Source organism: Vitis riparia, chromosome 11, assembly GCF_004353265.1.
Source record: "Vitis riparia cultivar Riparia Gloire de Montpellier isolate 1030 chromosome 11, EGFV_Vit.rip_1.0, whole genome shotgun sequence".
In the NCBI taxonomy this organism is placed as follows: Eukaryota; Viridiplantae; Streptophyta; class Magnoliopsida; order Vitales; family Vitaceae; genus Vitis; species Vitis riparia.
Window position 1 is genome coordinate 703,615 of NC_048441.1, and position 105,202 is coordinate 808,816.

The following is a 105,202-nucleotide window of genomic DNA, read 5'->3' on the forward strand; positions in this document are numbered from 1 at the left end:
AACATAAAAATTGACTAGAAATCTGGAAGGTACAACTTTAGCTCAAGCAATAAATTAAAGCACATATATGTGTACTTAAAAGTATTTGCGATTTGATCTTGTTACGACTTGATGATTACATCTTTTATGCCAATCCTCTCCCTACACTCTTAAGGCAAGTTCCATTATCACCAAGATCGCCTTGTGCTGCAATTGCATCCCTTCTAGAATTCCCAGAAATTGAGGTTATGGTGCCCTCTTGGATCTCAAGATAGCATGTGGAAAAGAAAAATGAAAAGCAAAATAAAAATGTCAAATTTATTTATTTCAATTTTATAAAAACTATAGAGGAAAATGAAATTATATGTACTTATATATATATATATATATATATATATATATATATATATCTAGTTTCTTTAATCTAAACCCAGGCCATGGTCTAAATGAATTTGCCACTACAATATTTGACTTCCATTTTAAAAGAGATATTGTTCAATCAATTTTTTCAAGACAGAATTGACATAGAAGATGGCCAATTTGATAACCCTAAACTACCATAGAGTTGATACTGCATTCATAACAGAATTGATATAAATAGTTATGCACATTGGCTATGCATACAAAGCAAAAACATGAAAATTGACTAAGACAAATTTAAATGATACATGTCCACTTCAAAGTAGTTGCGATTTGATTTTGTTAAGCTTAACCACAACTTATTTTGTGCCCATCCTCTCCTCTGGTAATTCTCTGCTACACTCCAAGTCCAAGCCCAATTCCATGATGGCCAAAAGTTTTTCTTGTGTTGCAATCGCACCTCCCCCATCTTGGTTCCTTGGTAGATTTTCGTCCACCACCTCCATTATTTTGTTGGGAATTGTTGCTTTAACCCATTGTCTCAAACTCATTTCTTCAGAAAACATCTCATCCATGGACTTCTTTCTTGTAACCATCTGCAAATATCACCTCTTGAGGATACCCTTCCTTCCAAGCCATACTCTATCAAAAATTCAAAAGCAATTATTGGAGCAGATACAATAAAGTCCATGGTTTGCAGCATTTTCAATGCTCTCATGTTTGCATGGAGGCTTCCACCCAGTGAATTAAATGATAAATCCAAAGACCGGAGATTTTCAAGGCTCCACAAGTTGGATGGAATTGATGAGGACAACGAACTGGAATCCAACAGCATGATCTGTAAATAACTAACATTTTCTATGCAACTTGGAATTGATCCAGACAGGTTATTATTTACAAGGCTCATTTCCCCAAAGTTTCTAAGGAGGCAAATCTCGTTCGGAATGCTTTCCTCAAGTTGGTTACCATCAAGGCCTTCAGTCCATACAGTTTTCCATGAACCAACCAAATGGTCAACTGTTATCCTGGCCTGCCCCTCCTTGGGTGGAACTGGAAGTTGATGAGTCTATATTAAGTAATAATTTTCAATACAGCATTGAATCCAAAACTTGTTTTAGTTTGATCAACACTACCCGATCAAACTAAAACCAGTCAAGGTCAAAAGGCCAATAAAATTTAGCATTAATTGCTCACATTAACTTGATTAGTAGTTTTTTTTTTCTTCCTCCTAGGAGATTACTGCATGAAAAAATTGCATTAAAACAAAAGCATTGAACAAATGTCAAATGAAAAAAGAAGGATGAGATTGGCTTTTCTCAATTTACACTACCCAAAAAGCATAGAATTAGCTTTATTTCATCGTTTCTGCTAATTATTTACTTACTGGAAATCACAAATATGTATGTTACAGTTGCCACCAAACATGTATGGACCATCAAAGCAGTCTTTTTCATCTGAGAAGCATCACATCATCATGAGGTTCGAAATCATAGTCTTACGCCAAAGCTTGGGCCATGATTGAACGATGAGATAGCTGCTGCTCATAAAGCTCACGGAAAATCTGGTATTTGGCATCATGGTACTTCTTCACCTTCGGGTCTTCAGCTGGATGGATGACCTGCTCAAATGCAAGTGTTTAATTCAACGAGAAGAATGAATGGACTTGAGGTCTTCCTAAGTGGAACTTTAAAGATGATTATATGCTGTTTTGTTTGGATTTTGGACTTAAAAAGAGAAGGCCCATATGCTCCATTCCCTGCACGAATTGTTCATCTGGTAATTAAATTTTTATCAAGGAGATTGTCAAGTCCTTTAGCACTGGCTACATGGGAGAATCCAAATAACAATATTTCAAATCAGTAGCAGCCCCTTAAAGGGACTCCTACAGGCCAGGATTCTGTTCCATGTTAAAGAAACCTACTTGACACCCCAAATATTAGAAAAGAGTGGTCTCACTATATATTACAAATCTCTCCAAATTGGAGCTGCTAAATTCTACTTTGAAACAATATTGAAATCGGAAATCTATGCCATCAGTAGGCAAATAAAGCAGGACCAGGCAATCTTGGGCTGGATCTAGGCCCAGCCAATTTTTGGATTAGCACCTGCCTCTGCAATCTTTAGATTTACATGTTATTAACAAGTATATCTCATAACAGAAGCCTGACCACTGACCTGCCTCCTAGTACTTGAAATATCTGATGCTCACCCATCAATCAATCCAGGTTAACATTGATAAGTGGTGAAATTTAAACATTGGTGTTCTTTTTGATCTCTACATATTTCACCGCTCAACTGAAAATTCCCTCTACCCCTACCATACTCCAACTTGGTAGTTTCCACCACCTGTCCAGGGTTGAGCCCTAGGATTTGATGACAGACTTAAAAAGGAATTCAAAGTTCCCTTCCCAATTATAAACGAGATGTTCCCAGGTCTAGGCTTTCGAATAACCCAAACTAAATTCAACCTCATTACTGATAGTTACTTCTATACCTGCCCAGGACTACTGCAACTCCTAAAAACAAACAGAAGCACAAACCAAGACATATGTGCATGTTATTACAATAAATTGTAATAACACAATGCTCTTGCTCTCTCACTGCCAGTATTTCCCAAAATTGTTGAGTTTATCAAACACAATGTTTTTACAACCTAGATTGTGTCTGAGTGAGACTTACGACATTTATTTTTTCTTTCCCCATGTCATTTTAAGTTTGAATATGTCTGAATTTGTTTGAAATTAGAATTGAAATCGATGTAAAAATGTGATTCAAACTTTAAATTTCAGATAAAAGTTAATCTTTTGACCTTTTTGTGTTCAGACAAAATATCTGAAAACAAAATTTAACTTGAAAAACAAACAGCAAGACTCGACAAAAAACATGCAGGTTACTCTGTTGATCTTAATATTTTCAGCTGTAGCAAAATATGTACATAAGTTTTAAGTTAAAATATAAAGGTGTTATATCTCAGCCAATATAATATCCTGCAACTTTGACAAATCAGAATAACATTAAATTTCTATACCTCTACCAGCAGGGTGGTTAATAAACCATGTTGGAGATTTTACCCAACCTTGGAATAAAATAACCTCCATAGATTACTACCTTTGTTAAAATTAACAAAATGGATAAAATAAAATAAAACAAGATCAGGCTTTGTGGTGCATACCTGACCAGCTGCATTCAATGCCTTCATGGAATCACTGAGACTAGAATATTTCTTTGAGGCAACTGCACCAAGAATGGCTGCACCCAAGAGCACAGACTCACTTTCTCGAGGAAGAACTATGGGGCAACCTGCAAAAGCATTACTCCATTAAAATACTCAGGCGCACTGAAATGTGTTGTGATACTTGAATGAAGGCCCATTAGTAAAATTGAGTAGCCTTTGACATGACTTTTTCAAAGATCTCTGTTTGAAGGGGTTTTTTTTTTAATATGCTTTAAAAAAAATTAAAAAAAAAAAAAAAAAAGCTACAAAGAGCCTAACCAGTCTCCACAAAACCTAACAACGACAAAGAACCATCCTCAATACACAAGCTAACCCAATTCCAAAAAAGATACAAAAAAGAATTTATAATTGCTTGGACCAAGCTTTCACAAATATCAAAGGTCCTCCTATTTCTCTCCCTCCAAATGGTCCAAAACAAGAATAACAAAGCAACTTTCCAAGTATTTTTTCTCTTTTTTCCAACAAAGGAGCCGAGCAAACTCAAAAGCAACTCTCTCACTAAAGAGTGCATCACCCACTTTACACCATATAGAGCAAAAATCAATTGCCACAAAATGCATACTTTCGTACAATGAAAGAGAATATGATCACCCGCTTCTTCTTCTACTTTGCACATATAGCATCTATTAGGAATCCTCTAACTCCTTCTATGTTGATCCTAAGTCAATATCTTGACTCAAGTTGCTTCCCAGGTATAGAAACTAACTCATACAGGAACCCAGGAATTCCAAACCATACCATAAGGGAACAACTTCGCTCTCCTACTTGCCAAGGAGGAGTAAAAAGACTTGACTAAAATGTTACCGTTCTTTGTATCCAGCCACACCATAATATCATCAATGCCCAATTCCAAACAAATGGAGTGATCATGCAACCTCCCAAAAAAGACATTACCTCCTCCAACTCCCAATCATGCAGTTGCCTAATAAACCTAGGGCCCCAACTACCACTATCCTAGACATTAACCACCCAAGGATCTTTTGAAGAGGCTATGGAATAAAAATCCAAAAATGAATCCTTCCAAAACGTGTCCCCACACCACTTGTCCTTCCAAAACTTCACCCTATTCCCAAAACCAACCTTAAAGCTTATTTTATCTTTGAAAGCCTCCCAACTACTTTTGATTGCCTTCCACGCCCCCACTTCATACCTCTCTCTCACTTCTTTAGTACACAACCCCCCTTCTTCTTGCCTGTACTTACCTACAATTACTCATTTCCAAAGAGGATTCCTTTCACTCACAAATCTCCAAGACCATTTTCCCAAAAGAGTCTTGTTAAAGATGGAAACGTTTTTGAAGCCCAAGCCCCTTTCTGTTATTCCAAGTAAACAAGAGACCAATTCACCATATGTGGCTTATTGACCAAAGCCCCCCCTTCTCAAAGGAAGTCCCTTTGAATCTTTTCCAGTCTAAAAGTTCTATTGAACATGAAAGATCAAAGAACTTGTTACATATGCCAAAATAGAGCTTCTACAAGAAGAATCATTTTCTTGACTTACATATTATACTCATGTGTGTGTGTGTCTCCTCAAAGGAAGTCCCTTTGAATCTTTTTTGGTCTAAAAGTTCTGTTGAACATGAAAGATCAAAGAACTTCTTACATATGCCAAAATAGAGCTTCTACAAGAAGAATCATTTTCTTGACTTTCATATTATACTCATGTGTGTTCTATTGAACATGAAAGATCGAAGAACTTCTTGCATATGCCAAAATAGAGCTTCTACAAGCAGAATCATTTTCTTGACTTTCATATCATACTCGTGTGTGTGTGTGTGTGTGTGTGTGTATGCTTCGCCCCACATTGAATGTCGGGCCAGTTGTTGAAGATAAAAGTACATCAAACCCATATGAAGTTTTACCATGGGCCACTTGTTGAAAATAAAGGTACATCAAATCCATATGAAGTTTTACTGTGACTAGATTGTATCCATTGTGTGTGTGGGGTGGGGGGAGGGGGGCCAATTGTTGAAGATAAAGGTACATCAAACCCATATGAAGTTTTACCATGAGCAAATTGTATCCATTGTGTGTGTGTGTGCGCGCGCGCGTGTGAGAAAGAGAGAGAGAGAGAGAGAGACCAACTATATCTGCATGCTCTTGAAGGAACAAGGGGTTCTTTGCAAGTCCACCACATGCAAGTAGTGTGTCAATCTGCAAAGCAAGAAACACATATTTTCAACAATAAAAAAATGAGAACATTGGAGAAATAATGAGATAGAAAGCAGTTTACCTAAACTCAAACACACTTTTAATTTGAAAGCTAATTGCTAATAGGTTAGTTATCTGGTCCTCAATAGTCAAGCATTTCATAGAGATCTGTTGTCACATTATACCTTACCAGATGGTTATGCAACATGTGGGGTAAATATCTATATCCACACAGCATGTTTGTGAGTTAGGGCTCTAGCCCAATCTGTTTGATATACATTTTGTTAGTTATCTTGTCGTCAATGGTCGAGCATTTCAGAGCACGGTCTGTTGTAGTCACATCAAACATTACAGGATGGTCATGCAGCATGTGGTGTATATATCTATATGCACAGCACGCATGTATGTGTTAGGGCTTTAGCCTAGTCTACCTGATACACATTATTGACCCATACCTAACAGTTTAAGATTTTTGGTCACATTGGTAGTTTAACAATGTATATATATTTGTTTGCTAAATTATAAAACAAAAAGAACCAACAGCATTTCTACCCAGTAGTATTTACTTATATGAGATGTTTATATTTGTTAGACAACCAAATTACTGAAAAGCTTAAGTTTATAAAATTTAAGCCCACAATGTATATCATGCACTCCAACAATACTGTCTCCCTTCCCCGCTCGGCCCCCTCCACAACACTAAAGAGATCCTGGAAATATGGCTAAATTAAGGCAGACAACAATAAAAAGCACACATCAACCTCTCTCTTAGCACCACTCAAAAGGTGCTCGGAATAATAATTGGGATCGCAATAATAATTGGGATTCAAATATTAATTGGGATAAGGAAGAAAACAACGAAAAGAACATGTCAACTTCTCAATATTCTCAAACAAAACAGCACAAAAACAATATTTTCTAGGTAAATGAAAAAAATTAAAAATATTTAAATAAAAACACTGTATCTTGCCAAGAAAGAAGATCTCAACAATCTTATCTCAGTGAGATTTAGGCCTTATTAAATGCAATAGTACTATTCAATCTAATAATTTATAAATCTCATGTGAAGAAAATTAGATCATCAATCTCTCCCACATCAACCTCCATATGGTTAAAATGAAAATTAACCAACAGCTTTTTTCAGTTTTATACAACTACTTTTTTTTTTTTTTTTTTTTTTTTTTTTTTTTTTAGTTCCAATTTTAATTAGTATTATGATGATCCAAATCTCTTCTAATGCAATAAGTTTAACCTATACCTTAGCATTTCATTGGATAGCTTTCAATACTTTGTCTGTTTTTAGGTTCTCTTGTTTATGCAAACCTTTGTATACGTCTCATCTAAAAATCAAAAATTGATTCAAAAGCTAACATAGCATCCACACTGGTGTTAATGCTTCACAGTTAGACAATGGGTTGTTTCAGTTTGAGTTGTTCCTCTCCCTTTTGTTACTGATACTTCTTCATCGGGATAGACAAACCATTACAAGAATATCAAAGGAAAAGACTTTCTAGAGCCAGAGAAAATGGATAAAGCTCAATCACGCCTTCTCCAGATTCTTCAATGGATGATCCAACAGCACCGCATATTTCAGTTGCCTTAGTACCTGATGAGTCAGGCCTTCCTATTGCACTCAGGAAAGGTGAGCATAGTGTGTTTGCTCTCCTCTCACTCATTAAGTGTCTTCTAATAATCTTTCTCCTACTCTTTAAGCTTTTTTCACATCTTGTATTCCATTTCTATTCTTATGTCTTATCATGAAGCTTTATATCACACTAACTTGAAATGGAAGATGTGGGCTGCTACGCTAAAGGCCCAGCTTCACCTTTAATCCGTCCGTCAAATGAAGCCCAAGTGGGTCAAAGGGCTGCTCCCAACAGCCCGATCCTGGTGGTAATCTAAGGGAGGGCCCAAAATCGTCAGTAGCCCAAGAGGAGATGGGCTCCCTGTTGCAGTGCCTCGTCCCCAGTCATCTTCCTGCACCAGAGCCGTTCGTTGCAAGGGAGTCTGACGACACAAGGAAGATTCAAGGTGGGGTCAGGCTGACAGAGACGGATAGGGCGCTCGAAGAGGAAGCAATGAGGTATGGAATGGGGTCTAGTTCTTGGGGGAAAAGGGTTTTAGGGGATCCTCATCTCAACTCTTTTCTTTTTTATCGGACTCCGGAGGGGGAGTTTTTCGATCATTCTGGGGATTTGGGTGAGGCAGTTCGGGTTGATAATTCAATGTGGCTTACAGTGTATGAGGCTAGTAATGAAAGGATGAATGGCTGCAAGGAATTGGGACTATCCAAAAGCAGTAGTGATAAAGGCAGGGGAATGGATGGGGTTGGGGACATATATGATGCTCAAGTGGAAAGAAGGGAACTGGAGGGCAAATGGGAAGAGAGTAGCTTGGCGAGGTTCAGCCAGTTCCTGGGATTCCCCACGGAGGGGTTGGAGAAGGAAATACTGAATTTTTTGACCAAAATCAGAAAAAGACGGGAGAAAATTCATAGCAAAGAGCTACTGGAAAAGTCTAAATTTGAAAGGGAGCTAAGAAGATTGGAATGCTCCATAAATTATGAGGGGGGGATGAAACAGAAAGGCTCGGTACAGGGCAAAGGGCGCCAAATTGTGATTGTCCAATGAAGGTGAAAATTCTGAGCTGGAATGTAAGGGGAGCAAATGATAGCTCCAAAAGAAAAGTGATTAAGACGTTTATAAGAAATCAGAGGGTGGACCTAATTTGTATTCAGGAGACAAAAATGCAAGTTATGACGGATAGCATAGCGAGAAGTTTAGGCTCTGGGAGATTCCTAGATTGGAAAGCTGTGAATGCGGAGGGGGCTTCGGGAGGAATTTTTATATGTTGGGATAAGAGGACTTTAGACATTATAGATTGGGAGGAGGGACAGTTTACGTTATCTTGCAGATTCCGGAACGTAGAAAATGGGATTGTCTGGGTGTTTACGGGAGTATATGGCCCGTTCTCTAAAGTGGATAGGGATGCGTTATGGGAAGAGTTTAGGGCAATTAGAGGGCTGTGGGAAGACCCCTGGTGTGTAGGGGGGGACTTTAACATTACTTTGTTTCCGAGGGAAAGGAGTAGACAAAGGAGAATTAGCTCAGCAATGAGGAAATTTGCTGAAACAGTGAATGATCTTGGGCTGGTGGATCTTCCTCTTCAGGGGGGAGAATGTACTTGGAATGGGGGCCAGAATAATCAAACCTGGGCACGTTTGGACAGATTCCTGGTGACTCCTTGCTGGATAGACCAGTTCAGTGGGATTAATCAATGTAGACTGGCCCGTCCGGTATCTGATCATTTCCCAATAATGTTAGTGGGGGGTGGGATAAGACGTGGGCCGACTCCATTCAGATTTGAAAACATGTGGCTTAAGGCTGAGGGCTTCAAAGAGCTGGTGCGCAGCTGGTGGCAAGGAATTGATGTAAGGGGCAGTGCTAGTTACAAGTTGGCTACTAAGATGAAGGAAATAAAAAAGAAGCTGAAAGTCTGGAATAGGGAAGTCTTCGGTAAGCTGGAGAGCAACAAATCTGAAGCCTTGCAGCAGGTGGAATTCTGGGATAGGGAGAAAGATGAGAGAGTTCTGACTATGGAGGAAACAGAGCTGAAGAAAGAGGCAAAAGAAAATTACAGAAAATGGGTGATGATGGAGGAAACTCACTGGAGACAGCTCTCAAGGGAAATATGGCTAAAGGAGGAGGATAGAAACACGGGGTTCTTTCATCGTATGGCAAGTGCTCACCGTAGAAATAATTCTCTGGAGAGAATTAAGATCAATGGGGAATGGATTCTAGAGGAGCAGGAAATTAGGGAAGGAATTGCTAATGCGTTTAAAAATTCTCTCAGAAGATACGGGGTGGAAGGCGGATATTGGGAGAATTCAGCTTGAACAGATCAGCCATCAAGAGACTGAGAATCTGGAGAGGCCCTTTTCAGAGGATGAAATCCATGCGGCCCTGATGGAGATGAATGGGGATAAAGCCCCTGGCCTGGATGGCTTTACTCTGGCCTTTTGGCAAAGCTGTTGGGAGTTTATCAAGGAGGAGATTCTAGAAATGTTCAAGGAATTCTACGAACATAGCTCTTTCCTCAAGAGCCTTAACAATACTTTCTTGGTGTTGATTCCCAAGAAAAGTGGGGCTGAGGACCTAGGAGACTTTAGACCCATTAGTCTACTGGGGGGGTTGTACAAGTTATTGGCTAAAGTGCTAGCTAACAGACTGAAGACAGTGGTTGGAAAGGTGGTCTCTACTTCTCAGAATGCCTTTGTGAGGGGAAGACAAATTCTTGACGTCTCCTTAATTGCAAATGAAGTGATAGACTCGTGGCAGAAACGAAAAGAAAAGGGTCTTATATGTAAGCTGGATATAGAAAAAGCTTATGATAGTATCAACTAGAAGTTTCTGTTGAAGGTGTTGCAAAAAATGGGCTTTGGGCCAAAGTGGGTGGGGTGGATGTGGAGCTGCTTATCCTCAGCCAAATTTTCAGTGTTGGTTAACGGTGTGCCTGCAGGTTTCTTTCCTAGCACTAAAGGTCTTAGACAAGGAGATCCCCTGTCTCCTTATCTCTTTGTTATGGGGATGGAAGTGTTAGATGTTCTTATTAGGAGAGCTGTGGAGGGGGGCTTCTTATCAGGGTGCAATATAAGGGGTGGCAGTGAACCCTCTCTGATTATCTCTCACTTGTTTTTTGCTGACGATACAATTATATTCTGTGAGGCCAGGAAGGAGCATCTAACCCATTTAAGTTGGATTTTATTTTGGTTTGAAGTGGCGTCAGGCCTAAGGATTAATTTAGCCAAGAGTGAAATCATTCCAGTTGGAGAAGTGGTGGAGATGGAGGAGTTGGCTGTTGAGCTAGGTTGCAGGGTGGGGTCCTTACCTTCTCAGTACTTGGGTCTTCCTTTAGGGGCTCCTAATAAAGCGCCTTATATGTGGGATGGGGTGGAAGAGAGAGTTAGGAGGAGACTAGCTCTTTGGAAACGGCAATATATTTCTAAAGGGGGAAGAGTCACTTTAATAAAGAGTACTTTGGCTAGCATGCCAATCTACCAAATGTCTATCTTCAGAATGCCCAAGATTGTTGCTAGAAGACTTGAGAAAGTGCAAAGGGACTTCTTGTGGGGAGGGGAAAATATGGAGGGGAAAATTCATTTGGTAAATTGGGAGGTGGTATGCACAGACAAGGATAAAGGTGGGCTAGGCCTTAGGAAGCTAGCTATGTTGAACAAAGCTCTGCTTGGTAAGTGGATATGGAGATTTGCTTGTGACAAAGATAATCTTTGGAAACAAGTGATCAAGGTGAAGTATGGGCAGGAGGATTTTGGGTGGAGGCCAAAGAAGGCTAATGGGGCAGTGGGAGTAGGGGTTTGGAAAGAGATTTGGAAAGAATCAGATTGGTGTTTGAATAACATGACTTTCAGAGCAGGGAAGGGCAACACGATCAGATTTTGGACAGATGTGTGGTGTACAGAGTCAGCACTGTCCCATTGTTTTCCTCATCTCTTTGGTATGACGGTTCAAAGGAATGCAACGGTTGAGGAAATGTGGGAGCAAAATTCGGGGTAAGGAAATTGGAATCTAAATTTTTTGAGGGATTTCAATGATTGGGAGATGGAGTTGGTTGGGGATTTTCTACATATATTGAGGGGTCACAAGCCCTCTCTGGAGGAAGATTCAGTCCTGTGGAGGAAAGGAAAAAGAGGTCAGTTCAGGGTCAAGGAAGCGTATAGTTTGTTGGCGAGGTCTGCTGATACAGGTTTTCCTTCTAAGAGCATTTGGGTGGCAAGGGTGCCAACTAAAGTTGCTTTTTTTGCGTGGGAGGCGACATGGGGGAAGGTGCTCACTTTGGATAGAATTCAAAGAAGAGGGCTTCAACTTCCAAATCGCTGCTTCCTGTGTGGTTGTGAGGAAGAAAGTGTAAATCATATCCTTATACATTGTACAGTGGTTAGAGCTCTATGGGATATTGTTTTTTGTTTAGTTGATGTGAAATGGGTTTTTCCAGAAAGTGTAAAGGAGGTCTTAGCTAGCTGGAGGGGCTCGTTTGTGGGAAAGAAAAGGAAAAAGATTTGGGATGTCATTCCGTTGTGTATTTTTTGGACGGTGTGGAAGGAGAGGAATAGATTAGCTTTTAGGGGAGGTGTGTTGAATGTGCAGAAGTTAAAGAATTTTTTTGTTTGTAATCTATGGAGTTGGGCCAAATTGTATGTAGGTGAGGAGGCGTTCTCCCTTATAGGTTTCCTAGAGTGGATAGCTTCCATTTAAAGGGAGGTGATTCTTTTGTTGTTGTTTTTTGAGGCCTTAGTTGCCTTGTATACTCCCTGTATACCTTGTGGCGTTGTGCCTTTTGAATGAATATCCTTTACTTATCAAAAAAAAAAAAAAAAAATATCACACTAACTTGAAAAAAGTCACCGAAGACATGGGAGTCTACTAACTTACCTCCAGGGAAAAGATGTTGTTGGCTGTCGATTTGTTTTTGTTGTCAAGTATCATCCAAATGGGAGCATAGATTGGTCAGTTGCCAAGGGGTATACTCAAACTTATGATATGGGTTATTTTGAAACCTTTCATTTATGCCTACTTTAATTCAACACATATTCTGACTCCTTAGGCTATTAATTTTGGGAGGTGTCTGCATCAGTTAGATGTAACCTGGATTTGTTGCTTAGGAGTCTAGTGTTAAAGAGTTTGCAAATTAAGCAACATGGTTTAAGGATTAAAACAATTTCCTCTTGATAAATTTAATACTGTTCTTCCATCATGCAGTTTTAGAAGGAATTCTGACTGCTACACATTTGTTCTCAAGAGGGAAACAAACAAAATAGTACTCGTGATATTACTGTATATTGCAACCATTGAAGAAGTGAAAGTTACTTGAAAAAGACTTTCTAGATAAAGGATCTTGGGTTATTACATTACACCATGGGCATTGAAGTTGTAGTACATTGTAGAGGAGAGATTCTTTTCTCCCAAATGAAATATTTATTAAATTTGATTACTAAAACCAGCATACTAGATGTAAAGCCAACTGAAACCCCTATGGAGCAAAATGTTAAATTTAACTGCAAAGATAGCACTGTGTTTCCAGATAAAAGAAGGTATCGTAGTTTTGATAGTCAACAAAAATGTTTTCACTAAAGCTTTAAGAAAGAATCTTTTTTTTCCTATCATATGTTCTAAGCTAGGTCTTAGGAATATATACATGTCCCAAGTTGAGAGGGAGTATTAAAGGCTCATTAGTGGCAATTTTGTTTAACAAGGGCTAGTTTTGCTTTTTATGTTATTTGAGACTATATATGTGTATATGCCTTCTATTATTTTCTAAGTGAATAAGACAACTTTTTCTCTCATATTGTTGCGGGGCGATCAGCACCCCAAGGTTTGGGTCCCCATGGAGAGTCCTAAGGGTTTGGCCATGGAAGGTTCCTCGGTTATCAAAAAAAAAACTTTTTCTCTTATATAACAAATATAACATTTGCAATTCACTCTTTTATGGGTAAAAACCTAAAACAAAATGTCAGACAATTTTAAAATTGAAAAGACTTGCACATCATACCATACATCACATAAACACAATTTACCTAAAAATCAAAATAAAATGAATAAACTTCAAGCATGTCAGAAGTGGGGAAAAAAAAAACTTCATCTTATTACATAGAGAAAATTATACTAAAAGTTGTAAGATTAGTAAAAAATACACTCACACCCCTTCACGTAATGATATTATTCTATTGCATATTCCAGAGGTTTTGGTCAAATAATAGGACCCTTGCCTACTATTAGTTGACTATTCGTTCGCTAATGTAAACAATATTTTTTCCCTTGCTTAAATCAAATTAGAATTAATTATTAAATCATCATATAATTAGCTTAAGGAAAATGTTGTTCATACCATCACTTTTGTCACCATTTTTACCACCTTTCTAGGTCACAAATGGTGATTGAATACCAACAAACGTTGGAATTTAATAAAAAAAAAGGACCACTTTTTATTATATCCCATCCCCACTTGCCATATAAGCGGATGATAAAAATGGTGGTAAAAGTAATGGTGAAAGTAGCAACATCCTTAGTTTGATTAAGTCCAATTAATTAAGATTAAATACATATTGAATAATAATTTAATTTTTGAGTAATGACAAATAAATTCTGAAATAAAACCTAACTGAACTTAAATTAAATAAACATCCTCTATAGAAGACCTAGTATTTGGTGGATAAGAAATTGTTTCAATCATGGCTAGGTTTTCTTTTAATCTTTTTTTATAGGTAATCAAAATCAACTTATAAAAAGTAATGTTGGAAAAAGTGTTCCAAAGTACACAAGACGTATACAAAAAAACACCTCAAAGCAACACAAAAACAAAGAGGAACATCAACAACCCCCTTAGCCCGAACTCAAACACTCCACAAAGTCTACAAAGGATAGAGGACTAGTAACTAGGTGCATCTTGCACCAAGCCCAAAGGTTACAAGCAAAGGAAGGTTTTCTTTTAATTATGCTTAACTTTTTATCTAGGGACAATTGTGCTTCAAGGCGTCCAACACCTAATAATGGGCCTAAGGTACATATGAGTTGTTGCATAATTTGCATAATCTTCCACCCTTTCAACCCACTTATGACTCACAAGGACATTGAGCTCATTTTCATATTTTGAACATCCTAAAAACACAATTGTCCTTTTTTTTACAAAAAGAAAGGATTAAGTTGTGCATAAAATAGATAAGCTTAGGATTTAGAGTTTGGTAAGGACTACAAGAAGAAACTGAGGATAGAGAAGATTAGAAAATCTAGGAAAAAATAAATAAAAAATCAAAACAACCACGTTTTAAGTGGAGGAGGAAGAAGTCAATTCGAACGGTGTAATTTGGTGTTTATAATAAGTAATGGCATTTGCATCATTTCATTTCTTACCTAATAGTGTTAGGGACAAAATTTGATGAGAGGTGCCAATTTAATATCAGAAACTACAAGGATGTCTGTGTAATTAACAATAACCTTAGCATAACCAAAGACCTCTTTGTCCCGTCCCTATTCAGATTTGAGACTATCTGGTTTAAGGAATGGTTCGAAGATGTTGGTGGTCGGGGCTCAACTTCAGTGGTAACTTTTTTGTTTTTTTTTTTTATCAAAAACCAAAGATGTATTAATTAAAGATAATAAAACATAAGAAGGATAAGAAATCCTTCCCATAAAATACAAACCTAATCCAAATAACCATGAAAACCTCCGATTTACAAGGAGATTTGTACAAAAAGAATAAATAGACAACTTCAATGGTTATTTTAGCTTCATTTTGGCAGAAAAATTGAAAGCCTTAAAGTCTAATTTGAAGAGATGGAACAAAGAGGTGTTTGACAATGCTACAATTGGAAAGAAGATGGCTTTGAACTAGGAGGTTTTCTAGGATTCCAAGGAGAGGACTAGCATTTTGACTCTAAAGGAGTTGAATGCTAGGAAAGGGGCTAGAGAGGAGTTATAAGAAGTGGGTTCTTATGGGGAAGAAATTTCCTAAAGGCACGAGTGAAAGGAGTTATGATTGAAGGAGGGTGACAAAAGTACCAATTTCTTCTACAAGATGACTAATGCTCATAGAAGAAGGAACTTCTTAGCAAAGATTAAAATCAACAACACCAAGATATCAGAGGTGAGTGAAATTAAGGATGGGGTGGTTCGGGCTCTTCAAAATCTTTTGTTTGAATCAAGGGATTGGAGACCTGGCATCAACGTGTTGTCGCATGATCTCTTAGATGATTAAGATGAAGCAATGCTGAAGAACCCACTCTCTGAGAAAGAGGTGTTTAGTGCCATTTCGGACCTTTGTGGGGATAAAGCTTCAAGCCCTAATGGATTTTTTATGGTGTTTTGCCAATTCAATTGGGAGTTTGTGAAGAAATGGGTATTGGGTTTTTTTAAGGGCTTTCATGAGCAATGTAGATTTGTAAAGAGCCTAAATGTAACTTTTTTTGTTTTAATTCCTAAATGGAAGACCATAAGAATTTTATGGCCTATCAACTTGGTGGGTGACCTTTACAAGGTGTTGGTTGAAGTATTACCCAATAGACTAAGAAGGTGATGGGTAAGGTGGTTTCCAAATCCCAAAATGCCTTTGTAGGGGGAAGACAAAATTTTGGATGCAATGCTTATTACTAATGAGGCCATTCACTCATTGATGAAAAGCAATGAATGTGGATAAATCAATAAGCTTGATATTGAGAAAGCTTATGCTCATGTTAATTGGAACTTTTTGCTCTCGATTTTCAAAAAGATGGATTTTAGGGAAAAGTGTATCAATTGAATTAAATGGTGTATATCTACAATAAGGTATTTCATTCTTGTTAATGGCACTCCATTGAGATTTTTAAAGCTATTAGGGTTTGAGGAAGGGGGGCCCTCTCTCACCTTATTTATTTGTAATTGTCATGGAGGCTCTTAGTTGCCTTCTCAAGAGGGCCAAGGTGGAGAAAGGGTGGAAGTTTCTCATTTGTTGTTGGTCAATGATACCTTAGTCTTCTATGAGCTTGCTTAGAACCAATTGACTTATTTGAGCTAGATGCTCATGTGGTTTGAGGCTAGTTTGAGGCTAAGAATTAATTTAGAAAAGAGCAAGCTAATTCCAATGAGAAGGGTAGAGAACTTAGAAGACTAGGCTCTAGAGTCCGGTTGCAAGGTGGGTGCACTTCCATCTTCTTACTTGGGTCATCCTTTAGGTGTTCCTTTTAGGTATGGCGGTATGGGATGGAGCATAGGAGAGGTTTTGCAAAAGAATAACTATGTGGAAAATACAGCACATCTCCAAATGTGGAAGGCTTCCCCTGATTCAAAACACTTTATCTAGTATGCCTATCTATTTTATGTCTTTATTTTGCATTCCAAAGGCTATCAAGTTAAGGTTTGAGAAAATTCAAAGGGATTTCTTATAGGAAAAAGGGATCCCTGAGTGAAAACCTTATTTAGTAAGGTCGGTTATTGTTTGTTCAAACAAAAGTAAGGTAGCCTGGAGGTTAGGAATCTCTCGATGCTTAACAAAGCCCTTCTTTGTAAATGGGGTTGGTGTAAGTAGAGTTGCTTTCTCAATGGGCAATGGGCGAAGGATGAGATTTTGGAAGGACAAGTATATGGTGATGAACCATTGTGTATTGTTTTTCCTTCTTTATTTTCTATTTTTGTTTCAAATAAGGCATGGGTGGCGGATGTTAGGAACCTGTCAGATGAAGGGGGTTGTTGGGCCCCTCACGTCTAGGCTTCCCAATGATTGGAAGGTGGAAATTATAGTGTTTCTTTACGAGACTACAAGGGAGGAGGTGTGTAGGGAAGAGGAAGATAAGGTGATCTAGTTGAAGTCAAATAATGGTAAGTTTTTTGTTAAAGCCCTTCACATAGCTTTCGAGCCAGGAAATTCATATCTTTTCTGATAGGTGTTGTTTGAAACTCTTGGATGCCGCCTAAGGAGGGGTTTTTTTTTGCTTGGGAGGCTACATGGGAAAGGTTCTAACCTTGGATCATTTACAGAGGAGAGGGTGGTCTTTGACAAACAAATGTTTCCTTTGTCATTTAGAGGAAGAATCAATTGATCACATCCTTATCCACTATGTCAAGACAAGAGTTTTATAGCATTTACTGTTTTTTATTTTTGGCATGTCTTGAGTGCTTCCCTATTCAGTCAGAGATACGCTGTTATGATGGCATAACTCCTTCGTGGGTAAAAAAGGGAAAAAGGCATGGTGGGCTACTCCCTCATGCTTATTCTAGACAATTTGGAATGAATGGAAGAGTAGATCGTTTGAAAATGAGGAGCATTCTTTTCGAGGGCTGAAACACTCTTTTCTCTATAATCTTTGGGTTTGGTCTAAGTTGCAAGTAGTTTTGGGTCCTTCTTCCTTAGTAGAATTTGTTGACTAGTTGGGCTCTTATTGAGGGATGTGGTGTCGTTTGTTGCCCCTTTATTCTTTTAAAGGCACCTTTAGGCGTCCATTGTATACTTTGGGGCACATTGTTGGTGTTTCTTTTTTAAAATATTCTCTTGCTCTACCCATCAAAAAAAAAATTCCTATTACATATTGAAGTATAACTAAAGAGGTCAATATTCTTACTTGGTGACCATGGGCATTGCAATGATCCACAATGTGTCGGGTACCATATGCGATACTCTGTACTGTAGCAAGATATAGAAGAGCCAGCTGCTTCTCACTTGTGTCAAGTGTTAAGCCACATACAACCCCTTTTGCTTTTGGGTCTGCCATAGGAGACCTGAGCCATCATAAAATAAGAAGCTTAAATTCCAAAAGCAATTGTAAGGCAGTACCATCCAGGAAATTATTCTTCAATCTATATCCAAATACCTGTTTCCATGGAAGTCAGGAAGCACATGTATATCTTCAGTCAAAGCAGCAAGAAAAGGAGATTTCAGGTCTTGCATCATCGATTCCAGTATCTTGTTCAGTAGCTCAAAGACTGAAATATCTGGAAATTGAAAAATGTACAGACAGAATTTGTGTAAATAACACTGACCAAGAATTTTAATCATGTGTTAACTATAACTACATTGAGTGAATAATATCTTACTTTGAGAAGCAGCGCGATTTGCAAGGCGAGGAGATGCAACGTGGTTTTCAATTATATAATCCAGTAATGCACCGGTAGCACTCTGTCCACCTTCTGTGAGCCAGTATTCAGGTACCATGGCTGAATACACAGAAAATCAAAAGGAGGATTAACATTAATAATCACTATTAGCTACCATCCATAATGACAGAAAACAAACAAGATCTCCTGACAACAGCAGCAGATCAGGGACATGAAACAAAGATTTGGAGCCTGCAACAAGCATCCAAGTAAGAGAAATATGTATATATAATTCAAATTGTTGATGGAGATGAACTAGATTTTTAAAATTATAATCAAATGGTTATATAGAAAAATAGTACAGAATGAATAGTTGATATATTCAGTTTTTAAATTTGAAAAATAAGTAAGAATAGGTTTTTTATGCTCTTAGAATGTTCCATGTTAACATTGGAATTATATTTTTCCCTCTATGACAAAACATCTTATAGAAGAAAAGAAGTTAGCCTCTTGATAATTCAAACCATACATTTGAAAGACCGTCAAGATTGATTTTGGTTTTGTCACAACAGAATGCAAGTTTCAAAAGGTCTGTAATATGAACCATGATTTAAAGTTCCAAATACTCAATGTCACCAAATTTAGAAGATTCCAGCAACTAATTTCCACCTGTTCTTGAGTTCATCCGCAGCCTTTGCATTTATATAAAAGGACTCTCAGGACACAACAATATGTTTCAAAATCCTTCAAATCAAAACATGGATTATTAAATTCCAAAAGCTTACCTGACCAAAATGGACCCCAGACCCCTGGAATGAACAGTTTGCTGCGAGATATTGCCATATGGCAAGTAGAAGTCCCACAGACAAGAACCAGGCGATGGCAAATAGCTCCCTTCTCATACTCTGATCATATATCATTGTGTGAGAAAGATGTGTTGAGCAACCGATCATTAAAAAAATAAATCATGAACAACCTTTAGATTCAGAATCTGGCACAGCCACACTTTCGATTACCCCCACACCACCAGCATGAGCATCAATCAATGAAGTTCCAACAGGAGTTCCTGCTCTCAGACCCATTTCCTGAAATTTTAAATCCCTTCTTATCAGAGGTAAATAACACTAAGCACCACAGAGCAGTAAATAACATCATGCAAAACCATGCTCCAATGCCCACAAAAACAATACTTTCATTTTTATAACCAAATAAATGTCTCTGCTTTGTCAATAGACCTCAATGGAGTGCCACTTGAAATCAATGTGAGTTCTTCAGTACAAAATTCTTGCCTTCGCAGCATCTGGGGTTAGACCAGAACCCAATGGATGGCCAGGGAAAGCTACACTCCGTCCTGTTGATATCATCCATGGTCAAATAATGAACTTCAGCGAGAAAATAGAAAGTGAGAAATGGTACAGGAGACAGTCCTAACATGTTACTGTTGACGTAATAACCAATGAGATACAGTATTCAAGTTTCTTTTCAAGGTCCTTTTCCTTTCTTTTCTTTGCTGAGAAAATCATATCATCTTCAAAACTTGCTGACATGCATAGACAATTAAGAATGAAGAAGCAAAACTGCTCTCCAGAAATACGATACCAGGGAAGAAACACTTCTGGATGTGCAGAAAATCCACATCTGCCTGCAATGGCTTATGGTATTTTTCAATAGTAATCAAGCTCACTAATTTCTTGGGGTGTTTATGATGTGGTTGTGTGAGAGTGTGCATGCACCTCTCTTTTTTCCTTTCAATGTTTGATTTTTCAAAATAGACCAAAGGAATTTATGTTCCCAAAACATTTTTCTATTCTTTAGAGTTTCTTTTGTAAATAGCAAACTATGTAATTTACATGACTCACATAATTTTCTAGAATTAATTCTAGAATTCACAACTGTTGTCATGCTTTCTCATAATTACTTTAATTCCATGCTTGAGAATGACCTTCAAAAGTTCCATGCATTTGTGAAAAAGAAAATCTAGAACCAAGGGATAATATTATGGAAAGGACATATTCTTATCTGTTAAAGTCTATGGTATTAAGGGAAAGAGTATTAAAATTCACAAATCTCTTCAACAAAAAGCCACTATGCAATTTAAATATCAATCTGATTACAATCCTAAACCAGAGTATACAAAAAAGGATCATTGATCTTATTATTCATTTCTCAGTTATCACAAGTTCAAAAAAAACAATAATGGTTCTATTTTTTTATCATAAAAGGTCTGGCAGCTGAAATTGAAAAATATTTTACATGGAAAGAAAAATTTTCTGTGTGTTCTTTTATGTTCAGTTGTATCCTTAAATAAAAAAGGAAAGCGAGGGAGGGAGGAAGAGAGATATATGCTTTAACATCTTTTTAAGTAAATATAGCATCAATTTCTACATATATATTATAGAGTCTAGAAATATCCCAAATAGGATAATCTCTATTAACCCATCTTTCCAACAAGACCCTCCCAATATGTTATCATATCATAGATTACTTCTCTTCAGATATTCCATGTCCATCATATTCCATGTAATCCTAAGTGGAGACATACCCAAAGAAATTCAAAGGCAAAATTGCTGATGTTTAACTCTAGGAAATGATTGTTTAATGATTGAGAAACATAGTGGAATCTAGACCAATGCAATCAGATAGTACCACATGATTTTGATGGTCCAAATTCACTGGTCATTTCAAAGCATGCTACACCTTCAATGGCTTTTCAAAAAGAGATGGATTTAATAGACAGGGGGGTCTTGAGGCTTGGCTCAAATGGTCTCAGGTAGGGATGTGGATGCAGAGGGTTCCAGAATCCAGGTTCAACTCCTGACGACAGAAAGCAGGGTCGGTGATGGTTCCATTAGAGGGTTGAAGAGTTCATCAAATCTTAAAGACACAACATGATCTTGATACCGATTGACATATGTTGAAATTTTCAACGAGTCACTTTCAGAGTAGGGATTTGTTTTGTGTTAAACCACTTGCATACCATAAAATTTTTTGGAACTTCCAAACAAATGAAAACTGGCATTATTACCCATTTTATTTTCCACCACCTCTTTTAGGTTAAACAAGCTCAGGCTGTAGGGAAACCTGTCTATACATTAATTTGCCTTTAAGTTGCATCACTTTTAACATTTTTAAAATCAAAATGAAATCCTGAGCATACCTATCTTGGCATGATGTCCATCTATAAGATCACCTAAGCCAATCTCCTCCCAAAAGTCATCATCCCATCCACAAGCTTCCATATTTCGAGAATCTTTCTCATTGATCTGTTCCATATGTGCATGACCAAGGTATGTCCATTTGCAGACTGTGGTGCACAGACTGCGAGTATCATCTCCTGTTGCTCTAGAAAAACACCAAAATAGGGAAAAAGCAACAAAAAGCTTTCCACCTTGAGCCTTACATAAGGAGATGCCTAGACAAGAATGTTCATACAATAAATGACAAGAAGATCTAAAATACCTGTACGCCAACCAATCACTCAAGTCCATCCACCTAAATGCCATTGTCCAAGATTCTTGCAAATTTTCCTTTACCCATAAGAGCTGAAAAAAATATAAATATTACATCCAAAATGTGTCATTTTTCATGGGTCATAGTATCCTACATGTACGAGTATACTAAAAAAATGACCAGATTTCAAGAAAACCATTTTTACTATAAAAGAGACAATTGTATGTTTTTGGTCTCCTCCCTTTGTAGCTTCAAGTTGAATTTTGTTGGTTGGGCTTTGGGTAGACTAGGGTTGGCAACTATAGAGAATATATCTATTCCAAACAGAATGGTACTGTGACTATTATTTAAAAAGAACTGTGGTTTTTGGCTAGGCTTGGAAATGGCTTCTAGTTTGGATGTCAGGACACTTCTTCATTCAAGAAAGGGTGTTCATGCTCTTATTAAAGCCATAGTGTCTTCTTTTATTTGGATATAAATATCAGCTAACCAAGCCACTGACAGTTCAGGAAAGAGGTGTACTAGATCCCTAGAGATCCATTGGGGGAATACCCACCCTACTTGACTTATTGATGACTTCATTGGTTTTGCAGGTTGCTTTGTATTGCTGGACATCCCTCTTCATTGCTGCTGTTATTCTTGTCTCAAAGGACATATCATCCTTCCTTGTTTTCTTTCTTCTTCAATTAATAATCTAAGAGAGAGATAAAGAGACAGAGCATAATCATTTTTAAGTAACTTTTAGCATTTCTTTTCCTCTCCCACCCAAATGAAGTCTAACAAAATACAATATAACTGGTATGGTTTGAAAACATTAGCTAAACAGACTAGCTGCCTGAGTACCTTCGGTGGCTGCATTTCAGGAGAAAGAGATCCACCACAGTACTGTAATACTGGTGAACTAGAGGAATTAATCTTTTCAGCTTGTTTGACAGCTCTATGGTCCATCCATACTATAATGTTCCTTCTTGTATCACCGCTCAAAGATACTGTAACAGGAGAGCCATCGGCATCCACAGCAACTGCATAAAGAAACCATTTCATCCAAATATATTTAGACTGCATACTCTAAATGGTACATATAGAACAAGTATTGGCTGAATTTCACCAACCGAGAGAACAAGTAGCTGCAAATCCCAAACCCGCCACCTCTTCCCCTGCAACATCTGCAAGAGAGCATGCTGCTTTTACAGCAGCACAGATTGCATGCCAGATGTCTGTTGAAGATTGCTGGTATGGAAAATAAATGTCATCAATAACTGTCTGGATCATGCATATTTCAATACTTGTTGCTTTTCTAGCCATTGCAGTGTCCATACATGTGGTAACACATATTCTATCCTAGGTTTTGGCTGATGAATTTCTTTACTGTTGGAACGGGGCGAGGTCTCTCCAGAATAAGTTCCTGGCCCATACTAGTACTCAAAGTCACTATAGTTCATTAGTTTATTCAAGAAAAATATCAGTACTGAGAAGCTCAATTGGTTATCACCTCAATACAATCGCCATCTTTCCAAATCTGTATTGGGCTACTAGCAGAACCTAGAAGCTTCCCATCCTCATCAAAAAGGCCTGCATCCAGTATTAGGTAAGGAACACATTACAATGCCTAAACAGCATGTTGTGTATCTATGTTTGTCTTTATAGTAAGTAGAACATAAATAACCAAATATATTATAAAACAAAAATCATTTACAGTCAGCTCCTCAATGCACTTCAGATATCAGTGTTTATCAGAGATATTACAGCAAGAAAAATTTTGAAAACAATTGGGCCAGGATTTAATACTGTGATATGTTGAGAACCTAACATAATATATTAATACTTCTAGATGCTTATATGAGTAGATTCTCTCCGCTAAATGAATTCACAAAAAAATTTGCCAATTTAACAAATTAGACACTGGTTTAGCACAAAGTACAGAGTGAAACAAAAGTGAGGCACATGGCAGTAGTCTGAAGACAAAACAGGACCCAGATTGGAAAAGGACAAGAACACAATTCAAATGTTTGAAGTAACTTTGATGCAAAAAGAACTTGAGACTGATTAAACTTCTACAGAAACAGCCTCTTTGCAAACTGTGGTTTTTTTACTTAAAAGACATTTTTGGGAAATTATTTATAGCATACAGTTTTTTTTTTTTAATTGTTTTCAAAATAAATTAGTTTTTTTATTAAAAAAAAAATGTATAGTGTTTTTTTTTTAAGAATATTTTGAGAAAATATTAAAATTATGTACAATATTTTGAGAACTTTCACATTGAAAACAGTGCAAAACAAACCTTAAATCTTAACAATGAACTCTTATGTAAGAAACCATGAACCAAAAGTATCCATTTTTAAGCAATTGCGTTGCTTGATAAGTAGGTAAAGCCTGCTTCTTTTAGCAGGTAAAATTGGAATGTGCAAAGTTAGAATAATAAAAGCACCAAATTTTCCCTAAAAACTAATTGTCGATATGAAGAGAGTTTTTCCGGGATAGCCAAAACACCACAACGCACTATTATCCCAAAGAATTTACTTTTCTTATGCTTTTCTTTTCCCCCATTTTCTCGACAAGCAAACAAACCATTAGTGCTTTTCCTTGATACTGATAAACAAGTAATAATAATAATAATAAACAAAACGGAACTTCAAACTAACTATGAAAAACAGTTCCAGAAAACTGAAAAAGAACACGTTACGCTGTTCATCGTTTTAATATCGAGTTATCCCGTTTCACAGCAACCAAACAGCCAGAAAATTGTTGGGGAAAAACAAAAAAAAAAAGTCAAATCATCACAGTGATAGAACAGTAGGCACAGCATATCACAAAAACACACCAAAAAAAAAACCTAAAATAACGTCATATATAGAGACGGAAGGGAAGCGATTGGACCAGCGCGAGCGCTCCCGGTGCCAACATCAACGCCGAGGAGAACCGAGCGGAGGGGGGCGGCGGGTTCAGGGGCGGAGGTAGCGGCCATTTCGAGCGAGGCGGAGGCGCCGCGATCGGAGAAGGCGGAGGCTCCAAGGCGGTGGCGATAGTGGTGAGGGGTGAGGCGTGGTGTATTATCCGACCAGGCTCTTCTTGCATCAGACATTTTTTTGTTCGTTCTTGATTTGATTTTGATTACTTTCTAATTGGGTTTTACATAATTATTAAATTTATTTGCCGATGTATTTTTTTAATAATTATAAATAAATTAAATAATTTGATTCTGAAAATAAAGTCATAAAGACTAAAAAGGTGATACGTTATTCAATGTTTAAAAATATTTTCTTATAAAAAAATAATAAAATTTAGTTTAAAAAGTCACAAATAAAAAACATTATTTGTTATTCATTTTTTATGAAAATATTTAATAATCATGCAATAATATAAAAAGTTTATAAAGTATTTTTATATTTTTAATTATTATTCAAAATATTTTTAAAAACTAAAACTAACTCAAAGATTTTCTAAAAGAATAGCCTTCTTTGAGAAACTAATCATCAAAAATCTATTTTTTGTCAAATAATTATCAAACATATTTTTTAAGTTAAAAAAAAAAATCTTCCTTTTCTTTTTTTTTTCTTTTTTTGACAATAACTTGATTTGTAATTATTCAAAAATTACCTTTTTAAATATTTAAATTACCTTTTTTGTAATTAATCAAAAACATAATTAAAATATGTATAATTTAGACAATAAAAAGATAAACAATAAAACTGTCTCCTTTCTTTAATTTCGGCCAATCCATAAACCCATCATTATCATTGAGAGATCCTCTATTTACACTTTCACTAATTAGTAAAAGTTTACAAAAGTCGAATTTGATTGTTTGACCCACTTTGTCAATGTTATTAAAAGTCTAATTCATTTTCCTTTAGGTCATGTTTGGATGATTTGATATAACACTAGATAAGATATAGGTTTTGATATAACCTGAGATAAGATATGATAAGATAAAATATAAAATGATATATTTTATCGTGTATTTAATTAGTAATGGGATAAGATAAGTAATAAGATACCAATATATCATTCATCCGTTTTTTATATTTTTTACACATGGAATATATTAATCATAAACTGAGATATAGGATATACATTTATCATAAATTTACTTTTATCATTTGTTTTATTTTATAATACTTATTTTGTAAAATTAAAATATTTTGATTAACAAAAATTAAATTTATAGTTAAAGAAAGAACTAAAAAATATTTATAAAATAATACTACTGTATGCATTATTTAATGCAAATATATACTGAATAACATAATATAAAATTTGTTACTTATAAAATTTAAATATTTTAAACATTAATATTATTGATAAATAAATAATTTTTTGTTTACGATATTTGAAATTATTCAAAAAAAAAATTAAATATTAGTGAACATAAGAGAAATTTCCTATTTTCAAGTAATTATTAGAATTTAATATAATTTTTATTCTAAAAAAATATGGAATATTTAAAATTTGTTGTAAAATGAGAATAAATGTGACTCAAATAAAAATAGAGATGGTTATGTATTACTTTAATAATATATATATATATATATATATATATATATAGAGGGGAGAAAAAAATCAAAGAAGAAAAATGTTGAGAGAATGAAAGAAAAAGAGAGAGAGAATGAGAGGAAGAGAATATCTTTATTTTGCTCAGGATGCTTCTTACATGGGGTGTAAGAAGCCTTTTATAAGCTTCACAATATGAACTCCCATTACTCATCTTAAAGATGAGTAAATGGAGTTCATAAATAACTATCAATGTGGTCATTCACCATTGTATTTACAACACTCCCTCTTGGATGACCACCATATTAAAAGAATATGTCTCATTAAAACTTTACTAGTGAAAAACCCTATAGGAAAAACCTAGCGAAGAAAAAGAGTATAATATTCTTTTCTTGGTATGCTAGGACTGTCTCGTTAAAAACCTTGCAAGTAAAACCCAGTAGGACAAAACCTAGACGAAGGAAAAAAGAGTACATACACTAACACCCTTTTACAAACATACTCCCCCTCATGTCAATATCCTTGAGTTGACGCATTCCAATCCTGTGTATTAACTTCTTGAATGTTGAGGTTGACAATGATTTTGTGAATAAATATGCTAGATTATCACTTGAGCGTATTTGTTGTACATCAATTTCACCACTCTTCTGGAGCTCATGTGTATAAAAGAATTTTGGTGAAATGTGTTTAGTTCTATCTCTTTTAATATAACCCTCCGTTATTTGTGCAATGCATGCAACATTATCTTCAAATAATATTATCGGGTTACCTTTGATAGAGGAGAGTCCAAATGATTCTCGAATATGCTAGATCATAGATCTTAGTCATATACATTCACGACTTGCTTCATGAATTGTCAGTATTTCTGAATGATTTGATGATGTGGCCACCATTATTTGTTTGATAAATTTCCATGAAATAGCAGTATCATTGCAATTAAACACATACCTTGTTTGTGACCTACCTTTATGTGGATCTGAAATATATTCTGCATCTGCATATTCAAGCAATTGTTGCTTTGATTCCCTTGAGTAAAATAAACTCATATCAATAGTTCCGCGAAGATGACGTAATATATGTTTGATATCATTCCAATGTCTTCGAGTTGGAACGGAACTGTATCTTGCTAATAAATTGACAGAAAAAGTAATGTCTAGACATGTACAATTGGCAAAATACATAAGTGCACCAATAGCACTAAGATATGGTACTTCAGGACCAAGTAACTCTTCATCTTTTTTGCATGGACAAAAAGGTTCATTTTTTCACATCAAGTGATCGGACAACCATTGGAGAACTCAAATGATGCACTTTATCCATATAAAAACGCTTCAAAACTTTCTTAATGTATGTTGATTGATGTACTAAAACTCCATTTGGAAAAAACTCGATTTGCAAGCCGAGACAAAATTTTGTTTTTCCAAGATCTTTCATCTCAAATTCCTTTTTCAAGTAATTTGTTGTTCTTGTGAGCTCTTCAGGAGTTCCAACAATATTAGTCATCAACATACACTGCAATAATTGCAAATCCGATTTCTGATTTCTTAATGAAGATGCATAGGCATATAGGGTTATTCGCATACCCTTCTTTTAGCAAGTATTCGCTAAGACGATTGTACCACATGTGTCCAAATTACTTTAATTCATACAAGGATCGTTGTAACTTGATTGAGTACATGCTACGAGGCTTTGTATTATTTGCTCCAGGCAATTTAAATCTTTTAGGGATTTTTATGTATATATCATTATCCATGGATACTTATAAATATGTTGTAATAACATCCATGAGATGCATATTCAGTCCTTCTGAGATTGCCAAACTAATTAAGAAGCGAAATGTGATTGTGTCCATGACGAGAGAATATGTTTTCTCGTAGTTAATATCAGGTCTCTGCGAGAAACCTTATGCTACTAATCGTGCTTTATATCTTATGATCTCATTATTGTCATTGTTTTTTCGTACAAATACCCATTTGTACCCAATAGGCTTTACATCTTCATGTGTTTGAACTACATGTCCAAAAACTTCTCGTTTTGTTAATGAGTTTAACTCCGCCTATATAGCTTCTTTCCATTTTGGCCAATCATTTCTATGTCGACATTCTTAAACATTTCGTGGTTCAGGATCTTCATCATTTCTTATGAAACCAGAGGCCACTTGGAAAACAAAAATATTGTTAATAACAATATTATTTCGATCCCATTTTTCTCCCGTGTGTACATAACTTACTGAAATCTCACAATTTTCAGGGACCTATGCCTCTTCAAGGGCTTCTCGTTCAATAGGTGGCTCTTCAAGGGCTTCTTGTTCAATATGTGCCTCTTTAGGGGCTTTCTGCATTATTTGTAACTTTTCTAGGACTATAGATTTATCAATTTTAAACTGATCAATCATTTTGATGGCCTCTTCTAGAGTGCCAAGTTTTTCTTAGGTTCTTCTCTTCTAGGAAGTTACATCATTTGAGCCGATAGGTCTACCACACTTTAGGCGTATCTTAGATTCATTTGTTAACTGTCCTACAGAGATATTAATTCGTGCTGGAGTATTTGCAATCGGGATATGTGACTTTGTCGGTTTCTTTGTATCAATGAATGCATTTAATAATTGATTTGCAAAATTTTGCAAATGAATGATCCTTTTAACTTATAATTCACATTGATTTGTACGAGGATCAAGATGGGTCATAGTAGATGTCTTCCAACTAATTTCTCATCGTTCTTCAGAAATCGACTTTTCTTCCCCTAATGATGGGAAAACACTCTCATTAAAATGACATCGCCTGTCAAAGGCTCAAGATATCTTATGATAGATGGAAAATCAAAACCTACATAAATCTCAAGTCTTCGTTGGGGACCCATTTTAGTGCGTTGTGTAGGTGCACTTAGTACATATACTGCACAACCAAAGGTTCATAAGTGAGAGGTATTTGGTTGTTTTCCAAGCACAAGTTGTGAAGAGGAGTATTCATGGTAAGTTGTAGGTCGAATACGGACTAAAGCTGCAGCATACATAATAGCATGTTCCCAGGCGGAAGTAGGTAATTTGGTTTTCATTAGTAATGGTCGAGCTATTAATTGGAGACGTTTGATGAAGGATTCTACTAAACCATTTTTGGTATGAGTATGAGCAACAGGATACTCAATATTTATCCATACTGACATGCAATAATCAATGAATGTTTGAGAAGTAAATTCGTCAGCATTATCAAGACGTATTGTCTTAATTGGATAATTTGAAAATTGTGCTCATGATCTGATTATTTGTATAAGAAGTCTAGCAAAGGCAACGTTACGTGTAGAAATGAGACTAACATGTGACCACCTAATAGAAGCATCTATTAAGATCATAAAATAACGGAATGGTCCACATGGTGGATGGATAGGCCCACATATGTCCCCATGTATTCTTTTTAAAAGACTGGTGACTTAGATATGACTTTAGTAAAAGATGGTCTGATTATCAATTTATCTTGTGAGCAAGTAGCACATGAATATTCATTGGGCGAAAGAATCTTCTGGTTATTTAGTGGATGCACATGTGAGTGTTCGATTATTCAACGAATCATTGATTACCTTAGGTGACCTAACTAGTCATGCCAAATGACAAAAACTTTTGGGTCGTTGAACTTCTGGTTCACGACAATATATGATTCAATAGGCTTTATAGTTGTATGATACAACCCAGAGGAGAAAGCCGGGAGTTTTTCCATTATAAGTTTTTGGCTAGATATAATGGAAGTAATGTAAAGATATTCTACATTTAAAATTGAGCAAATTTCTTTTGGATTTGCTATAATATAAAGCGTCATTTATATGGAATCTAGTTTCATTTGGCAACGTTATGTTTACTCTTCCAGAGCCTTCAACTAAGTTTGTAGTACCAGATATGGTACTTACATTAGCTTTTATTAATGTCAATTCGAGGAAATATCTTTTATCTCAAAGAATTATGTGCGTGGTCGCACAGTCTACTAGACATACATCATCCTCATTCATCTTGAGACCAAATAACACATGGATTTCAGATATAATAAAAAAAAAAACAAGGCATAATATAAATAACAAAGAAAATCATATGTAAATATAAGACATAATAATATATTATTTCATATATAGAGTAACATCAATCAATGTTAATTTTCTCATCATTTATCAAATGGTTTATTTTTTCATTGAGATCTCCAAAGAAATCATTGTCATAGTAGGTTAGGTCTAATCCATCACCATCGGTAAAGTTCATCTCTATCTATTTTCCTTTTGCTTTTATTGATACTTGGTAAAGGTCGACCAAATGTTTGGGGGTACGACTAGTACGCGACCAATGCCCCTTCATACCACATCTATAACAATTATTCTCATGGTTCTTAGGAGGTTATCTTGTAAACGCTTCCCATTTTCTTATTTTGTCTCAATATTGTTCCACTTCTTGTGGTGCAATGAGACTTTCATTATCTGAGAATTATTACTATAAGAACCATGGTAGTGGAGATTTCTTTCACAACCACAACCACGTCCTTGAGTTTGGGACGATATTGCATTCACTTCAGGGAATGGTTCAAATCCAGTTGGACGAGACTGGTGATTTCTCATCAAAAGCTCATTATTTTGCTCAGCAACAAGAAGATATGATATTAATTCAGAATATTTTGTAAATCTACGCTCTCGATATTGCTGCTGCAGGAGCACATTTGAGGCATGAAACGTAGTAAAAATTTTCTCTAACATGTCTTCTTTTGTGATTTTTTTCTCCACACAGCTTTAATTGAGAGCTGATTTTAAAAAGTGCGGAGTTGTATTCACTAATAGATTTAAAATCTTATAACCTTAGGTGCATCCAATCATATCGAGCTTTTGGGAAAATCACAATTTTCTGATGATCATATCTTTCCTTCAAATTACTCCATAGAGTAAAATGTCTTTTACCATAAGATACTCATTTTTTAAACCTTCATGGAGGTGATGGCGAAGGAAAATCAATACTTTTGCGCGATCCTGTAGGGATGTTTGATTTCCTTCTTTGATTGTAACTCCAAGGTTCATTGCATCAAGATGTATTTCAGCATCAAGGATCCAAGATAGATAGTTTTTTCTCGAAATGTCAAGTGCCACAAATTCAAGTTTTGTGAAATTTGACATTGTCAAATAACTTCATATATATGACAAAACAATATTATTAGAATCAGTTATAATAACTTGATATAACTTTGATTATAAACAAAATCAAATAATTTGTTTATAACTTTTAACAATATGTAACAAAACAAATTAACAATAATATAAATATTTAAAATTTTATTATATATAAATAACTTCAAGTTTAAGATACGAGAATTACCTTCAGAGCAGTTTGTGCTGATAACTGTTGTAAAATGAGAATAAATGTGACTCAAATAAAAGTAGAGATGACTATGTATTACTTTAATAATATATATATAGAGGGGATAAAGAAATCAAAGAAAATAAATGTTGAGAGAATGAAAGAAAGAGATAGAGAGAATGAGAGGAAGATAATATCTTTGTTTTGCTCGGGATGCTTCTTACATGGGGCGTAAGAAGTCTTTTATAGGTTTCACAATATGAACTCACATTGCTCATCATAAAGATGAGTAAATGGAGTTCATAAATAACCATCAATGTGGTCATTCACCGTTGTATTTACAATAAAATTAATATATTTTTTATTCATTTTACAAACTAGTTATAAGCGTGATATAACATATTCTATTAAATTAATATCTTATGATATTATATCTCATTGAAAATGATATTAAATATTTTTTTCATCTATTTTATGTGGAATATCATAATCACTCTCTTTCCCCATGTGGACATAGCATTCTACTTGTATCTCATGTACTTTTTTCCCTTTTAAATGGAAGTAAGAGTTAAGTAACAAAAAAATTGTATCTCAATTTTCATATATTTGGTAAATATTAATTTTAATATTATTAATATTTATATTTAGGTAAATATATATTTTTTATTTTAAGTCAAAAGATAAATGAAAGAGTGAACTTGAAATTTGGATATTAATGATTTTTTATTTAATTGTGGTTAGATTGTTCAATGTATGGATATAATTATTTTTTAAAAATATATTATTTTTATTAAAATAAGCATACTAATAGTTTATACATCTTTTGTATTTTCCACTGTGTTCAACTGCAAAAGAAAAAAAAATATAATTTTGAAAGAAAAACTCACGAGTTTAGGTATTCACAAATATTTAAACAAAGTGTCACTTATCCATTCCAATTTTTAATAACAGAAACACCTTATTTTTCCTTCGAATTTTACATAAATCAAAGTTTTAAATAATATTAAATTATCAAATTAATCACAAAAACATGATGAAAGGCAAACAAAGCATTTTTAATTTTTTTCCTAACAATGGACGGTTTCCATAGGGATGACAATGGGTGGGTTCGGGATGGATTACCTTCTCCACCTCGTCTCCTTTATATAAATCTATTCTCAACACCTACTCTAATAAATACCCTTTCTGACCTAAGTAGTCTAGTTTAATTTTTATTTTTTAAAATAATTTTTAATTATATTAAAAATAAATTTAAATATACTTTAATCATCAACTTTTAATCACATTTAAAATTCAATATTTAATATTCAATTTTGTTATACAAACCAATCTATAAGTCAAGCAAAGAAAAAAAATGTTGAAATGTAAATAAAAACTTTTATTATCCATGTTTGAAATTGTCATACTCTAGAGCTGCATGTGAAAATCACGAATCCCCATGTAAACAAATCTCAAAAATCAAAATTGATGCATATCATATTTATAAAGTATTTTAAAATTTTCATTTTAAGGCTCTCAATTGGAAGTTAATTCAACCCAAACTTGAGTCATAAAATTAGAGTATATAATTTAATGAAAGGTTTCTAATTAGGAGTAAAATATTGCTATTGAACATGCTTGTGAGGTAAAGTGTTATTTTGAATATGAAGGAGTAAAATATATAACCTTTAAAAAATAAATATATTCTATAAATAAATAAAATATTATTTTTTTATAATTTATTTTATTAAGAAATAGTTTTTTATTATTTTATATGCCATACAAAATTTAAATTAAATTATTTTTAATTTAATTACATATATAATTAGGATAAAACAAAATAATACCAACTCATCCAAGATTTCAAAAATTTTAATCACTTAGCAAAAGTAGCGATATTTATTGAATGGCTCTTATTGCAAAATATTTAACTTTAAAAATAGATAAATAATATATATATATATATATATATATATATATATATTATTATTTTGTAAATAATAAGTGATATTTGTTATAAATACAATGAATTAATAATTTAATATTGGCCGAACGAAAAATCGAAAGGTCTCTGAGTCAGATTTGAAATTGCCACTCTCTGTCTGACCGTTGCAATCCACTGTCCCACGAGGGCCACGACTCCCACCATGCTCCTACTCTCCTCTCTCTTCTCCTCCTCCTCCTCCCCCCACAGCCGCCTCCTCCTCCTTCGTCTCCACATCCACCTCCGCCGCTCCATCTCATCCTCGCCGCCACCGTCACCCCCACCACTGCTCGACCTTCCTCTCTCTCATCCTATCTACACCATCTGGGCCTCCAACACTGGCCTCGGCAAAACCCTAGTCTCCACCGGCCTCGCCGCCGCCACCCTTCTCTCTCCATTCCCATCCTCCGACTCTGCCAAGTTCATTTACATCAAGCCCGTCCAAACCGGCTTCCCTTCCGACTCCGACTCCGCCTTCGTCTTCCGTAAATTCTCCCAGCTTGTCCTCCGCCGCCGCCCCTCCTTTGCGGTATCCGCCTCCAATCACGTTCTCAAAGCTTCAGCTTCCGCCGCGGAGGCGGTGCTAGGGTTCGGGTCCGAAGGGGAGGGTGAGTTGAGGGATTTGGGTGCGTATGAGGAGAGGAGGTTGCTGGGCGAGGAATGGGCGGCGGGAGCGGCATCCGAGTTGACTTGCAAGACAATGTATGCATGGAGAGAGGCGATTTCACCGCATTTGGCCGTGGAGAGGGAGGGTGGAGCTGTGCCGGACAAGGTGCTGCTGGAGGTGTTGGGGAGATGTTTGAGGATTGGCTCTGAAGATGGGAGAGGGAGGATGGATGTATGGAGTGTGGTTGAGACTGCCGGGGGTGTTGCGAGCCCCGGGCCTTCGGGAACACTTCAATGTGACTTGTATCGGTACGTACTTGTTCCTTTTATTCCCTGGTTGTTAGTTTGATAATCTGGAACAAGTTCTGCACATCAAACAGTTAGAAGATTAGCTCGACATTTCTAACTAGCTAGTGTGATTTGCTTTTCCGAATATGCATAAAGCACTTACTAATTTTGTATACAGTGATGTGGTATGTCACTGATAGAATTCAAAAGTAAAATTCAACGGCTGAGCTGCTGAAGCTACTAAGGAATGGGAGAAAATTTGGCGCATGTAGAGAACAACTTGACCCAAAATTGAGAATTATTAGAAAATGAACTCTGTAGATTGAGCTGACTGACATTGAACAGAGAGCTTCTGGCTGAATCTACGCTAGGGTTTTAACTGTTTGAATTGCTGGGCAATTTTTTTTCTTTGGCCTGAAATCAACTTTTCTATCACTGTTAAAATTTACTGCTCACTGGGGAAAGTGGGCGGAAATCTGATTTTACGCTTTAAAATATTGAATAGTTTGTTAGAAGTTTCAGCAAACTAATAATATATGTTAAAGTGGATGACATTTCTGATTTTCATTTTTTTTTTCTCTCAACTTCTTAAGTGATTACTTCTGAGTTCTGGCATTATTCATGATTGTGAGTTGGGGTGCCTGTATGAATTTCAATTGAGCCAACTAGTCACGACTAGTTGTTGAATTTGAAGCCATGGCCATTGTTAAGTGGAGAATAAGGGAAATGTTCAAAAGTCAATTGAAGAAGGTATCACAATTGAAGGGAAACTAGCTTCACATCATTACCAATAAAAAAACTAGCTTCACATCATGGGATGAATTTTTGAGGATCTTCTTTCTTAGCTTCTACAGCAGGAATGTAGCTGATGGTAGGCATTCATGAAAAGGAGGACAAGGAAGATGCAAATTCTAGATTAGGGTGTTTTGGTAATTTCCCATATTCCCATTGTTTGGAGACAATGGTAGTGATGGTTGTTTATTAGAGTCACATTCCAAGTTTTCAAAATTTTCTTCATTGGAAATTTGTTTATTATAAAAATTTTATAATTTTCTCAAATTTATACTTTTTTTAGTTGATTCAATTACAAGTTTCATTTATGATTTGATTTCATTATTTAGAAAGTTAGGGGTTTTAGGAAAAGAATTAGTGCCCTATTAGGATAACTATATATATATTCCTCTCCCCCCCATCTCCTCTTTTTTGGTGGTTTTGCTGAGTGCTTAGGTTTTCAAAAACCTGTGAATAAATATCGAATGGAATTAGGGCCGATAACTTTTGCAAATTTTGGCTTTTTTCAATCTTTAATGGTGAGCTCATTGTTTTCTCTTATGGGTGAGACTTCTAGAAAATCTTAGTAAGACTAGCATTTATCTTTCTCTTTTTTCTCTTGTTGATTTTACTTTCTTTGTACTACCGCCATAAATCCTAATTCTCCATTCTCCTCCAAAAAGCCTATAAAACGTGAAGCACTAAGTCACTTATGTAAGTAGCACCATAAGCATGTAATAATAATGAATGTGAATATTAACCATGAATGTTAGCTAGACAGAGCATCGACTATGTGAGCCATAGAGCAAATAGGGTATTGGGACTCAAGGGAAAGGGAAAGGGCTCTCATAGAGGAGGACGGGAAGTTAGGAAGGCGGTGGTGGAAGATTTCAAAAAGTGGGCAGCAATAGAGGAAATCTCTTGGAGACAAAAATCAAGAGAACTTTGGCTAAAAGAGGAGGATAAGAATACCAATTTTTTTCACACAATGGTCAATGCTCGAAAAAGAATAAATTTTGTAGCCAAGTTGAGGGTGGATGATGAATCACTAATTGAGGAAGACAACATTAAAGACGGTGTGGCTAATGCTTTTAGTATGATCCTGGTTGAGTTGGGGAATGGAGGTTGAGCATTACTGGGTTGACCTTTAACTCCTTGCCTAGCATTGATTCAAAAGCTTTGGAGATCCCCTTCTTTGACGAGGAGGTCTTAGTTGCTTTGTATAGCTTAAATGGGGATAAGACTCCTAAATTGAATGGCTTCATTGACATTATGACAGTTTTGTTGGGTTTTTGTGAAAAAGAGAGGTTTTGGGGTTCTTCGAGGAATTCCATAAACCAGGGTCTTTTAAGAAGAGTTTAAATGCCACGTTTTTAATTTTGGTGCCAAAGAAAGGGGGAGCAAATGACCTAAAGGACTTTAGACCACCAATTAGCTTGGTAGGAGGTTAATACAAGCTCCTAGCTAAGGTCCTCGTGAATAGACTTAAAAAAGTGGTGGACAACTTAATCTTGGATTTTTATCATGCTTTTGCGTCAGGTAGACAAATTTTGGATGTTGTTTTGATAACAAATGAGACCATTGATTCTAGACTTATAGGCAACTAGAGAGGAATCATTTGCAAGCTTAACATTGAAAAAAAGCTTGACATTGAAAAGGCTTATGACCATATAGATTGGAGTTTTGTTCTTGCATTTCTAGAAAAAATAGGTTTTGGATCGAAGTTGGTGCGTCTCTACAATATGTTTCTCTGTCTTGGTAAATGGATCCTCTTCAGGCTTCTTCCAAATCTCTAAGGGGTTAAGACAAGGAGACCCTTTGTCCCCTTATTTGTTCATTCCAACAATAGAGACTCTTTCCCTCCTTTTTATTAGGGCAAAGGAAGAGAGAGAGAAGGGGGGTGGTGTTTATTGATGGCTTCTTAGTAAGGGGTAGAAATGGTTTGGGGGTGGAGGTTTCTCATTTGTTATTTGCAAACGATACTCTCATTTTTTGTGATGCTAGCAAGGAGAATCTAGAATACCTGTGCTGGGCTTTCTGTAGTTTGAGGTGATTTCAGGGCTAAAGATTTACCTGGAGAAAAGTAAGTTGATCCTTGTTAGGGATGTCTCTAATATGGAGGAGCTTGTTGGGATTTTAGATTGTAAGGTGGGTGCTCTTCCAACCACCTATTTAGGCCTTTCGTTGGGGACCCCTTACAAGTCCTACAAGGTTTGGAAAGGGATGGAAAAACGTTTTCAAAAAAGGATTGCTTGGTGGAAGGGACAATCTCTTTTAGGGGGGAGGGGGAGACAAATTTTGATAACGAGAACTTTTTCCAGTTTACTGATTTATTTCATGTCCCTCGTTGCTATCCTGAAGAGGGTAGCATTGGGATTGGAGAAGATTCATAGGGATTTTCTTTAGGGAGTGAGGGTTTGTTAGGATCACAAGTCGCATTTGGTGAATTGGACTATTGTATGCATGGAAAAACAAAAAGGGGCTTTGGGCATTGGAAACTTATCCATCCTTAATAAGGCTCTTTTGAGAAAATGATCCTTGAGATTTGTGTGTAAAAGGAACGTTCTTTGGAAACAAGTAATTGCAGGAAAGCACGGGTAGGAAGAAGGGAGGTGGTGTACTAAAGAAGTGAGAGAGAGGGATATGGAGTGGGGGCGTGGAAGGCAATCAAAGGTAGATAGGTTGCATTCAAGGTCAAAATGGAATTTTTAATTGTTTGGTCCAAGCTTTCTCAATTGTCGAAATCTTTCCTAATTCTCTCTTTCCGGATGGTCTAAAACACACATAATAGAACAACCTTCCAAGCCTTCTTTCTCTTTTTTTCCACCAAAAGAACCGTGTCAGCTCAAGAGAAACCCCCTAACTAAAGAGTGTACCACCCACAATGCACCAAACAAAGAAAAAATTAATTGCCACATAATGCATGCTTTCTTGCAATGAAGGATAATATAATCACCCGTTTTTTCTTTTTCTTTGCACATGTAGCATCTATTAGGAATCCTCCAAACTCCTCCTTTTGAACTGATTTAGAATCAAAATTTTGGCCAAGTTGCTTCCCAAGCAAAGAAGCTAACTCTCACTAGGACCCAAGAATTCCATACTATATTGTAAGAGAATGGCTCCACTCTTCTACTTGCCAAAGAGGAGTGGAAAGACTTAACTGAGAAGTTACCATTCTGTGAACCCAACCATACCATAGAATCCTTACAACCTAAACTAATGAAGTGGTCATACAATCTCCCAAAAAATACATCTACCTCCTCTAGCTCTCAATCATGCAACCGTCTAACAAACCTAAGGCCCCAACTACCACCAACCACCCAAGCATCTTTTGAAGAGGCTATAGAATAAAGATCCAAAATTCTTTCTTAAACCTTTTTTGGGATTGGGTTAGATTTTATATTGGAGATGGTTTTTTCTCATTGTTAGAATTTGTGAACTAGTTAGCCTATTTGTAGGATGTGGCTAGTTTTTGTGTCTTCGCATCTCTTTTTTTGGTCTTTTGGTTGCTTTGTATACATCATGTATTCTTTTTGTTCTCCTTAATACAGTCTTCACTTACCTATTAAAAAAAAGTATTACTTAAATAATCTGGATGAGCATCTGAAATGCATAGATCAGGCTGATATGGTGAAGGAAATGACTACCTTTGGTGTGTGTATATATATGTATGTTTGTATATATGTTTATTTTCTCTGCTTTGATTCAGATCTTTCTTACATATTAGCAGACCATTTCGGTTACCTGCCATTCTTGTGGGAGATGGGCGGCTTGGCGGTATTTCTGGGACTATTTCAGCATACGAGAGTTTAAAACTCCGTGGTTATGATGTTGTTGCTATTGTCATTGAAGATCATGGGCTTGTTAATGAGGTGCCATTATTGTCTTATTTGGGTAATAGGTAATGTGATACTCTAAATATGTCCTATTTTGGGGCCCAATCGTCTGTTCTCAAATTTATACGTGATCTTGCAGCAACCATTTGCTGACTTTGATATTGAATTACCATTTGATCTCTCTCTCTCTTTCTCTCATGCTTTTGATATCTGCTTGTTTCTTTTCCTTTAGGCTTATGCATTTGACTGTTATATTTATTATTATCTTTTTGGTTCTTATAGGGTTCCTGTGCTTGTGCTGCCACCTGTTCCTCAAGATCCATCAGACAACCTGATGGAGTGGTTTGATAAGTCTCAGGCTGTGTTTAGTTCTCTCAAAGAAATAATGCTGTCAGTTTATTCAGAAAGAATTCAGAGATTTCATGACATGCCAAAGAGGGCAGGAGATATTTTCTGGTGGCCATTTACTCAGCACAAACTTGTACCTGAAGAAACTGTTACAGTAATTGACTCACGCTGTGGTGAAAATTTTTCTGTCCACAAGGTCTGTTTTGTAATTACTTGTATTAGTTAGTCTGTCTTTTGTAATCCCTTGGAAACTGTCCATGACTGGAAGAATGGAAGGGTTTAAGTTGTTGCACTTGAGGCATAATGTATTTTCTTTTTACCTTTTTTCCAGGTAGATACATATTATACAATACATTTCTTAATGGTGCTATAAATACAGATGCAATTGTATTCTGAACTAATTTTTTCATTTTTTATGTCCAATATAGGTCCAGAATAATGATTTCATTGCACAACAGTTTGATGCATGTGCTAGTTGGTGGACTCAAGGACCTGATGCCACTTTGCAGGTCATCCTTTGACTAAAAAAGAGTTTTTCTTGCTTATTTTTTTAATAAGCATATAGATACTCTATCAATGACTTATGAATTTTCATTTTATTTTATTTTATAATTAGCAGCAAGCAGCAAATAACTTGTGAGTTTTTTTTTTTTTTTTTCTTGTTCATTCCAAGTGAGGGCTGTTCACACGAGGATCCCTGGACTTGTGTGCAACAACTTGAGGAAAATATCTTTCAGCTTTGACTTTGTTGCTCCACCTCTGGATTTTCCAATTTCTTATTAATTCCTGTTGCTCACTGTTAAAATTCTTGTCATCATAATCCTTTCTTATTACATGATTTACTGCAAAGAATAGTGATTTTCTATCCTGTTTGAGATACCTAGTTTATTTTAACACATGCGACTAGAGCAGAGGGCAAGATTGATAAAAGTGTGAGTGCATACAATAATATACAAGAGGTCCTAGTGTGCCTTTTGCTTTTTTCTGTGTATATGTTGAGTATTTTGCCATTACTGAATTTTTTTTTAAACTTAATTATTGTCTATTACCTTTTTCAAAGTTTAAGATGGTGTGTCACTCAATCATGGTTAATCTTATTCATGCCTTTAGTATATCAATGTAAAACAATAATCACCCTAACCAATTGATTTAATCATATTGCGTGTTCGGTTTGTTATACTTTCAGGTAAATCAGTGTCTTCTATTTAAATTTTCTCTTTACTCATGAGGGAATAGACTAAATAGTGTCTTATTAATGAAAGTTTCCCCAGTTCTGAATTGAGAACTTGGTGCCTTCAGTGCTGTATCTTAGGGACCACATTGCAGAAAATGTGAAGCCATGCTTCAAAACATTTAAGATTCTGAACTCTTGTGAACTTGTGGTTTTGTTTTCTGTTATTAAGATCTTGTCAGACGCAGGAAATGTGGCAACCAATGATGAAGATAACAGTTATTTACAAAACCTGCCAAATAGTTAAAATTATGTATTCCTTATGGTTCAATCGTAGACATTTGGGTTGCACCTGTGAGAGGGTGGGGAAACCTGACAATTGAAACTCATGGAATTCTTAGCAGAAAGCTAGGTTTTGTGGAAGGCTTTGAGGTTGGGTGGAGAGGTGTCAAAGTATTTCATCTTTGGTTTTCTAACGATGCTATCCTCTTCTCTTTCACATGTTTTGATAACAACTAATCACAAGGCCATGCTTAGGGTTTTTTCAGTATGGTGTTGGGAATGAAGATTTCACCTTGAGAAAGTTATTGTTGGGAGTGAACCTCATCTTTAGTTTTCTAATGATGCTATCCTCTTCTCTTTCACATGTTTTGATAACAACTATGTTTAGGATTTTTTCAGTATGGTTTTGGGGCTGAAGATTTCACCTTGAGAAAGTTATTGTTGGGGGTGAACCTCAACTAGGATTGGCTTTGGTGTCTAACTTCTCCCCTAGGTTGTGTTATCAGTAAGTGGATAGTGAGTTGCAGTAGCCAGGGAGCACCTACTTTTTGGGATTCAGTTATCAAGCATCTGAATGGTTAGATGGTTGGAAGAAGGTTGTTGATTTTGTTACACAGCATTATCACATTGAATTAATCCTGCTTTGCTTACATTCTTCCCTCCATTCCAAAATCCCTATTACAGGATGGCTGTCAATATTGAGAAAACACAATGGGTGTTTCCCATCACTGCCCCACCCAGATTCACTAGAAACCAAGGGCATGACTATCATTTCACATATTAGTCCCTGTAACCTGACATGGAAAGAGCTCAGAATGAATTGCTAATTCAACCTGATTATTATATTTATATAAACAGAGCATGCTAGTATTTTACAAATACTGAGCTCCAGTAAACTGAAACAAACAATCCATTATAATGAGTAACTGATACTGGAGATTTCATATATAAATGCTTGAAAGATCCACAGTCTAAAATGGAACTTGCATACCAAGTATAAATAGATCTTAAGGTAGATGCTCCCCAAGTGCCTGTCAATTTATTCTTCTCTTGTCACCTGTCTTGTCAATCACTTGGAAAGGAAGAAAGTAGACATGAATTCCAGCCTAGTAAGAAAAATATTATAGCAAAGTAGATCAAGCAATGGGCTGTAAAACCATGATTGAATAAGGCAAGTTTTAAGCTTTACCTTAGACTAGTCCTCCAAGGGAATGCCTAGTTAGTTTGGATGGGCCTTTAGCCAATCGTAGAAGCACCTAATAGGAGATGCCTTTTAGCACAGGGTCATTTGTGGCCTCTACAAGGTGCTTAGGCTTGCAAATGGGGTAAATCCAATGTGTTAAGGGAAGTAGGCCAAAGGGTGGAGTTAGATGGGGAGTTTGCCAGCAACCCTTTGATGAGGATGGATCTGTCGCTTTTGAAAATGAGGAACTTTTGATTCATAGGATGAAAAATTCTTTTGTATGTAATTTTTGGTTTGGCCTAAGTTGGTTATAGATGAAGGACCTTTACCTTTAATCAACTTTTTTGATTGGTTGGGTTCTAGTTGAGCACTAGTGAATTATTTGTGGTTCCTCTTCTTTTTGTTCTTGCCTTTTGGTGCCTCTTGGATACCCTTTGTATGCTTTGGGTCAGCCTTTAGGCGCCATTTTCTCACTTCATATATATATTTTTTGTTAGTGTGTTTACTTATAAAAAAAAAAAAAAAAAAATCATTTTTGGCCTCATTTTGACAAAAATGCCCTCATTTTTTTCTTGTAAAAATAACCATTTATTTTAAAACATACATGTAAATACTTGAAATAGTTAAGGGCATTTATGTCAAAAATGAGTTACTCTTCAAATAAAAATATGGAAGGGGTTAAATTCACAAATATAGGGATTATTTCATCCCTTTTAACCAATTAATTTAAAAATAAAAACCCTAGCCCACCTACTTGAGTGTGGACAACCATCCTAGGGTTATCCTACATGACCCCTGCTGGCATATGATGCATATCTGGTGACACTTGTCCCAAGAATAGCAGTGAATTTAGTCTCCCTCTCTATCCACTAGAACAGGAGCAAACCTTATACTTCAAATCATCCATGTAAGCAGTAGAAAGAGGGTTAAGTACATAACTGAGGTTGATATTAATAAGCCCACTTGTCATTAGACTTGATTTAAATGCATGCATTTACAAGTCCATGTGATGCACATGAATTTGGATGCTGACATAAGCATAATATGAAATTTCTCTAACTTGAAACTTTCACCATATGGAACTTCTATGAATGAAAAGACTTTATGAACTCTAACTGTGACTCAAATATAAAAAAAAAAATGCGACTAAATACGAAACTTGCACTACGAGACTCATTGACTTGGAGATAAGGACCATCTAATGCTACTGGATGTGCTCATCATTCAGCCCTTGTGAACGAGCCCACATTTCACTAACATAAGCATATTTTCCATATCTCTCTAACCTGGAACTTTCAAGATATGAAACTTCTACCAATGAAGAACTTCCTAAACTCTAAATGACACAAAATTACCCAACTAAGTAAGAAGCCTTTTTAGGTCTTATGCAGGGAAATCATGACTTTCCATGAAACTTTTCAAATTGTATGGCTCAATTTAGTAATTTTTACTAAAACAAGGAAAGGGCCTTATATTAACTGAATAAAACCAAACCAATCCCAAATGAAGCAAGAGTTGAGGAAGCCCCTAATTTATAAATTCCCTAAATACCCTAAAATAAGGAAATGTCAGGATTTCTCCAAATTAAATGAGGCTATAAAACTAGAACCAAATCAGTTCAACTGTACCGCCACCAAAAAAATACCCATTTATTATAAGACAAAAAGGTGGTATCTATTGGTCCACTGCTGGGATTCTCTTGGGGTTTCTGCTCCTCCTTTTCCTTTTTTCAGCATTACTTTAGTTTCATATCAACGCGGTCTCCACTTTTGATGTATACAATGAAAGGGAAGCTGCATATAAAAATGAAGCAATAAGAAAAACCATATCATGTGCTCATGTTTAGGTCATTGATATATTTTTTTTGATAGGCAAACAGAAGATATATTAAAAAAAAGGCCAAAACAATAGAGGTGCAAACCTATGTGTTTGTATAGTTCTCTTATACATTGATCTTTGTTCATTAAGTAGGTGCCTGAAGCAGTGAGTTTTTCATTTTATTATTTTTTCTATCATGGGCTATAAGCTTTAGGACTGCAGGCTTGAGTCATTTTCATCTTATTTCCCTTTTTGTTGAGTCTTTGCATAATGCCAGAATCATTGATTTTATTTGCTTCAAAAGTGTGTTGGTAAGTTTGTCTTAACTGTGGTTATTTGTTTAGGTGGTTTCAGATTGAGCTTGCAAGAGATGTGGGTTATGCTGCCGCAAGATTTGGGCATGTAATGTTTCCTGAGAATGTTTATGAGCCAGCTTTAGAATGTGCAGAACTTTTGCTTGAAGGTGTTGGGAAAGGTTTGAATTTTTTTTCCCCTCTCTAAAAGTTTTATGGTAAAGTTTTTCCCCTAATTTGTCTTTACAGGTTTAAAAGATATATTTGCCATTGATTTCTGAAGTTGTCTCACTTGATTTATGAAACCCATGTCTGCTTCTATTTGAACTAAATACACCATTCTCTTTTGTCCTGAGGTTAGCAAAGGTGAAGAAAATATTCTTCTTTTTTTTTTTCTGTGTCAAAACTGAATACAAAGGACCTATATATATACAAGTGGGATTCCTAATCTAAGCCATATAATATGCACAATCACTATCTCTAAGGAAACAACAACTAATTAGGAGAGATTCTCTCATCCATAAATAGAAAGTATCCTAACACAAGGAGAGATTCTCTCATCCATAAAATAGAAAGTATCCTAACACAATCCTTCTAATCTTGGCACTTAATTACAAATCATAATCCCATATTTCCACACTCCCCTCAAGTTGGGTGGTAGATGTCTAGCATTCCCAACTTGCTTTTCATGTTTTCGTAGGTGGCCTTTGGAAGTGCTTTTGTCAGAATGTCTGCTGTTTGACGACTTGAAGGAATATACATAAGTCTGATTGTTCCCCTTCAAGTTTCTCCTTGATGAAGTGACGGTCTATCTCCACGTGCTTGGTTCTGTCGTGTTGAACTGGATTCTTTGCAATACTTATGGTAGCCTTGTTATCACACAAAACTGTCATAGTGGAGTTTGATATAATTCCAAGTTCCTTGAGTATTCTTTGGAGCCACATTCCTTCACATATCCCATGAGCCATTGCCCTGAATTCTGCCTCTGCACTGCTTCTCGCACTACGGACTGCTTCTTGCTTCTCCAAGTCACCAAGTTTCCCCACACATAGGAACAATACCCAGTAGTTGACCTCCGATCTGTCAAGGATCCTACCCAATCAGCATCTGTGAATACCTCAACTTCCCTACTTGAGGTTTTCTTGAAGTAGAGTCCTCTACCCGGGCTCTTTTTAAGGTACTGTAAAATTCTGTATACGGCTTTCATGTGTCTTTCAATGGGATTGTTCATGTAGCGGCTTACCATGCTCACAGCGAAACCAATATCAGGCCTTGTGTGAGTTAAGTAGATCAACTTTCCTACTAACCTCTGGTACCTGTCTTTGTCAGTTGGATGACTGTCATTATCTTTATCAATCTTACCAATAGGATCCATAGGCGTGTCCACTGGCTTACAACCTAGCATTCCAGTCTCCTGAAGTAGATCAAGGACATACTTCCTTTGCGTGACCACAATTCCCTCCTTAGTTCTGCCAATTTCCATGCCAAGAAAGTATCTGAGTTGTCCAAGATCTTTGATTTCAAATTCTCTTGCTAGCAGCTTCTTGAGATTCCCTATCCCTTCTTCATCGTCTCCGGTAATTATAATATCATCAACATAGACAATGAACAAAGTCATTTCACCTTCCTTAGAGTGCTTCATAAACAGTGTGTGATCTGCTTGACATTGGATGAACCCATGTTTTTTCACAACTCTAGTCAGTCGATCAAACCAGGCCTAGGTGACTGTTTTAGACCGTATAGGGACTTTCTCAGTTTACACACTTTTCCTGAATTTTCTGGAGTTTCCATACTAGGTGGAATCTTCATGTAGACTTCCTCTTCTAGTTCTCCGTTGAGAAATGCATTTTTGACATCAAGTTGGTGCAGATTCCAGTCCAAATTTACTGCAACTGACAATAACACTCTGATGGAGTTGAGCTTTGCTACTGGTGCAAATGTCTCTTCATAATCAATGCCATAGGATTGAGTAAATCCTTTAGCTACTAGTCGAGCCTTGAACCTGTTTATACTTCCATCTGGATTGTGCTTCACGGTAAATATCCACTTGCATCCAACAGGCCTCTTACCCTCTGGTAATTCTGAGATTTCCCATGTCCCATTTTTCTCTAATGCTTGTATTTCTTCCTGAACAGCAGTCTTCCATTCAGGTTGTTGAAGTGCTTCTTGGATGTTGGATGGGATATGATCATCTTCAAGAGAAGTGATGAACGCTTGGAAATTCTGTGAAAGCTTTCCATAGGACACATGATTATTGATTGGATGCTGAGTGCAGGATCTTACACCTTTCCTTAAAGCAATGGGTTGATCAAGATCATCAAGGTCATTATTGGAATTTAGATCATAAATTGTGTTACCTGGTTGTGAGTTTGGGTTGCTTGGATCCTGGTCCAATTCTTGGTTCTGCTCAGGTGAAGTGCTGTCCTCGGGCTCCTTTTGAGGAGGTTTCTCAGGCTTTTCCTTTAAATTTTTTCTAGAATAAACTATTACCTCTTTACTGCCTTGTGTAGTTGACTCAGGTATGACAGAAGGGACATCCAAGGAATTGTTTTCGGGGACAGAAAAAGTAGTATCTGTTTGAGGAGGCAGTGATGAACTCAAAGGAGAAGTAGTGCTGATTTCGGTTTCCCAGAATTGGAATTCATCTGTGGACCAGTTCTCCCCTGAATTGCAATTTTGGGGTAGAAGGGTTGATTTTCGAAGAAAGTGACATCCATGGAAATGTAGAATTTCTTGGTTGTTGAGAGTAGCACTTGTATCCTTTTTGGTTTGGTGAGTACCCGAGAAAGATGCATTTAGTGGCTGTCGGATCAAGTTTACTACGTAGGGACTTATGGATGTGAACGAAAGCAGTACAACCAAAGACTTTGATTGGGATAGACGAGATTATTCGAGCGGATGGATATGCAGCGAGGAGGATTTGACACGGGGTTTTAAATTGAAGAATCCTAGAAGGCATTCGGTTGATCAAGTAGGTTGCTGTGAGTACAGCTTCACCCCATAATTGTTTAGGCACGTTTGAAGCTATCATGAGGGATCGTGCAACCTCCATCAAATGTCTATTTTTCCTTTCTGCAACTCCATTTTGCTGTGGAGTATCAATGCACGAGCTTTGATGTACGATGCCATTCTCTAGAAGATATGACCAAGAGTGTTGTGATAGTATTCTCGAGCATTATCTGTCCGAAGGACTTGAATTTTTGCCTGAAACTGCGTTTGAACCATGTTGTTGAAGTTTTCAAATATTTCCCTCACTTCTGATTTCTTCTTCATAAGGAATACCCAAGTCACTCGAGTGTGGTCATCAACAAAGGTGACAAACCATCTAGAACCTGTAATGTTGTTGATTCTAGAGGCCCCCAACATCACTGTGAATCAAGGAAAAAGGATGAGATGGTTTGTATGGTTGAATGGAATAGGAGTTGCGAGTATGTTTGGACAATTGACATATTTCGCATTGAAAATTTTTGGAATTTTTATTGAATAATGATGGATATAGTTTTTCAAGATAGGAAAAATTTGGGTGACCTAATCGGTAGTGCCATAACATAACAACACTATCCGTCTTGGTACTAGGGTTGGAAACTACACAAGCAGTCTTCATTGGTAGCCTTCGAATTTCCTCAGCTCTCAGAAGGTAAAGTCCAGCACGCACCTCAGCATTGCCAATCCTCTTCCCAGAGTTCAAGGCCTGAAATTCACACATGTGAGGAAGGAATTTAGTAACACAATTAAGATCCTGTGTTAGTCTACTTATAGACAATAGGTTGCAATCCAATTTTGGAACATAGAGCACGGAGTGAAGAGTAATATCCTTGGAAATAATAACTGAACCTGTGCCGAATACCCTAGAAAGGGTTCCATCGGCAATTCGAACAGAGGAATTGTTATGGCAAGGAGTATATTCATGAAAAACCATGAGATTCCCAGTCATGTGATCTGAAGCTCCTGAGTCCACTATCCATGTAGTGTGATTTTCTTGTCTAACATTTAGGGCATGGGAAAAATACCTTTCTGGGCTACAGATGCGGTACCAATAGTTGTTCCAGTTGATTGAAGAGTTTGTTGGAACATTTTCTGTAGTGCCTCCAATTGCTCTTTGCTAAACGGTCCAGGATTTGAGCTAGTGCCAGATGTGTCTTCTTCGGCTGTAGCGGTGTAACCCCGGCCTTCTCTGTTTTGCTGTGGCCGAGAAGGTTTCCAATCAGCAGGTTTACCGTGTAGATGCCAGCAAGTCTCTTTCGTGTGTCCAGGTTTTCTACAATGGTCGCACCATGGACGATTCTTCTTCGTTTGGTGGTTGTTGTTGTTGGATTGGGTTCCTCGTGCAACTAGGGCTGAGTTCTCAAGATTTTTGGAGGAATTTTGGGTTCCCAACATCACTTTTTGTCTGCTTTCCTCTCTGCGAATTTCAGAAAAAACTTCCCTAACACTAGGTAATGGCTTAATACTTAGAACTCTTCCACGTACCTCATCTAATTCTTATTAAGGCCAAGTAAAAATTTGTAGATGCGTTCCTTTTCAATGACCTTCTTGTATAGGAGTCCATCTTCGGGACACTTCCAAACCAATTCTTCATAAATATCGAGTTGTTGCTAATACCGTGTAAGGATATTAAAATATTCGGTAACAGTTGAATCTCCTTGTCGAAGATCCTGGAGAATACTCTTGATTTCGAAAATCGCCGAGGTATTATCGATGTTGGAGTAGGTCTCTCTAGCTGCATCCCATATCTCCTTTGCTGTGCCATAATACATGAAGTTTTCTCCTATGTCATTGGTCATAGAGTTAATTAACCAAGACATCACCATACTATTTTCCAACTTCCAGGTTCGGTATCCTGGATCATCTTCCTTCGGCTGAACAATGGCTTCCGTAAGGTATTCTTCCTTACCTTTCCCGCAGATGAAGATCCGAACAGATTGAGCCCATTGAATAAAATTCTGCCCATTGAGTTTATGACCTGTTATGGGAAGAATGATGCCGTCTGTGGTGCTGGCACTGCCGGAGTGAACTGCTTCAGGTCTGGACGTCACCTCTGAGTTTGATCCTTCCGTTCTGCTCTCCATGGAAAAAGATGATTTTTTTTTTTTTTTTATACGTGGTTCAGATCTGAATGCTCTGATACCATGAAGAAAATATTCTTTTTTTTTTTTTCTGTGTCAAAACTGAATACAAAGGACCTATATATATACAAGTGGGATTCCTAATCTAAGCCATATAATATGCACAATCACTATCTCTAAGGAAACAACAACTAATTAGGAGAGATTCTCTCATCCATAAAATAGAAAGTATCCTAACACAAGGAGAGATTCTCTCATCCATAAAATAGAAAGTATCCTAACACAATCCTTCTAATCTTGGCACTTAATTACAAATCATAATCCCATATTTCCACAGTATTGTTGTTAGTATGAGTGGGATCCATAGATTACCATCTACTGTGAATTAGATTCTGCAGTGCTATTGATGATCCTTTTTTTGGGGTTAAATTTGGTTTTCTGTAAATCGATTGGCCCATTGAGGTTATCATCCATCCAAATATTTAAATTAAGTGCTAAAAAAATTAATATCTTTGATGAGTTGTGGTAAGTATCAGCTTGATTACCCAACTGTAGTTTGATTGTACTTGCCCTAAAAGAATTGGAGGTAGGTTTCTTTAATAGAATTGAAAGATAAGGTTTCCAGAATGATTTTATCACCCTTCAAAAAATTGATGAAAGGATTGTATCAAATGCTTAATAGCCAAATTTTAGTATATGCATTAATCAATTTATACTGCATGTTGTGAACTTCTTGATCATAATAGAAGATGGACATTTTACCCATTTGATTGTTCTTTCATTGTTGCACAGTTTTTTTTCTGTTATTTATGATTTTCTGGATTTGTTGAAGTTTTTATTCATTACTTTTCCTGTCATGCTTTATTTCCAATCTTTAGTTGTAATGGTTAAATCATGTTCTCATTATGCAGGTTGGGCTTCTCGAACTTTCTTTTCGGATAATGGATCTACAGCAATTGAAGTTGCTCTTAAGATGGCATTTCGAAAATTCTCTCTTGATCATGGCATCATTTTAGATTCCACTGATCCTAACACAACTGGGAAATTCATCGAAGTCAAGGTGCTCTTCACCAATTAGCTCTCATATTTATCTTTGAAATATTCGCATCATGTGTTATACATTTACCCAAAATTTTTGGTTGTTTCTAAAGAAAACGAGTTTCTTTGTGTTGATAATCTCATCCTGTGGCAGATTGGTTTTTAAATTCACTCTCTTTCTTGGTACACGTTCTAAAAGCAATTTCTTTTTAGTCTTTACTAGTTGAGTGCTAACATGTTTTGATAACCTACATTAACACATAAGTTAGCTTAGAGTTGCATTAACTATGCTATTTCAACAAGTGAAAGGATCTGTATGGTAATTTTTTTTTTTAATCAGAAACAAACTATTCTATTGAAGGCAACAATACCACTCTTAAGCCCGGTGGATGGGTCACCTAAATGATGGTGGTTGAATGTTATAAAAGGCTTAGCCTACCCTTGTTGGACATTAATTGGTTTTCAGATGAGATGGTTAAACCCCGATCCAAGAATTGGTATCTAGTGAGAATAGGCTAAGGCCTTTTATAACATTTGACTACCATCATTTAGGTGACCCATCCACTTGGTTTAAGACAGACATTATTGCGCCCCAACAATTCCTCCCCTAACATGACATTCCTGTGGCTCAAACCCATGACTTTGGCTTTGATACCAATTCTCAAATTTTCTGAATTTCATGTACTTTTTGAATTTTCTAGCAAACCTAGTAATCTCACCCTTTGACATTTTCTCATCATCCTCACTTTTGGAATTTAGGACTTTTTCTTTAATAGCTTTTAAAGCTATTCCCTTAGCTTTCCTTGGTGATTCAAGGGTCATTTCAAAAGTTTAGAGATAGCCTACAAGTTCATATATCTTCAGTGAATTCATATCCTTGGACTTCTCAATGGCAGTCACTTTTGTTCTTTACCTCTCCGGGAGAGACCTTAAAATTTTTCTTACCACTTTAGAGTCAAGGATGAGTTCACCAAGAATATCCATCAATTTTACATGAAAGTTTCCTAAAGTCTCATGTTCATCCATGCTAATGGTCTCAAACCTAGATGTTGACATTTGAAGCTTGGACACTTTAACAATATTTACATTATCCAATCATATTCTCATGTATATTATGCAACACCCTATCACAATGATATTTACATGCAAAATCAGATCATGGTATGCATTTACAATCTAAGAAAATATGTGGTGTTATGCAAATAAAATAAACACAAACACACACAAAGGTATGTATATGTATGTATATTACTTAAGCTTTCAAGTTCCCTTTATGATTCTTCAACAAGTGTACCTTAATAAAATAACACGATTTAACTTTCTAAACAATAGCAATTACACAATTGTAAATTTCAGCAACTTGATCTTGATAAATATTCTCTCATTTCATAACCTGTGGTTCCATGTGGGATGGGGTGGAGGAAAGAATGAGGAGAAGACTTGCTCTTTGGAAAAGACAATATTTGTCTAAGGGCGGGAGAATCACCCTCATTAAGAGTACCTTGGCCAGCATTCCCATCTATCAAATGTCCCTCTTTAGAATGCCTAAGTCAGTGGTTAAAAGGCTTGAGAAATTACAAAGAGATTTTCTTTGGGGAGGGGGAAGCATGGGTAGGAAAATCCATTTAATTAAATGGGAGGCGGTGTGTACTCAAAAGGAGAAGGGGGGTCTTGGTATTAGGAGGATTGGGTTATTGAACAAGGCCTTATTGGGCAAATGGATTTGGAGATTTGCCGTTGAAAAGGATGTCTTGTGGAAGAAGGTGATCGGGGTGAAGCATGGTTTGGAGGGATGTGGTTGGAGATCTAAGGAAGTTCGTGGGCCCTTTGGAGTGGGAGTTTGGAAGGAGATTTTGAAGGAGACGAGCTGGTGTTGGGATAACATGAAGTTCAGGGTGGGGAGGGGAACTAAGATTATGTTCTAGACTGACCATTGGTGCAGCAACGCAGCGCTGTCCCAAGTGTTTCCCCAGATTTTTGCCTTGGCAGTGTGCAGCAACGAATCGGTGAATGAGGTGTGGGACCCAAGGCTTGGTCAAGGAGGGTGGAATCTCAGATTGTCTAGCGATTCTAATGACTGGGAGCTGGCGTTAATAGAAGACTTGCTTTTTCTGCTAAGGGACGTCAGGGTAACCCCAGAGGAGGATTTAGTGTTATGGAAAGGAGGGGATTTTGACAGTTTTCGGATTCGGGTGGCTTACAATCTGCTGGCAGCCCCTAACCCTCTCGTTTTTCCGGAAAAAAATATTTGGGTGGATAAGGTTCCAACCAAAGTTGCTTTTTGCGTGGGAGGCTACTTGGGAAAAAATCCTCACGTTGGATAGGCTGCAAAAGCGTGCGTGGCAGCTCCCTAATCGTTGTTTCTTGTGTGGTTGTGAAGAGGAAAATGTAAATCACATTCTTTTACACTGTACAGTGGTTAGGGCCCTTTGGGAGATCGCCTTTACCTTATTTGGAGTTCAGTGGGTGTTTCCAGAGAAGGTCAAAGAGGTGTTATTCTGTTAGCGGGGCCCTTTTGTGGGTAAAAAAAGGAAAAAGATATGGAATTCCATTCCATTATGTATTTTTTGGACGGTTTGGAAAGAAAGAAATAGGTTAGCTTTTAGAGGGGGCTCGTTGGCTATTCAGACTCTTAAGAATTCTTTTGTATGTAGTCTGTGGAGTTGGGCTAAGGTGTATAGGGGAGAGGAGTCCTCTTCACTTTTAGGCTTCTTGGAGTGGGTAGCGGCTCCTTAAGGGCTGGTGAGGTGTTCCTGTTTTTGCTATTTTGGCCTTGTGGCTGCTTTGTATACTTCCTGTATGCGGTGCGGCCTTTCGGGCTTCTTTAATATATTTTGCTCTCGCTTATCAAAAAATAAAAATTAAAATAACCTATGTGTTAACATCTAAATTCACATCAATATGAAAAACATTTTCATATATAAGATGAATTCCAAATAGCCTGTTTTCATTTGTTCCTTCTCATTTCCGAACCAATCCAACTATGCGTACCCAAAATATCTACTTTAAACATACTCAACTTAGAACAAAATGAAATTTAAAGTTTATCAACCCAATGAAACCTAATCAACACCTAGTAAAACTTAAACTATTAAATTTTATTGATTATTGGTCTCTAAGAATAACTTAGAACCTAATTCATGGAAAGATACCAGCCTCTTCTTTTCTTTTTTCTTTTTTTTTTTTTTCCTTTGCTTCCTCTCTTCCTAGATTCAGCCATGTTCAGTAGCCCTTAAGGTCTGAAATGAAGCCAAACATTCCCCTAGAAAGTGTATAGAGGAACAAAAATATGCAATCAGGAAAATTAAACACAGAGGGCAGCATCTGTAAAGTCTCCATAGAATCTTTTTGGATAGATAGACGTCTATAAAGGCTTTTATGATAGGCTACATTTATTCTGTCGTCTTTTTAGACTTTAGTTGTGGATGATTTTTGTGGAACCCCATTAAGATTGATATTCCTATGTTTTGGAGCTTTGTATTTTCTTCTAAGAGTGTTTTGTGGATGAATTGAGATCTTGCTTAGCCGGTGCACTTAATTTAAAGTTTAATGGTTGTCCTTTGGGTAACCAGGGTTAGCTTGGGATAGGAGATCTAATGAGGGAACATGATGGTAGTGCTCTGAGAGTCTTTTCTAAAAATGTTAGTCTTGGATCAACTATGGAGGTGGAGATTCTAAAGGGTTTGCTTTTGGATAGATCTATGGGGTTTCCAATCTCTTTGGCAGTTTTTTCTATTGCCACCTTGGGAACAATAATTACTGTCCTTGGAAGTGAGATCATTGGTTGGATGAGATCATCAAAATTGCTAGAGTTTTAGGGTGGTTTTTACTTAGATTCCTTGTTTGACTAATCAAAAAGCAAACTAACTCGGTAAGCATGAGGCCTGTTGGAATTTTGTGGGGGATCTTTTACCACTGTGTTAGCTTTGGTGTTGTTTTGTATTGGAAGGCTTCTTGTAGTTTTTGTTTTTAGCCTCTTTTTTTTTTTTCTTGTTTTCTCTCTCTGTAGGTCTTTCTTCTTTTTGTTTTAATTTTATTTAGGATGATAAATCCTTCATTGGTTATTCTTGTGTAATTCAATAATTTTTTTTCTTTCCATTTTTTTTCTTTAAAAAATAACTTTGACAAAGTGATTATAGACCACCTTATTACACTTTTTTTTTTTTTTTAACCATTATTTAAAAAGTGTAATCAATGCTCTAAGACTTGCTGACTGCCCTAGCATTTCATGTGGTAGATTTCTTGCATGGCCTGTTATCTTTAGTCTCAATTTTTTTATTTCTTTTATATTCACTATATGAGACATGCCTTTTTAATATGGTAACTGAGTAGGAGTATATATTTTCTTCTTGATCACTGAGAAGAAATCTTACCATCCATTTTATCTCTTTTGAGAACAAATACAAAACCCATGAAGAGTATTTTTTTTTTGGGCATCTAATAGTTTTGTAGAAATTATTTTGCACTCTATAAGGTGCAGTATTTCATATTTTGCTTGGTTGAGTATTGGAGTTTGGGATTCAATGCACCCACAATTTAAAAATGCTAATATCTTGACTACTTTTCTACTCTATCTACCAATAAATTCTGCAAATTTTAGTGTTTTTCTGAACGAAGCATTGGAAGTACTTTCCTGTTGCTCTGGTAGTTCTTAGCATTGCCTCACTGCACCTTCTGGGTAGACCCAATTGTTTAGACATTATCTAGACACTTTGACTGCTTTATTATCAACTGCAGAAATTAAAAGATGTGATATGTGGTATAAGAAATCTGTGAAGTAGGGGTATCGAAAGTGAAATTTACTCAATTAGATCTAGTTAGGCATGCTGCTAATTCTGTTGAACTACTAATCATTTTGATATTCTGTGTCTTCATTCAGGTCATAGCTCTTAAAGGATCATATCATGGTGATACTTTGGGCGCTATGGAAGCACAGGCGCCATCATCGTATACAGGATTTCTTCAACAACCATGGTATGGATATTTTGTCAGAAAAGCATTTATGAGAACAGATCTACCAAATCTTAAGTTTTTTCTTATGGAAGACTGGGTCTTCTTTCCAATGTGGTTTCATGTCTTATATTTTCACCAACTTTATAGCTATATTTTTGCAGCTCAACTTTTTTATGTCTTACTATTTAGAAATCAGGATAATACACCAAAAGAAGTGAGAAAAGTGCACAGAAGAATTAAGAAGTGGAATTGTAAAATGTGAGGTAGAGGAAGAACATAAAGAAGATAGCCCACAATAAGTTTGGATGCTAACATGTTAAAAACTATGGAAATGGATGTATTCATAATGCTATGTGTAGAGCTGCTAAGGATTATAGGTATTCTTCTTCATGAGAATTAATTATACATCAAGTGTGATCATGGAAAAATAAAAATCAACTGTCTAAACAAATTACCGAAATCTGCTGCAATTCTTTAAAAATTGTAAAACTAAAACATTTCAAAATTCTTTCAAAGATTGAAGAGCTTAGAAGTCAATTTATCAATAAAACTACACATTTATGGAGGGAGTTTTGATGGTAAACAGTAAGTATTCTTAGCGATACAGAATTAGGGGAAATGTTGTTTTGACTGGTTTATATTTCTAAATATCTATCATCAACAAGGTTTTTCAACTCAAGTATGGAATAGTGATTTACGAAATACACGTGCTTCATGGTGCTTATGTATTACAAATCATATGGTACATGGTTGCAAGCTTTTTATTCTGCAGATGGAGATTCAAAAATAGAAATATGGTTTCAACGAACAAGCTTATACAAATGTGATTATGATTTTCTGAGAGAACTGTTACTTTTGGTATTCTACATGGCGAAGGGATGCAATTGATACCGTAAGAATGGAACTCAACTCCGGCAAGGAGGGGCACCTGCAAAGAGCCTGGCAGTTCATAATTGCATTGAATTTGTTCTAAACTCAAGAGCATACTCTCTGATTCGAAAGGCCTTTGTAGCTGAACTTAGGTGCCCATAACCCAACTGAAATCTCAATCGTAGTAAAAGCCTCAGTGATGTTGAAACTAGTTCTCTTGCAACTTTGTGATGTCTTACCACCTTTTACATGATTTAATGATTCTAGAATGAGGATTTTCTTAAGGCAAGGCAGCAATCTAAAAAATTATGGCTATTAGTTCTAATTTTACATCTCTGCTCTAAGCTTTTGCTGCAATTGTTACTTTGGTTTTAGCTTTAATGTATAACTATATGTTGACTGGAAATTGTTCTTTTTTTCTGTTAATCTTTTTATGTAATGGCTTTTGAAAGGTACACAGGAAAAGGCCTTTTCCTAGATCCACCAACAATCTTTATGTGTGATGGCATATGGAAGCTTTCCTTACCTGAGGGAGTGCAGTCCGAAAAACTGAAACAGGAAGAACTAAGTAAGTGAAGCATATTTGAAGCACCTTAGTGCTACTATTACCCTTTTTATTTGGAGAACAGTGTAATGTGCATTGAAATTTTTTACAGCCTTTCAATCACGAGGGGAATTTTTTAGTAAGATCAGGGATGGTTCGAGTCTTGCTGGAAGTTATTCATCCTTTATATCACAGCAACTATCAGCATATTCAGGATTAAGAGGGTTTGGTCATATTGGAGCATTAATTATAGAACCAGGCAAGAAATTCAGTACTTTTATGTCTTTGATTATTACTGCTTTGTCTGGTCAAGTTCCATTTTAGTTCTTTAATAGTTTGGAATTAGATTATCATAAAAATGACATATTTTCTTAGCTGACAGCTGAATTATTTTATGTTTTTTATCCATCCCATTTTTTATAAATACCATTACAACTTGATGCACTTCTTCATCCTACTTCTAAACATGAACAATTGATTGTGGAGAAACCATATCTTTCTACAGTGTCCTGACCCTTTCTTGCCTCAATAGTGGTACATCAGTTCGGTGTATGAGGTTCTTACTACAAAGTTTCATGCCATGGGATTTCTACAAGTGAGCAACTGCATACTGTGTGTCGAGACAATAAAAGAATAATCGGATATGGTGAAAGTAACTGATATGAGATTAAATGCAACATAGGATTTGCTAGCCTGGACCTATTGTGAACATTTTTGGAAAAAAGTGAGACAACTTTTTACTAAGCATAGGTGAACTAACTTTTAATGCAATTCAAATTGTGAATACTGTGAGTATTTCTTAGTGAACTCCCCAAATATATTGATTAATTCCAAGCTGATGATAAAGCTTGTTTTTCTCTCTCTTCTTTTTTCCCTGTAAGCCATTACAATCATTTCTTTGCTCCTACTTGATGTTCCAGAACTGTTTTGGAAAATTATTTCAAATTTTGGCCATTACCCATGGCATCTTTTCTTTTTATCGCTTTCCAAGTTTCTAATTAATTTTGGTATTAGTCAGGTCTGGCATTGTGAAAATTCCATTTGACTGGAATAGCTGAATTGTGTTTATGTACTCCATGGTTGGTCCTGGATGGGCCGGGATTAAGCCATCTGAATCAGTGTACTCTATTGAGTTACCTGATAGTGTTTCAAAGTATCTACTTCAATAATGTTTCTGTTTTTCAGTTGTACATGGTTCTGGTGGAATGCATATGATTGATCCACTTTTTCAAAGAGTACTTGTGAATGAGTGTCGAAGTCGAAAAATTCCTGTTATCTTTGATGAGGTTTTTACAGGGTTCTGGCGTCTGGGTGCAGAGGTTGGTTGCCTATAATATTCATAATTGCATTTCTTTCTCATTCTTTTGCTCAGTTATTTGATTGGAATTTAATTTTTCTTTATAGTCTGCATCAGAGTTACTATGCTGTCAACCAGATATTGCCTGCTTTGCGAAGCTGATGACTGGTGGAATTATACCACTGGCTGCCACATTGGCAACAGATGCTGTTTTTAATGCATTTGCTGGAGACTCAAAGGTAATCTAATGTAGTTGGTTGCATAGAGTTGAGAGGCATTTGATATAACTAAGGAAATTGACTTGATGACTGGTGGGATTATAACCCCTTGGCTGCCACATTCGATGATAATTTTGTTAATTGCATTTCATGCTAAACTCAAAGATGAAAAAATAGATTTACAGAGTAGGTGGTTCAATAATATATGCTTGATGAAAAAAATAGATTTACCGAGTAGGTGGTTCAATAATATATGCTTGAACATTTAAAAATATCAATTCATGCATCAAGTCTTGAATTTTTCCTTTTTCAGCAGAGACAACCACGAATGCATGTTTGAATTTTTATTTTGTTTCTCTTATTTAAAGCCGGCTTTCTAATGTAGGTAATGTTGAATCGTGCACAAGTACCTTTGATACTTATGACGTTGAACAATTTGATTTAGTTATATGCAGTCAAGTTTTCAAGTAGATTGCAGCATGATTAAAGTTGGATTGCAGTAATTGGGCAAATTCAAGTGTATTTTTAGTTTGTAAAGTTCTGATTGCAATTACAGGAAATTTTTGTCTAAATTCAAGCACTTCTTTGTGCCTGGGGAGGAAGCTTCTTAACCATGCATATTTGTTCCATATTTCCTTTAATGATAACATGAGTAGCATCAATTTACATATGGGAATGTAATTTTCACCAGCTACAGAGCTAGTTTCATGGTTTAGGAGTTTTAGATTTCAAGCTTAATCATTTTCCCTTTTTAAACTCCAATGGCAATCTGGTTGTTTCAAAATGTTTTGATGCATCCAATTTTTTTAAAGATGAAAACCATCAATTTCTTTTAATGTCTGAAATGTCAACACTAAGTTGATTTTTCTCTTCCCTATTACAGTCGATAAGCTTGAATTATTTTTGTTATTGAATGAAATTCTTTTTATTTGGAAATTTCACTAAACAAGTCGCTTAGTTCTTTTCCTTCTTTTATATTCCCTTTTTAAATTTTCTCCTAGGTTCTTTCAAAGGTGAGAAAAACTTTTTTTTGGTGTTCCTATCTTGGAGTTCATACACACTGACTTGGAACTATAGTTTCTGATCTACTTTTGCCCTGGCTACAGCTTAAGGCACTTTTGCATGGGCATTCCTACACTGCACATGCTATGGGGTGTACTGCTGCTGTTAAATCCATAAAATGGTTCAAGGATCCTCAGACAAATTCTAATATTACTTCTGAAGGAAGGCTACTTAGAGAGGTTTGTGAAAGTGTACTGCTTTGCTTTTATTTCCTTCTTTTTCTGGATTTGTGTTTTGCTGGTATTTCTGGCAGATGCTATCTATTATTAGCAGATATTCCAGGCGACGATCTTATGTCATGTTGATACAATCTACAGATGGTGAATTCAGTTGTCTGAATGTCAGACATTTGAGGGGTATAGTTTATTCATCGAGCAGGTGGATCTTGCATGGTTGAAAATAAACAAGGAGGATCATTTGCACAGAATCCAACCTAAAAAAGATATTCAATGAGATAATACTCTTAAGTTTCCAGCAAAAACTCCTTAACATGCAAATCAGGCAATTATTCTTTAATCTTTATTATGATATTGTTCCCTTGGATGTGGCTTACCACATCAGTTAAGCTTATGTCTTTACTCAAACCACATATCCAACTTGTCTGCTATATCCTTTATTTGTACTAATGCCACTTCATTTTCCATATATGCATTGGTTTCTGATATCCAATAAAAGATCCAAGGCTTATGCCCTAATCAGTACCAGCTTCAAAATTCAAATTGGTTAGGCAATAATTATATAATTGATGTGCATGATAATGTGATGCTTCCTATACTATCACTTCCCCATTGTTGAAAGAAAAAGGAAGAAGAAGAAAGCTTTTTCTCTACAAACATCTATACTTGTTTTAAACTGAAATTTTAATATATGATTCAGGATTCAATCTTAACCTTAAGACCTAGAGGAAAACATAAGAATTCCAGCCCAGGATATGAATCATCTAGTTAAAATTTGATTTGTCTCTTAGGATTAATAATGCATAATGCAATTATTCACGATTTTAACAAGCATTCTATGGGGAGACAAAATTATGGTGTCTGAAGTTTCTGCTTATAGTGAAAAATTCATTCTTCTCAAGCATTTAAGTGAACTTTTACTTGTATTTGCAGTTATGGGATGCGGAACTAGTGCACCAGATCTCATCACATCCAGCAGTACAAAGAGTGGTTGCATTGGGAACACTTTTTGCCCTAGAACTCCAAGCAGAAGGCAGCAATGTTGGGTATTATCTCATTACCTTCTAGTCTTTTCATTGTTGAATGTTGTATTCTTTGTAGTATTGTCATAGTTACTCAAGAGTATCAAATGCTGCCTGGACAATTTCAACTTTATCACTTCATTATAGTATATTTTGAGGAGAGGAAAACTTCTGTTCCTTTGTGTCACAGTTGAATGTTGTATTCTTGAAATATTTTCATGATTACTCACTTTCAAACACTGTTTTAAGACAATGTTTTCAAATAATAAGGGAGAGTCTATTGTTTTTCCGTTTCCATTAAGGGCAATTTCTTTAAGCATCCTGTACATGACTCACATATTTGTCGGGACTGTAGAATTAGCAGATTGTAGAATTAATCCATCAAGCAAGTAGCAAAATGTAGGGTGGCCCAAGAAAGTGATGCTTAATTCAAAACAATTCAAGATATCGCAGATGTGGAAGTCTAGGCATTGCTTGCTTTCGCATTTTTGTAAGATTTCTCTTGTGGGCACATGCCAAGTCATAAGTTAGTGTAAGTCCTTTGCTGCCCTTCTTCGGGGGTATGTCCTTACACACAAACCATGCTCCAGCTCTTTGAATTCGGGTAGTATAAGTGCCATACCCCTCTTCAAGATTTTTTTTTTTTTAACCTCTATTGTCCACAAATGGATTTGTATCTCCATTTTTATTTTCATAGTCAAGTTCTAGTTCTATGATATTTACATTCACTGCTTCTAAGATTTAAGAAGTAACCTCCTAAAGCCTAGCTGAGTTTTATGCAGGTATGGATCCCTATACGCGAGGTCTCTTCTTCTGAAGCTCCGGGAAGATGGTGTCTACCTGAGGCCTCTGGGCAATGTCATATATCTCATGTGTGGCCCCTGCACATCTCCAGAAACCTGCAGCCAACTTCTCATCAAACTCTACCGTCGACTCGAGGAGTTTAAACCTAGCTAGCTAAGCAGACCTCAAAACCCTGTGAGTTACAGAAGTTGTTTCCATTATTCATTATCAATGACACTAGAATTTTAAGCCCTCTCATTGCTGATGGATAGCTATGGCATTTCTTCTTTACTAGAGTACTAAGGTATGCTGGACTATTTAGAACCAAATCCTTGAGAGGAAGTAGCTCAATTCATGAAAATGAAACCAAAAGAAAAATATTATTTGCTTTTGTTACCATGTTTGGCTTGTGGGAATTTGTATGAAAGGTATTCGTCTCTCATTCGATACTATAAATATGAAAACTGATAGTAAATAATGTACTATTGTAAAATTATTTCAAAAAAAATATTTGAAAATGCAAAAGAAATTAAGAATTTTGTTTTAAAAAGCATTATATGGTTGTTTTTCAAAAAATTGTTTTTAAACAATGGGTTTACAACGTTCCCAAACAAACTTTATGTAATATCTTGCATCAAATAGCAAAAAATGTTCTTGAAATTAGCATTTGAGGAACTAATATATCAAGAATCCCCATTTCAAAATTTTCAATATTCAAGGATAATTTTTTATTTTATCTTTTGAAAAAACAATAAAATAAAATTGTTTATATTTTCTCACCACTCATCATTCATCAAAAGTTGCCCACAGCAACCCTGGAAAGATGAACCTTGTACTTTGAGGACACAGTCACTCCAAATTTGTGGCTCACACTTGCAGTTGGAGCTTAGGGATTGGCGGCCGCCTCCTTATCCATATCTCTGACTCACATTTTCTTTTTCATTTTTCTTTAATTTATACAAAATTTTCATATTGGGCATCATATTTTCTTGATATTTCAACGAAGGCTTGGGTCAAAAATAGGCTGTCTCCTGTTTTTGTTTTGTTTCGGTCTTCCTTTTTTTGTTTTGTTTTTAGCTTTTGATTTTGTTTGGGATGGTGGAATAATAGAATTAGAGAAGTGGTAATTAATATTTCAAAATTTTAATTTATAATATTAAAAAACATAAATAAAAAATTCTTGCTATGTCTTCAAGCCCAAGACAAGCCCACACCCATAAAAAAATAATAATGACTCAATTTTAAAATATTTTTGTTAATTATCAATTACAACAATTACAACAATTACTAATGATAATATTGTCTTTTTCTAAGTAATTTGTTATCATTAGAATTAAAAATTTTCTTAAAGTGCTTGGGCCTACACACTCCAAAAAATCCCTAAAAGGTATAAGTTAACCAACTTTTTCAAACTTTTGAGCTGCCATCCAATATGACACCCAACTTATCTAAATAGTGAAGTCAATACAAGCTCACTATTGGATTTAAATGATTAGTATAGTGATTAGGAAGACAAATATTTGTAATCTCATGAACCCATTTGATCCAATCCAAAAAATGAAATCAATCACATCATCCTATGCATATAATTTAAGTTTTATTATTTTATGTCAAAATTTGGTCTCGTCTGTTTGTATTTTGGTGTTATTTATACTTTTATCTGATGACGTAAATTTCATCATTTACTTTTAATAAACAAGATTCAATGTTCAATAGGTCTCGAAACGATACCTTTTGAATATATCATTGACGTGTACAATCAAATCTGAATAGAAAAAATAAATGAAGTAAAAAACAATGTGGGATTTCAACTTTATTTTTTATATAAACAAATGGAAAACATATATATAAAAATAAAAGACTTATAAAAATCTTACTATTAATTTACATTTGATCATATTAAACGTTAAAATCTTATTTTGAAATTAATCTTTAAATTCTATCTTTATATTTCTAATAATAGTGAAAAACAAAAGGTTAGAGCAAATAATTTTCTCGATTAATTCTTAAAAAATGGTTTTTGATAATATTTTTTAAACATGGTTTCTAATTCCTTTAAATATAAAATTCTATTTATAATTTTAAATATAAAAATTAATTATTCTTAAATTTATTCTTTGTAAAGGCATTTTACATTAATATACAACACAAATTTTTTTTTTTTCCTTTTTTTTAATTTATTTTAGAAAATATCTTATTTTCAAAACAAATTATTGAAAACTGCTTTCAATGATTCAATAAAAGGAAACATATTTCCCATTCTACAACTAGAAAATTGCTTTTTTCTTGGCATTTTTCCATTTGACGTCAAATCCTCTTTTCTTGGGAAAAAAAAAACTGAAAGAGAACAAAATTGATTTCATATCAAACCAATGGAAGCTTCATTCTCAAGAAGACTAAACAAAGCAACAAGCATGGGCCCAACTAAGAATTTAAACCCCAGCCCCCAACCCCACTCCACAACATCAAAAGCAAAAAGGTTTATGAGACATCATGCGACAACTATTAGGAAATACTTTTCCAATTTAAAAATAATATTTTAAAATTTTATTCCACAAATAATTTACTTTTAAAAAAAAATAAATTTGAGGTATTTTCAAGTATTTTTTAACAAAGTATTATTAAAAACAATTGAAAATTTTAAGAATATTTTTTGAAAATTTTATGTTATATATAGGTGTATAGTGCCTGAAAATATGATATTTGAGTTTTCAAATAAAATTTTATCCTTAAATATTATTTTTGAAAACCCTTTTCAACAAATATTGTGTAAATAGAAAATTAAATGAAAAAATGAATTATAAGAATAATCATCCGAAGTTTGGTTGTAAAACTAAAGTGGTGTTTGTTTTTTTAATGTAATGCTAATGATAATTTGTTTTCGGATTTTGAATGATTTGTGATTATTTTATTTTTTAACTTATGACTTATTTTTTAAAGTTTTTTTGAATAAGAAAATTAAAATATTTGACTTTTTGGTGAATATTAAAAACAACTTTTTGAAATAATTAAAACACAATTTTAAGGTAAAAATAAATTTTTATACAAATTATGTTCTTAACCCATCAAGATAATAAATTTTTATTTAATAATTTTTTTTATAATACCAATAAAACCTTTTGAAAATGATCACTTTTATTCCCCTTCAAATTATAACTTAAATAATAATAATAATAATAATAATAATAAGGCATCACAACAAACGCTAAGGTTGGGGTTGAACTTTTTCATTTGAAGTTGAATTAGAATAGGTTTGATTTTTTAAATGTTTTATTAAAATTTTCAAGTAAAAGCTAAAAACTCTATTTTAAAAGTATTATTAAAAATTTTAGATAAAAGTTAAAAATTCACTTTTTATTTATACAAAAATAACATAAAATATATATCTAAAAAGACAAGAAAGAGCGTTAAATCATTATGATTTGATTAAAAAATTTATAAGCTGACCTTAATGACAAGTATTTGAAAAAATCCGTTCCATTATTATCTCTAATTCTATTTGTTATCTTTTTGTTTAATGATTTATATCTTGTTGTTGTAGTTGTTGTTGTTGTTGAAGGTAGATTTTTTTCAAATTATATATATTAAAATTTAATATTTTTAATATTACCTAATAAACCCTATTTTTTTCTTAATATTTTTTATATTAATTAATAAACCTTTTGTTCTTTTATTACGTTGGCGTCATTTATGAAGCATATTAATAAATGGGCTTCACAACGAAGGAAAAATCCAATTAATGACATCCTTTAACCTTACGACACGTGTAACACTCTTATTCAACGGCATGCAAAGCTCATAAACTCCTAGTCACTCCAGTCAACCAACCCCATCATCCAGATAAAAAGAGCAACAAACTCGAGTGACGTGGCGACTACCTTATGTAATGACATCACATCTGGAAAAATCAACGGCCAGGATGAGACGAAGCGGACGGACAATTTAAAGCGACGACGAAAAGCATAAAAACACAGTGAAGAGAGAGTCGTCAGAGTAGACTCGAAGACCGCCGACTTGTTTACTTATTTATTATTATTTTTCATTTTTCAATTTTTTGTGTCTCTTCTCCATATTCTTTCCCTCACTTTCTTGCGTTTTCCTTTGGTTTCTCTCTAGGGTTTGAGGTGAGTGGCGGGGTGCGGTAGTGTTTGTGGCTTCGGTTGGAGAGAGTTTTTTGGGTGTGGTGATTGTTTGGTGTGGTTTTTGGTGTGCAGATCTGAAAAATGCAGAGGCCGACGACGCGGTTGATGGAGAGGTCGAATACGATGAATAGAGGGAAGCGGACTTTGGAGGGGGAGGAGGAGGAGGAGCAGCCGGAGCGGAAGCGGCCGGCTCTCGCAAGGTGGGTTCTTGTGTTTGTTTTGTGCCTTTAGTTCGGCGATATTTGGTGACTGTTGATCTTTGGTGCTAGATGGCTGAATTGATGGATTTTTGGTGGTTGAAGCTCTGGTTCAGTGGTTTGTTGCATGTTGTGCTTGGATAGGCCATTTTTTGGAGCGATTTTTGCGTTCTGTTGTTTGAGTTTGGAGTCGGAGTTGATTTTTGGTCGTAGATGGTTGAATTGCTAGTTTTAATTTTTAATATTATTATTAATTTAATTTTTTTTTATCAATTATTGCAACCTGTTGTTGGATTTTAGGGTGGGAGTTGATAGGTAGCTTCTGTTTGTTTTGTGGTTTTGGTTGACCGTTTGGTATTTGAGGTGATCTTTGGTGCAGGATGATCGATTTTCTTGGTTTTGCGGTTGAAGCTTTGATTGAATGGTTTGTTGTAGCGGGTATCGTGGGTTTTTTCTTTTCGGAGTAGGAGTAGGAGTTGATTTAATTAGGAAGTTCTGAAGAGGGTGTTCCGGTGAATCATGTCTGGCTGCTTCCGGGAGTTGAACTTGGGTAAAGGGGTTTATAGTCATGGCCGTGTGCAAAAACTGTATTTTCTTATCCTTTTGGAGGGAAATACTGGTATTTTTGCTCCCCAAAACTCCCCCAAAAGCTTAATTCACTTATTCCCTTCTGATGGGCCACACAGATCCATAGATTGGTTGCATAATAGGTTAGTTATTTTCTATTGAATTTGAATTTCAGATCTGGAATCCACATATATGATTCCAAAATAAAAAGCAAGACTTTAGAATTCCAACAATTTCAAATGCTAAATGAAATCTAATTCCACATCAAATGCAGCCTTAGGGTATTTTGTAGTCCTGTGGTTCCCTCACTTTTCTGTGCTGCTGACTATTATGTGGCTTCTTCTGGTGCTTAATTTGAGAAAAGACAGTTAATGCTTTGTTTTGGGAGGGTTTGATATCTGCATGAGATGCTGTAGACCTCAGATGAACCTGAATTAGGATTTTGGCTATCACGCATTTGATTCTGCAATTTTAATGGACCAACTAAACATATTTTGATTTTGGTAATCTCAATTGAATTAAAAGTGCCTACCATGAGGGCAACACACAAAAGTATACATGGTCTATATAAGGCGCCAAAGGCAAAAAGCACGGAGAGAAACACAAGGGTAGCCTCGTTGGAAACTGTGAACCTCAGATGAACCCAAATTAGGATTTTGGCCATCAAACATTTGATTCTGCAATTTTAAGGGGCTAACTAAGCAATAGAGTACTTCAATCTAGGTTACAAATAAACCCCAAGAAATGTGATAGCCTCATTGAAATTTCTCTTAATTCCTAATTATGGTTGGAGTGCAATGGAACTGTATTAATTCATAGTATGGGTTGGAGCCCAACAGAAGCTCCAAACTTGGTTTCCCTAATTAATTATTTCTATCTCCGAGTCAGGAGATGAAGAGCATCTGGAAATCAAAGCAATTGGGGGTGTTGTTTTCAAAAGTGATTCCATAGTGGACTCTTTTAGGAGTTAATCAGAATGCTAAGTCCCTAACCAAAATCCTGGTATTGGATTTTTCTAAAATTCTATGAAGGCCTATGTTAACCAATTTAACCCAAAAGTTTAAGTTGTTAACTTGTCAAAATTAAATAAGATGTGCAGCTCACATGGGAGTTCTTGCCAAAATTTTCATGTGTGATTAATTTTGTCAATTGATTTTTTTTTTGTTTTTGTTTTTAGTTTTTTTGTTTTGCAATGAGGTGTTGCTTAGTTGTGATGTCAGTTGTGTGCATGTCTCTTGTTAATGGTTTTAAAATATGTTTACCAAAATGCTTGCTTGCTGTTGGAAGGGGAAAAGTCTTGTTCTTTAAACCTATGGTTTTTCTTGATATTTAAATTTAATTTTTTTTGTTTTGCAATGAAGTGTTGCTTAGTTGTGATGTCAGTTGTGTTCATGTCTCTTGTTAATGGTTTTAAAATATGTTTGCCAAAATGCTTGCTTGCTGTTGGAAGGGAAAAATCTTGTTCTCTAAACCTATGGTTTTTCTTGATATTTACTTTCTCTTTTTGCACTTGCCTGTTTCTATTAAACCTCTATGAACGTCTCAATTTAACACTTATTTTTATGTCAGTTCTAATATAGTAAAGAATATATATCTCATGCAGTGTAATAGTGGAAGCTCTCAAGGTGGATAGTCTGCAGAAACTTTGCTCATCCTTGGAACCTATTCTTCGTAGAGTTGTAAGATAGACTTTATGTACTCTACCACTCTGTTAAATATTTTTTTCCTCTCATATTGAGATGACTGACTGCCATTTAATGTCAAATATTTGGTGGGAGGATTTCTCATCCTTCTTCTTGTACTTCTTTTTTTATTAATATATCTTTGTGGCGTTTCCAATAAAAAAAAAATACTCTCCTCAACTTAGAATGGAGTGCATGCTTCAACCATTTAGTCTGGATCCTTAATACATTAATACTAACTTTCAAAAGTAGAAGAAAATAACTTTGACACCTTGGTGTTCCTCTTCATGAAAATTAGTATGAGTGATCTTTCATTATCATTTTTAGTCTTCAATCATAGTGGCTTCATATATATTATGATGGGAATTTGTTGAATTTTTCGAAAGATAATCAATCAAAATTAAGCAACTTATTCTTTATTTGCAAGGGTGAAACTTTAATTGGCATACTTGAATCATAGATTGGTTGCATGCTAGAACTTCGTAAATTTTTTTATTCCCCCTCCACCCCATAAGAGTTTTTGTTAAGTAATCAGTAGCAGCACTTGACTCAGCTAAACTGCTTTCTTGTCTTAAAAACCTTAAAGTTACTTTGACTATATTTGCATCATCTTTTTTACTGTTACCGTGACTTCTTTTTTTTTTGCTTTATTTCTGTTAAGACATATTTCTTTCTATGTGAAAATGCATTAAAAGCAATTTTTCTCATCTAACAGAAAAATTCTGCACACAGAAGCCAGCAGCCATTTTTTGGCTTGTCTAGTTATTTCCATATTATTGTGCCTTTTTTTTTTTTACCTTAGTGGTTCATACTGCAACTAATGCTAAACAGGTCAGTGAAGAAGTGGAGCGTGCTTTGGCAAAATTAGGCCCTGCCAGGCTCAATGGGAGGTAAGAAAATTCCATTTTAGTGTCTTTTTACTACTGTTTGTTACTTCCTTCTATGTAGATTGATTTTGAAGGCCAAAAACTCAAGTTATTGCTTAGTCAGTAGCTCACAAAGGTTAATACCTATGAGATGGGTTGGAAGGCCTTTTAAAGCTCTCTGCCGTGATTGGTATGTCATTTACGTGGTTTGTTTTGGGTTATATGTCTTGTGTCTGGTTGGTGTAAATACCATCAACCACTTATTTGTTTACTCCTTTATTCAGACAGTTTTCACAGTATTCAGTTGCCCAGAGTTTGGTAGAACTACAAGAGGGAGGGCTTTATTGTCATGCATAATTCTAGTGAATGTTTGGTAGTATGGATGAAGAAATTTAGAATTTTTCAAGGCAAGGTTGCAGATTTTAAATGAACTTTTGGGGAAGATTATATACCTTAACTCTTTTTAGGTCTGGGCCTGCAAAGAATTCAAGGAAACATCTTTGGAATAAATCGTTGAATGATTGTATTTGGTTTAGCAACAAATTGTTTGGAAGAGTGACTCTCCCTCCCAATCCTATTTCAGGATTTCTACTTAGATTGACACACATCTCCCTGCTCTCCTGATGGTCTGTCAACTCTCCTATGCCAAATCACTATGACTCTTTCTGTAGTTTTGCTGTGATGTTCATTGCATCAGGGATCCCAAAGGAAGAAAGAAAGCAGGCGAGGACATTGGGTTAGCAAGACTGGGTTAATTAATCCAGAATGGATTGAAAATAACTTATTCCAACAATCCATCCCTAGTTCTGAATGTCACGAAGTGTTACAGCTACCCAATTTATGATCTCTTGATTCTAGCAAGCATGACGCATGTTGTGATGATGTTTGAAGGATTCTTTTCCTTCTTTATTCACCTTTGCTGCTTCTAAGGAGGCATGAGTGGATGATGTTTGGGAGGTAGAAGGAGGGATGGTCACTTGGAACTCTTGCTTCTCAAGAAACTTTCATGATTGGGAAATGGATGCTGTGCAGAATTTTATTCTAAAAGTTAATAAGTTTGGTAGAATTAGAGGTGAAGAGGATAAAATGGTTTGGAAAGCTAGCAAGAGTGGGTTGTTCTCTGTGAGGTCTTTCTACGATGCATTGGAAGCGGAGGGTGAAGTGACTTTTCCCTCAAAGATAATATGGGGTTCCTGGGCTCCTACCAAAGTGAGTTGTTTTACTTGGGAAGTGACTTGGGGTTGGATCCCAACTATGTACCAACTTAAGAGGAGAGGTTAGGTTTTGACAGGTTTTTATTGTATGTGCAAAGATGTAGATTAATCGATAGATCAATCTTCTTATCATTTGTGGGATAGCTAGAGAGTTATGACACTTTCGCTTCTCCTTCTTTGGCATCTTATGGGTTCTCCCTTTTTCTGTTAAGGATTTGTTAAAGGGATGACATAGTGGTTTTCTGGGCAGGAAAAGAAGGAAGGTTTGGAGAACAACTCCTCTTTGCCATTTATGGACAATTTGGAAAGAGCGAAATCAAAGAACCTTTGAAGGGGAGGAACGCGCTATCCAAGCTCTTAAGGATTCCCTCATAACTAATCTATATATGTGGTCTTGAGGGTTCCTCCTAGGAGGTAGTAGGGAGCTCCAGGTCCTTTGTTAGATTTTATAAAATGGTTGTGCTTATTTTCTTAAGGTAGGGTTGGAGCTATTTTAGTTGTTTTTTTGTTTCTCACTTGTATACTTTTGGTATACTGTGTTTTCTACTTTAGTTTGACTTCCTTTATACATACATATATATATATATATAAATCCTCCAAAACCCCATCCCCCACCTTGCGACTTCACAATCTTAGAAGCATCTCATGATTGGCCAACTTGTTCTCTGAGCAAAATAAGATGTGGCATTGGTGAATTGAAGATGAGTGACCATATCATTCCTCACTTGCAAACTGAGTAGGATACCTTCCTATGCTTGATGAACCAAATTGCTAATCTTGATGCCAAAAAAGATACCTAGCTTCCCTAGATATACACTATGCAACTAGCCTCAACTCCTCATTTGACTCCACTACCTAGAGCAAAGCCTTTATTATTTGCAATATAGTTTAGAATGTCTCCACTGAGCTTGTCTATTTATTTTATGCCCTTGTTTAGCATCCAAAGGAAAGTTAGATTGAGGATAGAGAAGATTCAAGGTGATTTTCTATGGGGAGGTTGGGCTCTAGAGAAAGAAATAACACGCAATGAAATGGTTGATTGTGTGCGTGGTCAAGAGGAAAGGGGGTTTGGTTGTTAAATGCCTCTCGTTGCTTAACGAAGTCCTTCTGTGCAAATTTTTTTTGATAGATAAAGAGAATAATATTAAACAGAAAGAGGAAACACTAAACTGGTGCCCTCAAGGTATACAGGGAGTATACAAAAGCAGTCCACAGACTCGAAACCAAGAGAGGAAGTCCTTCTGTGCAAATAGAGTTAGCGATGTGCATCTGAAAGGGAATTGCTCTAGAAGCAAATTATAGGTGGTAAATATGTGGAGGAAAAAGAGGGGAGGCACTTTTGTCAAGCAAGTGATGTGTATGGGGTCGGGTTATGGAAAGCTATAAGAAAGGATTGAGACCTCTTCAATGGTAGGGCCTCAATTTTTCTGGTTTTTTTTTTTTTTTTTTGGGTGGTGGGTAAATGGGAGGATGGTGGAGTTTTGGAAAGACTAGTGTGGTGAGGAGCCTTTGTGTGTTTCCTTCCCCACACTGCATGCCTTAGTTTCTTCAAAAGAGGCATGGGTGGCAAACTTGTGAAGGAGGACGTTGGAACCCTTGCTTTGCCAAGAATTTGAATTATTAAGTGTTTGGACAATGTAGAACATTTTCTCTATAGACTGCAAGGGAAGTCGATGTATAGGGAAGAGGAGGATAGGGTGGTTTAGATGGATTCTAGTAATGGAGTTTAAAGCCCTTTATTCTATCTTGGAGCCAGGTTGTGGCATTCCTTTCCATTGGGGATAATTTGGAAGCCATAGGTTTTATCTAAAGTGAGCTTTTTTGCTTGGGAGGCTAAGGTAAAGTGTTGACTTTAGATCAACTCCAAAGAAGCGGATGATCATATGTTAGCTGTTGTTTCTTTTGTAATGTTGTGGAAGAATCTATTGATCACTTCCTTCTTCACTGTGTCAAGACTAAAGTTTTATGACAATTGTTGTTGTCTTTTTTTGGTGTATCTTAGGCCTTTCTTCCATGTTTAGAGAGATTCTTTTAGGTTGGCATGACTTCTTTATTGGAAAAAGAAGAAAGAAGGCATGGAGATCCGCTTCCTTAATGTAATTTTTGGATAATGTGGAAAGAAAGGAATTGAACATCGTTTAAAAATGAGAAGTTTCATTAAAGTTTCAAAAGTACTTCTCTTACCTTTTATTGTGGATCAAGTTGTACATGGATGAAGGCTCTATGCCTTTAATTCTTTTATAAATTAGTTAGGTCGTTGTTGAGGGAGGGGGTAGTTTTTTGTGTTCCCTCGTTTTTTGGCTTGACCATTTGAAATTTGTTGTATACGTCTTGTATACTTTGGTGCCTTTAATATAATATTCTCACTTTATTTTTCTATCAAAAAGATGATCATATGCTTTCAAAAATCCATCATCTTCGAAATAAACCTCCTCTTCCATAATTGATGCACTCTTCAACCACTGGATTAGCAAGCTAACAACTCATAAAATGTTCCAACTTTTATCAAGGGTTCCATGCAAGGAAGAAATAGTATCATGAAGCATAGTCTCTTGGATATGACCCTATAGTAATCTTGTACAAGCTAGTAGTGATGCTAATGGGGCTAAATTTTTTTCTCACATTAGAGTTCTTGTTTTTGAGGACATAATGTAATGTAGGACAACCCTTAGGTGATTGGCCATAACCAAGAAGGGTGGGCTAGAAGACACTTACAACTTCCCAATGATAGACAATAGGATTAAAAGAAATAGGAACTTTCAGAAAATGGTAATTTAATATCTCATTTTCTAAATCATACAAGGACTCACATAACTAAGAATCATTAAATTTGACTCCTAATGAGCTAGATCTACAAGTACTATTTAATTTCTTTGTTTCTTTTTATTCTTCATGAGTAGTTTGAAGGGTGCATCCTTGTCATAAAGGAATGAGATGGAATTTACTCATCCTTTAAGCACATCATTGGAGTGAAATTTTGCGAACATCCTCCTAGTATCACAGTTGATCAGAGGAGCTGGAAAGACAAACTTGTTTGGAAGTGAGGAAAGAAAGGGCTCCTCTAGGTTAAAATTTTTTATGTTTCCTTGTCTGCTGAAGGGATATGTCAGTTCCCTGTAGAGGAATCACGGAGGTCAAGTGCTCCACCAAGGGCATATTTCTTTGCTTGGAAGCAACTTGGGCAATGATTCTAACCATATACTGGCTCATGAAAGAGGGGTTGACCCTTGCAAGTAGGTGCATTTTATATAGGAATAGCGAAGAGGAAGCAAACCATATTTTTATCCATTTTGTGCAAGCTCAGCTGGTTTGGGATCTCTTACTTTCTCTACTTGGGTGCTCTCAAGGGCAGTTAAGGAGTTTGATTGGTTGGTTTTTGTGGGTTATGGATAAATGGCAGAGAATGGTGTGGAGGATGACTCTCCTTTGTTTGTTTTGGTGCCTGTGAAGGGAGTAGAATGACAGAGGTTTTACGTAGGAAGACTGCACTAGAAGTGGGAAGAGCTCTTAATCAAACTTCTATTAGATTGGTCTAGAATTCCTTTTGGGCTCCAGAGTAGTTCTTTGGTGGATTTCATTGATGGGTTTAATCTAGGCTAGGGTGCTTTTTTTGTTATTCTTCCTTTTCTTTCTTTGTAGTGCTTTATGTATACTTCTTATGTATTTAGATGGCGACCCCTGCTTTGATAGTCGCTTGTTAATTTATTTGTTATTGCCTATAAAGAAAGGTCACCCTTGATCTCATTCCAAATTCTTGAGGGCTATGGCAAAAATGTCCAACAGTCTCAGTATCGTATTCCTGTCCTAGTCCTAACCATCTTGAGACCAATCTCTTTGACAACCTCATCCTCAAAGCACCTCTCCAGCCAAGATGAGTTACTTCCAAAAGTTGGTTTCCACTCTCTGTCCACTCTAAAGACCTGGATACAGCAGTTTAGAGCCATAGATGTGACAATGCAACTCAAAAGTTTCCTCCAATATTGCCCCTTTATTTTCAGCAATCTCCTCTAATGCTTTTTCATTATTTGGGTATCATTTTCTTGCACCTACCATTTTGCAGTTCTGTGGAGTTGCTTGAACTTAGGGCTACTATTTGAGTAGGTCAAAGTTGAATCTAGACCCAAACCTTCTTTACATAGGGTTGGAAATTTTCAACCCAAATTTGTTTGCAAGTTGATTGAGCTATTAATTCTCTTTCTTAATGTCTTTTGCTATTTTTCTTAATATCTTTTGCATTGCTCACAATGTTTGTTACATTATCATAGCTTGAGAGCATGCCTTGCAAAGTTATGCATCTATCAACATAAGGGGGTTGAATTGCAAGAGAATCATGATATCTTGAAGTGATTATAAATTTGAATATGATAGTAACAAAGGTTATTTGATTAAAAGGGATGAAATCATCCCCAATTTGCAAATCTAACCCTCCATTTTTTCACCCTAAAAAATATTCATTTTGAACAAAAATCCCTCACTTTTTTCTTGCTAAAATAACCTTTTCTTTTTAAACACACATAAATAATTTACATGTTGAAGGGCATTTATGTCGAACAGGAGTTACTTTTCAAGTTCAAAAATTGGAGAGGTTAAATCTACAAATTTGGGATCTTTTCATTCCTTCTAATTGATTAATTCTAGTAACAATTGAAATCAATCAGAAGTAATTTCTTATTATGCTTATAATTGCTAAAGATGTCAAATATTTGAGCAATTTATCTTAGCTTCAACTTTTTGTATGTAAACCATAATATTTTAGATGTACAAGCATAATCATGTTTCACCTAACATGCATGACATATTTATAACTTATGGTGTGTAAGGGTGGCTATGCTGCTGAAAGAGTCAATTGAGCCCATTGGTTCTTTATCTGCTGGGAAAATATTGCAATTAAATAATCTTCTTCTGGCCTAAAATGCTTCCTTTTCCCCTGATTTACCTTCTTCCCTATTTGATCATATCTTACTGCTATGGTAAATGACTTGTTTCATATCTGGCTTGGTGGTTTTTATTTCTAACAATTGCCATTTCAGGTCTTCCCCTAAACGAATTGAAGGACCTGATGGAAGAAACTTGCAGTTGCAGTTTAGGTCCAGGCTGTCTCTTCCCCTTTTTACAGGAGGAAAAGTAGAGGGGGAGCAGGGTGCTGCAATCCATATTGTCCTGGTGGATGCCAACAGCGGCAGTGTTGTAACTTCTGGACCTGAATCCTCTGTAAAACTGGATGTTGTTGTCCTTGAAGGTGATTTCAATAATGAAGATGAAGAGGGCTGGACTCAGGAAGAATTTGACAGTCATGTGGTTAAAGAGCGTGAAGGAAAGAGACCACTTTTAACTGGGGACTTGCAAGTAACACTCAAAGAAGGTGTTGGAACACTAGGAGACCTCACATTTACAGATAATTCTAGTTGGATACGGAGCAGGAAGTTTAGGCTTGGGCTGAAGGTTGCCTTGGGATTTTGTGAAGGCATACACATACGTGAAGCCAAAACAGAAGCTTTCACTGTTAAAGATCACAGGGGGGAATGTAGGTTCAGGCTCATCCTTGTCTTTTATTTATTTAATTGTTTTATTGTTCTTTTTCTTATCTGTGCTGACATGTTATTGAATCTGCTGTTTTTCCCTGGGTAGTGTATAAGAAACACTATCCACCTGCATTAACTGATGACGTGTGGAGATTGGAGAAGATTGGCAAGGATGGTTCATTCCACAAGAGGCTAAATAATTCCCACATTTACACAGTGGAAGATTTCCTCCGGCTTGTGGTTAGAGACTCCCAAAAATTGCGGAGTGTAAGTGCAATATTTAGTTGCTGAATTAGAAATACAATGATCTAATCTTGTTTCCTGATATATTTTTCTGGTTGCTGTAGATCCTGGGAAGTGGCATGTCAAATAAGATGTGGGAGGCTCTTATAGAGCATGCAAAGACTTGCACCATGAGTGGAAAGTTCTATGTTTATTATCCTGATGATACAAGAAATGTTGGTGTTATTTTTAACAACATCTATGAGCTGAGTGGTCTTATTGCTGGGGAGCAGTATTTCTCTGCTGATTCTCTTTCTGAGAGCCAGAAGGTTGGTATCGTATATGCTTTTATTTTGTTTTTAAAATGATATTCTGCTGTTATATTGTGTTTAAGTGGTTCCCTTTAAGATCTAGTCTGCATGATGACGCTTTCAATCCAGAATACTATTCCTTTGCTGAATCCATAATACTATTCTTTGCTAATTTTCATTCTTATTACTATTCCCCTGGTCCAGATCATACATTTTAATTGCTAAGAACAAAATGTCCCTCTCCACCATACTTATCTCAACCTTGTTATCTTATTACAGATTGCAATACTCATTATACTCAGTATTCATCTGTCTTCTGCTCTATTCTGTGTGCTACCTGGAAATCATGAAGTCTGTTCCCTCAAACAACCCTCTTTCTTGCCTCTCTCTCTCTATTTTGTGGATTGTATATTCTATTCACTCAAATTATTCCTGTTTCCCAAATGCACCAGGCCATATTATGACGGACAATTCCTTGCATCATTCTCCCACTGATGGATCTACCATTCCAACTCATAAGTATCTCCTCCTGGTATCTAGGGCACCCAAGCAATTTAAAATAACACAAAGACCTTGAATCATAATTGGTTGCTCCTTAATAAGTTAGCCATGTCTTAACCTCCCACCTTAAAATGATCCAAGGTCAAATGCTTTTACTTGCAGGTCTATGTCGATAACTTGGTTAAGAAAGCATACGAAAACTGGAATCAAGTTGAAGAGTATGATGGCAAGTCTTTGAGCTTCAAGCAAATTATCAGGTCGAGTACATCGCGAAATGAACATATGATAGGCTCCATGGATTATCCTACTGCTTTAGAGCCTCCGCTACCTCTTCCACGTCCGCCAGTTGCAGGTCCTTCTGAGCAGTCCTTGATGGATCCAGGCATGTCAGTTGGAGGTAAGCATTTCTGGCACAAAATATCCCTTTCAGTAGTTGTATATTTATTTTATCTTGCTGAATTGATGATAAATAGAGATTAGTGAAATTTTGGACTTTTTGATTCCTCTAGGGTGGCTGATTTTGCTATTTTGTCTTTTTCACCTTTGAAGGATAACTTCTTGTTCTTTTAATTCAAGATGCAATGAATTGTCGTTTTGTAAAACTGTTGATGATGTTAGCTATGTGATTGAGCATCTGAGTTTCTAAATCACATGGCTGGTTGTGGAAGCAAAATCACTTGTGCAGTTTAGTCTACCTATAAACAGGGAGATAGGTCTGCAAGGTTGTTTCTATTAAATGCTGTCTTGACCACAAGCTTCTTACCTACTTTTCATGTCTGTTCAAAATGCTATTTATGAAGCCAGGGTGTGGAGTGTCATATGCTTAATTTTTACCTATGTGTGACTGTTAACATTTTTATGATGGCGTGGAAAAGTACTTTATGGAAACTGGAGTAATGGGGAAAAAAATAAATAAAGAAAGAAGAGACAAGAGAAAGAAAAAGAAAAGAAAAGAAAAGAAAAAGAAAAGCAAAGCTAGGCCATGTTATTGAATATTCTTGGCTACACACACATGTGCATGTTCCATGGAAGTGGTCTATGCTTAGTTATTTCAACCCGAGCTTTTACTAACCACCCATATGCTTTTTCTTCTCCATCTTTTTCCTTTTTCAGGTTCAGGGTACAATGATGGTCTTGCAACCAGATACACGGCTCAGCCCCAGCTTGTAAATTCCAGTTCCCGTGCCCAGTTTGATGGCCCTTCATTCCCTTCACATGACCAGCTGGTCAACAATTCTCACCAAATCCAAAGCACTAGGAACGATAGCAGTGTTGGTTTGGCCCTTGGTCCACCACAGTCATCTACAATGGGGTTCCAGGCTCTCAACTCATCTATTCAGCACTCCAATCTTAACCCTTTTAGTGACTTGTTGAATAACCGAGACAAGGGAGTTGATGACTATTTCACGGAGGAAGAGATTCGGCTTAGAAGTCATGAGATGCTTGAGAGTGATGATATGCAGCACTTGCTCCGAGTCTTCAGCATGGGAGGCCATATTATTCCCGATGATGGGTATGGTTTCCCACCATACATGGCATCACCTTCAAACTGTCTCTATGAGGAGGATCGAAGCCGTCCTGGAAAAGCTGTTGTCGGTTGGCTGAAGATCAAGGCAGCAATGAGGTGGGGCTTCTTTATCAGGAAGAAAGCAGCAGAGAAGCGGGCACAGCTTGTTGAGTTAGAAGATGATTAGAAATTTTTGTGAGGATGCTCGTGGACTTATCCTGTGAAGCCTTTCTTCCCACGTTATTTCTATCATATCAATTATTGGGACTCTTCAACAGTGCTGACAACAACTCGAGGTTGGTTTCAGAAGTCTTGAGTTGTTTCTAAGATTCGTGTCAGGTATCTAGGAATCTCTTCTTGTACAGCTGCCTGTACAGTAAGTTATTGTGTTCAACACCCTAATTATTACTTCCCTCTGGTTTCACTCATCACATTGCCTCTGGTTTGTGAATGATATGATATATGCATTTGAGATTTCTGAAGGGTAGTTGTGCTGTTCAATTAACAACCCTTTCCATGTTGGAGACAACATCTAGGGAACTTGTGAATTCTAGGTGATGTCAACTGAAGTCTGGTTTTGAAATTCTGTATGGTATAAGAATGATGGGTAGTTTTTCTTAATCTTATCATGCTAGCCTATTTTTCCGTGCATTGAACAGTCTGGGATTTTACATTAATCAGTTGTATGAAGTTTGCATTCAGGTCGGATTATTCTTGAAACCATTCATGAAACTGCTAAGCCAGTGTGCATAGTTATAGAATGATGTTACATCTTTCTAAATTTCTTAGCATGTACTCTTTTTATCATCTGTTTGGAAGTCTTTCCAATTTCATTGCATAGGCCTCGACCGGAAACCTTTATAGAATACTAGAAACAGAAACAGATGCCAACGTCACGGTATTTGGATTCATCTTCTTTTTCTTGGTTGCTAACAAAGCATGGTGTGTAGGTGGTGATGTAAGTCATCCGATTGTTTTCTCGTAAATAGAAGAGAGAGGTGAGCAGGCACAGGGAGAGAGAAAAAACAAAAATAAATAGAGGTGAGGCATGACTCACGAGAGCCGTGTTGAAACTTGAAATCACATCTTCTCAGGAGTCCGCACCCGTTTGTTGTTTACCTCGTTAATTTCTCCCTAGGGGTGGATCGGTGAGGACACCTCTGCTGTATCGTATAAATGGAGAGAGAGATGAGGATACCAGATCTGGGGTTGTGGGTTCTTTTCCTTTTTCTAATTGCAGAAGAAGAACTAGAAGAGATAGAAGTGGAAGGGGAAACCCCCAAGCCCCCGATGGAGCTCCCACCAAAAACTCCAAATCCAAACCCCATGAGGTATTCTAAAATACCCCTCCTCTCTCTCCTAGCTTGTGTGTTGCCAGAGTTGTAGAAAAAGCTTTCAATGCAGTTCCTGTGGAGATTGTGTGTGATGCTATGAAGCAGGTGTATGTCTGCAGCTCTTTTTCGGTTTTATTATTATGGAAAATTTTCTTGGTACCCTCTACTTGTTTGTTTGATTGAATAATAATGGTTGAAGATGGTAGGGTGTTCTTTTTGGTGGGTGGGTGGGTGTTGTTGAAATGGAGAAAAACTGTGGTGACCTTGTTGAGCGGAAGAGGGATTATTTATGTTACGAAAACAACGGTGGGTATTTGAGCACTGGCACGCCCAATGATTTTATATTACAACCTGTCATATGATAAACATGATGCCCTTTTTCAAATTTTATCCTTGGAATATGTTTCAATGACATTTCTCTCATAATGATTTATAATTATTTTTTTTATTTTTTTACTTAATACCCTTAATTGAGTTTGCAAAATAAAACAATTTTTTTTACTTAATACCCTTAATACTATATTACTCTTATTATTAATTAGGTATCGTTAGAAATTCAAATAAATAAAAACTTAAATTTATTTAAAAAACTTTATCCAATTACCATCGGTTAAAGCACAATTTTCTATTTAAAAAAAAAATAAGAAACAAAAATATAATTCAAACCTTATAATTTTTCAACTTCAAAGAGCCTTGTTTTCTAACAAAATGAATGTTCATGTAGACGCTTTACTGCTTTAAGATGAGAGAAATAATAAGAAAAGAAAGGTAATTCAAGAATAGGAAGGAGAAAGCTGCATATTTATTAATTAAAAAAACTAATTTAAGACAAAAATATAAAAATCAAAACTAAAGTGCAGTTATTTATGATAAGAATTAAAAAAAAGGCAGTTATTAACAAACATAATCGGTACTGATTAATGACCACTAAGAGAAAGTGCACAAGTTCAGCGAAAATAACTGGAAAAAAAAAAATTTAATTTGTCATAGCATTTGAAGAAAGACAATTGGCCGTAGATGCAGCAAATAGTGCTTCTACTATGATTCAGTTCTTCAACACTAGCAATGTCTGCAAATGCTGAGACAAAACTCATTCCAGTTCCATGAGAAATCCAAATGAATAAGATGAGCACAGAAAGCGAATAGCATTTTCATTTCGGTTAGCTTGATTTCTGTTAAGTGCCAAGAAAAAAAATATTAAGAAAAATAATTTTTTTTTAATATTGAAGCTCAAGCTGGTAAAGGGTTGAGGTGGGTCTGTCATCTGTGGAGGTTCTGGATTTAATTCCTAGTAGGCACAAATGATGAAAAAGGAAAAAAAATGTTAACCTATAAAAAATATTATATGATTTTCTTCAAATTTCTGGGCTATCAAAAAGTGCCAACACCATTACTAGGCTACATGGAACTGGGATTTCCAGTTTTCTGGAAATCAAAGCAGTATAAATGATATGCATAAAAACTGAAAGTTTCCATTTCTTCACTTCACCCACATTTTATTGGCAGCCAAACAGAAAATGATGTATAAGATTTCAAGACAATGGATTTTCTCTTTAAGAAAAATCAATGCATGGAGTACAAAAGAAACGAGAGTTTCGCACCTTCAATTTACTGATCCCATCTCCAGAATTTAAAGATCATCTTGGAAGATTGAATCAGAGCTCTGAATGAAGATGGTCAACCTCACCCAAATGGCTGCGCCTTGTGTGAGGACTAGCTTATTCTAACCTCTGAAAATTGCAGCTCTCAGTGGCAGGATACCTCAGTGAGGGAAATGGGTGGTTGTCTTGCCATGAAATGAAAGAGGTAAAATGGGGGAGAGATGAAAAGACAGAGAAGGGGGTATATGGGAGAGGAGAGAAATGGGTGAGAGCAGACTGCGTGTACCCTAAACTGGTCTACTGCCCTTTTCTATTTGAAATGGTTTGAGATTGATTTCAAAGAAAGGGAAATGCTAAATGTACCAAACAAGAAGACCAATGTACAGGGATACAAACAGATGGAACTAGGGTGCAAATGCAACCTAAAAATATGCACATGACACCACCAATAGGTACTGAAAAAGCTAGCCAGATCAAGTAAACTAATTGAAATGGAAGCTTTGGGAATGTAGCTCTTTGAGACTGTATTTCAATCAAAACAAGCCTTCTTTTGGACATGGTCTTGAAAATCAAGAGAGCATGTCATTTAACCTCTAAAACTACAATTTTGAACCATCCAAGGTATGACATATATGGAATTCAAAAGTGGCATGCAGCAGATGAGCTTATTCCTAATAATTGCTCACAATACACTGATTTTGAGAAACAGCATCATCTTCGGCACAAGAGAATAACCCTAAATCCAAATACTATTGAAATGCAGGGGTTACACACACAACTCAGAAGGCGGGCATCAGAGTGAAAACGAAGGAAAAAAAAAGGAATCACCATCCACTCTCAGATCCCTTAAAAGAGAAGAAAAAGAAAGAAAAGAAGAGGAACTCAAAATATCCAAAATGCTACTCTATTATATGAAATTTCACGGATCAGAGACGCATAAACAACTGTACTGCAACATGACCAAGGCTACTCAGATTGCCATGAAAAGAAAAAGGTAGACAAGCATAACATATGTGTTAGCAATCTCTTGGATGAATGGCATAGGACAGAGTAAAATTTTCTAAAAAATTTAACGAGAATCCCAGTCCTTCAATTTCTTGCTTCCTTTGGGTTTTGCTATCGGCACATTCATCCCTGCCATTTTTGCATTGTACTTTGCTCGAAGAGGATCATTATATGTCCACCTGCATTACAACCAACCATTAGCATCAAGGGTTTAAAGAGATCTTACATATCAACTCAAAACAAATTTCATGATGCCCATGCATGTTTAACAGATAACAAATTGTGGGATTTCTTGCATGCTAGATATGAATGCAAAATGCCTAATTATTGGGCGAAGGGTACAGCAACTCTCTCTTTCAGCTAGGAAGTTTCTTTGACAAAAATAGAGAGGACTTGAAATATGGATTTGTATCTAATTAATCCTACTTCTGACATGGATTCATGAGAATAAAATACTAGAATTTTGTTTCTCTATCATTTGAAAGTACAGGTCTGCACAGCTAAAGTGGAGTATCATGAAAGAAAAGAAAAGAAAAAGTAAATAAAACAGATGTTTCTGCAAATCCTATAAAATCAGCAAGGATTAAAAAGTGACATAAGAAACAAAAACTTATTTTAAATCCAGCTTACAAATCCTGAAGGACCACATTATCCCATCTTATATTCTTGTCAGGTAATTTTCGGTTATTGAGGCATTTGTAATAATTGAATATCCACCTACTGTTATAAGAATCCATATTTATTCTGTTCTTACTTCGCACAAAAAAATGTCTCAGGGACCTAGAGTCTATTGTGGAGCAATTTTTTAAGGAGGATAATAGTAATAGTGATAATTTCAAATAAAAAACTTCCTGGTAGATGAATGTTAAGGGGCCTCCACCCAATAACTCTAGACATGGGTAAGGTTCAAATGATATAACCTTTTGGTGCAATTTTTGGATTTAGACCCAACAAGTAATTAATCTTCATGTGTGGAAAATCGAAAAAACAGCTGCTGACTTAACCAAAACCTAAAGTTACATGTGGTTCAGTTCTGAGTTAGTACCTATGAGAAATATACTTAATAGAGCAATTTCAGAAAAATTTTTGGAGCATATAATCCAAGGGAAAAAGTGAACTCACGGATTGTTCCAATCTGTTGTATCCTCGTTGACAAGATGGGTCCATTTTGTCCTTCCACTGCGACCAAAGTGCTTGACTTGCATGACCTTAGGCAATATGGTCTTGTTCATCTTATCTTCTCCAGTAGGAGCAGAAAAGTCCCGAGCATAAATACCATCAGATCCAGCAGTAGCAGCAACATCATCTACTTCAGACTGGAAGAAAGCTCCCTTGTGGTAATACTTCTGCATGAACCTCCACTTTTGCTTGGGTGCTGAGGCTGGTTTGGGATTCTTCCTCTCCCACTCTCTCCTTTCCTCTTCAGTCATGTTTCTCACCTTCTCGACCTCTTCCTTCTCCTTCAACATTGCCTCCCGGGCCTCCCTATCCCTCTTGATCCTTGCAATCTCTCTCACCTTCCAAGCTTCATACTCCTCCACCTCATTAACTTCATCATCAGTATCTACATCAGCAGCATTTGCCTCCACTTCCAAATTCTTTAAAATCTCTTCATCCTCCCTAATCTTCTCAACCACAATTTGCTTCGTCTCAACCTTTCGCTCCTCCAATCTCCTCTTAACTGATTCCTCAAGTGCACGCTCCTCTGCCTCAAGCCGCTCCCGGTCTGCCACCGTGTCTCTCTCCGACTTTGGCACAAAAACAGGTTTCACCATAGCAATACCAGTCAACTCCTCCTCTGAGTCTGTTTCATATTCAGACTCCTCTTCCTCCTCTTCTTCAGCCTCGTCTTCCTCTTCCTCCGGCAGTAATGCTGCCTCCTCCTGCTGCTGCCGCAGCAACCTCTCCCTAATCCTCCGCCTTCGCTCCTCCAATGCATCCTCATCCTCTTCTTCCAAATCCAAACCTTCCTGCCTCTTATTCTCCTCCTCAATAGTTGAAACAATCTCGGCCTGCCGGATCCGGCGGTGATCGGCCCTCACTTCGTCCCGGTTGTCAATCCTACTCTCAGCCAAACGGCGTAACCTAGGATCATCCTTTTTAACAATCCCGACATCTTCTTCCCGACTGGGGAAGGCCTTTTCTAGTGCAATGGAAGCTCCACTGGCGGTGCCAATATGGGCATCTTCATCAGCATCCTCAGCCCACTCTGGGGCCTTTCCAGGCCAGTAACGCTTGACCTTGGTTTGTCCAATTTTGCCTCTGAGCTTATCCCTAATAGCAATTACAGTATCACTCACACCCGCTGTAACAGACATTGTTGTTCTTCAATAATATCTGGAATAAAAACAAAAAGTGGTGAAACTCTAGGACAGTACAAGCTTGATAAGATTAGGGTTTGTATTTGTAATTTTTTAAACTGATAACCGCCATAAAGAAGACTAGGGTTTTAGAAGAGAGAAAGAAGAGGTAGGGCCTTGAGGAATTAGCTTCTATCTCTGCCCAAGTGTGATGAAATTGACAGAAACAGTTCATATTAGCCTTTTTTCTCTTGGGAGGTTAAAATAGACACAAGACATGGACTCACATTCTCAATATGCCAAGCTTGAACTCAGATACAAGCTTGATCGAGAAAACCCTCTCTTAGAACCAAATTTTGGCATATCTAGTTTGCAATAAAGTTTGATAGAAAAATATATCAAGCATATGAAGCATGGATTTCAAACAAGAAATACTAATGTTTAGAAACTTAATAATTCTAAGTTTGGTTGCTTAGAAAATATAATATCTAAGACTGATTCTTAGATATTTAAGGAAACCAAAACCTTTATTCAACTTAGCCCCACACAACTTATTCAACTATTCATCTTTTAGAATCTAAAACAACATAAACCGTAAGGTTCAAGGTTTGCTATCTTCTGTCTTTTCCTAAATTTTCTCAAAACCAAACAGTGGATAAAACAACAGAAAACTGTCCATACATTAGAACAAGTTCAGAGAGTCCTAAAGAACTCCCACTAGTAATTGATACAAAGAAGCATACGCATAGAGATAATTAGGGTTTTAAATCTATTATAATATGGAAGAAGAGGAATAAAACAATAACCCTTTCCCTGCATTCCCTCCACTTTCTCAGCAACCAAAACAACACATAGGGGAAATTTAAATTAAAAGCAAAATCATTTTCTCATCCTTCCATCCACTTTCCTAACAACCAATCAGAACTCCTCACTTTCTCATAAACTAAAACAACATAAACCATGAAAAAAAAGAATAAAAATAAAAACCCTCCATCTTCTCTTCCTTTCCTCCACTTTCCGCACAACCTAACAACAATTCACACTTTCTTTGCAACCCAAACACCAGAAAAAAAAAAGAAAAAAAAAGTCAGAAAAAAAGGTTTTCTCTTCATTTTTTTTTTCTAGGGAAGAACAAAAATTCCCCAATCCCTAGCAACCCAAACACCGAAACACATGAAATTAAAGAGACGAAATTGTGTTCTCTTCCTTCCTCCATCTCAAGAAAGAACAAACCAATATTCACAACTTCCTCCGTAATACAAAAACCAAAAACCTGAAATTAAAAGGAGAAAAGAAAAATAATTTCCTCAAAAAAAAAAAAAGAAAAAAAGAAAAAAAATTCAATGCCTTTCTTCCACCAAAAATAAAAACATGAAATTTTAAAACCGAATTTATTTAATCTTCCTATACACGCAAAAAAACAGAAAAATATAAATTAAAAAAAAAACATAAAAAGCTATTTGGTAATCTGATCACGATTTGCAGGCAAAGGTTGTATTTTTCAGCCTGGCTCAAAAATCGTGGATTTAGGGTTTGTAAAATTTAAATCCAATGGCACAAAAGCAAAGAGACCCCTATAACAGATCCAGAAAACACAGGGAGGAAAAAAAAAGCAATTTTTTTTTGTTTTCCTTGAGGGTTTTGCATGGATTTTCTCGGAAATCAAACGAGGATGAATTTTCCCGGAAATCAAATAGGGATGGATTTTCTTGGGAATCAAACGGGGGTTGCAAAAAAAAAAAAATTAATAACGTGATTAGATTAGTACCTGCGAGGATTGAGAGTGGCAGAGGAAAATAGGGCCTTTTTAGGGATTCTCTTGTCTGGAGGGCAACTTCAGAAAAGGGCTCCTTGATGCCCGAGTGAGAGAAGTGGGTGGCCCTTTTGAGTTTTAGATTTAGTATGATAAAAAAAAAAAAAAAAGAAGAAACAAATCATGAGAACAATTTGCTTCATATAAATAATTATTAATTATTAATTTTTATTCAATCAAAACCGTGGCTTGGGTTCAATCCCTGCTATCATTGTACTATGATACACTCTGATAATATATATTTAATTTAAATTTGTTAAGGTTCATCATCAAAAAAATATAATTCTAATTATTTTATTTTAAATCATATTTAAATGATTAATAAAAAAATAAAAATCAATATTATAATATTTTTAACAAGTCTTTTTTATATTATTTATATGATAATTAAATATAAAAAAAGATATGTATGTGAAATGCATTTGTCATGTGTTTGGGGGGTGGGGTAGCATACCAGGTGAGTCTTGGATTTTGGAATTTGAGGGCCTTCTGAACTCTTAGGAATCAGATCTGCTGGGATGCTGATGCTGACAATTGATTTGGTTTGTCCATGCATGGGCTGGCTTGAGACTAGGTTCTGGAAAGCATATGCTCACCTTGAATCACAAACTAGTGTAAGAGTGACCATCACCTGAACCTAATTTTTATGAATGTTATTGTATGATGGTACTTTTAGAAAGCTGAAATCAAACCCAACCACATCAGACTTGGTGTGATCATAGTTTGATAACTATATTGATGCATGCATTTTTTTGGAAAATTTTCAGCTACTTTAAAAGCTAGTCGCCGAAGCCAGTTCTTGGAGTGCTGTTTATAATGAAATGTGGAACCGTGCTTCCATGCAGCCATTTCCTGCAAAATGCAGAGGCTTAGGTCTGCTACTAGGCAGCCCCTTCTAGCACCCTGGAAAAAGGAGCCTGCATTGTGGGTTCTACTATTGAGTCCTTTTTTTTGCTCCTCATTTTGGAAATTGGGATGGATGTTGTGTTCTGGTTGGTTGCTAAGAAAAAACCAGACAACCATTGTTGAAATTATCCTTGAAATAGTTAAGGAAAACTGATTCTGTTTTATACAATACCAAAGAGAGTTATACAAGACATTCAGATGATTTCCTATGTTAATTAATTTCAAAAGACTGTTATTATTTGCAATAGTAACACTGAAAATCAAACAATAACATCAGTTGATGGTTTCTGGTAATTATGTTAATGTCATCCCTCACCAAAATCTGGAGTTCCTTGCAGATAACATGCACGCAGCTCGCATTTCAGCTTGCCCCACCTTGCATCAACTCTCTTACAGGGAAATATTGGTTTATTAAGGCTGTTGATTAGCACAAACAAAACCAACTTGCATGTTGAGCAACACCCATTCTGGTATATGAGAAACTTGGTTTCATTCATCAAATCAGAAACCATTCCAAAGATAAAGGCAACAATCTACACAAGAAATCATCTAGTATTTTAGTTCCCACAACAGGATGGTTTTCCATTATAAGATAAAAGGAAACTTTAGCTCAGCATCAAACATCCATTCAATTATTGTTTAAACATCAAATTCATGACACAAATGGCACCATTCTGATTAAATTGATATATGAGACTATTAGCTTATTTTCAAAATGCCAACTTAGCCATTATTTGCCTAACATCCAGAGAAGAAATCAATGGGCCACAACAGGAGAATATCTGGGCGAACCCAGAGCAAAATGCATCCAAAGCTACTGAATCTGGTCAACATATGTCAGAGAAGGAAAGTAACTTGAAACTTCAAAGAAGAGTGGGCCACAAGCTCTAAGTGGATACCGCTCCAGTGGTTGAAGGTGCAAACAGTTCCTTAAGGTTGATCTTTCTTGAAAACTTCCTCAAAAGCTGTTTCATCTTTCCAGAGATCCACCTGCCATTAAAATCTAAGAATTCTTAACTCTCTATGGCTGCACCAGGTCCTTTGAATAGATAAAAAAGGAATACAAGAAGGTGTCTATTGTATTACAAAACCTCTTCCAAATATAGTAGAATAAATGGTCTTCAAATTTTAATTACATTATCATCATCCCTTATGCATTAGCCTCATACATGCATTTACAAAACGATAATATGCATGGCATGAAATTATGTTTCATAAAGAGAAATGATTTTATGATGTAATGTAATAGTACTATCATATAGGTTTCCACATAATTTGCTCCATTCGCAAAATTTTACCTTATAGAGGCCCTGCAATGTTTTTCTGTACATAGGCAGTAGAAACAGGGGAAGGACATTCAGGTTTCAAATTTTTCTCCTAAACTTTTAGTAAATCCATCATAAGTTTTTAGTTAGTAAATTTCTGCATGTATTTATGCTTGATAAGTTAATTGATCAATTCCATTTCAGAGGATTTTTATTGATCAATAAATGAGTGGTGGGATTTTTTTTATTAAGTATTACATTGTAACCTAGATAAAGTGAACGACAGAGTGCAATCTGCATGCTAGACCCCAAAAATATTAGGGACAATGCTATATTTTTAGTTGAGATAAGAAGTATTTCCATTTATTTCCATACCTAGAAAAAACCAACTAAGGTATACTTAAATCAACAGATCACAGAAAACCTGATCATTCAAGCTGAAAGAAACATTCTACATTAATGAGTAACCTGAGTTGCTCATCAAGTCAGAAAACATGAAATTGGTCCCACTTAAGGGCTCTTAAGGTAGTACCTAAGCTACAGTCACAAAGAACCAAAGGTGAACCACTTGAACATACAAGAGAACCACATAATGACATGGTATAAGGGTCACAAAGGAAGGCCCAAGGCTTGGGAAAGGTAGACCTCAACTTTAGCTAAGGTATAGTACTTGAGGTCCCTTAAGTTAGTACTTAGGGTCCCCAATTTAACACATTTTGAAGTTTTTTCTTGCAACACGGTTGTAATATGTGATTAAACGCATAGAGAGTTTGGAGATGAGAGCAAGGGGTGAAGCTGGTGGTTCAAGAGGAGGAAGAAGAAGTTTCATGGTGGAGGCCAAATCTTTCGAAATCTTGATTGAGGAGTTGGGAGGCAAGCTGAGAGGTTGCATTTGGGAGAGAAGCAAAGGGGTCTCCTCATGGATTAGATTCGGGGAGGCTAGCTTAAGATGTTTACTTGATGGAGTGGAAGTTTGCTGTAGAGAGGTAAACAATAGTGTTTGGGCTACTGGCTGGGAGGAGGGGAATAGAAAGTATAGGTTGGAGCGTCGTTCGAACGGGGCAGGTAGGTTCATCTTTTGCTCAGTTCGCGACATTGATTCAAAAAAGCATAACGTTATTGTCCCTGAGGGAAATGGTCAGTCTTTTGGTTGGAACTCCTTGGCTGAGAGGCTGAGAGCTCTTGGTGTGACCCCCTTAGGTGGCTTGCAGGGTCCTAAAGGGTCAGAGGACTTGTTGAGATTGAAAGGGGGCTCGAAGGTCCAATGGAGGGAGAAAGGGGTGGAGCTGAAAACATATGCTGATGCTGTTAGGAAAAGCCTGGGAAGGGTAGGCCAGTCAGTTTGGATAGAGGTGGGGGAAGGAGAAGTGCGTGGAAGAATAAAACAAATGAGTTAGTGTTTGGTAGGTTGGTGGGGACCTAGATCAGCTCTTTGCCCTGAGATGGAGTACATTAAAAGCTGGGCACCAAAACATTGGGCTTTGAAGGGGAATCTGAGGGTGGCCACGCTAGGCAGAGGATTATTGCTATTTGACTTCGAGTTACCAGACGAGGCTGAGCATGTTTTAGCCAGAGGTCTGAGAATCTTCAAGGAGAATGTTTTAGTCTTGGAGAGATGGAAACCTGAGGTGGGGTGTCTTCGCAAGGAGCCCACGACAAAAGATGTTTGGGTAAGGGTGATTGGACTCCCTCTTCATTTAAGAAGCTCGGAGGTGCTTAAAAGAATTGGAGATGAATGTGGAGGATTCATAGCTGAGGATAAATCACCTTTGCATGAGATGCAATGGGCTCGGTTACTGGTGAGGTGCGTGGACAGGGAGTTGCCCAACACTGTCCATATTGTTGTGGGGTCGGGTTGTTATTCCCTTCAACTTTGGTGGGAGTCTTCTCCCTGGTTCACGCAGGTGGTACCGGTGGGAAGCTTCAGCGGGGAAAGTAGCTCAAGGGAAGGAGAAGAGGCTGGTGGAACTGTTCGTGATCTCAGTCGTGGAAGTCAAAGGGAGAAGGTGGAACAGTTGAGGATGCAGAAGGGAAAGAGTGCCGTGTTAGCCTGTGGAGGCGATTCTACCCTCTGTCCCGCTGTGCTCTATGAGGCAGGGGATGCAGTGGAGGGTAGAGTAGGGTTAGCTGATGGACAGGTTAGAGAGGGAGACGATTTCTTTTTGAATAAGCTGGAAAGCCCAGCTTTTGGGCTAAGTATCGGGCCAAAAGGGCCAGCCCATGGAGAGTCACTGGGTCTTCCTCAATTAAGTTGGCTAAGGCAGGGGTCTTTTAAAGAAACCTAGGAGGAGTTGAGCTACGACTTAAGGCCCAATGTCTCTTTTGGGGAGAAAGGAGAGGGTGTTGGGCCTATAGGGCCTGTTGCAGCGGAAGGAGGAGATTTAAATGGGGAAGGAATCTTGAGTCCTTGAGCTAGGGCACAATCGCCAGGCATGGAGAAAGGCTCAGGAGATGCCGTCTTTCTCCGTGGAGAGAAAGGCTCAGGAGATGCCATCTTTCTCCGTGGGGAAGCACCTTCGGCCTCTCGTCCTTCGGCTCAGGTATTTAGCTCGGAAAGTCAAACTTTTATAGTGGAGGACCCCATCGTCGACATTTTAAGAGCTGCGTCGCAGTCGGAAGCCTTTGCGGTGCCGAAAATGGATCAAGCGCTGCGTGATGAAGCTTCCAGGTATGTCAGATTACCTTCGCCTTCTGTGGGGGGTCGGGAAATTTCTCCTTCTTCTCTTTTTTCTGGGTTTGATTGGGCGGGGACGAATGAGGGGGTTTCATCGGGCTTGATTTCGGAGATTGAGGGAGAGGAGCAGCTCCCTCTTAGCATTATTCTGGCAGATAGCTGCAATGGGGAGATGGGCCCTGAGGGGGAGAGACCCTCGGGTGATGAAGGAAGGGGGGATGAGTTCGAGGTATTATTACAAGAATTGGAAGGAAGAGGATGTCGATGGGATGATAGTTGCCTGGCGAGATTTAGCAAGTTCCTGGGCTTTTCGATGGAAGGATTTGAAGGAGAAATTCTGAACTTGCTTCTAAGGAACAAGAGAAGAAGAGAGCAGAACATCAAGAAAGACATTTCGGGGTCCACTAAGTTTGATCGTGAGTTGGAGAAATTAGAGTGGTCCATCAATTACAAAGGGGCGAGGAAGGAGAAATCTCTGGTTAGAGATGGTGGGGACAGAACCTCGAACCTTAGATGAAGATAAAGATCATATCTTGGAATATAAGAGGGGCCAATGATAGGGATAAAAGGAAAGTTATTAAGGCTTTGATCAGGTCGCAAAGAGCAGATTTGGTGTGTCTTCAGGAGACCAAAATTCAAGATATGTCCAAAGGGATTGTTCACAGTCTTGGAGTGGGAAGATTCCTAGGTTGGGGTGCTATGAGTGCAAGGGGGGCAGCCGATGGGGTAGTAGTGTTTTGGGATAACAGGGTTCTGGAGTTAATGGGCATGGAGGTGGGTCTTTTCTCAGTTTCCTGTCGCTTTAAAAATTGTGAAGATGACTTCTTGTGGACATTCACGGGAGTATATGGACCCACTATGAAACGGCATAGAGAGTTTTGGGAAGAGCTAGGAGCCATTCGAGGGCTGTGGTCTGACCCTTGGTGTATTGGCGGGGATTTTAACGTGGTCAGATTTCCTAACGAGCGTAGTAGAGAAGGAAGACTGACTGGTTCTATGAGAAGATTTTCGGAGGTGATTGAGGAGTTGGCTTTAAAAGATTTGCCTCTCCATGGGGGGCTATTCACGTGGAGTGGAGGGCTGAATGGTCTTTCAAGGTCTAGACTGGACCGTTTTCTGATTTCGGAGGATTGGGAGAATCATTTCAGTGGGGCGTCCCAGTGTTCTCTCCCAAGACCGGTATCCGATCACTTCCCAATCTTGTTAGATGGGGGTGAGACGAGGAGAGGTCCAATTCCATTTCGGTTCGAGAATATGTGGTTGAAGGAGGAGGGGTTTAAGGAGTTGTTGAAGGGCTGGTGGCAAGGATTTAATTATAGTGGGTCCTATAGTTTCATCTTGACAGAAAAATTGAAGGCCTTGAAAATTAAGCTGAAGGAATGGAATTCGGAAGTCTTTGGCAAAGTGGGGGTGAACAAAGGGCTGGCTCTGGATAAAGTATCCTACTGGGATAATCAGGAACAACTTAGAGCTTTAAATGAGCAGGAGCTAGAGGCGAGAAAGGAGGCTAGGGAGGAATTTAAGAAATGGGTTCTAATGGAGGAGACTTGATGGAGACAAAAATCGAGAGAAATTTGGCTGAAGGAAGGCGATAAGAACACGAGATTCTTCCACAAGATGGCAAATTCGAACAGAAAGAGAAACTGTTTGAAAAAAATCAAAATCAATGGCACCTGGATTTTAGAAGAGCATGACATTCAAAGGGGAGTGGTGGGGGCCTTTAAGGAACTTTTATCAGATCCTGGAGGATGGCGTCCTTGCTGCAACAATATTGAGTTTGACAGCATTGGGGATGAAGAGGCAGCCATGCTGGATGAGAGTTTTTCTGGGGATGAGGTGTTCTTGGCCCTTTTAGATCTGAATGGGGACAAGGCCCCTGGTCCGAACGGTTTTTCCCTTGCATTTTGGCAATTCGGTTGGGATTTTGTCAAATATAAGGTCTTGGGTTTCTTCAAGGAGTTTTATGAGATGGGAAAATTCGTAAGAAGCCTGAACACCACTTTCTTAGTTTTAATCCCAAAGAAGTGTGGGGCCGAAGACTTTAGTGATTTCAGACCCATCAATTTGGTGGGGGGTCTCTACAAGCTGCTTGATAAGGTTTTAGCTAATAGATTGAAAAAGGTAGTAGGAAAAGTGGTGTCTTCTTCCCAAAATGCCTTTGTTGAAGGTAGGCAAATTCTTGATGCTGCATTAGTTGCTAATGAGGTCATAGACTCCGTGCTGAAAAGAAAGGAAAGTGGGATCTTGTGTAAATTGGATTTAGAGAAGGCCTATGATCGGATTAATTGGGATTTTCTGCTATCGGTGATGTAAAGAATGGGTTTTGGGGAGAAATGGATTGGGTGGATTAGATGGTGCATATCCACTGCCTCGTTTTCGGTTTTGGTCAATGGTTCTCCTACCGGTTTTTTCCGGAGTTCCAGGGGGTTAAGGCAAGGAGATCCTCTCTCTTCTTACCTTTTCGTCTTAGAAATGAAGGCCTTAAGTAGTCTCATCAACAGAGCAGTGAGAGGGGGCTTTCTTTCAGGCTGCAGGATAGGGGGAAGGGAAGGTGGCGGGATCCAAGTTACGCATCTGCTGTTTGCCGATGATACTTTGGTCTTCTGTGATGACTCTCCAGAGCAATTGGCTTTTCTAAGTTGGTTATTAATGTGGTTTGAAGCTATTTCCGGACTGCGCATTAATTTGAACAAAAGTGAGATTTTGCTGGTGGGTTGTGTGGAGAATGCTGAGTTACTGGCAGCTGAACTGGGCTGCAAGGTGGGATCTCTCCCTTCCACCTATTTGGGGCTCCCTTTGGGAGCTTCGCATAAGTCTGTGAAGGTTTGGGACGGAGTGGAAGAGCGGATGAGGAAGAAACTTGCCTTGTGGAAGAGGCAATTCATTTCTAAGGGAGGAAGACTCACTCTCATTCGGAGTACTTTGGCGAGCATGCCAACTTACCTTATGTCACTATTGCGCATGCCAAGAGTGGTTAAATTAAGACTTGAGAAAATACAAAGGGATTTTCTTTGGGGAGGGGGAACGTTGGAGAAGAGGCCCCATCTTGTTAAGTGGGTTGTTGTTTGTACTCACAAAAAGATGGGTGGATTGGGGATTAGGAATCTCTCCATTCTTAATAGAGCCCTCTTGTGCAAATGGAGTTGGCGTTATGCGGTTGAAAGAGACTCATATTGGAAGCTTATTATTAGTACGAAGTATGGGGTTGAAAGAGGAGGGTGGAGCACTTGTGGGGCTAGGGAGGGCCATGGGGTTGGGCTTTGGAAGGAAATCAGCAAGGAAGGTTTGCTACTGCTCAATAATGTATCTTTCTCGGTGGGAGATGGTAAAAGGGTGAGGTTTTGGAAAGACATTTGGTGCGGGAACACCCCCTTTTGTGAGGCTTTTCCCTCTTTGTTTGATTTAGCGGGTTCTAAAGATGCGTGGGTTGCGGACTATTGGGATCTAATGGGGGAAGTGGGAGGGTGGACTCCACTTTTCCTTAGACCTTTCAACGATTAGGAGGTGGAGGAGGTGGAGAGACTCCTATCATCCATTCAAGGGAAGAGGTTGGATGCTGATGGGGAGGATAGGATGCTGTGGAGAGGGACGAAAAATGAGATTTTCACTGTAAAATCTCTTTACAAGTCTCTTGATCATAGCTGTGCAGTCTCGTTTCCGGGTAATATCATTTGGAGTCTATATGTTCTTTCAAAGGTGAGTTTTTTTCGCATGGGAAGCTTCTTGGGAGAAGGTCCTTACTCAAGATCAGCGTAAGAGGAGGGGCTGGATCTTAGCCAATAGATGTTGCTTGTGTTGCGTTGAAGAGGAAACGATAAACCATATCCTTGTTCACTGTTCTAAGACGAAGATTTTGTGGGATCTTTTGCTTTCTTTTTTTGGGGTCAATTGGGTGTTGCCGTTTTCAGTGAGAGACACTCTATTAAGTTGGTATGTCTCTTTTAAGGACAAGAATCATAGAAAGGTTTGGCGGGCAGCTCCTCTCTGTTTATTTTGGACAATTTGGAAGGAAAGAAATAGGATAGTCTTCAATAACAAGGCTTTGTCGACTCAAAGATTGAAAAACTCATTTGTTTATAATCTCTTATCCTGGGCTAATTCTTCTATAGGTGTAGGCCCTTTATCTTTGTTTAACTTTGTGGATTGGTTGGGTTCTTGTTGAGGGCCAGTGAGTGCTTGTGTTTTTGTTGCTTGTTTTAGGTGTCTCTTGTATACTCCCTGTATGCTCTGGGTTGCCTTTCAAGCTCCCTTTCTCTAATATATCTTTGTGCTTTTGCCTATAAAAAAAAAGTTAGTACTTAGGGTCCCTTAAGGTAGTACCTAAAGGCCATTAAGGTAGTACCTAAGGGCTCTTAAGGTAGTACCTAAGGTACAATCCCAAAAAAACCATTGGTGGACCACTTGAGCACACAAGAGAACCACATAATGGCATGGTCTAAGGGTCACAAAGGAAGGCCCGAGGCTTGGGAGAGATAGAGTTTGAGTTTAGCCAAGGTAGTACCTAGAGTTCCTTAAGGTAGTATCTAAAGGCCATTAAGGTAGTACCTAAGGGCTCTTAAGGTGGTACCTAAGGTACAATCCCAAAAAACCATTGGTGGACCACTTGAGCACTCAAGAGAACCACATAATGACATGGTCAGGGTCACAAAGGAAGCCCCGAGGCTTGGGAGAGGTTGAGTTCAGGTTTAGCTAAGGTAGTACCTAGGTCCCTTAAGGTAGTACCTAAGGGCCATTAAGGTAGTACCTAAGGGCTCTTAAGGTAGTACCTAAGCTACAATCCCAAAAAACTATTGGTGGACCACCTGAGCACTCAAGAGAACCACATAATGGCATGGTTTAAGGGTCACAAAGGAAGGCCCGAGGCTTGGGAGAGGTAGAGTTCAAGTTTAGCTAAGGTAGTACCTAGGGTCCCTTAAGGTAGTACCTAAGGGCTCTTAAGGTAGTACCTAAGCTACAGTCCCAAAAAACCATTAGTGAACCTTCAACACACAAGAGAACCACATAATGGCATGGTCTAAGGGTCACAAAGGAAGACCTGAGGCTTGGGAAAGGTTGAGTTCAAGTTTAGCTAAGGTAGTACCTAAGGTCCCTTAAGGTAGTACCTAAAGGCCATTAAGGTAGTACCTAAGGGCTCTTAAGGTAGTACCTAAGGTACAATCCCAAAAAAACCATTGGTGGACCACTTGAGCACACAAGAGAACCACATAATGGCATGGTCTAAGGGTCACAAAGGAAGGCCCGAGGCTTGGGAGAGGTAGAGTTCAAGTTTAGCTAAGGTAGTACCTAGGGAAAAGGTCATACCACTGATCAACACACATATAGAAAAAATCAACTTCCTTATGGCCTTGTTTGGTTAACCAAAATGCAACATTGAGAATGAATATTCCTTTACACTTCCTCTTGGAGAATGAGAATAGTTTTTTCAAATTTCATTCCTATGTTTGGATTGGTTAGGAATCAAAAAATTGGAAAAATCTCTCATTTCCATTTAAGTGTTTGCCAATAGTAGAAATGAAATTAAAAATTTAATATATTTTCACCAATACCACTTTTCAAGATTTACTCAAGTTTCCAAGTAATCATCTAGAAAATTTTAATTTTCTTATCAATGAAAAGATCCAAACGATACCGAAAAAAGTATTAAAAAAATATTTTTCTCTTCTTTACCATCATTTTGAAGCAACCAAACAAAAAAAAAAAAAAAAAATTCAAATTTTCATTAACCAAAATAATGCAAAACATGAAATAAAACAAATCATTTTTTTGACTATTCTCCATTTTCTTGGCAACTAAACAAAAAACACAAAAAATAAAAATCTTCACTTTCTCATCATCTAAATAGGTGTAAAACATGAAATTGAAGAAATAATTCAATTATCAGTTCTTTTTCCTTTATTTTCTCAACAATTAAATAGAGACTACTCACTTTCTCATCATTTTCTCTTTATTTCCTCATTTTCTCAGTAACCAAACAAAACATCCCACTTACTCATCAACCAAAATATATAAAATATGAAATTTAATATAAATGGATATTTTTATTTGTGATCTAAACTGCTTCTTGATAGCTTGTTGTATATTTTTTTATTTTTTCCCTTGGAGGAGAAATGATAATAGGGGCAGAGAAATGAAAATCATAAGTTTGACATGAAATCCGAATGAAGGCCACATGTTGAATGAGCCACCAATGAGTGAAATTCTCATTTCACCATTCTACATTTCCTGCTAAACAAGATTGGCCCTTTATGTATAACTAGAAGGGTTGAATTGAAAATTTTGGAGTTCAAGGAAACATTCACAGCCAGTGGAGTTAGGCCCTGAATTGGATAATTTTGGATAAGTTTAATAAGAGCTTCTATACCTATTGGGATAATTTTGTTAAATATTATGGCTTGAAAATTATGGTTTTTGCTTTAGCAAAAGCTGAAGCCAGAAACAAAAGGTTATTGCAAACATGGACTTAAATACAAAAAGAACCAAACCTAGAACCTCCATCTTTTTACGAAACAACCATCTTTTTCATGTTCATTTCCTTTTCTTGTTCTGTTTTTCAGAACATTAAAAACCCATTTTAATAAAGCCCAACAGCTGCAATGGGAGACCTCGGTTTTCTGTGTCAATAATTTACTTTTCTTGCAGCCAATTCTCACCAACCAAACAGAGCAACAAGTGTAACACAATCAACACAACCCACACTTCTCACCTGTTTTTCCGCAAGCGAGTAGTTCCTCAATGCCGACACCGCATGCCTAATCCTCCCCAACAACTGCCCCAAAACCTGATACAAACAACCATCAATTCACCATAACCACACTCCCTAACCAATCATTCACAACAAATCCACTCCACAAACCAAACCATCAATATTCTCAGCTCTACCAAAACACCTACTCACCTTCCGACTCATAATCCCCAACATCTTCGCTTCCTCCGATCGAACCCGCACTAACCAAACGTAAAACACACAAAACTCAGAAAAATCAATTCACCGCACAGAGATCTAACCAAACACTCAAAATTCCACAAACCGATGATTCGCGGCCAAGAAAATAGAAAGAAAATGAGGGTGCGAAGCGCCAATACAGATCGATTGATCCGAAATTGATACAGATTGTAAAGTGAGAGACTTGGAAAAGGACGCACCTGAGCTTCACCAGAGAGTTTGGTCCGCTAGGTATAGGGCGAACAAGCAGTGATGGTCCAAACGACACCGTTTTGGAGGGTGGCTTGATCCCTTTTTCTTTGTCCTCTGTGTCGTCCGTTTAGTAGTTTATTAGAGGGGAAAGTTGTGTTTGCAATAGAGCAGCCTCCCGTTGACGGAGATAGATCGGCAACAACGTTGCCGGTGTGAGGACTGGACAAAGATGATGAAAGAGAGAAAGTACAGAGAAAACGTGAGGAAAGATACGATGTTCCTCCACCGTTAAGGAAAAAAATTGCGTGGTGGCTGCTGACATGGAAAACTAAAGGGCAATTTTGGAATAGCTTACAAAAACAGTATATAGTGCACAAGAAGAATAATAGTTTTGCCATTAATGGTCAAAGCCCATATTTCAATTTCTTTGGGTTTGATTTCCATATTACCTTCAAATGGGCCACTGCAAACGCAACTTTCCCTGTAAAGAAGTGATGTTTCAGAACATGTAAATTTCATAATTACACTGTAAACAAATATGATAAAGAACGAGAGAATAGAATCACAGAAATGACACAAGCAAACAAAGCTAGCATGGGTCATGTTATTAGGGAGTTTCCTTCTAGGATGTGGTGGTGGCAGTGCATTCGGGAGGAAGGCCCTGTGGGAATCTCTTTCTGTCTGTGCAGCAATTGTAGATCATGTAATTCTTCTGCACCCATTTCATTCTCTCTTGGCTTGTGGAATCTAGCTCTTGTGAGTACCATCCGCCATTGGTGGAGGTAGAAGATGGCGAGGTTGAACTGCAAGAAGATGATCCAGAGGACCACACACAAGCATTGGCATTGAAGTTCCTGTTGGAGGCAGTGAATGGTGCTTAGCTCCAGTCTGTCTTGATGAGCCAACCTAGTCCTCAGCATTCCGGAGACATGGGCTGGTTCTTTGGGTATGCAACACTAATGGATTCAGAGTTCTTGAACTCTGTAATAGGGATGTCATCTATTGAGAAGCTGAAACAGAGGCACAAGAGTAAGTCAGTAGGGAACAGGAAAAACATATCGATCTTTCCAAAGAGATATTCATTCATGGACTGGAGGTCAGATCCAGAGGCCTTGTCAAGGGAAGAGTGAGAAGCTCCCCGTTGTTGAGTATCTTAGTACGCCCACCCCCTCAATTAATGTCAAGTTACCTGCTGAAGCAGCCATTAAGAAGCTGACCAGTAGAGAGATCAGCAGGCCTGAAGCTAAAGAAGAATATGGAGATGCCACTGAAAATTATGTTGTATGGTTGGTAAGAGATGTTCAAAGTGAAGAAGTTTGGTTACGTTGAATTTATAAAATCAATCTCTCTAAGCTCTCAGTTATAGCGTTGCTGATACTACTGGGAAATTAAGTTCATATTTAGAGGGTAGAAACTGAGCTGTATACAGCAGGGCCATCTACAAGTGGGCCTCCATCATCAGTATTTTTGATACATCTAAAGCTGCTTTCCTTTTAGTATTTTCATCTTATGTCATCCACACTCAATGCGGTTTTGGAATAGAAAAATCTGAAGTTGATTGCAAGGCTCTTTTTCTGTCTGCCGCGGTCGCCTTCTCTTAGAAGAGGAGCTCCTGGAGAGATCACTCTTGTCAGTATCAGCTACTTTTTCTCAGTCAAAAGAATCATAGCCCAAACAGGGAGACAAGGACAAATAACACCTGACCCTGCAAGTATCACCAAGCCAACAAATACACTCATGCTGCAAGCTGGGGCAATAAAGAAAATGTTTGTTTTAGAAGCTTTTACCCCTTTTCAGGGTTTATGAGTCTCTTTTGACCCTTTTTTTCCTCTCCATTTGGGTTTATGTGAGCAGAAATCCTGATAATCTTCTTTCAGTGACTTACTAGATTGTTTTTTTTTGTGGATTCAACTGCAATTGCTTCTGGTTTGTACTGAACATGGAAGGAAATTCTTCTTTCTCTCCATACACACACATATATATATACTTTTTGTTTCTCTGTTCTTTGTCTAGTAATTTAAAGGGATCCATGATTGAGGTTGAGATAATGTTACATGCCATTCATAGAGAAAGCAAAATTCTATTTTATGAATACATTACACTGTAAACAATGTGGTCTCTGTTATTCACTTGGTAACTAAAATGATAAAGAATGAAAGAATAGAATTTTGAGATTACAGAAGCAAACAATAAAGTGAATGGCCTCAAGGTCGTGTTTCCTTCTAGGATGTGGTGGCGGCAGTGCATTCAGGAGGAAGGCCTTGTGGGAATCGCTCTGTGTCTGTGCAGTAATTGTAGATCATGTAATTCTTCTGCACCCATTTCATTCTCTCTTGGCTTGTGGAATCTAGCTCTTGTGAGTACCAGTCAGTACTGGTGGAGGTAGAAGTGGGGGTATTTGAACTGCAAGAAGATGCTCCAGAAGACCAGATGCAGGCATCTGCATTGAAGTTCCTATAGGAAGCAGTGAAGGGAGCTTGGGTCCAGTCTGTCTTCACAAGCCCACCTCTTGTTGCCCAGTCATCAGCATTCCAGAGACTAGAGTATATCCTCATGGGCTGATTCTTTGGGTATGGAACACCAATTGACTCAGAGTTCTTGAACTCCCTGATGGGGGTGCCATCCACCGAGAAGCTGAAACAGAGATAACCCAGATGAGTAAATCAATACAAAACCCTGAAAAACATAAACCAGATTGCAGTTTTGGAGTTAAGTATACTAGCTAGTACTTACATAATCCGCTGGGGATTCCAAAGGATGGAATAGGTATGGAAATCAGCAGTCGGGTCAAACCAAAGGTAGAACTGCTGCTCTCTGTTTCCCTTGCCTTGGCCGAACACATTAGTGTGAAGAATGTATGGATCGCCACTGAGATTGCCCAGGAATTCAAAGTCGATTTCATCATGGGTTGGCCCTTGTGAAGATAACTGAAAATACACACATACAAGAATGAGAACTGCATGCTAATCAGGAGAACATTTAAAAAAATGGAGGATGATGGGCAAGAGCTAATATGAATGGGGGACTTACATAGTAGGCAGTGACAGTTCCAGCAGAGTTTCCAGGAACAAGTTTGAGCTGCATATCGATCTTCCCAAACAGATACTCATTCTTGGACTGGAAACCAGATCCAGAGGTCTTGTCAAGGGAAAGAGTGAGAAGCTCTCCACTGTTGAGTATCTTAGCACGCCCGTCTCCCCAAGTGATATCAAAGTCTTGGTTGAAGTTACCTGCTGAGGCAGCCATTAGGAAGCTCACCACTACAGAGATGACCATGGCTGTCGAAACAGCTGGAGAAGAAGAATAGATGGGTGCCATTGAGGGATATACTGTATGGTTGGTAAAAGGTGTCTGAAGAGAAGATGTTTGATGTTAGTGACTTGAAATTGATCTCTCCCAGCTCCAATTTATACTCGGTGGGAGAGATCTAGAGAGATTGAGAGGGTCCTGCCGGGAAGGTTCAGAGTGGGAGACCAAGGAATGAGTTGTATACAGATGGCAGTGGCAACCATATCTACGAATGGGCTTCCACCTCCCCCCAATACTTTTTAAATCATCAGAAACGCATGGTTTTGCAATATAAAAGTACTCAGGAAGTATCATGGTTGTTAACTTCTGCCGCGTCTACCTGCCCGCCGCCCGCCCCCCCCCCCCCCCCCCCCCCCCACCCCAACCTGCTTTTGTCCCTTTCCAATATGTCAAGCAGTTTAGCAAAAATTTGCAATGAATGGCTGATGGTGGTGGTGGTTACTTGATTCAAATCATTTTCTTTTTACCAGAAACAAACCTCAAAGGAGGGCTCTAGTGTAAAAATGTGCTGGACCAGAGCTTCCTACATACATCACTTCACAGTCATCCAATTTTTCCAAGTCTAAAGATCCTGAATGCCAAAACAGGGAGAGAAAGACAAGTAGCACCTACCCAAGTCATCATCATGCCCAGTTGTGAACTTGTAATTGCAAGTTGAACACCAATAGTAAGATCCAGTGACCTCCTCGTCTCCATGCCACCCAACAACAACATATAGTAGAGCTTACCTAATGTGAACATAGGAGAAACTTTTAAAAAGCATACTACAAAAATCAGAGGTGGCTTAGTATATATTCATGTATAATATCTTTTGTAATAGCAATTGTTAGAATTTGGTGATCCAAAATCTATTTGATCATACCCGAAAAGCTTGCGATGCAACATATGTGATGAAATTATAATTATGAGATTTTTTAGGGGTTTGTGATGAAAGAAATATGTGTTAATTACTCACATATATTTATGTATACGTGTGTGTGATGATGTATAATTTTAGGGTTATGATGATTATATTTCTGTTGTAACCAATCGCATCTCTCCTTGTACCAATTTTTAGATATAGTGAATTTCCTTTTTTTCTATTAGTGATTTTTTTCATTAAGGGGGTTTTTTTTTAAATGTAAATCTGTGTTCTTATTTTGTTTTATTTATTTATTTATTGTCTATTCATGTTACTGTATAACAGTAACTAATAGTCAATCTGTTTTTCATCGGAGAGAGAATCAGACTCAAAGCCATTAAGCTTATGAGGGAAATGGTTATGTTTATAAATTCAATGGCCAATGACTATAGGGTTCATGGATTTCGGGGAGAATGTTTCATTTAGGTCTGAGACATTGGTGATTTTCCATTTGTCTGATTGCTTTCATCATATTTGGAGCTTCTTGTGTGATTCAGTACATAATTTTGGTGACTTTAATTGTACTTTCTTGCTGTTTGTAATTAAAATGGAAAGAAATCAAGGTTATTTACTCTTTCAATTTTTTTAAGGCCCCATCTGTATCTCTTGATTCTCTCAGAAGTTGAAGTACAAGGAAAACAAACAGAAAAAAAATGCTAAAAATTACTTTGGCAATGGTTCATCTCCTCAGTTCTCTTCAACATTTTTCTTTTGTTTCTCTAGTGGTTTCTGACATCCAAATTGAGGCTCCAAGAATAGTGCATTTCATTCATAAAGAATCTTTTCTTATTTGAATTGTGTCATATATTACAATGTAAACAATACAATGTTTCTGCTGTTGTAATAGCAACTAAAATGATAAAAGAATGAAAGAATAGAACTGAAGGAAACTTCAGAAGCAAACTATCTGATTGAATGGGCATAGATTCCATTCCTTCTAAGACATGGTGGTGGCAGTGCATTCAGGAGGAAGGCCTTGTGGGAATCGCTTTGTGTCTGTGCAGTAATTGTAGATCATGTAATTCTTCTGTACCCATTTCATTCTCTCTTGGCTTGTGGAATCTAGCTCTTGTGAGTACCACTGACCACTGGTGGAGGTAGAGGAGGGAGTAGTAGAACTGCAAGAAGATGCTCCAGAAGACCAGATGCAAGCATCTGCGTTGAAGTTCCTATAGGAAGCAGTGAAGGGGGCTTGGGTCCAGTCTGTCTTGACGAGCCCACCTCCTGTTGCCCAGTCATCTGCATTCCAGAGACTGGAGTATATCCTCATGGGCTGGTTCTTTGGGTATGGAACACCTATGGACTCAGAGTTCTTGAACTCTCTGATGGGGGTGCCATCCACAGAGAAGCTGAAACAGAGAATACCCCAGATGATTGAGTCGACACAGAAACCAAAAAAAACATAAACCAGACTGCACTTTTGGGGATTCATTACTATACTACTTACATAATCCGCTGGGGGTTCCAAAGGATGGAATAGGAGTGGAAATCAGCAGTTGGGTCAAACCAGAGGTAGAACTGCTGTTCTCTGTTGCCCTTGCCTTGGCTGAACACATTAGTGTGAAGAATGTATGGATCACCACTGAGATTCCCCAAGAATTCAAAGTCTATCTCATCATGGGTAGGTCCTTGCGAAGATAGCTGTAATTACACAAAGCAGGATATTGATTTGTGAGTCAGAAAAAGATGAAACCAAGAAAGCATTTGATGAAAAACACTTGGTAAAGAGGAGGCTTACATAGTAGGCAGTGACAGTGCCAGCTGAGTTTCCAGGCACAAGCTTCAGCTGCATATCAATCTTCCCAAACATATACTCATTCTTGGACTGGAAGCCAGACCCAGAGGTTTTGTCAAGGGAGAGAGTGAGAAGCTGTCCATTGTTGAGGATCTTAGCTCTGCCATCACCCCAAGTGATATCAAAATCTTTGTGCAAGTTACCAACAGAAGCAATCACCAAGGACCCAAACAGAACAGAGACCAAGAGCAACTTTGGTGAGAGATTTGAAGTAGAAGGAGAAGCCATTGAATGAGAATGTTAGAGATGACAAATGGAAAGAAGTTTTGAGTGCAGAAGTGAAGAGAATGGAAGGGTATGTGGGGGTTTTATGGTAGAAGACCAGAAGTTGTGGGAGAAAGTGGAAGGAGAGAAGGAAGGTTCAGTCAGCAGCTGGACACAGTTGGGTTCCAAAATGTAAAGACGAATTGTCACTGAATGGCACAGGCACAACCTCCTTTCATTTCGACACGGTTTATGAATGCACTTAAAAAGGAAAGAAGAGCGAACCTACTTTCTCTTGTACCAAACACCAATTATCATCCACACCTAAACCCACCACCGCCACTTGGATAAAAAAATAAAAAAAAGAAGAGAAGAAAAAAATTTCTGAGGACATTTTCCTCTTTTGTATCTGTGTGACATATTTCTCATATTTCAAATTTGATCAAATACTTCTAATTTCACACAATGTCATTTGGTACTCTATTTTTTAAATATTGTTTTGTTTTATAGTCTTTGAAAAGATGACTTGAGTAAGAGTCTATCTCGTCGTATGATTTAAAAACAATTTTTTATTTTTAAAAATAGAAAAATATTTTTAAAGACTTTTAATAATGTTTGATGATTGTTATCTAAAAACGGGTTTTAAAAATAAATTGAAATAGAGAACAATTTTTATAGAATAAATAGAAGTTTTCACTAGTTTTTTAAAATAAAAGGAAAACATAGTTTTTTTAAATTATAAAAAATAAATAAATTCAACATGATATCATTTCATTGATCTCTCTAGGATTTAATTATGAAACCTAAAAACTTAAAATATGGTCTTTCTTGAAATTATATGCACTTTTCTTAATTTTTTTTTAACTTTTTAAAATTTTTCATTAAGTAAATACAACATTTGATACATAAAATTTATTAATTTTAAAAAATAATTTGAAATTCAAAAACCAATTTAATTAATATAAAAAAGTTAAAAAACTTAATAACATTAATAGTTCATAAACCAAAATTTATTTTAAATGTCTAGGTTACTTTCTTTTATATATATATATATATATATATTATTTTTAGAGGCCAATAACTCTTG

At 36.9% G+C, this 105,202-nt stretch overlaps 6 protein-coding genes across 7 annotated transcripts; 2 read left to right on the forward strand and 4 right to left on the reverse strand.

Annotated features, from left to right (window-relative positions):
* Positions 1-1,583: 1,583 nt before the first annotated feature.
* Positions 1,584-24,817, reverse strand: LOC117924910 (FGGY carbohydrate kinase domain-containing protein). The gene is made up of 15 exons (XM_034843646.1): positions 24,627-24,817; positions 23,242-23,321; positions 22,862-22,979; positions 22,593-22,771; positions 21,759-21,841; positions 21,457-21,641; positions 19,589-19,650; positions 19,276-19,384; positions 19,085-19,204; positions 18,300-18,419; positions 18,077-18,197; positions 17,828-17,984; positions 5,655-5,727; positions 3,512-3,639; positions 1,584-1,957 (listed from the first exon to the last, which is right to left on the reverse strand). Exons 1-15 carry the CDS (start codon positions 24,712-24,714, stop codon positions 1,835-1,837), a joined length of 1,746 nt encoding a protein of 581 aa, XP_034699537.1. The 5' UTR covers positions 24,715-24,817; the 3' UTR covers positions 1,584-1,834.
* An 8,801-nt stretch (positions 24,818-33,618) lies between these two features.
* On the forward strand, positions 33,619-61,587 carry LOC117925067 (bifunctional dethiobiotin synthetase/7,8-diamino-pelargonic acid aminotransferase, mitochondrial). The gene is made up of 14 exons (XM_034843889.1): positions 33,619-34,432; positions 38,913-39,083; positions 39,301-39,562; positions 39,795-39,875; positions 44,175-44,295; positions 50,091-50,239; positions 55,097-55,191; positions 56,493-56,608; positions 56,697-56,843; positions 57,770-57,903; positions 57,989-58,120; positions 59,206-59,340; positions 60,271-60,383; positions 61,142-61,587. Exons 1-14 carry the CDS (start codon positions 33,681-33,683, stop codon positions 61,314-61,316), a joined length of 2,583 nt encoding a protein of 860 aa, XP_034699780.1. The 5' UTR covers positions 33,619-33,680; the 3' UTR covers positions 61,317-61,587.
* Positions 61,588-65,156: 3,569 nt separating this feature from the next.
* LOC117924683 (calmodulin-binding protein 60 B) lies at positions 65,157-78,531 on the forward strand. 2 transcript variants are annotated; one of them, XM_034843387.1, is made up of 9 exons: positions 65,157-65,266; positions 65,357-65,484; positions 67,652-67,727; positions 68,562-68,620; positions 74,841-75,334; positions 75,439-75,599; positions 75,680-75,883; positions 76,529-76,763; positions 77,480-78,531. In XM_034843387.1, exons 2-9 carry the CDS (start codon positions 65,366-65,368, stop codon positions 78,058-78,060), a joined length of 1,929 nt encoding a protein of 642 aa, XP_034699278.1. In that variant the 5' UTR covers positions 65,157-65,266; positions 65,357-65,365; the 3' UTR covers positions 78,061-78,531. The 2 variants fall into 2 exon arrangements, with proteins under 2 accessions (XP_034699278.1, XP_034699276.1); XM_034843385.1 differs by lacking the exon at positions 65,157-65,266 and having other exon boundaries at positions 65,273-65,484.
* A 3,155-nt stretch (positions 78,532-81,686) lies between these two features.
* LOC117925400 (microfibrillar-associated protein 1-like) lies at positions 81,687-85,924 on the reverse strand. Its single transcript, XM_034844399.1, has 3 exons — positions 85,882-85,924; positions 82,936-84,150; positions 81,687-81,992 (listed from the first exon to the last, which is right to left on the reverse strand). The coding sequence occupies exons 2-3, from the start codon at positions 84,129-84,131 to the stop codon at positions 81,878-81,880; spliced, it is 1,311 nt and encodes a 436-aa protein (XP_034700290.1). The 5' UTR covers positions 84,132-84,150; positions 85,882-85,924; the 3' UTR covers positions 81,687-81,877.
* A 14,015-nt stretch (positions 85,925-99,939) lies between these two features.
* Positions 99,940-101,317, reverse strand: LOC117925101 (probable xyloglucan endotransglucosylase/hydrolase protein 23). The gene is made up of 3 exons (XM_034843964.1): positions 100,937-101,317; positions 100,640-100,833; positions 99,940-100,540 (listed from the first exon to the last, which is right to left on the reverse strand). Exons 1-3 carry the CDS (start codon positions 101,222-101,224, stop codon positions 100,129-100,131), a joined length of 894 nt encoding a protein of 297 aa, XP_034699855.1. The 5' UTR covers positions 101,225-101,317; the 3' UTR covers positions 99,940-100,128.
* A 1,540-nt stretch (positions 101,318-102,857) lies between these two features.
* Positions 102,858-104,246, reverse strand: LOC117925103 (xyloglucan endotransglucosylase/hydrolase protein 22-like). The gene is made up of 3 exons (XM_034843966.1): positions 103,855-104,246; positions 103,564-103,757; positions 102,858-103,465 (listed from the first exon to the last, which is right to left on the reverse strand). Exons 1-3 carry the CDS (start codon positions 104,137-104,139, stop codon positions 103,054-103,056), a joined length of 891 nt encoding a protein of 296 aa, XP_034699857.1. The 5' UTR covers positions 104,140-104,246; the 3' UTR covers positions 102,858-103,053.
* Between the last annotated feature and the right edge of the window lie 956 nt (positions 104,247-105,202).

Excerpts from the sequence above, each read along its gene's own strand:
- LOC117924910 (XM_034843646.1), bottom strand. The coding sequence starts at position 24,714 with ATGGCCGCTACCTCCGCCCCTGAACCCGCCGCCCCCCTCCGCTCGGTT. Across the intron at positions 22,980-23,241 it reads AAGATGGCGATTGTATTGAG|CAATCTTCAACAGACATCTG; the intron begins GTGATAACCAAT and ends TTTCCATACCAG. Across the intron at positions 19,385-19,588 it reads TAACCCCAGATGCTGCGAAG|GAAATGGGTCTGAGAGCAGG; the intron begins GCAAGAATTTTG and ends TTAAAATTTCAG.
- LOC117925067 (XM_034843889.1), top strand. The coding sequence starts at position 33,681 with ATGCTCCTACTCTCCTCTCTCTTCTCCTCCTCCTCCTCCCCCCACAGC. Across the intron at positions 58,121-59,205 it reads CATTTGCTGGAGACTCAAAG|CTTAAGGCACTTTTGCATGG; the intron begins GTAATCTAATGT and ends CCCTGGCTACAG. Across the intron at positions 60,384-61,141 it reads GCAGAAGGCAGCAATGTTGG|GTATGGATCCCTATACGCGA; the intron begins GTATTATCTCAT and ends AGTTTTATGCAG.
- LOC117924683 (XM_034843387.1), top strand. The coding sequence starts at position 65,366 with ATGCAGAGGCCGACGACGCGGTTGATGGAGAGGTCGAATACGATGAAT. Across the intron at positions 68,621-74,840 it reads CCTGCCAGGCTCAATGGGAG|GTCTTCCCCTAAACGAATTG; the intron begins GTAAGAAAATTC and ends TTGCCATTTCAG. Across the intron at positions 75,600-75,679 it reads ACTCCCAAAAATTGCGGAGT|ATCCTGGGAAGTGGCATGTC; the intron begins GTAAGTGCAATA and ends TGGTTGCTGTAG.
- LOC117925400 (XM_034844399.1), bottom strand. The coding sequence starts at position 84,131 with ATGTCTGTTACAGCGGGTGTGAGTGATACTGTAATTGCTATTAGGGAT. Across the intron at positions 81,993-82,935 it reads ACAACAGATTGGAACAATCC|GTGGACATATAATGATCCTC; the intron begins GTGAGTTCACTT and ends GTTGTAATGCAG.
- LOC117925101 (XM_034843964.1), bottom strand. The coding sequence starts at position 101,224 with ATGGCACCCATCTATTCTTCTTCTCCAGCTGTTTCGACAGCCATGGTC. Across the intron at positions 100,834-100,936 it reads GAACTGTCACTGCCTACTAT|TTATCTTCACAAGGGCCAAC; the intron begins GTAAGTCCCCCA and ends GTGTATTTTCAG. Across the intron at positions 100,541-100,639 it reads TGGAATCCCCAGCGGATTAT|CTTCTCGGTGGATGGCACCC; the intron begins GTAAGTACTAGC and ends TCTCTGTTTCAG.
- LOC117925103 (XM_034843966.1), bottom strand. The coding sequence starts at position 104,139 with ATGGCTTCTCCTTCTACTTCAAATCTCTCACCAAAGTTGCTCTTGGTC. Across the intron at positions 103,758-103,854 it reads GCACTGTCACTGCCTACTAT|CTATCTTCGCAAGGACCTAC; the intron begins GTAAGCCTCCTC and ends GTGTAATTACAG. Across the intron at positions 103,466-103,563 it reads TGGAACCCCCAGCGGATTAT|CTTCTCTGTGGATGGCACCC; the intron begins GTAAGTAGTATA and ends TCTCTGTTTCAG.